The sequence below is a fragment of the Bufo bufo genome, chromosome 1 (assembly GCF_905171765.1).
Source record: "Bufo bufo chromosome 1, aBufBuf1.1, whole genome shotgun sequence".
Taxonomy (NCBI): Eukaryota; Metazoa; Chordata; class Amphibia; order Anura; family Bufonidae; genus Bufo; species Bufo bufo.
Window position 1 is genome coordinate 37,599,260 of NC_053389.1, and position 112,190 is coordinate 37,711,449.

Genomic DNA, 112,190 nt, shown 5'->3' on the forward strand with positions numbered 1-112,190 from the left:
TAACATGGCAGGAGTGAGGATAGTCAAATCTTCAGGGTCACTGGAAAGGGTAGTCAACAGAATGTGGTTAAACTTTCATGTGTGAGTCTCGTACTCCATACTTGCAAGAGGATGGAATCCAAGATTTTCCTTGCTATCCCTATCATCCTTTCCCAGACGCCGCCCATGTGGGAAGAATGAGGTGGATTAAAGGTCCAGGTGCATCCTTGCTAGTTTAAGTATCTTTCCACGTTGGTAGTGTCCAAGTTGGAGGGAATTTGAAGTTCTTTAACTGCTCCAACAAAGTTTGTGCCTCTGTCCAAACAAATGTGCTTCACGGGCCCTCTAATGGCAATAAACCGTCGAAGTGCGTTTATGAAACTTGAAGTATCCATGGATTCGATCACTTCTATATGGACAGCTCTGCTGGACATACAAGTAAACATGACCGCCCAGCGTTTTGCACTGGCGTGAATACCTCTAGTGTGCTGTGTAGCCACTGACCAAGGACCGAATACATCTAGACCAACATTGGTGAAAGGGGGATCTGTACAGAGTCTCTCAGTTGTCATACTGGGCATCTTTGTGTTCTGGAACATGCCATGAAGTTTGTGACAGATAACGCAGTTGAAGATGAGCTTGCTCACACGCCTCTTTGCTAGAGTTGAGCGAACACCTGGATGTTCGGGTTCGACGAGTTCGGCCGAACTTTCGAAAAATGTTCGGGTTCGGGATCCGAACTCGACCCGAACTTCATCCCGAACCCGAACCCCATAGAAGTCAATGGGGACCCGAACTTTTGGGCACTAAAAAGGCTGTAAAATACACCCGGAAAGGGCTAGAGGGCTGCAAAAGGCAGCAAAATGTAGTTAAATCCCCTGCAAACAAATGTAGATAGGGAAATGATGAGTTAACATAAAATAAATAAAAATTAAACAATATTAATTGGAGTGAGGTCCCATAGCACAGAATCAGGCTTCAAGTCACCCACCAATGGAGAAGGTCACTTACTATTATTTTGACCACAGCACCCAGACAAAGGAGAGAGGTCCCACAGCAGAGAACCAGGCATCATATCACCCACCACAGGAGTAGGCCACCATTTAGTTACTTTGACCCCTACACCCAGATGGAGGAGAGAGGTTACACAGCAGAGAATCAGGCATTTAGATCACCCACCACAGGAGTAGGCCACCATTGAATCAGACCCCGGCAACCATGTCAGATGGCACAAGCATAAGCTTTATATCAATCAGCACAGGAGAAGGCGACTTTGACAGACTTTGACCCCTACACCCGGACGGAGGAGAGAGGTTTCAAAGCAGAGAATCAGGCATTTAGATCACCCACCACAGGAGTAGGCCCCAATTTAATGGGACCCCGGCAACCATGTCAGATGGCACAACCATCAGCTTCATATCAATCAGCACAGGAGAAGGCGACTTTGAAAGACTTTGACCCCTACACCCAGACGGAGGAGAGAGGTTTCACAGCAGAGAATCAGGCATTTAGATCACCCACCACAGGAGTAGGCCCCCATTGAATCAGACCCTGGCAACCATGTCAGATGGCACAACCATCAGCTTTATATCAATCAGCACAGGAGAAGGCGACTTTGAAAGACTTTGACCCCTACACCCAGATGGAGGAGAGAGGTTTCACAGCAGAGAATCAGGCATCATATCAACCACCACAGGAGAAGCCACCATTTAGTTACTTTGACCCCTGCACCCAGGAAGAGGAGAGAGGCACCACAGCACATATTCTGGCATCATATCAGCCACCACAGGAGAAGCCACCATTGAGTTACTTTGACCCCCGCACCCAGGAAGAGGAGAGAGGCACCACAGCACATATTCTGGCATCATATCAGCCACCACAGGAGAAGCCACCATTGAGTTACTTTGACCCCCGCACCCAGGAAGAGGAGAGAGGCACCACAGCACATATTCTGGCATCATATCAGCCACCACAGGAGAAGCCACCATTTAGTTACTTTGACCCCTTCACCCAAACAGAGGAGAGAGGTTCCACATCAGAGAATCAGGCATCATATCAACCACCACAGGAGTAGGCCACAATTTAGTTTATTTGACCCCTGCACCCAGGAAGAGGAGAGAGGCCCCACAGCACATATTCTGGCATCATATCACACACCACAGGAGAAGGCCTCTTTCAGTGATTTAGGCCTTTGGACCCAGACAGAGGAGAGAGGTCAGAGATTAGCTTCATATCCCCCAGCACAGCAGAAGACCGCTTTATTTGACTTAGGCCTCAGCACCCAGACAGAAGACAGAGGTAGCATGGCAGAGGTTATGGCTTCATGTCACCCGTTAGTTTAACCGGCCACTTTCATCTGGTTAGGCCCCGGCGCCCAGACAGAGAAGAGTTTCATTCAACTGTGGGTTTCATAAAATTTGTATCAAATAAAGAAGTGGCCCGTAGCACAACAAGACATGTTTTAGGCAGTTAATAAGGACTACTCTGCACAAGGGAGGGACAGGTCCTGTGGGATCCATGCCTGGTTCATCTTTATGAAGGTCAGCTTGTCCACGTTGGCTGTGGACAGGCGGCTGCGCTTGTCAGTAATGACGCCCCCTGCCGTGCTGAATACGCGTTCAGATAAAACGCTGGCCGCCGGGCAGGAAAGCACCTCCAAGGCATAACATGCTAACTCTGGCCACGTGGACAATTTCGAAACCCAGTAGTTGAATGGGGCCGAACCATCCGTCAGGATGTGGAGGGGTGTGCAGACATACTGTTCAACCATGTTAGTGAAATGCTGCCTCCTGCTAACACGTTCCGTATCAGGTGTCGGTGCAGATAGCTGTGGCGTGGAGACAAAACTTTTCCACATTTCTGCCATGCTAACCCTGCCCTCAGATGAGCTGGCCGTGACACAGCTGCGTTGGCGACCTCTTGCCACTCCTCTGCCTTCACCTTCCACCTGTTCCCCTGTGACATGTGGGAATGCTCTCAAGAGCGCCTCTATCAGCGTGCGCTTGTACTCGCGCATCTTACGGTCGCGCTCCAGTTCAGGAATTAAAGTGGGCACATTGTCTTTATACCGGGGATCCAGCAGGGTGGCCACCCAGTAGTCTGCACACGTTAAAACGTGGGCAACTCTGCTGTCGTTGCGCAGGCATTGGAGCATATATTCGCTCATATGGGCCAGGCTACCCATGGGTAAGGACAAGCTGTCCTCTGTGGGAGGCGTATCGTCATCGTCCACCGTATCCCCCCAGCCACGCACCAGTGATGGGCCTGGGCTGCCACCCCGCTGTGAACTTGCGTCATCCTCGTCCCCCTCCACCTCCTCCTCCTCATCCTCCTCGTCCTCCAGTACAGTGCCTTGGCTGGCGACTTGTGAACCTGTCCTCTGCTGCTTAAACAAACCTCCCTCTGAGCCACTTCGAACAGACTGGCCCGAAAGTGTTAGAAACGAGCCCTCATCCTCCTCCTCCTCCTCCACCTGGGCCACCTCCTCTAACATCATTGCCCTAAGTGTTTTCTCAAGGAGACATAGAAGTGGTATTGTAACGCTGATAACAGTGTCATCGCCACTGGCCATGTTGGTGGAGTACTCGAAACAGCGCAGCAGGGCACACAGGTCTCGCATGGAGGCCCAATCATTGGTGGTGAAGTGGTGCTGTTCGGCAGTACGACTGACGCGAGCGTGCTGCAGCTGAAACTCCACTATGGCCTGCTGCTGCTCGCACAGTCTCTCCAGCATGTGCAAGGTGGAGTTCCACCGGGTGGGCACGTCGCATATGAGGCGGTGAGCGGGAAGGCCGAAGTTCCGCTGTAGCGCAGACAGGCGAGCAGCGGCAGGATGTGAACGGCGGAAGCGCGCACAGACGGCCCGCACTTTATGCAGCAGCTCTGACATGTTGGGGTAGTGGTGAATGAACCTCTGCACCACCAAGTTCAGCACATGCGCCAGGCAAGGGATGTGCGTCAAACCGGCTAGTCCCAGAGCTGCCACGAGATTTCGCCCATTATCGCATACCACCAGGCCTGGCTTGAGGCCCACCGGCAGAAACCACTCGTCGGTCTGTTGTTCAATACCCCGCCACAACTCCTTTGCGCTGTGGGGCCTGTCCCCCAAACATATGAGTTTCAGAATGGCCTGCTGACGTTTACCCCGGGCTGTGCTGAAGTTGGTGGTGAAGGTGTGTGGCTGACCGGATGAGCTGGTGGAAGCAGTGGAGGAGGAAGCCGAGTAGGAGGAGGAGGCTACAGGAGGCAGAGAATGATGCCCTGCGATCCTAGGGGGCGGAAGGACGTGCGCCAAGGAACTGTCCGCCGGGGGCCCAGCCGCCACTACATTCATCCAGTGTGCAGTTAGTGAGATATAGCGTCCCTGGCCGTGCTTACTGGTCCACGTATCTGTGGTTAGGTGGACCTTGCCACAAATGGCGTTGCGCAGTGCACACTTGATTTTATCGGACACTTGCATGTGCAGGGAAGGCACGGCTGTCTTGGAGAAGTAGTGGCGGCTGGGAACCACATACTGCGGGACAGCCATGGCCATCAGCTGTTTGAAGCTGTCTGTGTCCACCAGCCGGAATGACAGCATTTCAAAGGCCAGCAGTTTAGAAATGCTGGCGTTCAGGCCAAGGGCTCGAGGGTGACTCGGGGGGAATTTGCGCTTCCTCTCTAAGGTTTGAGATATTGAGAGCTGAACGCTGCTGTGTGATATAGTGGAGACGCTAGTTGACGGTGGCGGTGGTGGTGGTGTCGGTGGCACATCCTCTGTTTGCTGCTCGGCAGGTGGCAACATTCCTCTCGAGGCGGAAGCCGAGGCAGCAGCGGTAGAGGGAGCAGGGGGAGCCTCAGCGAGTGCCTGGTTTTTAAGGTGTGTACCCCACTGCAGTTCATGCTTTGCATGTAGATGCCTGGTCATGCAGGTTGTGCTGAGGTTCAGAACGTTAATGCCTCGCCTCAGGCTCTGATGGCAGAGCGTGCAAGTCACTCGGGTCTTGTCGGTAGGACATTGTTTAAAGAAGTGCCATGCCAGGGAACTCTTTGAAGCTGCCTTTGTGGGGCTGGGTCCCTGTTGGCGATGTCCAGTAGCAGGCGAACTCTGGGGGCGGCGGCTCGTCTGCTTTGGCCCCCTGCTCCCTCTTTGGCTTCGCTGTTGTCTCGGTCTCACCACTACCTCTTCCTCTGAACTGTGAAAGTCATCGCCACGACCTTCAGTCCATGTGGGGTCTAAGACCTCATCGTCCTCTGCATCGTCTTCCACCCAGTCTCCCTCCCTGACCTCCTCCTGTTCAGTCTGCACACTGCAAAAAGACGCGGCAGTGGGCACCTGTGTTTCGTCATCATCAGAGAGTCGGTGACTCTGCTGTGGTGGTATTCCCATGTCCTCTTCATCTGGAGACATAAGTGGTTGTGCGTCAGTGCATGGTATGTCTTCCTCCACTGGGGAAGGGCTAGGTGGACGCCCCTGGGAAACCCTGGAAGCAGAGTCTTCAAACAGAAGAAGAGACTGCTGCATAACTTGTGGCTCAGACCGTTTCCCTGATATGCTTGGGGGTGATGTGACAGACTGATGGGCTTGGTTTTCAGGTGCCACCTGTGCGCTTTCCGCAGAAGACTGGGTGGAAGACCATGTGGTGAACGTGCTGGAAGCACTGTCGGCCACCCAATCGATTAATGCCTGTACCTGCTCAGGCCTTACCATCCTAAGAGCGGCATTGGGCCCCACGAGATATTGCGGTACATTCTGTCGGCAAGTTGAGGGAGTTCGTTCCCTACTGTGTGCGCCTGGGGCCGAACGGCCACGTCCTCTACCAGCAACAGAGGCTCCACGGACACCACCACGACGGCGTCCTCGTCCCTTAATAGTATTTTTCTTCATTGTTGCGATTCAACTCGCACCACAATGAAATATATTATTTTTTATAAGCAAAATCCCCTCACTGGAATACTTTCAGTCTTTTGACTGTATGGATTACAGATGGAATGACTGTTATATGTGAGTACCGCTTTCTTTGACAGATTCTAGTATGGGTACATATATGTTTTCCCAACCCCAGCACATTAGTTTGCTAATTCCAGATGTATGAAACGCAGGCCTAACTGTATCTAGTATATTGAACGCCAGATAAACTAACTTGGCCTTTTTTAAATAAAAAAAAAATTCCCTCACTGGAATACTTTATGGCTTTTCACTGTATGGATTACAGGTGGACTGGTATTAGTAGGGGTGACACAAGCACACCCAAGTCCCTGATGTAGGATTTCTATGGCACAGACCACTATTACAAGTGATTAATGGACGTTGGGAGAGATTGTGCTGCAGCACTAGTCCCAAGATGGCCGCCGCCTATCAGCCCAGTAACATGTGCCACAAAATGGTCTGCACAACCTTTAAAAAAAATAGCCTTGGACTGTGCTGCTAAATCGCTATTGGTCTGAATCCCAGGTGTAGATGTCTGACTTGTTTGGAGCTTTGGAATGCACACTGTGGCAGCTTCTGCTGCAGCACTACAAGTCGCAAAATGGCGGCCGGCGGTCAGCCCAGGTACATGTGGATGGAAAAATCACTCTGGCCACTCTAAAAATAGCCAATCCCTATCAAAAAAGCAGCTCAGCTGCAGTTGTTCAGATGAATCACAGGTGGAGGAGAGAAATTTGCTTCCAGTTATTCAATTATCCCTGCCTATTCTCGCCCTAGCATCAGCTGCGTCTATCCCTGTTCTATTCACATCGGGAGTGAGCACGTCCCGACGTGCGCACAAGCTTATAAAGAGGCTGAGTCACATGCTGCACTTGGCCAATCACAGCCTTGCCAATAGTAGGCATGGCTGCGATGGCATCTTAGGGCAAGTAGTATGATGCATGTTGATTGGCTGCTTTGCAGCCTTTCAAAATGCGCCAAAATACATGCCGAACGACGAACCCGAACTTTTACGAAAAAGTTCGGGTTCGGGTCCGTGTCACGAACACCCCAAAATTCGGTACGGACCCGAACTATGCTCGAACTGTTCGCTCAACACTACTCTTTGCTCCAACTATCCATAGTACGGCAGCTCGTAGGTTCTCTTCGGTAAACAATCGGCCCTGGTGTTTCACTTAAATGTGGTCATGTCGCATGAGCAGGGTCGTGACGTGATGATGTCCGGGAATTATACAGGATGTTTCTCTACGAATTCCACATTGGCTTCTTGAAGACAGCCTCCTATTCTGATCAACCCATTTTGGTCAATGATGGGATCAAGCTTCTTCAAAGCGCTATCCTTGGAGACTGGCACTCAATTTCTGGCTGAATAAATGGTGTGTTTATTAATCAATAAAATTACGTTTATTTAATAATGTTTTTATTAATCTTGGATAAAGGTTTTTATAAAAAAGTTTAATAAAATGGAGAAATATTAGGATATAAGATTGTGATGGGTAGTAGTAATTATTGTATCGTTAGTTGGTGTGTCTTTTGGTAGGTTTGGTAAGTGCAGGTATCCAAGGGAGTGGAGGTAATAGATAATGGTAGTGAGAATTTTTTTTTTTTTTATAATTTAATGAAAAATTATGAGATAATGATTGGAACGGTGAAAAATATAAAATATAAGAATGGAAGTAAAAAATAAAATAAGAATAACAATGGTAGAGATAAAAATAAAAATAAAAAATATAAAAAATAGTCAATGGTAATATTGATAAGATCAGTCCAGGATAAGTTGAGATAAAAATAGGTATAATAAAAAGGAAACTCTTGGTCGATAGCTAGTTGGATAATCCAATGTCTGGTAGTAAGAGTGACAAACGCCAGCAAGGTGAGTAGTGGTTTAGCCAAAGAAAACAGTGTAATAGGGACCGGTTGTTACTCACTGTGTTATGGATGGCTCAATGTTCGCTATTGCCGGTGGTGTCCCACTCGGCAAGGAGCTAGTACTCACCCTGCCTTTGCACTCTTCTCTGTATAGTAGCGGTGCTGGGTTCCGTAGATTCTCCCGACGTCTTGCTGTCTCGTGCTGCATACTTGTGCGGCCTGTGTTACTGGCTCGGCGTCTCACTTGATCAGTCACGTGGTTTCCTTTATGCCGATCAGCTGATACCTCTTCCTTGCAGTATGTTGGTCCTATTTTCCTTTGTATTTTCTGGTTATGCAGAAAACCAATTTATCAGATGACGATGTGGGTATTGGTGGGTAGTCTCATAGGTGATGCCAAGTATATTATCTGCCAGATGCGTTTCGAGGTAATCCTACCTCTTCCTCAGTGGCCACTTGTCTGTATTATCCTTGGAGACTGTTTGACCCTTGCTGAGGTAGTTTTTTTCCTTAGCATAACATTCATGTTGTATAATGTGAATTATTATGTTTTTGGCCTTTTCTAAATTAGCAGCGGTAAAGGCATGTTTGCAGTGATGCCAACCTTTGCAGGGCATCTGACTTACAGGTACTGTCGATTTTTGAGACTGAGCTATATTATCTAGACAAGCTATAGCACGAACGAGCGACATCCAGGTGGAGAAGCTGCCGAAACTATGAGATTTGAGTTGGTGGTCAGAAGTCACTGTACGTAGAACAGATACTTCAGGTCGGATTTCTTCATCGTCATCTGGGTCTACCAATTCAAACGTGTCGGATCCGATACTGCAAGATGTTGAACGGTACAGGAATGCAGTACCCGTAAACTATGTTGCGTCCTTAAGGTGGCTCGCTGCAACAGATCTAGTCAAGTGGTCCGTAGGATTATGCTGTGTAGGCACATAGTGCCACTGTTTAGGACAAGTGGATCTCCTGATCCTTTCCACCCGATTGCTTACATAGACGTAAAAGCATCTGGTTTCATTGCAAATATATCCTAGGACTACCTTCCTCGATTTCCAAGCTCATTCCTGATGTTGTAAGTTCAGCCAAATCCACTGCAAGCACAGCAGAGCAGAGCTCCGGTCTGGGAATTGTGTGTTCATGGAGTGGTGCCAGTTTGGTCCAGCTCATGACAAAACCTATATTGCATTGTTCTTTGACATCAACAGTCTTTAGGTATGCTATGGAAGCAATCGCTTTGACTGAAGCATCACAAATGATATACAGTCTTTGCATCTTAACTTCAGTAGATGGCACAGAAGCATAGGGTCAAGCCACGTGAAGGCTGGTCAAAGCTTCGAGAGACTTCTTTCAACCTGTCCACAGGTCCTTTTTCTCCATGGGAAGCGGATCATCCCAATCAGACGTCTCTTTGGTGAAATACATTAGCATAATTTTGCCTTAGAAAGTAACAGGCGCTACGAATCTCAGAGGATCATATAAGCTAATTATGGTGGACAGGACTACTCCACGTGTGAAGGGCTTTTCTTCCTTGCCGATTTAGAAGGTGAATGTGTCTGCCCTTAAGTCCCAGAGTAAAACGAGGCTCCGCTACATGGGAATGGAGTCGGTGCTAAGATCCAAGTTCTTTAGATCACTTGAATGGTCTTGGGGTGAGAAGGCTTCCATTAACTCACGGCTGTTGGAGGCGATTTTGTGCAACCTCAGATTAGATAGAGCGAGCATCTCTTGAGCCCTTTTTAGAAGACTGATTGCGGTCTCGTTCATGGGTGTGGATTTCAAGCAGTCTTCCACGTAAAAATCTTTTTCCATGAAGGATCTGACATCTGGCCCATACTTTTCTTCACCCTCTCGGGCTGAATGTCTGAGACCATAGATAGCGACTGCAGGGGAAGGACTGTTTCCGAAGATGTGCACTCTCATTCGGTACTTTACAATGTCTTCATTGGGGTCGTTGTTGCGGTATCAGAAGAACCTCAAGTAGTTTCTGTGTTCTTCCATGACGAGAAAGCAGTGGAACATCTGTTGTTTGTCAGCCATAAATGCTTCGGAATCTCTGCGGAAGCGGAGAAGTACCTCTAGAAGTCTGTTGTTGAGGTCTGGACCAGACAGTAAGACATCATTTAGCGAGACGCCTTCGCACCTGGCGCTCGAGTCGAATACTACTCGTATCTACCCTGTTTTTTTAGGATGATACTGGCCGAATATGGGTGAGTACCAACACTCCTCGGAGTCTTGGAGCGCGGGTGCTATTTCTGCATGGTTGTTCTGGAATATTCTTTCCATTAAGGTAATGAAATGTTTTCTTGTCTCTGGTGTCCTCTGAAGTTTGTGCTTGAGGGAGAGGAATCTACTGTAGACAACTTTGTTGTTAGGTAAGCGTTGTCTCTGGGGTTTAAACGGTAAAGGTGCGACCCAGCTTTTTGACTTGTCTTTTACTATTCCTTGATCCATGATATTTAAGTACAGCCTGTCTTCTATGGACATTGCGACCCTGTTGTCTCCTCTTGTCCTGTGGAAAACTGTGCACCCTAAGGCCTCATGCACACAACCATTGTGTGCATCCGTGGCCGTTGTGCCGTTTTTTGTTTTTTTTCGCAGACCCATTGACTTTCAATGGGTCCTTGAAAAAAACTAAAAATGCACCGTTTTGCAGCCGCATCCGTGATCCGTGGCCGTAGGTTACCTTCATACAGATGGACCCGAAGATCCATCTGCATAAAAGCTTTTTCAGAGCTGAGTTTTCACTTCGTGAAAACTCATATCCGACAGTATATTCTAACACAGAGGCGTTTCCATAGTGATGGGGACGCTTCTAGTTAGAATATACTATGAACTGTGTGCATGACTGCCCCCTGCTGCCTGGCAGCACCCGATCTCTTACAGGGGGCTGTGATCCGCACAACTAACCCCTCAGGTGCTGCACCTGAGGGGTTAATTGTGCATATCATAGCCCCCTATAAGAGATCAGGGGCTGCCAGGCAGCAGGGGGCAGACCCCCCTCCCTCCCCAGTTTTAATTTCATTGGTGGCCAGTGCGCCCCCCCCCCCGGCTCCCCCTCCCTCTATTGTATTATTTTCCTTGGTGGCACAGTGTGCGGCCCCCACCGGCCCCCCTCCCTCCCTCTATTGTATTATTTTCGTTGGTGGCACAGTGTGCGGCCCCCTCGGCCCCCCCTCTCTCCCTCTATTGTATTATTTTCATTGGTGGCACAGTGTGCGGCCCCCCCCTCCCTCCCTCTATTGTATTATTTTCATTGGTGGCACAGTGTGCGGCCCCCCCGGCCCCCCTCCTTCTATTGTATTATTTTCATTGGTGGTCAGTGTGCAGCCTCCCCTTACTTAGCAATATTAGAAGCATCATACTTACCTGCTGCGCTGTCTGTGACCGTCCGGGAGCTCCTCCTACTGGTAAGTGACAGATTATTAAGCAATGCGCCGCACAGACCTGTCACTTACCAGTAGGAGGAGCTCCCGGACGGTCACAGACAGCGCAGCAGGTAAGTATGATGCTTCTAATATTGCTAAGTTACCATGGCAACCAGGACTGCAGTAGCGTCCTGGTTGCCATGGTTACCGATCGGAGCCCCAGCGATTAAACTGGGACTCCAATCGGAACTCTCTGCTGCCACCAATGATCGGGGGGGGAGAGGGGAGGCCTCACACTGTGTCACCAATGAAAATAATACAATAGAGGGAGGGAGGGGGGGCCAGGGGGGGGGGGGCCGCACACTGGCCACCAATGAAATTAATACAATAGAGGGAGGGAGGGGGGCCGCACACTGGTCACCAATGAAAATAATACAATAGAGGGATGGAGGGGGGACTGAGGGGGGCCGCACACTGGCCACCAATGAAATTAATACAATAGAGGGAGGGAGGGGGGCCGAGGGGGGTCTGCCCCCTGCTGCCTGACAGACCCTGATCTCTTACAGGGGGCTATGATACGCACAATTAACCCCTTCAGGTGCGGCACCTGAGGGGTTAATTGTGCTGATCACAGCCCCCTGTAAGAGATCGGGTGCTGCCAGGCAGCAGGGGGCAGTCATGTACACAGTTCGTAGTATATTCTAACTTGAAGCGTCCCCATCACTATGGGAACGCCTCTGTGTTAGAATATACTGTCGGATATGAGTTTCACGATCTAACTCAAATCCGATGGTATATTCTAACATAGAGGCGTTCCCATGGTGATGGGGACACTTCAAGTTAAAATATACCATCGGATTGGAGAAAACTCCAATCCTATGGTATATTAACTCCTGACTTTACATTGAAAGTCAATGGGGGACGGATCCGTTTGCAATTGCACCATATTGTGTCAACGTCAAACGGATCCGTCCCCATTGACTTGCATTGTAAGTCAGGATGGATCCGTTTGGCTCCGCACGGCCAGGCGGACACCAAAACGACTTTTTTTTCATGTCCGTGGATCCTCCAAAAATCAAGGAAGACCCACGGACGAAAAAATGGTCACGGATCACGGACCAACGGAACCCCGTTTTGCGGACCGTGAAAAAATACTGTCGTGTGCATGAGGCCTAAGGGATCTTGCTCACCATCGCAGACGTGGTCTTCACAGGAGGTATCTGCGAAAGGACAAGGCACAGGAGCACTGTGTGGCATTTTTTTTTATCAGGAAACTGCTCTGACATGGCTGGAATAGGAAAGGTTGTCCATTCTCAAGTGTGTTGGTGAGTATACTGTTGACTGAGGTCGGCTTGTGTGCTCCTCCTAGTCAGACGTCTCCTATGATGACCCATCCTAAGTCAAGTCTCTGGGCGTAAGGAGCGTTTTGGGGACCATTAATCTGCCCTTTAGCCTTATGAACTCGTAGTATGTCTCTTCCAAGGAGTAAGACTATCTGGGTCCCGCTCCGGTATCAGGTGAGCTATACTCTTTAGGCGGGGGTGGTATGCTGCTACCCCTGGTGTAGGTATCTCGGACCGGTTGTCAGGTATGTGATTGCACTCCAATATGGTTGGCAGTGTCAAGCAGGTCTGACCATCTATGGACTCTACCTTGTACCCAGTTGCCTTCCTCCCACCGTCTCAACGGTACCTGCACATGTCCTTATGGAGTAGGGAGAACCAGGCCCTATGATATTGAAGGTGTCAAAGAAGGTGGATTTATCTAAAGACCAGTTGCTTTGATCATCTAAGATTGCATATACCTTGATCGCCTTATCTCGGTGGCTGACCGGATAAACTCTGACACGGAAATTTTTTGAGCAGGACTTCCCTCCTGCGAGTCCTTTACAGATCTCTGTACAGTGAGAAGTGACTACTGTGGTGTCTATGTCAGTGTCTATCTGCTTTCCATCATGCTCCTCTGCATGAGATGATACCAGTGGTCCAGGGTGTAAAGCCGTGTTGTGTTCTGTGCTACCGCATTCTATGCATGTCACATTGACCTTACAGTTCCTGGTGAAGTGCGATGTTGTAGTGCAGCACCTGAAGCAGATGTTGTTTTCTTTGAGGAATTCTTTGTGGTCCTCTAAAGACTTCTCCCTGAAGGCTCAGCATTTTAGTAGAGAATGTGGTTTCTTGTGCAGGGGGCATTCTTTGGTAAGATCTTTGAGTTTGTTCTCTTCTTCAGAAGACTTAAACGGCCTATGAGGAGAACCTGTGGAGGCAACCTTAGTTTTGTGGACTGCCACTGGTGTTTCAAGGGTTTGACACCAGTTGTAGTGGGACATGACAATGTAAAGTCAAAACTGGGATAATTCCTAATCCTCACCTGTTCAGCGACAAAGTCTAGAAACACCACGAAGGGCGAAATGGTACATTATGAAACTGTTTAAAATGGTAACCATGCGTGATCCACTTCTGTAGATTATAAGGGAGTTTTTGGACAATTGGATTGAGACCTCTAGCAGTGTCCAGGAATGCTAGCCCCGGCAGATCTCCTTCTGCCTGAGCAACCTGTACCTCTATTAACAAGTCGCTGAGTTCCCTGAGCTTCTGGTAACCCCTACCCACTATTCTGGGAAAATTATCAATTCTCTTATATAAAGCATTTTCTATAGCTTCTATTGACCCATAACACTCATCAAGTCTTTCCCACACCATCTTTAGGCCTTTGCCCGGATAGTTTATGTTAATGTCTCTGATTCTTTTGGCGTGTTCAGCAGACTCGCTTCCAAGCCATTTTACCAAGAGATCTAACTCTTCACTATAGGAAAGATCTAAGTCCCTTATGGCATTTTTGAAGGAGGCTCGCCATGCCCTGTAGTTCTCGGGGCGATCGGTGAACTTTATAAGTCCTTCGGTAACCAGCTCCCATTTAACAAAGAACTTAGCGAAGTCCATGGCGGCCTGGTTAGTGCCAATATTACCCGGTGTGTTGTTGTTATGCTGCATATGTGGTGTATCACCATACCTTTTAGGGGTTTCTGGCTTAGGGAAGTCTGTATAATACCGTTCTGACTCGAAGGGTGTCCCTTTAAGTCGAAGTGAAGGTTGTAGCTTTCGTTCTGCAGGGCGGTAGTTGTGGTCAGCATCGTATTGTCGCATACCATCCTGCTGGAGGTACTGTGGTTCAAAGTAGGGTCTTTGGCACTCTCTATAAGCTGGCTGATATACTGGATCATAGTTGTCATCTTCTGTCTTGGTATGCTGATGAACATATTCTGAGACGTGCTGTGCTGGATCTTGTTGATTTAGGTCTGGCCCAAGTACTTGGCTGTGTTTCTCGGATTCGGGAAACTCCAAGGCTTCTAAGAACTCTGCTTTGGCTACTGCAGCTGCTGCTTCTTTCTCTGTGGCAAGTTTTTCCAGTGACGCTTGCAGGCATGCTCTCTCCTTTTCCAGTGATGCTTGCAGTGTTGCTTGTAGGCATGCTCTCTCCTTTTCCAGTGACGCTTGCAGGCATGCTGTCTCTACTTCCTTTGATGCTTGCAGGCGTGCTGTCTCTTCTTCCTTTGACGCTTGCAGGCATGCTGTCTCTTCTTCCTTTGACGCTTGCAGGCGTGCTCTCTCTTTTATTTGCATCTCTTGTGTAGCAAAAGAAGACCTTTCTTTTGCAGCCTCAGCTTCTGCATGGGCAAGAGCAGCTTTTTCTCTTTTTGAGGACTTGCTAGAGCAGCTTGCTCATGACCTGGTTCTGTATGATAATGCTTGGTTAGCAGACATGGTGTGCCTTTGCAGGCTTCTTAATGTCTTTGTACGGACTCAGTCTATGTAGAAATGACTACAGCGTGGTCTGGATCGTGCTGCACTTGCTGGGGGCTGCACTCTCACTTCTTGTGACTGTACGGCAGCCGCTGCAATCTTGTACGCAGGACCACGTGTGTGATGGCGGCTCTGTATAGTCATATCCAAGTCATATGGTGACTAGCATCTGTTTTACTGTTCTGTCTTCATACACGTTCACACAGTGTGCAGTCTGACATTCAGCATAAACCATTCATGTTTTCCAAATAAGAGGAATGTTTTCTGTAGTCTAACTTGTTTCTTGGTCAACAGGATTGTGAATTGGTAAAACTGCAAGAATACAAATAGCTTGTATAAGTAAAACATATAGAATAGCATGTAGAGTAATACATTAACAGAGAAAGCAAATGTCCAAAATGGATGCCTATACATGGAGTGAATGTCTAACAACTGTTACAACCTCTTTCCTGAGTAACACTACAACTACTTGAACAGTTTAACCCCTTAAGGACTTATGACGTACCGGTACGGAATGTTTCCCGAGTCCTTAAGGACCCATGATGTACCGGTAAGTCATAACTTTAAAACTAGATTGCGGCGCGGCGGGGGTTCTTAGGAACAGGATGTCCGCTGAAATCATTCAGCGGGCATCCTGTCACAACGCCCGGGGGGGTCATGTGACCCCTTCGTATTGGCGATCGCCGCAAACCGCAGGTCAATTCAGACCTGCGGTTTGCGGCTTTACCTGAGGTTTGTGTCGGCTGGCGGCGGTGCCATCGGGTCCCCATGCGGCTGTAGAGGGGACCCGATGGCATGGAAGGCAGCGCAATGCCTTCCTGACGCATCGCCGCTGCCTTCCTGTGACGTGCCTGTGAGATCCAGCCCCCTGGATCTCACAGGCCGGAAGCTGTATGAGTAATACACACAGTATTACTCATACAGCCAATGCATTCCAATACAGAAGTATTGGAATGCATTGTAAAGGATTAGACCCCCAAAAGTTCAAGTCCCAAAGTGGGACAAAAAATAAAGTGAAAAAAAAAGTTGAAAAAATAAGGTTTTCCCCCAAAAAAATTAAAAGTTTCAAGTAAAAATAAACAAAAACGTCATTTTCCCCAAATAAAGTAAAAAAAAAATTGGTAAACAATAAGGGGGAAAAAAAAGTATACATATTAGGTATCGCCGTGTCCGTATTGACTCTATAAACATATCACATGACCTAACCCCTCAGATGAACACCGTTTTTTTTGTCACCTTACATCACAAAAAGTACAACAGCAAGCGATAAAAATGGCGTTTGCCCACCAAGATAGTACCAATCTAACCGTCACCTCATCCCGCAAAAAATGAGCCCCTACCTGAGACAATTGCCCAAAAAATAAAAAAAACTATGGCTCAGAATATGGAGACACTAAAACATCATTTTTGTTTGTTTTAAAAAGCTGTTATTGTGTAAAACTTACATAAATAAAAAAAAGTATACATATTAGGTATCGCCGCGTCCGTATCGACCGGCTCTATAAAAATATCACATGACCTAACCCCTGAGATGAACACCGTAAAAAATAAAAAATAAAAACTGTGCTAAATAAACCATTTTTTGTCACCTTACATCACAAAAAGTGTAATAGCAAGCGATCAAAATGGCGTTTGCCCATCAAAATAGTGCCAATCAAACCGTCATCTCATCCCGCAAAAAATGAGATCCTACCTAAGATAATCGCCCAAAAACTGAAAAAACTATGGCTCTCAGAATATCGAGACACTAAAACATGATTATTTTTTTTGTTTAAAAAATGATATTATTGTGTAAAACTTACATAAATAAAAAAAAAGTATACATATTAGGTATCGCCGCGTCCGTATCGACCGGCTCTATAAAAATATCACATAACCTAACCCCTCAAATGAACACCGTAAAAAATAAAAATTGTGCTAAATAAACAATTTTTTGTCACCTTACATCACAAAAAGTGTAATAGCAAGCGATCAAAAAGCCACACGCACCCCAAAATAGTGCCAAAAAAACCGTCATCTCATCCCGCAAAAATCATTCCCTACCCAAGGTAATCGCCCAAAAACTGAAAAAATTATGGCTCTCAGACTATGGAAACACTGAGCTGGGCCGTCACTCTACAAATCATCTGTTTTTGAGCTTTGCACATTGTGCCATAAAATATTTGTATGTTTTTCTTCATTTTTGTTACTTTTCCTAAGCCTATGTGTCGTGGGGTGAAATTACCTGGTAGTTAGAGCTCCATTTTCTTCAGATGTTGCACAAACAAATGATAACTCTAGCAGCCTGCAACCACCACTAGGGGAAGCTTAGGAGCTTGCTGCATACAGATATATAATATGGTTTTCAAAAGGAAATAGGTGTATATACAGAAAGCTTCTCACCCAACCCCCCCCCCCCCCGTGATGTATGTAGGAAATATACGCTATGTTAGGCATCATTCACACATACAGTACAGACCAAAAGTTTGGACACACCTTCTCATTCAAAGAGTTTTCTTTATTTTCATGACTATGAAAATTGTAGATTCACACTGAAGGCATCAAAACTATGAATTAACACATGTGGAATTATATACATAACAAACAAGTGTGAAACAACTGAAAATATGTCATATTCTAGGTTCTTCAAAGTAGCCACCTTTTGCTTTGATTACTGCTTTGCACACTCTTGGCATTCTCTTGATGAGCTTCAAGAGGTAGTCCCCTGAAATGGTTTTCACTTCACAGGTGTGCCCTGTCAGGTTTAATAAGTGGGATTTCTTGCCTTATAAATGGGGTTGGAACCATCAGTTGCGTTGAGGAGAAGTCAGGTGGATACACAGCTGATAGTCCTACTGAATAGACTGTTAGAATTTGTATTATGGCAAGAAAAAAGCAGCTAAGTAAAGAAAAACGGGTGGCCATCATTACTTTAAGAAATGAAGGTCAGTCAGCCGAAAAATTGGGAAAACTTTGAAAGTAAGGGCTATTTGACCATGAAGGAGAGTGATGGGGTGCTGCGCCAGATGACCTGGCCTCCACAGTCACAGGACCTGAACCCAATCGAGATGGTTTGGGGTGAGCTGGACCGCAGGGTGAAGGAAAAAGGGACAACAAGTGCTAAGCATCTCTGGGAACTCCTTCAAGACTGTTGGAAGACCATTTCAGGGGACTACCTCTTGAAGCTCATCAAGAGAATGCCAAGAGTGTGCAAAGCAGTAATCAAAGCAAAAGGTGGCTACTTTGAAGAACCTAGAATATGACATATTTTCAGTTGTTTCACACTTGTTTGTTATGTATATAATTCCACATGTGTTAATTCATAGTTTTGATGCCTTCATAGTCATGAAAATAAAAAAAACTCTTTGAATGAGAAGGTGTGTCCAAACTTTTGGTCTGTACTGTAAGTGGATTTTCACGGACCACGGTCTGTGAAAACCCATCTTGCAGTCCTGCTGAGTGCACGAGCGCATGGCGTCATTGGTTGCTATGACGCCTTGCGCTTCGTGCCGCCACTGCTGTACAGTAATACACTCGTATGATCTATACAAGTGTATTACTGTACAGCGACACGAAGCGTACAGCGTCATAGCAACCAATGACGCCATGCGCTCGTGCACTCAGCAGGACTGCATGCCTGGTTTTCATGGGCCGTGGTCTGTGAAAATCCACGTATGTGTGAATGAGGCCTAAGAGAAAGTTCCAGCCCCCATAAATATCTCTTATATATATAAAAATGAGTTTCTGTCTGTCTGGACATCTGTCTGTTCTTTATGCGCGACAAACGACTGAACTGATCTTCCCCAAATTAGGCACACAGATACATCAGGTGTCTGGGAAGGTTTTAGACCGATTCTCAGCTCTCTAGGATGTACCGTTCCTAAGATATTCCCAGAAAATGACCTGCATTAGACAATACAAGGTCCCAACTGCCCTGCACATGGTCATATGTCCCTTATCAGCCAATAGAAGCTCGCAAGCTCTTAGTCTTCACATACACACAGTATTACTTCAGGTTTCCATAACAACCCAGCCATTGTTTTTCACTTCTATAAGTCAGCTTTAGGCTAGGGCTACACACCGACACGCACAGCTCAGCAGACAGTATCACACAATAGACTTAGATACACAGCTGACAGTATCACACAGGATAGGATTAGATACACAGCTTAACAGACAGTATCACACATGATAGGATTAGATACACAGCTCAGCAGGCGGTATCACACAGGATAGGATTAGATACACAGCTCAGCAGACATTATCACACAATAGACTTAGATACACAGCTGACAGTATCACACTTAATAGCATTAGATACACAGCTCAGTAGACAGTATCAACCACTATATGATTAGATACACAGCTCAGCAAGGATTAGATACACAGTTCAGCAGACAGTATCACACAGGATAGGATTAGATACACAGCTCAGCAGACAGTATCACACAGGATAGGATTAGATACACAGCTCAGCAGACAGTATAACACAACATAAGATTAGATACACAGCTCAGCAGACAGTATCACACAGGATAGGATTAGATACACAGATCAGCAGACAGTATCACACAGGATATGATTAGATACACAGCTCAGAAGACAGTATCACACAACATAAGATTAGATACACAGCTCAGCAGACAGTATCACACAGGATAGGATTAGATACACAGCTCAGCAGACAGTATCACACAGGATATGATTAGATACATAGCTCAGTAGACAGTATCACACAGGATAGGATTAGATACACAGCTCAGTAGACAGTGGGGCGGGGTACTGTAGAGGTCACAGTTATGGGGGATACTGTCGATATCTTTTAACGACACACAGAAACATTAAATGAAATAGGTGAAATATACCCGTGAGAAGCCGGATCCTACTGCTAGTCTCTTATATATATAAAAATACATTTCTGTCTGTCTAAACGTTCTTTATGCGCGACCAAACGACTGGACCGATCTTCACCAAATTTGGCACACAGGTACATCAGGTGTCCGGGAAGGTTTTAGACCATGTCTCAGCTCTCTAGGACGAACCGTTCCTGAGATATTCCCAAAAGATTACCTACATTAGCCAATACAAGTCTGCAAGTCTTTCTCTTCAAATCACAACTGCCATAAACACAGTTTTACTCCAGGTTTCCATAACAACCCAGCCATTTTTCTTTACTGCTTAAAGGGGCGGGCACTGTGGAGGTCACTGTTATTAAACGGGCGGTCACTGTGAAAGTCACTGTTAAAGGGGCGGTAACTGTTAAAGGGGCGGTCACTGTGAAAGTCCCTGTTAAAGGGGCGGTCACTGTGAAAGTCCCTGTTAAAGGGGCGGTCACTGTGAAAGTCACTGTTAAAGGGGTGGTCCCTGTGAAAGTCACTGTTAAAGGGGCGGTCACAGTATTTAGCATGGCCCCTCTCTGTACTGCTCCCAGTTTAAAGCATATCCCCTCTCCATAGTATAAAGCATGTTTCCTTTCAGTAGTGCTCCCACTTTCCCTGTAGTGCCCCTAGTATTGAGCATAATCCCTCTCTGTTGTGCCCCCAGTATTTTGCATGGCCTCTCTCTGTAGTGCCCCCAGTATTAAGCATAGCCCCTCTCTGTAGAGCCCTCAGTATATAGCATGGTCTCCTCTGTAGTGCACTTGATATTTATCATGGCCACCCACTATAGTGCACCCTGTTTATCATAGCCCCTCTCGTTAGTGTCCCCAGTAGCTCTGTGAAAAAAAATATACTTACCTGACTTCAGCTTCATGCCGCTGTCTGCAATGCAAGCCACAGGCCTCTTCTGGCCCTCAGCCTTAGTTGCCTGTATCCCAGTGCAGGCGATCGTGGTCAGAATGCAGGCAGACACAATTGTGTCATCACACCTCCTAAGACCCGCCACAGTCAGTACAACAGAGACATTATATTTAAAAACATTAACACTCAAAATATCAAAATATCTTTTTTTCTTAATGGCATCTCTTTGAAGTTTTACATGCAGGATACATGATCCTTTAAAGGTTAGTCATAAAATCAGGAGGAACACAGAACACTAACTGTATCTCTGGCTGGTTAATTAGTGACAGAGTCCAGTTGAAGGGTCATTTTTCATTTCCCATCTGATACAAGGAGCCCTCTTATAAGGGGAAGAATAGCTGCGTACTATTTGCCCGAATATTCCTGATCTACCCTACGGCTGGTTAGATTGACTGAAGAAAACCACGGTAAGCGGTAGTAATTGAAATTTTGGCTTTTTGATATGTAGACTGATAATATTGATCAGTCGACGCAAACATTGCTGAGTTGGGTATATGTGACGTCATAGATTTTAAAGGCATCAGAGATCTTATCGCTATAAACAATCAGAGGGGCTGTTTATGTCTCGAATTGTCTCATGAATCGTATATGGGCATGAAATATTTGATAATTTATTGATTTATGTTTCTCTGAATGCTCGTTGAGCCGCTTTTTTTTTGCACTGGATGATACTATTATGTTTATAGAACTATAAGGCTGGGTTCACACCTGAGCGTTTTACAGCGCGTTCCTACGTGCTGTAAAACGCTCAACAGGCAAAAACCAATGTTTCTCTATGGGCATGGTTCTCACCTTAGCGTTTTACAGCGCGTACGAACGCGCTGTAAAACGCCCTACTCCCCAAGAAGTACAGGAGCTTCTTTGTGGCGTATTGTCGCGCGTATTGTGGCAGTGTTTCATTGGATGCCTCTGTGGTTAATCACACAAACGCGCGTACTACACGCGTTTCCAAAATACAAAAACGCCCCAAAATACGCCTCAAAAACGCCCGATAAAAACGCCAGTAAAAAGCGCTTATCGAATACGCTCAGGTGTGAACCCAGCCTTAGATGTTGACCTACTGTACATGTGGTACAATGCAAAAAAGTGTTAGATCCAGATGGTAACTAGAAGGTCCAATGTAAGAAACTGTTCATTTCTAAGACCCTTGATCTAATTTTGACTTATGGGATGGAAGATACTTCGACCCATAAACCTGCCCCTTACCTTACTGCACCCACCTATCCCACAATTAACAAACAGAGACATCTTCTTGGGAAAAGAGCCTTCTCGGCCATTTTATTAAACAACATTAATTATCACTTAACAGAAATACGTAATAACACGCATAACATATCAATTACCATAACATATGAACCATTGCATAGGATCCTAGAAGGCAACAGGTAAGCTGTGCTCTCCACCATTCACCTCCACTTGTCATACCGCCTTACCCTCGGCCGCGGTCACCGACCCGAGAGCACCGAATACTCCATACTGTAATTGATCTCCCCTGTAGGCCCATCTGCCCAACAGGAGCCCCATGCACAAGCTTACCGAACCTCCTGAGATGCACACTCCACCTTGGCATGCACCTCTTAAACTTATCATTGCCTTCCAGGACCCTCCATTACCACGCCACAAACGACCATAGGAGACACCTCCCCTATAGGAGTCCCGCCACACCCGAAGAGCCGTCTCCAGACCCTCCTGAATCCCTAAGGCCCACATATCAATTCCCACCTCGTTCAGGTGAACACCATCAGACCTAAGGAACTGAGGCGATGCCGCCTCCAGCTCCCGGTGCCGCACCACAATTCCACCATGGTGTCTCACAAAACGCCCAACCTCCCTATTAAGCTTAGCCCGGGCCCTGTTAAGACGGTCCACCGACCTCGCAAAACGCCACACCCTCCGAGCCACCACCTCAGACCAAACCACCAACATACCCGGAACATCAGACCACAAACGCAGTAGGTCCAACTTCATATCCCAAATCACCTCCCTAGTACTGCGAACACCCAGATCATTTCCCCCAACATGCAATACAACAATATCAGGTGACCTATCCAACGAGACTGAAGAATGAAATTCCGGAAGCACTCTACCCCACAAAAGGCCCCGTATGCCAATCCAGCGCACTTGCATGTCAGCCGGGTCGAACCCCAATTGCCGTCCGTTCCGCCACACATCCGCCCGCAATGCTCCCCAGTAGACGTAGGAATGTCCGAAGATCCATGCCATACAAGCCGACCCTGTAAACACATAAAATCAAAAACCCAACTCACCAGTCAGCTTAACAAAAATTCCGTATAAACAACTGAACTTTGTTCCCCCTGGCACTCACAACATATGGGGACGAACATACGATTGATAACATCTAGATTCCCACCGGCCAATCCGCTTAATGGCCTCCTCCCCCAGGCCCCATCTGGCCGCCTCCGTTGCCGCCCCAATCCTAAAGGAATGAGACGCAAAGTCCTGCGCCGGATAACCCGCTGCATCCAAACACTTCCGAAAAACCGCAACAAATTGATACCGCGACAATGCCGACCCATCCACATGCATCAACAACGAACCCACCACATCCGGCCTAACCGCCAACAACTCCTCCACACACCTGACCGGACACAAAACCGACCCAAGCAACTTCTCGACACCAACGACTTCCCGACACCAATTCAGACACCCTGAAGGCCCCAAAAAAGGCCAGGGAAAAAGCAGCCCTAAACAAACAAACCTCATAAGGCGTCAAACACACCACACAAACCGTCTCCCACAACGACTGCAACACTGCACACGAAACTGGCCTACGAGTGTCTGGCCGAGCGGCACTTCGCCTATAACCCTTCAAAGCCTGCCGTACCAGAAAACATTTAGACACATCCACAAGACCCCGCAACCGTAACCAAAAGGTGACAGCCGCCACCCGCTTGGAAACCACCGAAACAGACACCCCCGAACTATAAGACAAACCGATAAAATATACTAACAACATCTACAAATCCTCCACTACCTCGCAACCCCCCACCTGATCCAGCAACTGCTCCCACTGGGACCACACCGAAGAATATGCCAACCACGTACTCCTACTCACGGACCGGCGAATCAACTCAGAGGAGACCCCAAGGCCACGTTCCAGAGCCACTGAGGACATGGTAGACCCAACTCGTCCGCATCCGGCACCAGCCCGCGAAAAACGATCCCACTGAAAACGAGAGAGTGAATCAGCAATGTCATTATCAACACCCGGGACATGCACAGCCACAAAACAAGCATTCAACCGCTAAGAACTAAATGGCGAAGCAAGCGCAACACCGGGGGCGAATTAGCAGACTGACTGTTAATCGCCTGAACCACCCCCATGTTGTCACAGCAAAATCTCACTCTTTTATTCCTGAGCACATCCCTCCACAACTCAACAGACAAAACAATCGGAAACAATTCCAACAAAACCAAATTCCTCAAAAACCCCGATTCCACCCAAACATCCGGCCAGGCACCTGCACTCCACTGCCCCCCACAAAAGGCCCCGTAACCACAAGACCCCAACGCATCCGTACACAGCTCCAAATCAACACTGGCAACAGGCGCCCCCATCCACACCGAACGCCCATTAAATTCCCCCAAAAAACGCTCCCACACCAGCAAGTCATCCCGAACCTCAGACGATAATCTCAAAAAATGGAAAGGCCTCTGCACCCCTGCCGTCGCCATGGCCAAGCGCCTGCAGAAAACCCGGCCCATTGGCAGAATTCTACACGCAAAATTCAACTTCCCTAAAACAGACTGCACCCGTCGCAACTGCACCTTTCTCGCCTTCCTCAAGAAAGTAATATCAGCGCGCAAATCCGCCACCTTTTCATCCGGCAACCGACATTCCATGGCCACACTATCAATCACTATACCCAAAAATTTTACAGAAGTCGCTGGACCCTCCTTCTTTTCCGGCGCCAAAGGGACCCCCAAACGACCAGCTATGCTCTCCATTGTGTGCAATAACACCGAACAAACTCGCGACCCAGCAGGTCCCATAAACAAAAAATCGTCAAGATAATGTAAAAACGGAAGTCCAACCCGCCTCCTGCTTCACCACCCACTCCAAGAAAGAAGCAAACTTCTCAAACAAAGAACATGAAGCCATGCAGCCCTATCTGGGTACCTCTCTAACCACGGCACCATCTCTTCCACCTTCACCGGTGTCACCCCTCTTCTGCGCCCCATCAACTCCTTTACCTCGCCCACGCTTGAAACACCGTGACAGACTGTGAGCCCCACCACATCCGGAACATTCATGCTTGAACCGGCAGTCAGCGAGGTATCTGCAATAACCCTCATTGAATTGCCAGCAGCAACCCTTTTTCTGCCCGCTACCAGGCTCAGACGCCGAGGAAGCCCCGGCCGCCCCACGAAAGGACTGTTGACCCATCTTTGGAGCGGCCATAAGCCGCATCCAAAGACCGATATCTTTATGATCCCAACGAATACTCGCCCGGACTGCCTTTCGCTGACGAAATTGTTCGTCGTACCTCAGCCATACCACACCCCCATAAGTCCTGTAGGCCTCACCAATGGCATCCATGTAACAGAAAAGAGCGGAACAGTGTTCCGGCGCTTTTTCACCCACCACACTCGCCAGAATGGCAAAAGCCTGCAGCCAATTCAAATATGTCCGCGGTATCAACCGATACCGACGCTTCTCTTCCTCTTCTTTTTTGGACTCATCAGGCTTAACCCTATCCAAATTAAACTTTTCCAACTGGAGCAACGAGAATATCACGTACTCGTCCCTCCAACTCTTCTCCTTAACCTCCGCCTTCAAATGAGCCCCCAGCGGCCCCTCAAAGCAGACGTAAATCTCACCCCTAGCCGCGTCCGCCAACCGCACCTCGTCCACAACCTTACCTTTCCCACCAACACCGACCGACACTTCCCCAGCCACCGGAACCACCAAATCCGCCCCAACGCTACTCGAGCCGGCCCCGCCAGACTGACACCCCACACCGCCGGACGCTACCGGAGCCCACACAGCCGTCGGCGACTCCCGAACACCCGACCCCAATCTAGACAAAAGCGACACCATCCCCTCCAGCAACTCCTGCGCCAACCCCTGGCCCTGCAAAACACCACCCCCCTCCACTTGCTCAACAGGAGCCCGTTGCTGACCTGAAGGTCCCTCACCTGACCGGCCCTGAGGTATCCGCCCAGCAGCCGCGGTCCGCCCAGATGCTCCTGCCATCGATTGTCCGCTCAGCGCCGCCGCCGCCGGACCGGCTCCATCCTCGTCCATCCGCCCGTTGTCCGCTTCCCAGTCGTCCTGACTCACTTCGCCATCCTCCACATCCGCCAGCCGTCCAGGCCCACCGCTAGGCGGCCGCTGCCCCTCGTCGCCCTCGGCAACCGACGCCACCCGGCTTCGTCCAGGCTCACCGGCAGGAGAACCGGCAGCCGCCACACAAATAGCTCCTCTCCCACAGCCAGAGCATCCTCCTGCACCGACCCGCCTGCAGTACCAGGAACAGCCACCGGTGTCGCTGCTGTGCTCCGCCCGCTCCCCCACCTTCTCACAGAAGAATGCCACCGGCCCCGCGACAGGGGCCGCGGCGCTACCCGCTCCACAGCTGGCAACAGTCCAAGATCCAGGCCCCCACCGCCAGACTGTGGGGCCGCACGCACATCCACCAACCTCGGCCGACTCTCCGCCCGCTCCACAGGTAAGGGACGACGTCTGGCTCGCTCCCCCTCAGACGAGGCCTCCAGGGGAGGCGCCGCTCCGCCATACCTCCCCCCACGCCACGAATAGGACAAGGCAACGGGGGCAACCCGGTCCTCTCCCGCTGATGCCCGGCGCCGACCAGGATTCCTCCCGCTGCGGCGGCAAGGCACCGGACTCACTGCCCTCACTGCCCGCACCGGAGGGTCCCTGCTGGGGCTTCTTGAGCGCCGCTGCACCCATGGGGTAGCCTCAGGGCTCAGTCTCTCAGGGGGTACAGACCTCCTAGCCCTGGGCCTCGCAACAGGGGCGGCCGGTGTGGGAACCGGACCCGCCAAAACAGCCTGCAGACTCTGCTGTAACCAGTCGGCCCCATGTCTCTCAGCCGCCGTCCTCACTGCCCCCAATAACTCCTCCAAAGCCACCATTACACTCACAGTGCTCGCCAGACACGAGGGAAAAAACTTTCTCCTTCTTCCCACGAGCGCCGTCTGCCAAACTCCGCCCCCACTCCCCTCATATACTGCCCGGGAAACCATGACCTTGACCCCTCCCCTCACCTAAACCTTAACCCTAAACTGCCTAACTTCCCCCCAAGTCACACAGCACTATGCTAAGGCTGCGCCTAGCTCCGTTGCTCCCATTACCATTGGTTGTAATTATGATGCTTTTACCAGTCCCTTCCACCCAGGATCAGCTCTTGGTTAACCCCCTAATTTTTACTATTGGTTGTAATTATGACGCTTTTACCAGTCCCTTCCACCCAGGATCAGCTCTTGGTTAACCCACTAATTTTTACTATTGGTTGTAATTATGACGCTTTTACCAGTCCCTTCCACCCAGGATCAGCTCTTGGTTAACCCACCCACTCACAGTGGAAGAGTCATGTATGAACAAAGTCAGATAAACCAGTCCAGGTGACAATTTGTCTTAATGGTTAAGTAATAGTAACTCAAGGACCATGATAGAAAACAACCCAAAAACTTAGACAGTAGATGTAAATCTCTAAATACATTGGCTACTTGGCATCTTAAATCTGTTCATCTCTGACTACACTGCTTGGGGAGGGGGACAGAAGACTGTGGTAAGTGGATTTGCCTGAGCTTTGATTTGGTTTATACCTTTCTCAGAAGATGCTCAAAAGATTTTTAGTGCCATAAAACACATGTTGACCATGGAGCAATGAGAGTCTCCCCCGAAGCCCACTGGACCAAATTTAAGCTAACCTCAACCATGTTTACCCCACTGTCAAAGCCGCTATTACATAATTATCTATGTATCATGCTTTTTACAGAGATCTTCGGCAGTGTCTAAATTCAGAATTTCTTTGGTATCCATAGATAGTCATTCTCGTCAAGATCAGGACTTATAGGTGCTTTTGGGATGAAGATGTTGACAATGAAATATTTGTGCATGCTATTTGGATTGGTGGGAAATCTTCACATCTATAGTCAGTTATATTTCAGGAAGCTCATTGGAAAGTGGTTATGATGTTTAGACTAAGATCAAAAATATTCCAAAATTACTGGGTCTTGTAGTCTTCAACTAGATTCCCCAACATGTTGGCTGGAATTATGTTCTGCCTATAGTCTTCCAGGTCCAAATCTGAAAAGCAGACCATGATTTAATGTTTTGAAGTGCTGGAAAGGTAGCATCACTTAGAATGTAGACCACATTTGAATACATTCAGAGCCGATATTTTGTCGGTACTTATGGCATTTTGGTTCTCTACCTCACTGAAGACCCTTTTTCACACAGACCATTGACAATCTGGGAGCTGAAGTACATAGAAGTGATCTGAAATGAAGCAGTGGGGTGCAAGATGACATTGGGCCCTCTGGATTTCATCAACACCAGATCCCAGGTAGGACATGACTTAGAAATGGAGAACTTTACACAGGACTTTAGTTATGGCAATAATCAACAGAGATAAGTCTGTTAATATGGCGTCATTGCCTGATACTCTCTGGCATACAGCAGGTATAGTTGGGGATGAACGCAACCAAACAGACATTTCACCTTGAGCCATGCCATGGACTATTACATGGTGGCCATTAAGATGAATAGCCATCAATGTAATACATGAATGGTAGGGATCAGCAAATCTTTGAAAATTAGTTTCAGTTCTGATTCGATCAGTTTGGCTGTCGGATTCGATTTGACCTGGTTCAACCAGAAAGTTCCCTAATTGCCCTGAAAAGTCATGTATGACACTCGGAAGTCTCTTAGGACTGTGTCCAACCCTTTCCAAGCTCTTTGGTGCCAAGACAGCATTAGTTAATGTCAGAGTGACATACATGGCTATGGGTAAACGGATGGTCTGTTTAATAACACACTGTCTGATTTCTGCTTTTAAAAATAAAAAATAAATTAAAAAAACGACCAAAAATTAACCCTTTGCGATTAACCAAATTTGTTTAATAAACTTTGAAATCCTTAAAAAAAAAAAAGATCAGTTGGACAGGTTCCACCACAATATATGATTTGGTGACACACACCAATGCATCAGGCAGGACACTATTAGCACCACAATTAAGATTGAGAAAGATTTTCAGTGATTGTGAATTATGTGATGAAGATTGGGGTGATTCACATTGATAATAAATTGAGTACTATAGCTTTAAATTCTGAACACTAGCAAAAGCAGTCTAACAAATGGTTGTCATTACCAAAGAGGTGTGAATAAGGCACTTAAAGGGGTATTCCTATATTTAAAAAAAACATTGCCGCAGGGCTCTCTCCAGGCTTCTTCATCCCAACCTGGGGACACCGGGAGGCTGGCGAAAGCCAAAGCGAAAGAGTTATGCAATTTGGTAACTCCCATTGACTTGAATTGGAGTTACGCAAATGGCGTAGCCCCTGACACTATGCTGTTTACATAACTCTCAACGGCTCCTGGCATCCCCAGGTTGGAACGAAGAGGCCAGTGAGAGCCCTGCAGCAATGTTTTTCAAAATGGAAATACCCCTTTAAGTGCCCCGGCCCAACGCCTCTCTCGGCTCTGCTACACCACCCTCTCCCTTCATGGTTGATAGACAGAGCTCTCCGAGCCCTGCTGAAAACCTGTGCGTGCACCATCAGTAACAGAGAGATACAGCTTACTAGTCAGTGACTGTGCGCAGTAAGAGCGGGTCCAGAGCGAGCGGTCTCTCTCTGTCACTGACTGCACATGCGCAGGTTTTCAGCAGGGCGCGGAGAGAGGCCGTGCAGGACGGGCACTTCAGTGCCTTAGTCACGCCTCTTTGACCCTTCACAGTGACAATAAAAAAAAATTTTTTTAGAAGGTTGAGTCATGGACAAGTATAATAAAGGAATAGAGAGACTCACTGCTTCATGTCGCCATGCACAGGGTGGATTTGATTTAAATCACTAGTCAGCAAGGCTTAATTTAAATCATAGTTTTCTACATAAAGACTAATTCTTGCTGGTATAACTTATAATATGCAAGTAGATGAAGATTTTTAGAATAACAACTTTTCACATTAGTTTGATTAGGTTGATTCTGCATTCATAGGTTTGTAGAAGTTAGGATTAAGGTCTTTTTCTCAACTCTGTTCATGTTATAACATTTTTGCTGTGAAGAAAGAGGCATGTGATCTCTGCTGAGTCAAATTCAGTTTTGAGAACTGCAAAAGTAAACCAAGCATCTGTGATAATATCTTGTAGGCAGAGAAACTGCCCAATAATCTTACAAAAACCTCTGGAAGAGCATGACATTGTGAATGGATTAATGGAATTTATTTACCAAAAAAATTACACCTATAGAAACATAGAAACATAGAATGTGTCGTCAGATAAGAACCATTTGGCCCATCTAGTCTGCCCAATATACTGAATACTATGGATAGCCCCTGGCCCTATCTTATATGAAGGATGGCCTTATGCCTATCCCATGCATGCTTGAACCCCTTCACTGTATTTGCAGCTACCACTTCTGCAGGAAGGCTATTCCATGCATCCACTACTCTCTCAGTAAAGTAATACTTTCTGATATTACTTTTAAACCTTTGCCCCTCTAATTTAAAACTATGTCCTCTTGTAGCAGTTTTTCTTCTTTTAAATATTCTCTCCTCTTTTACCTTGTTGATTCCCTTTATGTATTTAGCAGTTTCTCTCATCTCCCCTCTGTCTCGTCTTTCTTCCAAGCTATACATGTTAAGGTCCTTTAACCTTTCCTGGTAAGTTTTATCCTGCAATCCATGTACCAGTTTAGTCGCTCTTCTCTGAACTCTCTCCAAAGTATCAATATCCTTCTGTAGATATGGTCTCCAGTACTAAGCACAATACTCCAAATGAGGTCTCACTAGTGCTCTGTAGAGCGGCATGAGCACCTCCCTCTGTCTACTGGTAATGCCTCTCCCTATACACCCAAGCATTCTGCTAGCATTTCCTGCTGCTCTATGACATTGTCTGCCTACCTTTAAGTCTTCTGAAATAATGACCCCTATATCCCTTTCCTCAGATACTGAGGTTAGGACTGTATCACTGATTGTATATTCTGCTCTTGGGTTTTTACGCCCCAGGTGCATTATCTTGCACTTCTCAACATAAAATTTTAGTTGCCAGATTTTTGACCATTCCTCTAGTTTTCCTAAGTCCTTTTCCATTTGGTGTATCCCTCTAGGAACATCAACCCTGTTACAAATCTTTGTGTCATCAGCAAAAGACACACCTTACCATCGAGGCCTTCTGCAATTTCGCTGATAAAGATATTAAACAATATGGGTCCCAGAACAGATCCCTGAGGTACCCCACTGGTAACAAGACCTTGGTCTGAATATACTCCATTGACTACAACCCTCTTTTGTCTGTCCCTCAGCCACTGCCTAATCCATTCAACAATATGGGAGTCCACGTACAGCCTTATTCTACATAATTAAAAAACTAATCTTTATTTCAAGATGGAATAACCTTTGGATGGTAATATATTTTCCTCAAAAAGCATTTTACATAAAATGGGGCCACATCCTGATTTTCACTGACAAGTATAGGACATGTTTTATTTGTTTTGAGGGGCCGTAGAACGGAAGAAAAAATGCAGAAAGCACATGGAGTGTTGTCCGCATCTTTTGGGACCCCATAGAAGTGAATGGGGCCGCATTTAATCCGCAAAATCGCGGATCAGGTGCGGAAGGCAAAATACGGCCGTCTGAACGAGCCCTTAGGGTCCATTCACACGTCCACAAGTTGGGTCCGGATCCATTCCGCGGAACCGATTTAGCGGAACCGGTGCGGATCCATAAATTTTTAATGGGGCCGGAAAAGATGCAGACGCACTTCCGTCCCCGCAAAAAAGATAGAGCATGTCCTATTCTTGCCTGCAATTGCGGACAAGAATAGGCATTACTATCATGTGCGGATCCGCAAAACACTTGCGGACGTGTGAATGGAGCCTAAGTCAGATCCTCCTTCATGGATGCCCTGAGAGCTGTAGAACAACTGCTCCTTTGGTGGCAATGCAGTGACCACACGGGCAACATCTCTGACAACACAATAAGAGCCTTAGATGGATAGAACATAAATATATTTTATTATTAACATTTCTAAATTTCCTAAGAAAGTTAAATTAATTATATAATATTAATAAGATTTTTTCTGACTCCAATTTTTCTGACAGCCAAAAATAGCCCCGACTCCGACTCCACAGCCCTGCTCCTCACTGCGAGAGAACCTCTCTGACCCTACCTGTAGTCTGTGTTTTAAGATCTCTTCCTCTAACAGACATCCTATACAAGCCCAGAAACACATGGCTGGGATCTTACGTAGTGCCTAGGACACCTCCACTGACACTGCAGCTATAGTCCCTCATGACTGGCTGAGAATGACTGCAAGGAATTATGGGAAAGCCCACCTTGAAGGGGTCGTGTGATCCTCATTTTTCATCTTCTTGTTCAAACAAATTGTATTGAATTTGCACAATACAGTAAACATCTCCATAAACACTGGTGTTATAGAATCATTGCAAAGAACATGTCATGTGCACGTAACAATGGGATTTGCAGTGAAAATAAAACAATAACTACTGTGGGTGCACTGGCTCAACTAGAAATGACTGGGCCCCACAGCTAATTTTTGAACGGGGCTCCACCACAGCAATTTATTCGCAACCCCCTCCTCCCGTGCAACGCCCCACTCCTGTAATTTTATAATACTGTTGAGGGGACCCAGACAATAAAATCTTTTAGTCCTCCTCCTGGGTGGGCCATTTCTGAGTTTGGGCCTCAAAGCAGACGCTTCCCTTGTTTCTCCTATAGCTACGCCCCTGTGTTGGTTTTATGCCCTAATGGACAGAGGCAGGCTTGGCATTCTAGGGCCACAAGCAAAGTTATGGTTATGCCCGGCGGCTCTAATCAGGAAAGCTATTCCCGGCAGCAGTTCCCTTTCTGTCCACAACTGTATCTGTGTCCTTAGGTTGCAGATACAGTTGAACATTTTGGCTTACGCAAATTCTACCTCTTCCGTACTGCATGATTTGAAAACCGAAATGGCTCGCCCACCTCATTACCAAATTCTCAATCTAACCCATACACAGTGTCGGACTAGGGTGCCTAGGGCCCACCAATAAGATTAATTCTGGGGGCCCACTGTACAGCTACATGCAAATGCCACCTGTTCACACAGCGGTAGGCAGCAGCCTTGAGAAGGGAACTCAAGGAGAAAAAGCATACTGGCTGACCTGCCTCTGTGCCTAGAAGTCAGTGCTTCTACTGTGCCTCTTGTGTAGGGGTGGGGGACTAGGGGCTTGCCTTGCACAAGGGCCCACCGGGGGTTTCACCTGGTCCCCTGTGGGCCAGTCCGAGCCTGCCCATACCCCTAGCCTTGCTGCTAATGGCATATTTGAATTTGTCCCCCAGCAGTGCCCTTTTTATTTATAGTGCCCCCTGTATTTTTATAACACCCCCCCAGTAGTGACCCTTGTATTTTTATAATGACCCCCAGTAGGTGCCCCTATATTATTATAATGCCCCTCCAGTAGTTCCCCAGTATTTTTATAAATAATGCAGCAGTGCCCCCTTTATGCCCTCCCCTTCTGTACTGCAAACAGTATATGGTGGAATAAAAAAGTATTTACCTCATTCTTGTCCATGTCACCATCTAGATGTCCCAGCACAGGCATTCTCGTCCATGTCCCGGCACAGGCAGCTCAATGATGTTGTCATGGCCACCTGCGTCGAGATGCAGGAGGACATGACAACATAGTTGTGCCACCTAAAGACTGAAAGTCATGTTGATTGCAACCGCCTGCGCCATTGTACTTCCCCATAGGCTTCAGGCCTACCGGCCTGAGGCCTATGGGAGTGAACGGCAGTGACGAGAGCTGTTGGCTCCCATGCACCACAGTCTGAAGCAAAATGTGGTGCTGTCTGACTCAACTGACAGAGGGTACGGGGGCCCATGCAATTGCATGGTATGTGTGGTGTGGGGCCCAATTCCTCCAGCTATTAAGGCAGAAAAGCCGGTTTGCTAATGGTGATCAGGCCTAAGAGGACTTAATTATACAAGTGCACAATTTTCCTTGTTTGTTTCGATTTTGCTACAATGATCAAAATCTGTAAGGTTTCTCTGAGATGCATAGCACATCAGAAATTCAGAGAACATATGTTTAAAGTCTTGTTAATCAAGGAAGGACTGTGAGAAATGGGGAAGTCATTGGTCAAAAAACATTTTGAGGAGATCTGGAGTGGTTGGTGGGATTTTGTGTATTATGCACGATTTGAGGGCTACCCATAGGTAAAGCTTCTGCTGGAGCAAATGGGGAATAAGACTGATGGGCATACATGGCGATTGGCCTGGTGCTAACATACTGGAGATACTTGCATACTGGAGATACTTGCAGATACTTGCCAGACCTTGCAGATACTTCCCAATAACAGACTAAAAGATGCGGGTTAGGGAACCCCAGATCATGTACATATGTAGGTCCTAGTTCCATCTCCACCAGCCCAGTCCAGTATCATTGGAGTGGGAAGAAATTAAGTTGAGTCATCTCTTGAAATGAATTGCTCTATAATACTGAGCCATATCTGGCAAACCTAACCCTCCAAGCAACTTATTTTTGATTAGGGTCCATTCACACGTCCGCAATATCGGGAACGGGTGCGGACTCATTTATTCTCTATGGGGCCGGAAGAGATGCGGAGAGCACACTATCCGCAATACACTACGGACGTGTGAATGGACCCTATGTGATATGAGGTAGTTGGTTCCTATTTCTGCCTGATGGATTCAAAAAAGTAAGGTAGAAGTACAATTGGGACCATCTGAAGTACATCCATTGGTTTTGGAACAGTATATGCTTTTAAGCGTTTTTTTATTTCCCATCCACGAGGTTAGTGGGATATCCTGAGATAATAGTGGTTTGAATTTAGGGTTGAAGAGCTCTGAACTATGATGTAATAGATATGTACCGTATAAACCTAAATATTTTAAAGAGGATTTATCCCAGGTGAAAGGAGTTACTTTTTCAACTCTGTGATTTCTGACTCAGGTAGTGTGACAGTCATGATTTCTGATTTACCTATATTTACTTTAAAGTTGGCCAATACCCCATATTGATTTAATAAGTCTGTTAACCGTTGCAAACCCTCTCCAGGCTTTGTGACTAAAAGCAGAGGATCATCTGAAAAGGCAACTGCCTGGAGCTCCATTGAACCCACTTTGAGGCCTTGAATACCCTCTTTGTGTCTAATCTTTTGAAGCAATGTTTCCTACACTTATATAAATAGGGTGGGCTAGAGTCATTCTTGTTTTGAATGGAAGTGATAGGATCCCATTGACTTCTATTTTAGTGTAGGGTTTAGAATATAAAGAAAAATGACATTAATGACTATGGGGGGAATCCAAATTTTGCAAGAGTGAGCCTCATATACAAGCAATCAACTCGATCAAAGACCTTCTAGGCATCTAAGCAGAGAAGGACCAAAGGTTGTTTTTTGGTTGGTTGCCAGATCATATGAATAGCATATAGAAGAGTAGAGGAGTTGGTTCTACCTTCTCTGCCCATTATGAACCCTGATTGTTCTGGATTGATAAGAGTGGGGATATGAGGTTTCAATCTTGATACGAAGGCTGTATTTTAAATTAAACACATAGGGACACTGCCTAGCATGGGTAAGAGGATAATCTGGTCACCGGAGGGGGAGTAGGGGGGTTGCTGTGGCTCTCTTCTAATAGCTGAGAACACTCCAGACACAACAGCAGTAACTAGGGACCAGAGCCTAGTCTGTATCTACTACACTACAAGAGCTGAAGGACCTGTGATGATATCACTGTCATATAATCAGTGCAGGAGGAGGCAGAGATCAGCCGTTGACAGAAGTGGTGGTGAAGGACCTGTGATGACATCCAGTGACATGAGGAGAAGAAAGTTTAGAAGTGATGGATCAATGTTAGAGCCAGATAAATGCTGGGAGTTCTAGTTCTCTTTGATTATACCGCCTTCTTGCCTGGAGTGAGGGGAGTAATGTTATTTACATAGGACTGTATGTTGGAGGGGGCTAGAGGGAGAGATTTTATTTACCTGGGACTATATGTTGGAAGCGGCTGACGGGAGGGAAAGAGATGTTATTTACATGGGACTTACTGTATTTTAGAGGGGGCTGAAGGGAGCGGAATGATGTTTCATGCATAGGACTGTATGAATTATGTTATTCACATGGGTCTGTATGCTGGAAGGGCTGGGGCCCTAAAACTTCTGGGGGCACTACAGGGAGGATTATAACTACAGGGGCACTGCAGGGCAGGTACATAGCTAAATGCTCAAGGGCCCTGGTGCAAGAGTTCAGCTTGGGCCCCCTTTCCTCAGTGCTTTGCGGCCTGGGGCAGGGAAGCACATAGCCTTCATGCTGCCTGATGTAAAAATGTAAAGGCACCCCCACCATGCCAAATTCTTAACCTAACCCCTTCCCTCCAGTCAGAACTTGACCTGCATGCACTTTCTATAATACCAGTGTCTATGCGGCACAAGGGTCTTTGTGCCCCCTCAGGCTCCTGGGCCTGGTAGCGACTGCTACCACTGCACCCTCTATAGCTACGCCCCTGCTGAAGGGTGTATTATATATACTGGAGGCACAGCAGGGGGGCATCATAAACACTGGAGGCAATACGGAGGGAGCATTATAATGGTAGAGGGCATTATAAATACTGAGGACACTTCAAGGTGCATTATAAATACTGGGGGCACTACGGGGGTATAACTACTAGGGCTAATACAGGGAGCATTTTAAATACTATGGGATAAAGGTGTGCCTTATAAAGGGACCTTATAACTGCTGAGAGCACTATAGGAGGATGCTATAGGGAGCCTTACTACCACTGGGGGCATTATGTGGGGATCGCCTTATTTCTACTGGGGGTTCTTTGGGGGAATTATTACTACTGGGTATACTTCGGGGGCATTATTATTATTGGGCACAATATGGGAGGCATTTTTACTAACTGAGGCACTCTTGGAGAGCATTATAACTATTGGGGACACTGTAGGGGGCTCTATTACTAATGAATGCACTCTGAGAGGAAATTACTATTGGTGGGACTGGAATGGAGAAGATGAGGAAAGAGAATGTCTACATCAGATACATCACGTAAGAGATACAGTGCTGAATTTTCCTGTATGTTTTGTTGCACTGTATATACCGTAATGTCCATCTAAATATGTATTTAGCAGTAGGGCTGGGGGGGGGGGGGGTTGGATTGAGAATTTTAATTTCAATTTTCACCTCAGTCAGCAGAAAAGCTAGAATCGTCCCTGGCTGCAACATCAACAATGCAGGGGAAGAGCAGAGAGAAGAGCGATCCCCTTCCTTCTGCTAAGTTTATTGGTGGAGGAGCAGTGAGCGTGATCTACTACTCCACCTATCAGTTCGGTCATACTCAGTGGCAGACACCAGCACCGCCAAGGAGGAATCGGGAGAGGAAATTCAAAGTGGCTGTCTCTCTGCCAAGTAGTTCTATAGGTTCAACAGAGGCGTAATGTTGTATAATGAGGGATAATACTGTGGAAAAGCTTGAGCTATAGGTCTGGTGGGGGTTGAAGTGGACACAGTCTCTGTTTTATATTAGAGATGAGTAAAGTTTTCAAAAATTTTATTTGGTCACTTTGACTACTTTTCCAAAGAGATTAGCTTATGTTGAAGAGCGAGTCACCCATTCCAGTACAGCTGGATTGTTGGTCAAAACACGACCGCTGGATGACTGTGGCAGCTCTGTTGTTGCTGCTGCTGCTACCACCACCCCTTCTTCTGTTGTGCCTGCTACAGCAACATTTTTGCCACTGCTCAGTCCTTTTAAAGGCCCAGGCAACTGTCTGTTGGCCATAGTGTACAGTTAATGAATCAGTAATGTAACAGATGAAGTATGAATGGCGCAGATAGACTAGAAAAACGCACCTATGTATTACACCGCCTGTTGACACTGAGTCTGATGCACAGTAACTATAACTGGATAGTTTAATTATTAATGGTGCAGCAGATTAACTAGGTACATGAGCCAATATATTAGACCGGCTGTTAAGACTAATTCTGACACACAGTAAGTCTGTGTATAACAGAACAGAATAAAAATGAATGGCACGAGATGCACAGGGCGATTTCACTGAGCCTGCACTGTACCTGCAGTCTCCCTATGCTCTCCCTACAGTGTCTGAACACTCTCCCTACAATCTCCCTACACTGTCCCTATCCAAGATTCTACAATTAAAGCTTTGTTAAACACTGTCCCTAGGCTCTTGGCACATCTGTCCTTATGCTCAGTTCACTATAAAAGGGCGGAGACCGGGCAGGATTAGGATATTTATAGAGCTGTGACATCAGAGGGGATGGCTATGTACTAATTGGCTGGCTGGGTCATATGGCGTTCCTGGGCTTCTTACTTTCACTTTGTTACATATGTAGCTGCCATTTTAGGAGAAAAACAATTCGTTACTACAAAGCGAGAGGAATTTCGGATTTGTGGCAAATCAACGTTTTCCTGAAATTCGGATTGAAGTCAATTAGTTTCACTTTGATTCACTCAACACTACCTGTGATGTGTGTTCTTTCTTTTCAATTTTTTGATATGATGAAACATTAGCTCACCACCTCTGTTACCATAAAAGCTTATGTTAGCAATGTAGATAATCTTTAGACCCTTTAGCATTCGGTTGAACATGTCCACAATTTGCGACCCGATCCAACGCTTCAAATTCCATGCTTTATGTTGCAATATGGAGAATATGATATTTGCCTTGATGGAGGCATGGTCACAAACAGTGATGCTACCTATGCTATTGGATTTGACACCAGAAAGTAGATCGTTTAATATCAGAATCTAATTTAACCGTTGGTTGGAATGATTTGTCAGTGAATTAGAGGTACAGTCTTTTATTTCTGGGTCCTGTAGCATCCAAAGGTCTAATAAACGAAGCTCCTGCAATTTATGGTGGATTTATCTTAATATTCCTTGAGAAAAACCCAATTTCTTAGAAGAGGAATCAAGAAGCTGGTTTAGCGTAAGATTAAAATCTCCACCCAATGTGACTAAACCTTCTGAAAACACTTTTAGTTCCTCCAGTACTCCTAGGAACCATGTGTGCTGTTGGGTATTGGGTGCATAGATGTTTATGAAGGTAAACCTTGTAGACATAATGGTTCCTTTGAGGAAAAGCACCCTTCCTTCTGCATCTATTGAAGAACTCGAAAGGCAGAGATTTATGAATTGCTGCAGGAACCCCTTTTGAGGCAGAGTTGGTGCTTCCACTATGGAACCACTACGGCAATTTCTACTGGCTTTAAAATGTGTCTCCTGCAAGACTAATGCGTTTTCATATTGCATCATAAAAAGGATTATATGGAGTCTTTTATTAGGCGGATTAAAGCCTTTTCCATTAGAAGAAGTGAGATTTTCGTCAGACATTAAAGAAACAGAGATAAAGGAAAAAGTCTGCCAATAGAAAACTCTTTTAGTGCACTCATTAAGAGAAACAAAATAAGAGTATACTTGCCATTAAAGGGTATGAAACCTGCAATACTCCTATTTTGATTCTCTTAATGAGAGCACTGAACTAGAAACAGAGATGACATGGACTTTTGATGTAACGAGACCGGCTTGTAAGGGTAGTGAAAACTTCTTTGCCAATAAGCAAGAGAATGAGGGTATGGTGGGGGTGGGGGTGGGGGGTGAGGAGAATAAGATGTTGTGTGCAAAGAATAACCAGCCACGCTGACATGGGTGAAAATATGTCTCTTTCTCGATTCAGTGAGTGTAGATATGAGAGGTGCCCTCAAGGACAAGTAATGTCCTCAGACCGTGCAATGACTTGGAAAAAAAAAGTTCCACTCCCTCATATTTGGTGCCATGATTAAGATCAATTTTCTGATTGAAACGCGTTGAAATTGAATGCTCTCCATGGAGATGTATTTTTATTGATTTATGAAATCAAGTTCCCAAGGTTTTATCCTCTTTGTGCTGGACAATTTCTACATCCAGGCCAAAGGGATATAGCCATACGTATTGCAGGTTGTGCACCCATAGAGTCTCTAGGAGCGGTTTAGGAGTTCTGCACTTAGCCAGAGTTGATGTTGCAATGTCATGTAGAAATGAAAGTTCTGCTCCCTCCTACTGAACTGTTCACTGTTCTTTGTCAGCTTTAGGCCTCTTGCACACGACCGTATGTATTTTGCGGTCCGCAATCAACAAAATACGGATAGTGGCCTTATGCATCCCACAATTTCCGTGGGCCCCATTGTCAAAAATGCTATTCTTGTTGTTAAGGGGGATATTAATATTGATATTTATGCAAATCTCAATAATTAATATTCATAAATAGGAGTGAACCGTCTAGTGATGACTCCGCCTATTTATGCCTAAATCGTAACATAAATAAACTACCTAACCTATTTAGCTATGTTAACTAGCTAACTACCTCTGTTACCTATACACTCCACTGAACTACACTACGTGCGACTATTGATGCAGCGTCTTACTACTACAAAAGACTACAAACCGGATTCCAAAAAAGTTGGGACACTATACAAATCGTGAATAAAAACTGAATGCAATGATGTGGAGGTGCCAACTTCTAATATTTTATTCAGAATAGAACATAAATCACGGAACAAAAGTTTAAACTGAGAAAATGTACCATTTTAAGGGAAAAATATGTTGAATCAGAATTTCATGGTGTCAACAAATCCCCAAAAAGTTGGGACAAGGCCATTTTCACCACTGTGTGGCATCTCCCCTTCTTCTTACAACACTCAACAGACGTCTGGGGACCGAGGAGACCAGTTTCTCAAGTTTAGAAATAGGAATGCTCTCCCATTCTTGTCTAATACAGGCCTCTAACTGTTCAATCGTCTTGGGCCTTCTTTGTTGCACCTTCCTCTTTATGATGCGCCAAATGTTCTCTATAGGTGAAAGATCTGGACTGCAGACTGGCCATTTCAGTACCCGGATCCTTCTCCTACGCAGCCATGATGTTGTGATTGATGCAGAATGTGGTCTGGCATTATCTTGTTGAAAAATGCAGGGTCTGCCCTGAAAGAGATGACGTCTGGATGGGAGCATATGTTGTTCTAGAACCTGAATATATTTTTCTGCATTGATGGTGCCTTTCCAGACATGCAAGCTGCCCATGCCACACGCACTCATGCAACCCCATACCATCAGAGATGCCGGCTTCTGAACTGAGCGTTGATAACAACTTGGGTTGTCCTTGTCCTCTTTGGTCCGGATGACATGGCGTCCCAGATTTCCAAAAAGAACTTTGAATCGTGACTCGTCTGACCACAGAACAGTCTTCCATTTTGCCACACTCCATTTTAAATGATCCCTGGCCCAGTGAAAACGCCTGAGCTTGTGGATCTTGCTTAGAAATGGCTTCTTCTTTGCACTGTAGAGTTTCAGCTGGCAACGGCGGATGGCACAGTGGATTGTGTTCACTGACAATGGTTTCTGGAAGTATTCCTGAGCCCATTCTGTGATTTCCTTTACAGTAGCATTCCTGTTTGTGGTGCAGTGTCGTTTAAAGGCCCGGAGATCACGGGCATCCAGTATGGTTTTACGGCCTTGACCCTTACGCACAGAGATTGTTCCAGATTCTCTGAATCTTCGGATGATGTTATGCACAGTTGATGATGATAGATGCAAAGTCTTTGCAATTTTTCGCTGGGTAACACCTTTCTGATATTGCTCCACTATCTTTCTGCGCAACATTGTGGGAATTGGTGATCCTCTACCCATCTTGGCTTCTGAGAGACACTGCCACTCTGAGAAGCTCTTTTTATACCCAATCATGTTGCCAATTGACCTAATTAGTGTTAATTGGTCTTCCAGCTCTTCGTTATGCTCAAATTTACTTTTTCCAGCCTCTTATTGCTACTTGTCCCAACTTTTTGGGGATTTGTTGACACCGTGAAAATTGGAATCAACGTATTTTTCCTTTAAAATGATACATTTACTTGGATTAAACGTTTGATCTGTCATCTACGTTCTATTACAAATAAAATATTGACATTTGCCATCTCCACATCATTGCATTCAGTTTTTATTCACTATTTGTTTAGTGTCCCAACTTTTTTGGAATCCGGTTTGTACACACTGTGCTTAAATAAAAGGTATTTATTAACACACTATACATCACAGTCTAATATTTGCTTATAATTATATATATCTATATCAATGGAATAGATACAAATATTTATAGCAGCACACAGCAATATAAGTAAACACACTATAACAATACACTAATACGGTCCTAACTACAATTACAATAATACACTTACAATACAGCACTAAATATACAGCACTAAACTACACTACACAATCCCAAGTTCCACCCACAAACTAACTATACAATACACTCACACATTTATACACTGCTCAAAAAAATAAAGGGAACACAAAAATAACACATCCTAGATCTGAGTTAATTAAATATTCTTCTAAAATACTTTGTTCTTTACATAGTTGAATGTGCTGACAACAAAATCACACAAAAATAAAAAAATGGAAATCAAATTTTCAACCCATGGAGGTCTGGATTTGGAGTCACACTCAAAATTAAAGTGGAAAAACACACTACAGGCGGATCCAACTTTGATGTAATGTCCTTAAAACAAGTCAAAATGAGGCTCAGTAGTGTGTGTGGCCTCCACGTGCCTGTATGACCTCCCTACAACGCCTGTGCATGCTCCTGATGAGGTGGTGGACTGTCTCCTGAGGGATCTCCTCCCAGACCTGGACTAAAGCATCTGCCAACTCCTGGATGCAACGTGACGTTGGTGGATAGAGCGAGACATGATGTCCCAGATGTGCTTAATTGGATTCAGGTCTGGGGAACGGGCGTGCCAGTCCATAGCATCAATGCCTTCGTCTTGCAGGAACTGCTGACACACTCCAGCCACATGAGGTCTAGCATTGTCTTGCATTAGGAGGAACCCAGGGCCAACCGCACCAGCATATGGTCTCACAAGGGGTCTGAGGATCTCATCTCAGTACCTAATGGCAGTCAGGCTACCTCTGGCGAGCACATGGAGGGCTGTGCGGCCCTCCAAAGAAATGCCACCCCACACCATTACTGACCCAATGCCAAACCGGTCATGCTGGAGGATGTTGCAGGCAGCAGAACGTTCTCCACGGCGTCTCCAGACTCTGTCACGTCTGTCACATGTGCTCAGTGTGAACCTGCTTTCATCTGTGAAGAGCACAGGGCGCCAGTGGCGAATTTGCCAATCTTGGTGTTCTCTGGCAAATGCCAAACGTCCTGCACGGTGTTGGGCTGTAAACACAACCCCCACCTGTGGACGTCGGGCCCTCATATCACCCTCATGGAGTCTGTTTCTGACCGTTTGAGCAGACACATGCACATTTGTGGCCTGCTAGAGGTCATTTTGCAGGGCTCTGGCAGTGCTCCTCCTGTTCCTCCTTGCACAAAGGCAGAGGTAGCGGTCCTGCTGCTGGGTTGTTGCCCTCCTACGGCCTCCTCCACGTCCTCTGATGTACTGGCCTGTCTCCTGGTAGCGCCTCCATGCTCTGGACACTACGCTGACAGACACAGCAAACCTTCTTGCCATAGCTCGCATTGATGTGCCATCCTGGATAAGCTGCACTACCTGAGCCACTTGTGTGGGTTGTAGACTCCGTCTCATGCTACCACTAGAGTGAAAGCACCACCAGCACTCAAAAGTGACCAAAACATCAGCCAGGAAGCATAGGAACTGAGAAGTGATATGTGGTCACCACCTGCAGAACCACTCCTTTATTGGGGGTGTCTTGCTAATTGCCTATAATTTCCACCTGTTGTCTATCCCATTTGCACAACAGCATGTGAAATTGATTGTCACTCAGTGTTGCTTCCTAAGTGGACAGTTTGATTTCACAGAAGTGTGATTGACTTGGAGTTACATTGTGTTGTTTAAGTGTTCCCTTAATTTTTTTGAGCAGTGTATTAGCAGCCCACCCACCTGGTTCTACTTACTGTCCCTATGGGGTACGACAAGGGTTAACGGTGGCACTGCAGGGGTGTATGCAGGCCACAGACACAAATACAGTAATAGGGGTGAGGTACAGTGGGGGGTGATCAGGGCTTCAGGGATCGTTGGTGGGACAGGGTAGGTAAGGGTTGACAATGGGGGTGTTCAGGGCTGTACAGCAATGCAGGGGTTAATACCCTACAAGTGTACAGTGAGGAGGTGATCAGGGGTTATTCAGGGGGGATCACTTACAATAATAAAAGTCTAATTATACGCTATATCTATATATATTTATAGATCAATGGTTATAAATATATATACATATAGACGCACACACCACAATACAAACCTAGACAATTCCCAATTCCACCCCACACTCTAGCTGTACAATACACATACAAACATTCCTTAGCAGCCCACCCAAAACACACACTCAGCTGCTACTGGGGTAAGCAGGCAGCAGTGAAGGGGTAAGATTACAGGGCAGCTACAGGGGTATGAGTTGGTGGCAGGGAAGGGGTGAATCAGGGCAGGTGTATTAGGGGTCTGGAGGGAAAGGGTTACTCAGCCATCTTCAGGGCCATGTGGCCTCTCTTCCTTCAGGGAGCAGTTCCCATGTGTCTCTGATTGTAGTCCAGGTTCCAAGAGGCCACACCTCTGTCCGGCTTGAGCTAATATAGCCCAAAAGCAGCCCCCTCCTCCTTCTTCAACAGGAGGGTGATGACATCATCGTGGGCATGTGACGGAATGCTAGAACTGAAACAAAGGACTTCCTGCCCAAGCTGTAAGCCTCCCCCCAGCTGCTACACCATAACATCACACACTCCCACGTCATAAACGAACCAGGCTGATCGATATATATATATGTACACATATACACACTACACAACCTGGGGGCACTTAGGTATATACATCCATATAGATGTTTGGAGTACATCTACATGCATGTACATATATACAATATCATAAATGGGCAGTAATAAGCCCACCTGCATATGGATATATTATACATAGAGATGTATGCTGACAAGGGGGCATACATACATCTCCATGTATACACCCATACCACCTGGACCGGCCCATGCAAAAGGGCCAATATACATGCATATATGTAAGGGCATATATACATATATATTTAAATCCAACACTTCCCTCAACACTTGTCCACAAAAAGGACATGAATTGGACATGTTCCTTTTTTTTTTTTCTGGACGGACATGCTGGCATAAACAAAATTGAAATAAATGGATACGCATCCAATATGCAAAAAAAATTTGGAACAAATGCGGAAAAAGAATTGGGTCCTATGCATGAGGCCTTTAAGGGTGTGTGTGGTGTCAACAAAGGAGAGGATACCTCATATTACATCTCTGGGCTGTTCAGCTAGTTTGGGCTTAGGAGTCCTGTGATGGCATCTGCCTGTTCTTGGCCCAGTAGAGGGCAAGTTGGTCATAGACCTTACAGAAATTTCTCGGCACAAATGTGTCTGGAAGAAAAAAGGGAAAAGGGGGCTAACGGATGGAGAAATTGAAGGGACTGTCAAGGTCGGCGGAGCAAGCCTGATGATATGGGGTTGTTTCACAGGCAAAGGAGTTGGATACTAACCAGGATCTATGGTGGTCTCAATGCTGAGCTATATCTGTGAGTTTCGTATACTCGAGTATTATGGGTATGAAAAGAATGACATAATGTTCCAGCAGGACAACGATCCGAAGCATACGTCAAGATTGGTGAATAAATGGTTCAATGACAATGAAGTAGAGGTGCTGGATTGGCCCCCACTGTTCCCAGACCTCAACACAATTGAACACTTGTGGGTAGAGTTGAAGAAAAAGCTGTGAGTCGACCAGTATGCACCAACATTGGGAAGGTGTAGAAGAGACCTGGGAACAGATTTTGGCCGAGACATGATTGAATCTGATGGAGAGCATGTCCAGAATGTATCAGGCAGTGCTGAAAGCCAAAGGTGGATTTACAAAATACTAACAAAATAATAAAAAAGAAAATTTAGAATTTTAGGAGCAAAACAGTAACAATGCAGTTACATGGGAAGAATAACTAGTCCAATTACTAGCATAACTAGTCCAATTTATGTATGAGATAGCCAAGATGATTGTCTATAAAATGATGATAGTCTCACGTTGGAAGCTGTAGTGGAAGGTGAGATATGGAGCCAGAAAGTCAAAAGTTCTAAACATTGTTACCCTTTTGCTCATCAGTGTATCTTAATCAGAGACAACTGGAGGAGGAGAGAAAATGGCCGCTATTGATGGCCAACCCAGAGGGACATCTTTTGAGGCAATATATTGTGTCGCACTGTGGTATGTGGTATTTTGCGCTGTGGTATTGCTGACCCCTCCTTTTGTTGCCCCACCTCAACTGTCAATTTAGACCCTCCTACAACACGGGGCCACTTTTAGGTAATTTTTTCCAGGGCCACTTTAGGTTCCCAATCTGCTCCTGCATTCACCACTTTATGTAGCCCAAGAGTCTGGCCACTCTTTGATCCTCACATTTCTCCTCCAGCTGATCCTTGGCAGGCTCTTAAAGGGATAGGCAAATCACAGGCCTACAGAGAAATAAAGAAATTAAGTTTGTATATATAGTAGAGATCTTTCTTGGTTTCCAGCTATTGAATTGTGGTTTGGTTCGATCTTGTATCGTTGGGCAATGCTTTTACCTTGTAATCTGTACGTCAGTTATAATACAGGGAGAAAATTGTCAACCCGACCCCTAGGCCTATACAGTGAGCCCTAAGCAAAACCTTAACATTTCATACTTTCCTAAAATACAGTATTTTAGACAAAAATCAGTGCAGCTCTGAAGTATAATACACGATGTAAGGGTACTTTTACACTTGCATTGAAATAACAGATCCATGTCTCCGGTGTCATCCGGAAAAAGGATCCGGTAATTATTTTTTTCACAGATTCCGGCAAGTGTCTGGAATTTTGGCCGGAGAAAATAACGCAGCATGCTGAGGTATTTTCTCCGGCCAAATACCATAAGAGTGACTGAACTGAACACATCCTGATGCATCCTGAACGGAATGCTTTCCATTCAGAATGCATTAGGATAAAACTAAAGCGTTTTTTCTGGTATTAAGCCCTTGTGATGGAACTCAATAGCGGAAAACTTTAACACTAGTGTGAAATTACCCTAACTCAGGATCAGTACAGGATAAGTAATGTATGTACACAGTGACTGCACCAGCAGAATAGTGAGTGCAGCTCTGGAGTATAATACAGGATGTAACTCAGGATCAATACAGGATAAGTAATGTAATGTATGTACACAGTGACTCCACCAGCAGAATAGTGAGTGCAGCTCTGGAGTATAATACAGGATGTAACTCAGGATCAGTACAGGATAAGTAATTTAATGTATGTACACAGTGACTGCACCGGCAGAATAGTGAGTGCAGCTCTGGAGTATAATACAGGATGTAACTCAGGATCAGTACAGGATAAGTAATGTAATGTATGTACACAGTGACTGCACCAGCAGAATAGTGAGTGCAGCTCCGGAGTATAATACAGGATGTAACTCAGGATCAGTACAGGATAAGTAATGTAATGTATGTACACAGTGACTGCACCAGCAGAATAGTGAGTGCAGCTCCGGAGTATAATACAGGATGTAACTCAGGATCAGTATAGGATAAGTAATGTAATGTATGTACACAGTGACTGCACCAGCAGAATAGTGAGTGCAGCTCTGGAGTATAATACAGGATGTAACTCAGGATCAGTACAGGATAAGTAATGTAATGTAATGTATGTACACAGTGACTGCACCAGCATAATAGTGAGTGCAGCTCTGGAGTATAATACAGGATGTAACTCAGGATCAGTACAGGAAATGTAATGTATGTAGTGACTGCACCAGCAGAATAGTGTGCGGTTATGTGATATAAGCAGACATCCCAACCTGCAAAAACTCATTTCAGGGAGGTTTTCTTTCACAGACTTTTTATTACATTTTCCAGACATATGCAGTATCTGCACACTTTGCTCTATGGTGTGGAGGACGGGGCTCATTACCCTGCCCCAAATTATCATATTTATGTATATGATTAAAGGGATTCTGTCACCACCTATAAGCCCTGTGAGCTAAACATCTGCTCATGTCCAGGGTAGCATTCTGATTTCTAAGGTGGCCTTATTCTGCGGAAAAACAGGTTTTACTAACCTGTCAATCATTGAATTAAGGTGCCCATACAGGGGAGGTCTGTGGATGCATGGTGCCCGGCCGCACGCATCGCCGTTCGTGCCCAGCGCCGCCTTCTACTCCTCAGTGCCGCCTCTCCCTCCTTCCCCCTCCTCCCGCTTTGAGATCCCGCTCAGCCTGATGCGCCGTTGCGGACTGCTGGCATCGGCTTCTTCTTGCACTGTGCGCACGCGCCGAGAAGGAGACACTGCTACAGGTTGCCGGAAAGGTTTACTGCGAGTAAACTAGAGATGGGAAGTTCGGATCTTTCAAATGAATCGGTTCATGAATCGAATCTTTGGTTCATTCGCTGAGCTGACAAGAAGCAAGTGAACCGAAGCTTAGGTTGCGCAATGCGCATGCGCGGATGCTTGGATTCACTTGCTGAGTCGGCTCTTGGTCTGAGTCAGGAAGTTTATTCTGTAAAACCCTGTGTGTAATTATCTACTACACTGTAGGAAAAAAACAAGCATCCAGGGGGGGTGAATTTAACACTGGGGTAAATAATATAATTAAAATGGAGGGTTAAATGTGTAAATGTATTTAAAAAAAATCCATCTCTCTCAATAGTTCTATAGCTACTGAATGAGACAGAAGGAGGGATGCCTTTAACATATATATCTCCTTGAGAAGCCAATTTGACCCTAAAGGTTAATTCAGGTTAATTCAGCCTGTAATCTAAACTCTGTGTCCTGTCACTTCTCTTATCTCTCTGCTCTGCTATCAGTAAACCTTTCCGGGATATATTGTCTCACATGCGGGTGTCAGGGAGCCGCTATCTAATAGCGGGAGACTCCCTGAACCTCCAGGAGACTTGAGATCCCTGTATAAGGTAGTGATCTGAGGCAGGGAGGTTTCTGCACATCCTATTGCTCATCTCAGAGATGAACACTACAGTCAGCCTCTGGATAAAAGATTGACTGCAGGGTTACTTCTCTGTAAGTGATATGTCTGCCATGTGCACTATTATGTCACACTACATTTAGGTTTACTATATGAGCTGCACTTGCGCCTCGCGGCGCGGTGAGGCTCCAGATCTGCGTGATGTGACACATTGTGAGTTCATGGAGATATGGCAGAGTGACCGCTCACAGCACAGGGTAAAGTCCTGCTAGAAACTCCTCACTTTAAGCTAATTATTACCCGATGAAAGAACTGGACAACACGGTCCGGACGTCTGTGTGGGCTCAGCTGACACTGAGAAAATAATGCTGGCCCCTGAGAAGTCCATTACCCCATCGCTGGACTCCAGACGGTGACATCACCCCAAGTGTCAAAGAGAACAAAGACAAAGGAAACAAGAGACATGGAAGGGACAATGACAGAGCTGACGATTATCACTGACAAAAAGACAAAGTGCTACTTATAGAGATGAGGGAGTAGATCCTGAAGTAATCAGATTAAATTTTCTCAAAAATTTGCATTTAAAGCAATCCCAAACTTTGGAATTCAATTCAGACTAAATGCTCACAATGGCTGCTCGGTGAGCTTGCCCATAATTTCTTATCTCACTTCAGCAAGTGGCATTTATGATGTAGATAAAATTAATACAAACCACTGACTAATGTATTGTGATTGTCCATATTGCCTCCTTTGCTGGCTGGATTCGTTTTTCCATCACACTATACACTGCTCGTTTCCATGTTTACGACCACCTGCAATCCAGCAGCGGTGGTCGTGCTTTCACACTATAGGGGAAAGCGCCGGTCCGTGCATACTCCCACTGTCCCACAGTCTCAGCCACCTAGAAGGCTGGCGCTTTTTCCAATAGACTACATTCACGACCACCGATGCTGGATTGCAGGTTGGTCATAACCATGGAAACAGGCAGTGTATAATGTGATGGAAAAATTAATCCAGCCAGCAAAGGAAGCAATATGGACAATCCCAATACATTAGTAAGTGTCTTGTATTAATTTTACCTACATGATAAATGCCGCTTGCTGAAGTGACACAACCCCTTTAAGTGAGCATCAGCCAATCAGGGGGGATGATCCGAACGTGTGTCGTAGGTCCTATGTATGTTCTCAAACAGGACAGCCACGTGTATTCTGTGCGTGTACATTAATGTGACAGGACAAGAAAGCTTATCTTTGGACACACAATGCATCTAGTCAGCTAGATTTCATTAATTGATAGAGGTTTTAATCTGGGACAGGATGTTGATTGTCTTATTGAACTCAGCTATATGCAGTGAATGCTACACTTCCATGACAATATTTAAAGTTATAGTACTCAATTTTTATTAATGTGTATCAGCCCAATCTATAGCACATAATTCATAATCACAGGCAGAAATCTTCCACAATATTCTAACAAATTGTCTATCATGTTCTGTAATGTGCTGCTGATGCTACTACTACCCCTACACTGCCGCCCAACTCCTGCCTTGTCCATCATCTCCCATGCTGTGCTGCTGATGCTACTACTACCCCTACACTGCCGGCCAACTCCTGCCATTTCCATCATCTTCCATGCTGTGCTGCTGATGCTACTACTACCCCTACACTGCCGGCCAACTCCTGCCATTTCCATAATCTTCCATGCTGTGCTGCTGATGCTACTACTACCCCTACACTGCCGCCCAACTCCTGCCATTTCCATCATCTCCCATGCTGTGCTGCTGATGCTACTACTACCCCTACACTGCCGCACAACTCCTGCCATTTCCATCATCTCCCATGCTGTGCTGCTGATGCTACTACTACCCCTACACTGCCGCACAACTCCTGCCTTGTCCATCATCTCCCATGCTGTGCTGCTGATGCTACTACTACCCCTACACTGCCGGCCAACTCCTGCCATTTCCATCATCTTCCATGCTGTGCTGCTGATGCTACTACTACCCCTACACTGCCGCCCAACTCCTGCCTTGTCCATCATCTCCCATGCTGTGCTGCTGATACTACTACTACCCCTACACTGCCGCCCAACTCCTGCCTTGTCCATCATCTTCCATGCTGTGCTGCTGATGCTACTACTACCCCTACACTGCCGCACAACTCCTGCCTTGTCCATCATCTCCCATGCTGTGCTGCTGCTGATACTACTACTACCCCTACACTGCCGCACAACTCCTGCCTTGTCCATCATCTCCCATGCTGTGCTGCTGCTGATACTACTACTACCCCTACACTGCCGCACAACTCCTGCCTTGTCCATCATCTCCCATGCTGTGCTGCTGATGCTACTACTACCCCTACACTGCCGCACAACTCCTGCCATTTCCATCATCTCCCATGCTGTGCTGCTGATGCTACTACTACCCCTACACTGCCGCCCAACTCCTGCCTTGTCCATCATCTTCCATGCTGTGCTGCTGATGCTACTACTACCCCTACACTGCCGCACAACTCCTGCCTTGTCCATCATCTCCCATGCTGTGCTGCTGCTGATACTACTACTACCCCTACACTGCCGCACAACTCCTGCCTTGTCCATCATCTCCCATGCTGTGCTGCTGATGCTACTACTACCCCTACACTGCCGCACAACTCCTGCAGTTTCCATCATCTTCCATGCTGTGCTGCTGATACTACTACTACCCCTACACTGCCGCACAACTCCTGCCGTTTCCATCATCTCCCATGCTGTGCTGCTGATACTACTACTACCCCTACACTGCCGCACAACTCCTGCCTTGTCCATACTGTACCGCTACTACCGGGATCACTACCTTAGTCTTCATGCGCGCAGCCATTGCTCGGCCTTGCCCGTATCGCTGCCCGCAAACAGTGGGTTCGCAGTATGCGGGCACCGGCCGTGTGCTCACCGCATCATGGATGTGGAGCCATTCACTTGAATGGGTCCGCAATCCGGAAGGTGCGAAACGGAGGCACGGAAGCACTACGGAGTGATTCCGTGGGGTTTCTCTCCATGCCTCCAGACACCACAAAAAAAATTGAACATGTTCTACCTTTTTGCAGTGTGGACGGATCACGGACCCATTCAAGTTGAATGAGTCTGGATCCGTCTGCGGCAACTGCACGGATGGTGCTCGTGCATTGGGGACCGAAAATTGCAACCCCCAATGCATAGAACAGCCGTGTGCATGAGCCCTTAAACAGAAAAGGTTAGCATTTGGGCAATTTTTTAAAAACAACCAGCCACTGCGCCTTCCGATAATACCATGTGTATATAAAAACCGCCATCCATCTGTCCGCTAATGGGATCTTTTCTGGACTGTTTTGATTTATTTTAAAACGCATAACAAATCAGATGGCGCAGTGTGTTCTTACCCAGGCAGGTTGTTTCCACCGCACACCATCCGTTTGCCCATAGCCATATACTGTATCTCACTGTCACTAAAGAGCTTAGTAGGGGTTGTATACAGTCATAGGAGACCCCAGAGTGTCATACACAACTATTCAGGGTCATCTCAGCACTTTCGAGGTCAAATGTATTTGTACCTAAATCAAATATGATGATCTTTTCATTTGAACTAGAATCGAGATGAATATCAAAAAATATGCTCATCTCTAGTTATTTAGACTGTAAATAAATCACAGTAAAACACATTATTAATAGATTCACCTATATCGTGCAGAATTCAGAGCTGAAATCTCCCAGCATTTCCTGCTTGTTCAGTGTCTAAACTGAGATTTCTTTGTTTCCTGCGAAAAAGGCATCTTTAGGCCCCTAGCAGACGAGCGTGTGTCACGCTGCGAGTCCGCAGCGCAGCTCCCAGCCTGACCTCCCAGCACTGGCCGGGTCACATAGACTTGTAATGATTTATGATGCTATGTAACTCTTACAGTTCTGGAATGTATTGGATGTGTCATCCAATACATTTCAGAACTGTAAGGGTTACATATCATCATAAATCAATATAATGCTATGTGACCACCAGCAGCGCTGTGAGGTCAGGCCGGGAGCTGCGCTGTGGACTCGTAGCGTGACACACGCTCGTCTGCAAGGGGCCTTATAATAAGCGTTCTACAGTCACCGAGTGTATGAGAAAAGAACTGACCGACACTAGAGCAATGCAGTTCAGCTGTTAGGGGGTGCCTGAATAGAATATTGCTGACAGTTTTCATTAACCAGCAGAATAATGAGAGCAGCTCTGGAGTATAATACAGAATAAAACTCAGGATCAGTACAGGATCAGTAATGTAATGTATGTACACAGTGACTGCACCAGCAGAATAGTGAGTGCAGCTCTGGAGTATAATACAGGATGTAACTCAGGATCAGTAATGTAATGTATGTACACAGTGACTGCACCAGCAGAATAGTGAGTGCAGCTCTGGAATATAATACAGGATGTAACTCAGGATCAGTACAGGATAAGTAATGTAATGTATGTACACAGTGACTGCACCAGCAGAATAGTGAGTGCAGCTCTGGAGTATAATACAGGATGTAACTCAGGATCAGTACAAGATAAGTAATGTAATGTATGTACACAGTGACTCCACCAGCAGAATAGTGAGTGCAGCTCTGGAGTATAATACAGGATGTAACTCAGGATCAGTACAAGATAAGTAATGTATGTACACAGTGACTCCACCAGCAGAATAGTGAGTGCAGCTCTGGAGTATAATACAGGATGTAACTCAGGATCAGTAGAAACTAAGTAATATAATGTATGGACACAGTGACTCCACCAGATGAATAGTGAGTGCAGCTCTGGAGTATAATACAGGATTTAACTCTGTCAAGGTCCTTCCTGTGAGAGAGGTAAAAAGATCAGATAGACTTGCTGCACGTGAGGCTATCTGACAGGTTTCTCTGTTTTCCTCTATGTATGTTGTTGTTTGGCAGGATCTCACCTCTCCTCAGGTGCCGCTTGTTATCAGTGATGAGGCTCTATTTAGATTCGCCTCACACTGCTGACCATGCGGCTGATAGTTTCTGCTTGGAGTTGCTAGTGCTGGTGTGTCTTGGATCTCCTGCTTCTCCATTCATCTCTAAGCTAAGTACTTGTTGCCTTCACTGTTTCTTATTATCTGGTGTGTGCTGTTGTCTAGGCCTCAGGAAGATGCAGGTTCCCTCATTCTGGAAGGAACCAGCTGTCTCATCCCAGGCTACTTATCCTAGGGCTCGTCAGTTTTAGCAGGGCTTTAGGTATCCGGTGTATGAGTATTTCCACCATCAGGATCTGCTCATACTGGCAGGAGTTAGGGAAAGGCCTAGGGATTACTAGGAGGTCACCATCCCTCTTCCTTAGCTTTTGAGGCCTAGATAGTTGTCTATTCGTTGTGGTGTGTATTTGGTGTTTTTCCTTCCCCTTAACCTGTGACAAACTCAGAGTATAATACAGGATGTAACTCAGGATCAGTATAGGATAAGTAATGTATGTACAAACTGACTCCAGCAGCAGAATAGTGAGTGCAGCTCTGGAGAATAATACAGTATGTAACCCAGGATCAGTACAGGATAAGTAATGTATGTACACAGTGAATGCACCAGCAGAATAGTGAGTGCAGCTCTGGAGTATAATACAGGATGTAACTCAGGATCAGTACAGGATAAGTAATGTAATGTATGTACACAGTGACTCCACCAGCAGAATAGTGAGTGCAGCTCAGGAGTATAATTCAGGATGTAACTCTGGATCAGTACAGAAAAAGTAATATAATGTATGTACACAGAGACTGCACCAGCAGAATAGTGAGTGCAGCTCTGGAGTATAACACAGAATGTAACTCAGGATCAGTACAGGATAAGTAATGTAATGTATGTACACAGTGACTCCACCAGCAGAATATTGAGTGCAGCTTTGAGTTGGAGTGCCATAGTGGGACAAAAAAAAAAAAAAAAAAAAAAGAAATTTTTAACAATAAAAAAATGTAAGTTTCAATAAAAAAAAAGTCCCTTCGCCATAAAAAAGAAACATAAAATTGTCATTGTAAAAAATAGAAAAAAAATACATAAAAAATAAACATATTATATATCGCCACGTCTGTAGTAACCTGCTCTATAAAAAATCCCATGAATCACCCCGTCCGGTTAACATTGTAAAAAACAATTATAAAAACTGTGCTAAAATAGCCATTTTTGGTCAACTTTTATCACAAAAAGTGTAATACCAAGCAATCAAAAAGTCATATGTACCCAAAAATAATACCAATCAAACTGTCATCTCATCCTGCAAAAAATTAGTGCCTACATAAGACAATCGGACCAAAAATAAAAAAGATGTGGCTTTCAGAAAATGGAGACTTAAAAACATCATTTTTTTGTTTAAAAAATGTGTTTATTGTTTAGAACCAAAATATATATATAAAAAAATGGTATAGCCGCATCCGTAACAACCTGCTCTATAAAAAGATCCCATGAGCTAATCCGTGAACACCGTAAAAAATAAAAAATAAAAACCGTGCCAAAAAATTAATTCTTTTGTCCCATACATCACAAAAAGTGTAATACCATATGATCAAAAAGTTATATGTACCCCAAAATAGTACCAATCCAACCGTCATCTCATCCCGCAAAGAATGAGAACCTAACTAAGACAATCGCCCAGAAAATAAAAAAAATTTGGCTTTCTGGAAATGGAGACATAAAAACATGATTGTTTTTCTTTCAAAAATTGTGCGCCCTGCCGTGTTCCCGTACAGCAGTTTATGACCACATGTGGGGTGTTTCTGTAAATTGCAGAATCAGGGTAATAAATACTGAGTTTTATTTGGCTGTTAACCCTTGATGTGTTACAGGAAAAAATGAATTAAAATGGAGAATCTGCGAAAAAAGTGAAATTTAAAAATGTAATCTCCTTTTCCTTTAATTCTTGTGGAACACCTAAAGGGTTAAACAAGTTTGTAAAATCAGTTTTGAATAACTTGAGGGGTGTAGTTTGTAAAATGGGGTAATTTATGGGAGGTTTCTACTATGTAAGCCCCACAAAGTGACTTTAGAATTTAGAAAATAGTGGTTTGGGAAATTTTCTTAAAAATTTGCTTCTAAAATTCTAAGCCTTATAAGATCCTAAAAAATAAAATTACATTTACAAAATGATGCAAACATATGGGGAATGTAAGGTAATAACTCTCTTATCATGTATCACTATCTGCCTTAAAAGCAGAGAAATTCAAAGTTTCTGTAAATTTGGGATTTTTTAGAAAATAAAGGTGATATACAGTACAGACCAAAAGTTTGGACACACCTTCTTATTCAAAGAGTTTTCTTTATTTTCATGACTATGAAGGCATCAAAACTATGAATTAACACATGTGGAATTATCTACATAACAAACAAGTGTGAAACAACTGAAAATATATCATATTCTAGGTTCTTCAAAGTAGCCACCTTTTGCTTTGATTACTGCTTTGCACACTCTTGGCATTCTCTTGATGAGCTTCAAGAGGTAACCCCCTGAAATGGTCTTCCAACAGTCTTGAAGGAGTTCTCAGAGATGCTTAGCACTTGTTGGACCTTTTGCCTTCACTCTGCGGTCCAGCTCACCCCAAACCATCTCGATTGGGTTCAGGTCCGGTGACTGTGGAGGCCAGGTCATCTGGCGCAGCACCCCATCACTCTCCTTCATGGTCAAATAGCCCTTACTTTCAAAGTTTTCCCAATTTCTCGGCTGACTGACTGACCTTCATTTCTTAAAGTAATGATGGCCACTCGTTTTTCTTTACTTAGCTGCTTTTTCTTGCCATAATACAAATTCTAACAGTCTATTCAGTAGGACTATCAGCTGTGTATCCACCTGACTTCTCCTCAACGCAACTGATGGTCCCAACCCCATTTATAAGGCAAGAAATCCCACTTATTAAACCTGACAGGGCACACCTGTGAAAAGAAAACCATTTCAGGGGACTACCTCTTGAAGCTCATCAAGAGAATGCCAAGAGTGTGCAAAGCAGTAATCAAAGCAAAAGGTGGCTACTTTGAAGAACCTAGAATATGACATATTTTCAGTTGTTTCACACTTGTTTGTTATGTATATAATTCCACATGTGTTAATTCATAGTTTTGATACCTTCAGTGTGAATCTACAATTTTCATAGTCATGAAAATAAAGAAAACTCTTTGAATGAGAAGGTGTGTCCAAACTTTTGGTCTGTACTGTATATCGACTAAAATTTTTCACTATCGTGAAGTATAATGTGTCGCGAGAAAACATTCTCAGAATCGCTTGGATAAGTAAAAGCATTCCGAAGTTAGCACCACATAAAGTGACACATGTCATGTTTCCAAAAAACAGCCTGGTCCTTAAGGTTATAAATGGCAGGGTCCTGAAGGTGTTAAACATTGAACAACCTGGATATCATTCTTATTCTTGAAGTCTCAAAATGTTGTTGATGGGGACGCTGTAGCTTGTTCTTTTGAAGTGGAGCTCTGACTGTTATGGTTGATGGTGGAAGTATGGCTAGCACTCTCTATGGGCATTTTTGGCTTGCACTGTTTACTTGCCAACAATTATTGACCTATCTTCTTAGCATTTCTTGCTGCCAACTTTTCTTCGGGGTACTGTAACTGTATGCATCACCTTGGGTCACTGTTGTACTGGGGACCTTGTTATAAGTAGCAGGTTGCCAGAGAGGTAAGAAAAAGAATTTTGTTTGTATTGATTTGTAAAATACACATTATATACAGTGAGTTTATATGCAATACAACCTTCGGTCTTCATAAAAACAGCTAAACAATGAGTTAAAAATTTGACAGGATTCTGTATATACAGTATTTATGGCACTGCCTCAAAGTGCCTTCTAAGTGTAAGATCACCTTCTACCACAGGAGGGCAGCAGAACACCACATTACACATAACTACTGGACTTTATTATGAGAGTAATATTTCAAGTCAGTTTTCTTTGTGTCTGAGTGGGGTACTTTTCACTAAATATTGGACCTTGTTTGATAAATTTGGCGAATCTTTAAACCTAACACTAATGTCTAGAAATGTTATTCCAGTTTTCTACACCACCCCTCTGCTGGAGTGAGTGTGCGACTTTTTAAAAAGTCTCAGTGATAAATCTGGAATGAAACTCATTAACATAGCTAACCATGCCCAATTCCCCACCCGCTTTTCAAAATGGGACTGAGTGATGTAAAAATTTTAAAAGTCTCCAATTTCTTTTGAGCAAAGTCCTTTTTTTTGCAACTTTTTGAAGCCAGAATTCTGGAGTGCGGGATGTGATAAAATCCCCATGTGCTAATTGTACTTAGTTCATAAAAGAGCTTATGGTAGAGACCTGTCATGGTCGGGGTCCTCCTTCTAAGACCCCCTGATTTGCCCTAATCTACTTTGTAACTTTATTATGAAATCGTTATTTTTTGTGAATTATGTTGATGTGTCAGTAAGTATTAATTGTTAGTAAGTGCAGACCTCCAATGATTGCCTTTCTCTGCCCTGTGAAATCTGAGTGCGGGAGCTGACCTGTATTCCTATTGTGTGTTCCCATTTCCAAACACAAGGAGCAATCTCCGATCTGTTCTACTAGAAGAATGTCTCCATCCTGTACAATAAACTATTGTCCCAATATGCTGGCTTTAAGGGGATGTATCTCCTCAGCTGAGGAGAAACTGCAAGTCCCAGCAAAGCCTTATGTAAAGAGATAACCAACCCCCCATCTGTGGTAGCACTACTGATTCCAGAAGGTCCAATCATATCTATATCAGATATCAGAATAGATGGACTACAAGTATAAGCCATACTCCTCCATCTAGCACTAGGCAGTTAGAGACACTGCAATCATCAAGGAATTAATGGTACTACAAGTGCAAGCATGGAAGATCAGAGTAGAGGAGGGGGCCCATGTGTAGTCAGTCTCCTATGAACTAAATGGAAACGTTCTTGGCAGAGGACGGGTGGGTGGTCAGCAGGTGGCAACCACAGAACCTCCGCCTTTTGTGATAACTGATAACCGGGAAGTGAATCCCCTCTGAGTGAGTGAGGGGGTTGGGATGAAGGTGTTGTCAGACGTGGTGTGTTCTCCCCTCCCCTTCTGTCGTCCTGCCTCTCATCACCCCCCTCCATTGACTGCATACCTGCTTCACCTGATCCCTCCAGGACACAAACTTGCTTCTCTGTCTCATTACTCTGTTTGCCTCTTCCTCCAAGTTCAAGACTTTCTTTCGTCTCAAAGTTTGGGAACGTTTCTTCTTCTTCAATTGTCCCCTTCTTTCTCCATCTCCACTACGGACGGTCACTTCCCTACAGACTCCTCGCATCAGCCATTGCTTAATGTCCTTCTTCTGTCTTCCCAGTGGAATGGTCTCCTCAGACCCCCGACCTCCTCGCCTGAGATTTGAGGGGGAACAGGCAACAGAGATCCAGTAAGGTAAGACAGCATCCTCCTAAGACACCCCCAAAATGATACACTATTTATAAAAGAGGTCTACTATGTAGCTATCTTGGTGCCAAAGGCGTATTGATTATTATCAGTAACCGTATTAGCCTCAGGTTATAGATATACACACTGCACGGCCATAATTAAAACCTCTGACAGGTGGACGGAATTACATTGGCTGTCGAATGACAATGGTGGGAGATATTATGCAGAAAGTGATCAAGTCACTTCATGAAGATGGAGTTTGAGAACAGAAAAAATAGGCATGTATAAAGGTCAGAGGGACTTTGACGAGGGCTAAATTCGAATGTCTAGACGAATGTCTGACCGGTCCAGACTTGTGGGGGGGGGGGGGTGTTTCCATGTAGTGGTTAGTACCTACCAAAAGAGATCCAAGAAAAGCCAATCTGAGATACGGACATCCAATGCTCATTGATAGGACTGAAGTGAACGTTAGCCCATCTGGTCCAATAACCCAGAAGAGATACTGTAGTGCAAATTGCTGACAACAATACTGCTGGCGATGATAGGAAGGTGACAGGACACACAGAACATCACAGCTTTTTGTGTATGGGGTTGCGTACCCACAGACTGGGCAGACCATCCATGATGACACCTGTCCACTGCAAAGAGTGCCTACAATGGACCAGTGAGCATCAGAACCATGGACCATGGATCAATGGAATGAGGCACCCTAGTCTGATGAAGCACATTACATCATGTGGACGGCCAGGTGGGTGTACGTCACTTCCCTGGAGAATAGATTACAGCAGGTGCACTATGGGAAGAAGATGGCCATGTTACATCATGTGGACAGCCAGGTGGGTGTACGTCACTTCCCTGCAGAAGAGATGACACCAGGTGCATTATGGGAAGAAGATGGCCACGTTACATTATTTGGACCTTTGGGTGGGTGTCTGTCACCTAGAGAAGAGGTGGCAGCAGATCCACCATGGGAAGAAAATGGCCATGTTACATCATGTGGATGGCCAGGTGGGTGTACGTCCCTTACCTGGAGAAGAGATGGTTGCAGGTGCACTACGGGAAGAAGGCGACCTGGTCATATAAGTTACATGTGGACGGCTGAGAGCCGTCCACAAGAACAGATGGCAGCAGATGCAGTATGATGGAGGCAGTATGAGGCTCTGGGCAATGTTCTACTGGAAACCTTAGCTCCTGGCATCGTGTGGACGTGACACATATCACCTGCCTATCCATTTTACTCCCTTCATGGCAGTGGTGTCCCCAAATAGCAGTGCCCTCTTTCAGCAGGATATAGCGCCAAATGGTTTTAGAAATATGACGAAGAGATCAAGGTGATGACTTGTTTCTAGATTCTCCAAATATCAATCCGATCTTCTGGGGGATGTGCTGAAAACACAAGTGTTATCTATGGAGGCGTCAACTTAAAGGATCTGCTGCAGGGTAACACAGGATACCTTAGAACTCTGGTGGAGTCTATGTCTTGATGGGTCAGAGAGGAGGATCTACGTAATATTAGGCAGATGGTTTTAATGTTATTGCTGTTCAATAACTTGATCCCCCTGGGCTCCAAAGCAAAATTTGTACAAGGCCCTTCACCTACCATTTATGTTTCTGGTGTCTGCTTGGCAGAGGTTTCTCTAGACCCTCTGATCTCTTTCATAGCTCCAAATTTCCTTACAGAAAAGTCAAACCTTTGCTTTAAATTGGCTGCATCTTTGTCTTTTGTGTTTAATTTGTGGCTGGAGGATGAATAATCGGAGGACTATGTCATTAATTTGTGCTGGGCAGAAGACAAAGAGTCTTTTATATATGATTTGCAGGTGGACAGCCACAACACTGCTAACTCCTGTCTTGGTTTCAGGGTGTCTGGATATCTAGAAGGACGTATTATACATTCTTGTGATCTTACTTGACCAATCCTCAGAAATGATACAGAAGGACGGTGAGTTCATGGCACACTATTTTTGTGAATGTTTCTCTATTTGTAAGACAGACAATATGAAATATGAACTGTTGCAGTTATAATTCAGCACAATGCACTCCTTTCCCAAGAAAGCTGTCTTGCTCTACAGCAATGCTGTAAAGATTATTGCTATGAGCTGTCATATTATTATTTCTGGTTGGTGAGGTCCTTCAAAAATTCTGAGAAGCTCAACTAGATGAGCACTGACTTGGCCTTCAGCACCCAAAAAAGTCTTCATCCTTATTAGAGAGGCTTGACTTCTCCTTTCCTTAACCCTATCCCTAACACTGGCCAAAGAACTAAAGTTACCCCTTCCGAGCATTTAGGGTCTATGTCTCCATTTGGTCTCTTTTGAATTTTTTGTAACTTATTTTTACATTTTACTAACCATTGTCTTCTTGGCTGCAGTGGGTAAAGGCTGTCTCTGGACCCCCCTGAGGATTTTTGGAGTGACTATCTTTATTTTCATCTCCCTGGCTGGAATCGGGGTCACCATTTGGGCCGTAGGTAAGAAGCTTGGGGGTTGTTAAAACCTGAGGTCTCTAAAGGCCTCCTATGAAGCCTTCATTGTCAGGGGACTTGGACTATCTTAGCTTTTGATGGCAGTCCTAAAAGTGAGTTCTTATGGGCGTCTGAAGGTTATTTGTATTTTTTTTTTCCTGTTGGATGCATTACAAAATAAGATTAATATGGGAACCTCCTGAGGTAGAAGCCCTGGGTAATAAAATAACCACTTACCCCACTGAGAGTTTCGTCTGACCCCAGTGTCCACCTGTTGTGTTCTTTTTTCGCAGTGACGTATGTACTGAAGAACGAGAACTCTAATCTGTATGCAGGTAATTAATCTTCCCACAGGTTGAATGGAATTCATGGAAACTATTTGGTATAAACAGGATTTCTGGCCCATTTTCAGCTACCCTGTTAGAGCATTCTGAATGAAAAGTCCTTGGTTCGGCATCCATGCATTAGTCAGGGCAGAGAGCAGCTATAAAAGAGCATCTCACACTCCGGAGGACCCAGCATGTACACATTAGTGTTGGACGCGAATATTCGAATAGCGAATATTAATCGCGAATATCGACACTTCGAGAATTCACGAATATTTAGAATATAGTGATATATATTCGTACTTTCGAATATTCTAGATTTTTTTTTCATCAGTAACCTCCCTTCTTGCTTGTGGGCCAATGAGAAGGCTGCAATGTCTTTGTCTGAGCTTAGCAACATCCCTAGCAACCAATAGGAAAGCTGCCTACCCCTTACTATATAAGAACCTCCCCAGCAGCCCTTGTATGCAGTATTTTGCAGATCGGAGAGACAGCAGTGTTATTGCTTTGTTCTCTGCTTTCCTGTGTCATTACATTAGTTATATTCAGTGGCGTACAAATAGGGGTCGCAGTTGCGACCGGACCCGGCACCCCAGGGAGCCCGGCCGTCTGCGGACCCTTGGCCCCTGCAGCTGCGCGTGTGCTAATGCGCTAATCTCTCTTGCGGTCAGCACTCAGTTGTCAGCGCCGAGCCCGGGCAGGAGCGAGCACGGCGTCAGTGTCAATCCCGCGAGACCTGTGAACTCCTGTGGCAGGTCTCGTGGGAACATGCGCACGCGCCTGAACTCAGCAGACGGGAACCGGACGGGAGAGAGACTAGACCTGAACGCAGCAGACGGGACCCGGACGGGAGAGAGACGGAGAGTGAGGACCGCCGAGACAGTCGGTAAGTAAGGAAAAGCCGCACTGACTGGAGTTGGAGTAGTGAGGCCCCCCTGGCTCCTGGCAGATGACGGGGGGGGGGGGGGGTTTGAGCTGGCAGGAAAAGCCCGCCTCAGCACTGATTTGAGTAGTGAGGGCGATGGCCAGCCCGGTTTTATTGATGAATTTATTGATGGGATTGGGGCCTGGGCTGATGCTGATGCTGATCTGAGACGTCTTTTCGGCTGATGATTGATCTGGTGGCTGATGGGGGGGTCTTTGGGCTGATCTGAGGTCTGATGGGCACAGGGGATGACTGGGGGGGTCTTTGGGCTGATGATTGATCTGGTGGCTGAGTGGGGGGTCTGATGGGGGGGTCTTTGGGCTGATCTGAAGTCTGATGGGCACAGGGGATGACTGGGGGGGTCTTTGGGCTGATGATTGATCTGGTGGCTGAGTGGGGGTCTGATGGGTGGTCTTTGGGCTGATCTGAGGTCTGATGGGGGCTGACTGGGGGTCTGATGGGGATCTGGGCTGATCTGAGGTCTGATGGGGGCTGACTGGGGGTCTTTGGGCTGATCTGAGGTCTGATGGGGGCTGACTGGGGGTCTGATGGGGGTAGGAAACTAAGATGTCTGTCTGTCAAACTCTGCAGAGATGAGAGATGGCTGAAAGAAATCATCATGGTGGTCCGGTCTGAATGGAGAAGATGAAGAAAGAGAACATCTACTGTAAATCAAAGGAGACGTCACTGGATGTAAGAGGTATGGGCGCGATATATAGGTAGGGCTGTGCGTGGGTGTGACTTGAGGGTGGGCGACTGGGCGGGGACACAGGGGCCCCATAATCTCCTATTGCCCGGGGAAGTGCCCCTCCCGAGACCAGGCTCTAGATCCGCCAATGGGGGGGCGGCGGCGGGGGGGGGGCCCATGGATCAGTTTCGCACAGGGGCCCCATGGATTATTTGTATGCCACTGGTTACATTTGAGCACTCTATCTGCATATAAAGCTGTTGTAATGTTCTGCCGTGCCAAGCATTTTCTCCAGTCTCAGGAAACTTCTAGCAGCTTGAAAAATGTAGCTATAGTGACCCACACCTGTATTTTGCGCGCCTTATGCGAATATTTTTAGATTTTTCACGATCAAGAAAATAATCTCAAATTCGCGAATATATGACGAATATTCTACCAAATATTCGCGAAATATCACAAATTCGAATATTGCCCCTGCCGCTTATCACTAGTACACATGTGGACAAAATTGTTGGTACCCTTCCGTTACAGAAAGAAAAACCCACAATGGTCACTGAAATAACCCAAAATTGACAAAAGTAATTATAAATAAAATTTACTTAAAATCAACTAATGAAACTCAGACTCGCCTGGTTAAAAATGATGGTACCCTTAATTTCATATTTTGTTGCACAACCTTTTGAGGCAATTGCTGCAATTAAGTGATTTCTGCCTGCTCTTCCCACTTTATTAATGAAGCAGGCGGAGCATGCGCCATGACAAAGTGAGTGACCGGCTAGCCTGCAGTGCCTGCTAGCACGGGAGTTTCACAGTGATTAGTGGACTACCTTGCCTACACTTTACATATGGATTGGCCACACTTTTACATATGGATTGGCCTCCAGCCCTTCCTCCGTCCCCGCTGATACATCGCAGGCCGCACTGTGTAGCATAGCGGCCGCCGATGTATCAGTGTTAGCAGATTAAAAATGGCAGCATTTGCCCCATAAGACGCACTGCAATTTCCACCCCACTTTTTTTTGGGGGGGAGCGTGTCTTATGGGGCGAAAAATACGGTATATATATATATTTTTTTGTAATTAGTAAATGCTAAATATACATATGTATATATATACAGTACAGACCAAAAGTTTGGACACACCTTCTCATTCAAAGAGTTTTCTTTATTTTCATGACTATGAAGGCATCAAAACTATGATTTAACACATGTGGAATTATATACATAACAAACAAGTGTGAAACAACTGAAAATATGTCATATTCTAGGTTCTTCAAAGTAGCCACCTTTTGCTTGGATTACTGCTTTGCACACTCTTGGCATTCTCTTGAGGAGATTCAAGAGGTAGTCCCCTGAAATGGTCTTCCAACAGTCTTGAAGGAGTTCCCAGAGATGCTTAGCACTTGTTGGCCCTTTTGCCTTCACTCTGCGGTCCAGCTCACCCCAAACCATCTCGATTGGGTTCAGGTCCGGTGACTGTAGAGGCCAGGTCATCTGGCGCAGCACCCCATCACTCTCCTTCATGGTCAAATAGCCCTTACTTTCAAAGTTTTCCCAATTTTTCGGCTGACTGACTGACCTTCATTTCTTAAAGTAATGATGGCCACTCGTTTTTCTTTACTTAGCTGCTTTTTTCTTGCCATAATACAAATTCTAATAGTCTATTCAGTAGAACTATCAGCTGTGTATCCACCTGACTTCTCCTCAACGCCACTGATGGTCCCAACCCCATTTATGAGGCAAGAAATCCCACTTATTAAACCTGACAGGGCACACCTGTGAAGTGAAAACCATTTCAGGGGACTACCTCTTGAAGCTCATCAAGAGAATGCCAAGAGTGTGCAAAGCAGTAATCAAAGCAAAAGGTGGCTACTTTGAAGAACCTAGAATATGACATATTTTCAGTTGTTTCACACTTGTTTGTTATGTATATAATTCCACATGTGTTAATTAATAGTTTTGATGCCTTCAGTGTGAATCTACAATTTTCATAGTCATGAAAATAAAGAAAACTCTTTGAATGAGAAGGTGTGTCCAAACTTTTGGTCTGTACTGTATATATATATATATATATATATATATATATAAAATCATACTTCTGATATATATGAATGCATAATATGTGGGAAACTACTACTGAGGTTTTAGCCATAATATATTTACATATATTATAATAATATATTATACAGTATATTCGAAATATATAATAATATATGTAACTATATTATGGCTAAAAACATATATACACTGCTCAAAAAAATAAAGGGAACACAAAAATAACACATCCTAGATCTGAATTAATTAAATATTCTTCTGAAATACTTTGTTCTTTACATAGTTGAATGTGCTGACAACAAAATCACACAAAAATAAAAAATGGAAATCAAATTTTTTAACCCATGGAGGTCTGGATTTGGAGTCACCCTCAAAATTAAAGTGGAAAAACACACTACAGGCTGATCCAACTTTGATGTAATGTCCTTAAAACAAGTCAAAATGAGGCTCAGTAGTGTGTGTGGCCTCCACGTGCCTGTATGACCTCCCTACAACGCCTGTGCATGCTCCTGATGAGGAGGCGAACGGTCTCCTGAGGGATCTCCTCCCAGACCTGGACTAAAGCATCTGCCAACTCCTGGACAGTCTGTGGTGCAACGTGACGTTGGTGGATAGAGCGAGACATGATGTCCCAGATGTGCTCAATTGGATTCAGGTCTGGGGAACGGGCGGGCCAGTCCATAGCATTAATGCCTTCGTCTTGCAGGAACTGCTGACACACTCCAGCCACATGAGGTCTAGCATTGTCTTGCATTAGGAGGAACCCAGTGCCAACCGCACCAGCATATGGTCTCACAAGGGGTCTGAGGATCTCATCTCGGTACCTAATGGCAGTCAGGCTACCTCTGGCGAGCACATGGAGGGCTGTGCGGCCCTCCAAAGAAATGCCACACCACACCATTACTGACCCAATGCCAAACCGGTCATGCTGGAGGATGTTGCAGGCACCAGAACGTTCTACACGGCGTCTCCAGACTCTGTCACGTCTGTCACATGTGCTCAGTGTGAACCTGCTTTCATCTGTGAAGAGCACAGGGCGCCAGTGGCGAATACCAAACGTCCTGCACGGTGTTGGGCTGTAAGCACAACCCCCACCTGTGGACGTTGGGCCCTCATATCACCCTCATGGAGTCTGTTTCTGACCGTTTGAGCAGACACATGCACATTTGTGGCCTGCTGGAGGTCATTTTGCAGGGCTCTGGCAGTGCTCCTCCTGTTCCTCCTTGCACAAAGGCGGAGGTAGCGGTCCTGCTGCTGGGTTGTTGCCCTCCTACGGCCTCCTCCACGTCTCCTGATGTACTGGCCTGTCTCCTGGTAGCGCCTCCATTCTCTGGACACTGACAGACACAGCAAACCTTCTTGCCACAGCTCGCATTGATGTGCCATCCTGGATAAGCTGCACTACCTGAGCCACTTGTGTGGGTTGTAGACTCCGTCTCATGCTACCACTAGAGTGAAAGCACCGGCAGCATTCAAAAGTGACCAAAACATCAGCCAGGAAGCATAGGAACTGAGAAGTGGTCAGGTCACCACCTGCAGAACCACTTCTTTATTGGGGGTGTCTTGCTAATTGCCTATAATTTCCACCTGTTGTCTATCCCATTTGCACAACAGCATGTGAAATTAATTGTCACTCAGTGTTGCTTCCTAAGTGGACAGTTTGATTTCACAGAAGTGTGATTGACTTGGAGTTACATTGTGTTGTTTAAGTGTTCCCTTTATTTTTTGGAGCAGTGTATGTTTAAATTAAATTTTGCTTCTATTTCTAAAAAGCTTCTGACGGAATTTGAACTCACAACCTTCTTACAAAAAAAAAAACATATGAGACTTCTGCTGTATACAGCAGAAGTCTCATTTTTTTATTTTTATTTTTTTAAGTAACTGGCCATGCAGCTCTATATTGTAGTGGTTAACATTCTTGGCTATAATGTAGAAGGTTGTGAGTTCGAATCCTGCCTGAAACTATTTAGAAATAGAGGCTTTATTAGATTTAAATTCAGTGACTCAAGCATCTCGGCCGAGCATATCGAAGCTGGAACCGAACTGGTGTTCGGCCAAGCATGCTAGCCAAACACTAGTCATTATCCTGTCGGAGGACCCATGACCTACGACTGAGACCAAGTCTTCTGACACTGGGCAGCACATTTTGCTGGAGAATGCCTTGATATTCTTTAAATTTCATTGTACCCTGCACAGATTCAAGACACTCAGTGCCAGATGCAGCAAAGCAACCCCAAACATATCCAAGCCTCCTCCATGTTTCACAGTAGGTACAAAGTGCTTTTCTTTAGATGCTTCACTTTTGCATCTGTGAACATAGAGCTGATGTGACTTGCCAAAAAGCTCCCGTTTTGTCTCATTTGCCCAAAGGACATTCTTTCAGAAGCTTTATGGCTTGTAAATATACACTTTGGCAAATTTGAATCTTGCTTTTTATGATTTGCTGTCAACAGTGGTTTCCTCCTCGGTCGTCTTCCATTAAGTTCACTTTGGCTAAAACAGTGGTGGATGGTGAGATCTTACAATGGTTTACTCTTTAGTTACCATTCGTATTATCTGTCTCTTTAATTTGTCATAAATTTTCCTCTTTCGACCATGTTCAGGGATGTTGGCTACAGTCCCGTAGACCTTAAACTTTGCGACGCCCTTATAGGTACCCCCCTAGAAGTCTAGGGGGGGGGGGGGAAGTGTGGCCATCCCGGTTCCGCACCACCCTGCCCAGACCAGCCTAGTAGTCGAAGCTCCGTGCCGACACCTTGGGTGGCAGCCTAGGTGATAGCCGGAGCACAGATTTGGTGTACCCTCTGCCTCGGCTGAGGGTTGCCTGGGCATACTCTCAGCTTCTGCTGGGAGTTGCCTGTTTTGTCTTGGTCCCTTGCAGGAGCCTTCTGGCCCGGAGGGACTGGGAAAGGTTTATGGGGGGCCCTTCTCTTAGGGCTTGTTCACATGACCGTGCCGTGTTTTGCGGTCCACAAATTGCGGATCTGCAAAACACGGATGCCGCCCGTGTGCCTTCCACAATTTGCGGAGTGCTGTCCACATCTTTTGCGGCCCCATTAAAGTGAATGGGTCCGCACCCGAGCCGCCAAAAATGTGGCTCGGATACAGAACAAAACCACGGTCGTGTGAATGAGCCCTTATGGAGAGGGCCTGCGATGGACCGTAACCTTGTGCACATTTTTGTGTGGCACGCTGCACTATTTTGTTGCATGGGTGTAGAAAGAACGCTCCTCGGGTAGTGTTGAGCAAACCCGAACTGTAAAGTTCGGGTCCGTACCGAACTTTGCAATTTCAGGACACGGACACGAACCCGAACTTTGCCGGAAAAGTTTTGGTTAGAGTTCGGCGTTCGGGCATTTAATAAAGCTTGTTTATAGGCTGCAGGGCAGCCAATCAACAAGCTTTTATACTGTGGGCACTTAGAAGCCACCCCTGCCATGCCTAGTAACGGCAAGGCTGTGATTGGCAGGTGCATCATGTGACCCAGCCTCTATACAAGCTGGATCACGTGTAGCACCGCCCATCAGCTCTGAGTATTGCAGGGACAGGAAGCAGTGTGTTATCTGGCTATTGATTCTGTGGGTTACCTATAATGATTTTTTTGTGGGTGCAATACACCAGCTTTGCACTCCTGACACAGAAATATAATAATTAATCTGGCTGTTAATTCTGTGGGTGACCTATAGCGATTTTTTTGTGGGTGCAATGCACCATCTTTGTACCCCTGACACAGAAATATAATAGTTAATCTGTCTGTTAGTTCTGTGGGTGACATATACCCTTTTTTTTTTTAGGTACACCTGCACTGCATCCGTGACAGGGAAATTAATACAGTTAATCCGTCTGTTACATCAGTGAGTGACATACAGTCAGGACTATAAATATTGGGACATCAACACAATTCTAACCTTTTATCTGCTCATTGTAATTGGGATAATGAGGGAATAACACACACCTGGCCATGGAACAGCTGAGAAGCCAATTGTCCCATTACTTTTGGTTCCTTAACAAGTGGGAGGCACATATGCAAACTGTTGTAATTCCTGCACCGTTCACCTGATTTGGATGTAAATACCCTCAAATTACAGCTGACAGTCTGCAGTTAAAGCACATCTTGTTTGTTTCATTTCAAATCCATTGTGGTGGTGTATAGAGCCAAAAATGTTAGAATTGTGTTGATGTCCCAATATTTATGGACCTGACTGTATTCCCATTGTTTGTGTGAGGTACACCTGCACTGCATAAGTGACAGGGAAAGTAATTTAGTTAATCCGTCTGTTAGTTCGGTGGGTGACCTCAAAGAACGAGGAGAGCATCAAATAAGGGATGTGGCCCAGGTCGTGGTGCTGCTGGTGGAGCTCCTGTTGCAGGGAGAGGACGTGGTCGATCTGTGCCAGCTACACGCACAAGTGAAACACCTTCCTCAGGTGCACGTAGGAGACAGAACGTTCAGCGTTATTTTGTAGGCCCGAATACCGGTGTACAAATGGTGAGGCCAGAACAAGTAGAGGCGATAGTAGATTGGGTTGCTGACAGTGCCTCCAGTTCCTTCACATTGTCTCCCACCCGGTCCCCTGCTGAAAGCGCAGAGTTGGCACCAGGGGCGTACATAGTAATCATGGGGCCCCATAGCAAAACTCTGAATTGCCACCCCCCCCCCAAAGGGTTAAAATGGCCAAACTGTAGCTAGTTCACACCTCTCAGTTTCAGCAATGTATCAGCTATATAGCTGACACCAAAAGGTGATCACTGTGCTACACATCTACATAGCAGAGCAAGAAACAGTAAAAAAAAAGAAAACTGGTGTAAAGTAGAACTGGCTCAATTGCACTTGGCAACCAATCAGATTCCTCCTTTCATTTTACAAAGGAGCTCTCCAAAATGAAAGGTGGAATCTGATCGGTTGCTATGGGCAACTAAGCCAGTTCTACTTTACACCAGTTTGACAAATAAATAAATAAATATATATATATATATATATATATAAAAAAAGAAAAACAATGGCGGCACCGGAAGAAAAACACAGAAAGGGTGCTATGTCCAGGGATGTAGCAGCTTACCCCGTCAATAGTAGATGAAAAACGGACAGCACTCCAGGTAAAAGTAGATGGTGTTTATTCACCCATGTGGATGGCAACGTTTCAGCTCATACAAGAGCCTTGACAAAGGCTCTTGTATGAGCTGAAACGTTGCCATCCACATGGGTGAATAAACACCATCTACTTTTACCTGGAGTGCTGTCCGTTTTTCATCTACTATATATATATATATATTATAGCCATCCACATGGGTGAATAAACACCACTAGCTTTTACTTGGAGTGCTGTCCGTTTTTTCAACTCTATCAGACGGGGTAAGCTGCTACATCCCTGGACATAGCACCCTCCTTGTGTTTTTTCCAGTGCCGCCATTATTTTCTTTTCTATATATATATATATACACTGCTCAAAAAAATAAAGGGAACACTTAAACAACACAATGTAACTCCAAGTCAATCACACTTCTGTGAAATCAAACTGTCCACTTAGGAAGCAACACTGAGTGACAATCAATTTCACATGCTGTTGTGCAAATGGGATAGACAACAGGTGGAAATTATAGGCAATTAGCAAGACACCCCCAATAAAAGAGTGGTTCTGCAGGTGGTCACCACAGACCACTTCTCAGTTCCTATGCTTCTTGGCTGATGTTTTGGTCACTTTTGAATGCTGCCGGTGCTTTCACTCTAGTGGTAGCATGAGACGGAGTCTACAACCCACACAAGTGGCTCAGGTAGTGCAGCTTATCCAGGATGGCACATCAATGCGAGCTGTGGCAAGAAGGTTTGCTGTGTCTGTCAGCGTAGTGTCCAGAGCATGGAGGCGCTACCAGGAGACAGGCCAGTACATCAGGAGACGTGGAGGAGGCCATAGGAGGGCAACAACCCAGCAGCAGGACCGCTACCTCAGCCTTTGTGCAAGGAGGACAGGAGGAGCACTGCCAGAGCCCTGCAAAATGACCTCCAGCAGGCCACAGATGTGCATGTGTCTGCTCAAACGGTCAGAAACAGACTCCCTGAGGGTGATATGAGGGCCCGACGTCCACAGGTGGGGGTTGAGCTTACAGCCCAACACCGTGCAGGACGTTTGGCATTTGCCAGAGAACACCAAGATTGGCAAATTCACCACTGGCGCCCTGTGCTCTTCACAGATGAAAGCAGGTTCACACTGAGCACATGTGACAGACGTGACAGAGTCTGGAGACGCCGTGGAGAACGTTCTGCTGCCTGCAACATCCTCCAGCATGACCGGTTTGGCATTGGGTCAGTAATGGTGTGGGGTGGCATTTCTTTGGAGGGCCACACAGCCCTCCATGTGCTCGCCAGAGGTAGCCTGACTGCCATTAGGTACCGAGATGAGATCCTCAGACCCCTTGGGAGACCATATGCTGGTGCGGTTGGCCCTGGGTTCCTCCTATTGCAAGACAATGCAAGTCCTCATGTGGCTGGAGTGTGTCAGCAGTTCCTGCAAGACGAAGGCATTGATGCTATGGACTGGCCCGACCGTTCCCCAGACCTGAATCCAATTGAGCACATCTGGGACATCACGTCTCGCTCTATCCACCAACGTCACCACAGACTGTCCAGAAGTTGGCAGATGCTTTAGTCCAGGTCTGGGAGGAGATCCCTCAGGAGACCGTCCGCCACCTCATCAGGAGCATGCACAGGCATTGTAGGGAGGTCATACAGGCACGTGGAGGCCACACACTCTACTGAGCCTCATTTTGACTTGTTTTAAGGACATTACATCAAAGTTGGATTAGCCTGTAGTGTGTTTTTCCACTTTAATTTTGAGGGTGACTCCAAATCCAGACCTCCATTGGTTGAAAAATTAGATTTCCATTTTTAAATTTTTGTGTGATTTTGTTGTCAGCACATTCAACTATGTAAAGAACAAAGTATTTCAGAAGAATATTTAATTAATTCAGATCTAGGATGTGTTATTTTTGTGTTCCCTTTATTTTTTTGAGCAGTGTATATATATATATATATATATATATATAGAGAGAGAGAGAGAGAGAGAGCGAGAGAGAGAGAGAAAGAGAGATCTACTTTTCACCCTTTAAATAGAAAGACTGAGTAATGCTTATTACAGGACACACCTAAGGCTACTTTTACACTAGCGGCAGGGGACTCCGGCCGGCTGTTCCGGCGGGTGAACAGCCTGCCATATCCGTGCTGCCGTCAGTGCACTCGTGCCGCCGGAGGCACGCTCCGTCCCAAATGACTATAATGGGGGCGGGGAGGAGCGCACGCCGAGAGGAGGCCGGAATAAAACTACGACATGTCACTTTGGCTACATTTTTCAAGCTGGTATAATTTTCCTGAGACTGGAGAAAATTATTTGCACGGCAGAACATTACAATAGCTTTATATGCAGATAGAGTCAAGTGCTCCAATATATTCGCGATTGCGCTAATCGGAAGTGATTAGAATATTTTTTCGCACTACGTGCAACTTCACATTTTAGCAGGTCTGACTACAGATTACTGATTGGTGCACTAAGTATTGTTGTGAACTTGACATTGCTTCCTTCTCATTGGCCCACAAGAAAGAAGCAGAGAGGAATCACGTGTTCAGATGGAAAAAAATTACAAATATTCGATATATAACGAATATATAGGATTATATTCTAAATATTCGTGAATTCTCGAAGTGGCGATAATCGCAATAAAAATTCGCTATTCGAATATTCGTGCTCAACACTACTAGCACTTGGTTGCGGATGTAATGCATTTTTCACTCAAGCCCCATTCACTTCTATGGGACCAGGGCTGCGTGAAAAACACAAAATATAAAACATGCTGCGTCTTTCACGCAACGCAGAACTGATGCATGAAAAAAACAAAAACCGCTCATGTACACAGCTCCATTGAAATGAATGGGACAGGATTCAGTGCGGGTGCTTTGCGTTCACGTCACGTAGTGCACCCGCGCGGAAAACTCGCTAATGTGAAAGGGGCCGAAGAGAGAGAGAGAAAAAAAAACAGATCCTGTTGCATCAGTTGTCATCCGTTTGAGCCATTTTTGTCCTGCACGCAGTACTTTTGTTTCCGTCTAAAAAAACGTATCTCAGATGGAAATGGCTCAAACGGATGACAACCCCTCCAAGAAAGAGTTAATAAAAGTTAATCTGTAAGTTATGTGCACCCCAAAATTGCACCATTAGAAACTACAACTTGTCCCGCAGAAAAACAAGCCCCCATATACTTACATAGATAGAAAAATAAAAAAGTTATAGCTCTCTGAAGGTGACGATGAAAAAAAAATTAAAACAAAAACTATCAAAAAAACATTTGGTTAGTAAGGGCCAAAACAGACTAGTCAATAAGTGGTTAATATATGCTAATGAGCCTCTAGGAGCAACAGGGGCGTCACCATTACACTATTACACCTACAGACTCTGCTGCTGCCGCATCCTCTGCACTTTGATTGACAGGGCCTGGCAGGCATGATCACGATTTCACTGCCCAGTCCTGTCAATCAATGTGCAGAGGGCGCGGCAGTTGCAGAGAAAACGGAGCCTCTAGGTGTAATGGTAACGCCCCTATTGCTCCTAGAGGCTCATTTGCATATAGTAAAACATCATTTTTCTCAGCAATGCGGGCACATATGAACATGGGACCAACACAGATGCCTTTAGCTGCCAAGCGCACATGTAAGAGGTCAGCCAGTGTCATAGGTACAAAACTGCTGACAGATGCCCTTTAAAGGGTTACTCCACTCATTATGGGCAATCAACTTGTTTTATCCTTGAATCCCTGGTTTTCCGCTGCAGGATTTCCCATCATCCAAAGCTCCTCCCTGTTCAGTCACCAATAAGAATATTAAATTTTTTGCCATGGAAACGAATATTTGGTAGTCGCAGCCCCGCCCCAACAGTGAATTCCTATAGCTTCTCATCAAGGCCATTGTTCTCGTTTAATATTTCAGTCCAGGTGAACCCTCCAGATCACCGGCTCACCGTATACGATGAACAAGGAAAAACATGGCGGCTGGTTTGCTCTTCTTTAGCCAACGCAGAAGTGGGGATGCTAAGCTGTGAAGAGATGGGCTTTATCAGGTACCATGGGCTTCTCCTCAAGAGTCTTCTTCTCAAGAGTTTACCCTGAGTACATAGATACCGAGTAGGAAGTCAAGGATGCCGTTAAGGCCCCATATCCAAGGGAAGGATGGGATGTGATGGAGTTCACATAGACCATGAAGGGACCCCATTTTTAGGTGCTGGTGGGGGCCTTCGTATCTTTGATCTGTGGCCCTGTTTGGTATTGTTGCACTCATATATCAAGTGCATATAAGTACCAGTTGTGTATCAGTCACCATATTGTCTTCTTAGGTCCATGAGCCACCAGGTGCTTTCAGTGGAGATCGCAGGAGCGAACGGCACTTCAGGGTATTATTGCATTCAGACATCTCTGTTAGGCATCGCCAAAAGACTTCATGATGTGCTGACCGTCTGGTAAGTGTCTGGTCTGGTATCTGTGGGCCTCAATGCTATGGCTGTAGACACAAAACCCTTTTGGTCTGAATGTGTTCTCACCTGGGAGAGACCGGTTGCTATGGATAAACTCCATTGGAAAGACAGTGTGCCCCTAGCAACCAATGTGGCATGCATCATTCACTGATCTAGGGTGTGGCTACTGGGGAAAGTGCCTAAGGTGATTAGTTCCAAGGGGGTGCCAACAAAAATCTTTAAGCTTTGCCAACTGAACGTTTGCCCCCGGGGTGAAGGAAAGCCTAGCTAAGGTTTTGCTGATATAAAAAAGAATTAATTCATTACATAATGGCCAATATTTTTTATCATTGAAACCAAAGTACCTTAGCCAATCCCTCCAGACAACCAGGTGAGGGAAGCTAAAAATTCTGTGACTCCTGGGAAAATGGGGTGAGTTGATATGTCTACTTGGTAAACAATCCAATTCTGGCTGCCTTCGGCCAACACTAGAGGGAGCTAAAGTGAATGTGGATTTACCGTATATTAATCTGTATGCAGTCAGCTCCCTCTAGAGGTGGTTGCAGGTAGATACAGTGACAGTGTCAGACCTCCATGACAGTTATACAGGAGCCCTAAAGCGTCCTCTATCATAATGATCTTGTCTGGGACATAACCATACCAGGGTACTCTTTATACAGAAGAGACAGAGAAGGCAAGAAAGGAGGAGGAGTGGCCCTGTATGTGAAAGATAGCATTAAATCTAACCTAATACAAGTTGGTGAGGCCAACATAGAGTCAGTTTGGGTTACGTTGCAGTTTGCTAACCATGCAGTAACTCGTGTCGGTGTGATATATAGACCACCTGGTCAAGTTAAAGAACTAGATGATCTACTAGTTGAAGAAATAGCTAAAATGACAATGAAAGGAGAAGTTATCATTATGGGAGATTTCAATCTTCCAGATATAAACTGGAAAACCAAAATAGCAAGTTCTACCAGGAGTACAGATATTCTAAATTCCCTACTGGGGTTATCTCTACAACAAGTGGTTGAGGAGCCAACCCGGAGGGAGGCCATTTTGGATTTGCTATTCACAAATGGGGATTCGGTATATGATGTCATTGTAGGCGAAACCTTGGGATCTAGTGATCACCAGTCAGTGTGGTTTAATATAAGAACTGTGAAAGAGTCCCACCACACAAAAACAAAAGTTTTAGATTTTAGAAAAACAGACTTTTCAAAAATGAAATTAGTCATAAATGAGTCCTTATCAGACTGGAGCGGATTACATGGAGTCCAGGAGAAATGGGACTACTTAAAAGGTGCATTATTGAAGGCAACAGAAAATTGCATTAGACTTGTCAGTAACAGCAAAAAAAGGAAGAGACCACTGTGGTACTCAGCAGAAGTGGCCCAAATCATTAAAAATAAAAAGCTAGCATTTTGTAATTATAAAAAAAAACAGAGCAATGAAGATAAGGAAATCTACAAGATTAGGCAGAGAGAGGCCAAGCAAGTTATAAGAACTTCTAAAGCGCAGGCAGAAGAAAAACTAGCTCAGTCTATGAAAAAAGGGGATAAGACATTCTTCAGATATATAAATGAAAAAAGGGAATTAAAACAAGGAATAACTAAATTAAAAACAAAGGACGGAAGGTATGTAGAAGAGAATAAAGGGCTAGCCGACTGCCTTAATGAATACTTCTGTTCAGTTTTTACAAAAGAATAAGGAGAAGGACCTCCACTAGAAAGGATGACTAATAAATCGTTTGATGCATGTATCTTTACAGAGGAAGATGTTCTAAGTTTGCTGTCTAAAGTGAAGACAAATAAGTCACAGGGGCCTGATGAGATACACCCAAAATTATTAAAAGAGCTTAGTGGGGAGCTGGCAAAACCGTTAACAGATTTATTTAACCAATCATTAGTAACAGGAGTCGTCCCGGAAGATTGGAAATTGGCAAATGTCGTGCCCATTCACAAGAAAGGTAGTAGGGAGGAATCGAGCAACTATAGACCAGTGAGTCTGACATCAATAGTAGGCAAATTAATGGAAACCCTATTAAAGGATAGGATTGTGGGACATCTAAAATCCCATGGATTGCAAGATGAAAAACAACATGGGTTTACTTCAGGGAGATCATGTCAAACAAATCTTATAGATTTTTTTGACTGGGTGACTAAAATAATAGACGGTGGAGGTGCAGTAGACATCGCATATCTAGATTTTAGTAAGGCTTTTGACACTGTCCCACATAGAAGACTTATCAATAAACTGCAGTCATTGAGCATGGACTCCCATATTGTTGAGTGGATTAGGCAGTGGCTGAGTGACAGACAGCAGAGGGTTGTAGTCAATGGAGAACATTCAAAACAAGGTCATGTTACCAGTGGGGTTCCACAGGGATCTGTACTGGGACCAATTTTGTTTAATATCTTCATAAGTGATATTGCAAAAGGCCTCGATGGTAAGGTTTGTCTTTTTGCTGATGACACAAAGATATGTAACAGGGTTGATGTTCCTGGAGGGAAACGCCAAATGGAAAAGGATTTAGGAAAACTAGAAGAATGGTCAGAACTCTGGCAACTGAAATTTAATGTGGATAAGTGCAAGATAATGCACCTGGGGCGTAAAAACCCAAGGGCAGAATATAGAATATTTGACACAGTCCTGACCTCAGTATCTGAGGAAAGGGATTTAGGAGTAATTATTTCAGAAGACTTAAAGGTGGGAAGACAATGTAATAGAGCAGCACGAAATGCCAGCAGAATGCTTGGATGTATAGGGAGAGGTATAAGCAGTAGAAAGAGTGAAGTGCTTATGCCGCTGTACAGAACACTGGTGAGACCTCACTTGGAGTATTGTGCGCAGTACTGAAGGCCATATCTCCAGAAGGATATAGATACTCTAGAGAGAGTTCAGAGAAGAGCTACTAAACTAGTACATGGATTGCAGGATAAAACTTACCAGGAAAGGTTAAAGGACCTTAATATGTATAGCTTGGAAGAAAGAAGAGACAGAGGGGATATGATAGAAACTTTTAAATACATAAAGGGAATCAACTCGGTAAAGGAGGAGAGCATATTTAAAAGAAGAAAAACTACCACAGGAGGACACAGTTTTAAATTAGAGGGGCAAAGGTTTAAAAGTAATATCAGGAAGTATTACTTTACTGAGAGAGTAGTGGATGCATGGAATAGCCTTCCTGCAGAAGTGGTAGCTGCAAATACAGTGAAGGGGTTTAAGCATGCATGGGATAGGCATAAGGCTATCCTTCATATAAGATAGGGCCAGGGACTATTCATTGGATTCAGATATATTGGGCAGACTAGATGGGCCAAATGGTTCTTATCTGCCGACACATTCTATGTTTCTATGTTTCTATGTTTCTGCAGAATATATTATACATGGATAATAATAACTCTGCTTTCCTGTTTTCCTCCACAGCGAGTGTCCGAGTGGTCATTTTCTCTCCGTTCAGTGTCAAGGTAAGGTCACAATGCGCCACCTTTACGTCAGGCTGGGTACACAGAGGCTCCAACCAGATGGACACCCAGATAAAGATCAGGACATTTTAAATGTAGATGCAAATCCTTTATTAGGATAGAAGAGAATGGAGAATTTACTAAGCTAAATGAGCCAGATTTCTGCCACAATTTGCTCCAAAAATCAGACATACCTGCTTCGTACCATATTTATTAAAGGGGTTGTCCGGGTTCAGAGCTGCACCGGGACATATCCCCATCTTCACCCCTCCGGCCCCCCTGATATGAGCATTGGAGCATTTTATGTGTAAGCTGTGTACCGGGGTGGGCTCCACGGGATACAGTGAAGTCACGAACGAGGAAAGCCACCCCAACACCAGCTTTTGCCAAAACAGAATTTTACTTAAATGTGGCAATAACCACAACCACAAATGCTGGGAACCTAGCCCGAAGGCTGAGACCCTTGTGCTGCACAGCACAGTGCCCTCCGATGGATGCAAGAGGAAAGTGCAGTAATTTACCTACTGGCGGGCACAACTAAACTGCCACACCTTACCTGTTATTACCCTAAAAGAACAAGAACCACTGTATGGGTGTGTGGTACGGGCCAGCCTGCGGTGCAGCACAACAGCTTACAATCTTACACAGATCTACAGTATTCCCCCTCCCATAACTGGTCCTGTAGCACGTGCCTGAGTATTCCTCCTGAGCAAAACTTTTATCAGCTCTCCTGTGTGAAATGTCCCTTTAAGTTATGGAGTCCTTGCAATGGACAGTAGTAACACTTGTGGCCTGACACAAAGAGAAACCCTAACTAACTAACTGCAGGCCTGGTCTCAGTCTCTAGGCGCCAACACTGTAATGAGGTGCGTGCACGATCTTACCGATCTGGGTCTGCTCTGCATCCGTTGGTGACTCTGAACACAACAAATGCCTCTCCAACAAGCATGCGGTCCCGCAGTGTATGTTGCTTTGCTCCTCAGCTCTCATTAGCGTTCCTGGAGGCAATCCTCTTTCCTCTGGACATGATTAGGGTCTTGAACACGATCAGCTTCACTTAGCTGCATCTATGGTCACTGATGTATACTCCCACACCTGGATGCCGTCGGATCCTCTGCTGACATAGTTCCTCAGTCTCAGTTTCCTCTAAGATGGCTGCTTCCTTTTCTTCTCCAGGCTCTGAAACTCCACCTTTCATGAATATGAAAATATATGTAGTCTGTTAGCTGTGTTTTAGAAACAGCGGCATCTTGTGGCCAAACAGCAGAATTTCAGTCTAGATCATTTAATTTAATCTATACAGTGTTCAGACAATGAGAGCTGTTTCCCCATCTCACACATGCTCCGATGCTCCCCCTTCCCCTGCCCTGTATAGCGCAGTGCAAGCGCTTTTTTCTTTATATTTTTTACATTGCTAGGCGGAGGCTTCCGCCTAGCAGTATTCCCGGTGACGTCACCGGCACAGATGGGCAGGCTTTAGCCCTAAAGCCCGCCCATTACTTCCGGTGATGTCACCAGGCTTACTGCTAGACTGAAGCCTCTGCCTAGCAGAGACCAGGTACATCAGCGGATCTAATGAAAATGCCCTTTTTCTACGCGATTCAGGGCAGGGCAAGGGAGAGCATCGGAGCATGAAATGCTTCAATGCTCATATCAGAGGGGCTGCCTGGGTGAAGAAGGGGATATGTCTGGGTTCAGCTCTGAACCCAGTCAACCCCTTTAAGTGCTTTAGGCCCTTTTTTAGCCTCATCTGACAAGGAGGTTTGGCTTAGCGGGAAAGGGGTGTGGCCTGAAAGAGGCGTGGCTTAATAAGTGACAGTAGGGGAGATTTACTAATCAAAATGCGCCAGAATTTTGGTGTACTCTTCCCCACAAAAAACTGGCATAAATGCTTTTGTCAAGTGTTTTAGATACATTTTCCACTTTATCTGACAAAGGAGCATGGCCTAAGAAAGAACAGCTTAAAATCACAAAAAGTTGCACTTTTGTCCAAAAAATGGTGTGTGCCAAATTGTGCAATTTGTTTTAGGCAGAAAACGAGCTCAAATAAAGTGCTAAATTCCACTCCTATGTTTACACCGCGTTAATCTGCTCCAATATGTCTCCTGTGTCATCGCTGCCTAGTGAGACATTCTGCAACGTCCTCATTAGTGTTGATCACGAATATTCGAATTGGGAATTTTAACTGCGAATATCGGCACAATTCGCGAATATTTAGAATATCACAAAATATATTCGTAATCGCGAATATTCAATTTTTTTTTAAAATACCAGTTCATGCGAATTTTCGCAATCAAGAAAATAATGCCTGGAGATCATGAATTCGCGAATTCTCAAATATATAGCGAATATTCGCCCAAATATTTGTGAAATATTGCGAATTCGAATATTGCCCCTGCCGCTCATCACTAGTCCTCATGTCATTTGCATTTCAATTCATCACTATTGTTTAAGATCTCTGCTTCCTGTCAATGAATGGAGGGGCGCTCTTGTTTGTAGCAATTGTAGCAAACGGATTCATTCAGCCCACCGGTGAGCTACACGCAGAGCGTCAGCTGTTCTTGTTTGTTACAATGTATCAGCTTTCCAGATTGTTTTGCCCATGGACAATTGTCTAGACTGTATAACATTGTAACAAACCATCAGCTGTGTGACATTAGAGCAGGACGCCTTTTCAGCTCCTGGTTGTGAGTAAGAATCACTCAATTTACTGGCGGAAAGCAGAGATTTTGAAACCGGTGGGGAATGGAAACACAAAAGTGTATTACAAAGTTGCAGAAATGGTATATTCCTGGGGCTCGTTGGGTGGTAAACCTGCCTGAGGAAGGGGGACCCAAGGGCCACAACTGATATAATGGGGGGGTACGTTCACACACATGACTTCTTCTCTCTCCTGTGACTCCACAGATTGCGGACGGAGGAAGATGGCCGTGGACAGGATTGTGGGGGGACAAGATGCCGCACTTGGTCAGTGGCCATGGCAGGTCAGCTTACGGTACGACGGGACCCATCTCTGTGGTGGCTCCTTGATATCCAGTGAGTGGATCCTCACCTCGGCCCACTGTTTTCCAGAGTAAGTGACTAGATGGCGCATGAACAGTCTATTCGGCGCTCCATGCTGGGGGGGGGTCATTCATTTACTTCTGCTGTATAATCAGGAGGAACCGCGTGGTGAGTCTTTGGAGCGCGTTTGCTGGGGGCGTATCGCATGTCTCCTCCCGCGGATACGTGCATAGTGTGAAGAGTGTTATATACCACGCCGGATACTTACCCTTTATATACACAGACAGTGAAGAAAACAGCAACGACATAGCCCTGGTGCATCTGCTCACCCCGCTCACACTTACAGGTAAGAAAACATACCTTACGTATCAACTGTCTATGAGAAAATGGTCACAATTATGTATGGTTGGAAAAACCTTCAAAACCTTCAAGGAAAGTGTAATACTTTAAATTAATGTGCAGTACCAAGGACATTGTTTAATGTGTATTTTAATTTGTACTGAACCCCACCAGCACAATAGTGAGTGCAGCTCTGGAGTATAATACAGGATGTAACTCAGGATCAGTTCAGGATAAGTAATGTAATGTACACAGTGACTCCACCAGCAGAATAGTGAGTGCAGCTCTGGAGTATAATACAGGATGTAACTCAGGATCAGTACAGGATAAGTAATGTAATGTATGTACACAGAGACTGCACCAGCAGAATAGTGAGTGTAGCTCTGGAGTATAATACAGGATGTAACTCAGGATCAGTATAGGATAAGTAATGTAATGTATGTACACAGTGACTGCACCAGCAGAATAGTGAGTGCAGCTCTGGAGTATAATACAGGACGTAACTCAGGATCAGTACAGGATAAGTAATGTAATGCATGTACACAGTGACTGCACCAGCAGAATAGTGAGCGCAGCTCTGGAGTATAATACAGGATGTAACTCAGGATCAGTAAAGGATAAGTAATGTAATGTATGTACACAGTGACTCCACCAGCAGAATAGTGAGTGCAGCTCTGGAGTATAATACCGGATGTAACTCAGGATCAGTACAGGATAAGTAATGTATGTACACAGTGACAGCAGAATAATGAGTGCAGCTCTGGAGTATAATACAGGATATAATGCTAGTCCACGAGGTGGATCAATGCTTTAAGGATCATCAAAAATATTTCTTTCAATGTATAAAAGTATAAGTATCTGTGTTTTTCTAGAGTACGTTCAGCCGGTTTGCCTTCCTGCGCTGGGTCAGCAGATGGTAGATGGAAAAGTGTGCACGGTTACCGGGTGGGGTAACACTCAGTATTATGGTGAGTGATGTCTGCGGAGTTCATATGTGTTTATTTTGCTGCGTGTTCATCCACAGACTATAGAATCGATGATACATCTTTATGTTCAGGTCAACAGTCGGACATCCTGCAGGAAGCATCAGTGCCTATAATAAGCAGTGCTGTCTGTAATCAACCAGAATATTATAACAATCAGATCACTGGGAAGATGTTCTGCGCTGGATATCCCGAGGGTGGGACTGACGCTTGTCAGGTAGATGGCCTTTTTTGATTGAGTTCTCCACTAGATTTATACCCTTTGTAAGCTATACTGTAGTCAAGCCAGATGTATTGTGAATGGACGGGTTCCTCCTGTTGTGATGTCAGATCTGTGCTGTGTTCTCTGAGCCAATCAGATGTCAGATCATTTCCATCTTCCATCTCATAGTAGAGATAGACTGCAGCTGCATCCCCCTCCTCCCCACCCTGTCTTTAAAGTGCTAATTCAAGTAGCTATAAGTAAAGAGAATATTAGATTCCCTCTGTTTCTAATTTTGCTCCTGTACTTCATATGCATCTTGTATACAGGGAGACAGCGGAGGCCCTTTCGTTTGTGAAGATACCATCTCCCGCACTTTAAGGTGGCGCCTGTGTGGAATTGTCAGCTGGGGGATAGGCTGCGCTATGCCAAACAAACCTGGGGTATATGCCAAGGTGGATCAATACCAACACTGGATTTACAGAGCCATGAAGGTTAGTACCCTGGGTGTAAAGAAGATGGTGATGGTAGGAGAGGTGGTGCATGTGTCTGGGGGCTATTAAATGACTATAGAAGACCTATGTAGCATGTAGATACTAAATATTTTTGGAATAGAGGTGGCAGAAAAAGGCCAAGAGGTCCATAGGTATTTTTTATTTTATGATTGTTTTATATTTTTGGAATTGCTTTTAAAAGGCTGATGCCCAGCAGATATCTGCCACAAAGTCAAGGGTTATCTGAGCCTCATTCACACGTCAGTGTTTTGGTCAGTGATTTCCATCAGTGATTGTGAGCCAAAATCAGGATTGGAGCCTCCACAGACATAAGGTATGAGGGAAAGATCTGCTCCTGTTCTGTGTTTAGAGCCACAGCTGGTTTTGGCTGGAAATCACTGACCAAACACTGACGTGTGAATGAGGCATAAGACAACTACAGACCATCATTCGAGGTCAGAAGTAATTTTTTTGCCAGGCCCATTTCGATAAACAATTTTATTGGCCGGTTGCAGGCAATGGCTGAGCAACTAGTTGGCCCTTATATATTATAAATTTGGACAAGTCTACTAGAAATCTCAGACAGGTTAGTTTATCAAAAATTTGGTCCTCATGTGTTGACCCATGAACATTTTTTTTATTTGATTCCCTAACTTTCAGACCAAATCTGAAGAGACTGGAATTCTTGAGATGCAGTGAAGAAAGATCAAGCTCTACAGTCTGTCGAGACAAGACAATTCTGGACTCACGTCTGATACAAGACGAACATTTTTTATTTTTTTTGCAGCATCTGAAGAACTTTTAGTAAGCGCTATGAGAGACTAAACCCTAGCCCTTGATGTCTGTTCTCTTTCTTATGCCATGATGAGATGTCACTTCATAAGCTGCTACAATGTTACAACATTAGTTACAAAGAACTCAGGTGTATGATTAAATGTCCATCCGCGGCCATCGTCAAATTTAGTATCAGCTTGCGGTAAAAGCACGCATACACTTTACCTATAGTGATAAAAAATACTTTGGTACTATGATAGTGTTACTTTCAATAAGGTTAGATACTTTCTACAAATTTAGTCATCTTTTTTGGACTTTCTTCAAGGACTTTGTGTTTTATAGGAGAACTTTGTCCTTTGTGTAGACGAGGGGAACTACAGAAATTAAAATAATTGCATCAAGTCAAGACAAGTCTTGATGAAAGCTTGTCTCCTCTTGACTTGGTTGAGTGAGCTTAGTGGTTGGATCTCAACAAACCCTGAACTAGAAAATACCATGGACTGATAGGTGGTCTTTTAATTTGTTTTGGTTAAGTGAACTGATTGGTTGGACCGCTTGAGAGAGAAAATAAAGTAGGGTGATTTAGCATGGTCCACTTGTTTGGGTACGCTAAGTAACAAACTGATTACATTATCTGGAGCTCTTTCTAGCTGATTTAGTGGTTTGCAGTTAACTTCACGTGAACAGTAATGAAACCTCCAAAAGACTAACCCTTTGAGATGACTGCTCCTGGCCTTATTCTTTGAGAGGATTGTCTTCCACTTTTGGATGGTGGTTTCAATGGTAAATGGTTAAATGAGCTGATTAGTTGGCTCAAATAAAAGAAACAACTCACTGAGCTGATTGACCATGGTCTACTTGTTTGTGTCACAGTTGACTAGGGCTATCCAAAGTCAGAAACTGACTAGTTGACCTGAAATTCCTTCTAGCTTGTTTAGAGGTGTGCGGTTGACCAAAATCTCTCCAAAAGATCACATCATGAGAAGACCACCCATGGCCTTCTCCTTTGGATGTTCCTTCCAATTGATCCTTTCTTCAAAAAAAACTGTGGATGACGATGAACATTTTTGGGAAGTCTAATATTTTAAGCTTTTGGTGCTCTTGAATGTATCTGATGTGACCGTAAATGCATGAATGGTCAACGGTAATCTTACTAGGTGTTTGCTCGGCACCAATGAAAATATTAGGTCCAATGGTTATTGTCTATTGGGAACATCATGGAAATGGCTGGTTTATCATAGGAAACTTCAAACATGGAGACATAGATATGGAATGACTATTTTCTAATAGGTGGTCTTGACATCGGTTGGCCATGGGTAGTCCTGCTTATGGTTGGACATAATTGTGTAGGAGTAAAGCTCTGATTAGAGGAGTGGGTCACCAGCTTTTTTTGTCTTGATATGGTCTTCTGGTCAATGACATGTTAGAGACGGAAATGGCTCTTTCTATGTAGCCCTCCGTTGTCTCCTGCTCGAACACAATTAGGGTCCTCTATGGCTCCAAACTATTACAGGGACCTCCAGTGCATTATACAATTCCTAGGTAGCAGCTATTAGATCAGCGTTGCAAGAATGGACTTCAAGCACTTTATGGAAAAGAAAGAATATCTTCTTCTAATCAAGGCATTGTGGAATACCAGTAACATACATGAAAACCAAAGATAGTTGTTTGTATTGCTACGTTTGAACAAAAGAGGCCTGAAGATTGCGGAGCCTCATTATTTTACCAAAGATTTGTACAGAAGAAGTTATAGGGGATCGCCAGGACTACAAAATTGTTGGGCTGACCTTAAGAGAGGCCATCAGTATTACATTGAGGGGGTCTCGATCAGCTGATTGAGGGGGTCATGTCGTACAGAGCCGTACATTTGTCTGTTCCTGGTCAGTGCCATTCCCTGAAATAGAATTGAGCTGCTCTGAGGCCCAGCTGATCAGGGGAAGTGCCGAGAGTCAGACCCCCCCTCACCGATCTGATGGTCAGGCCAGGTCATCCGTTTTGTAGTTCTGGAGAGCCCCTTTAAACTTTTGACATATTCAATGTGTTGCCTGCACCAGATCTACATACGTCACAAGTTTTATGCTCTCCACACTGTATAGTGATTTTTGTCATGTACTCTTATTATAGTGTCATTGCATCTCTAAATGCAGTTTTACAGTTTACGATCTACATGTAACATCTGATTGTTTTACTTCATACTCCAGCCACATCCAGAGCTGCATTCAAAATGGTCCTACATCTCTCTGCTGCCACCTTCTGGTTTAACAGCTGCACTGACTTTTCTCCTCTGTGGTTATAAAACATCTGGTGTTGGGGGGAGAAGCTAATGGCAGACGAGGACGAGCCTCCCCAGCATCGCGGGTGACGCTAGAGAGTCTCGTCCCCGTAACCACCTGCCATTGGCTGCTTTCCCCGCGCTGCGGCGTTGAGGGGATCAGGAGCGGCGCAGGTAACGGGGGGCCAGGTAAGTAGATTCAGTGTGAGGGGCCCGGGCATATGGGGGACATTTGATAGTCTCGGATAACTCCTTTGCTCATAGTAGGTGTGGATTTAATTTTCTGCCTTTAGGACGGGTTCGCATCAGCGTTATGAATTCCGTTATTGCTTTCCGTTCTAACGGAAAATAATGGAATTCGTAAGACGGAATCCAAAGTGGAAACCTTTAGAGGCGTTCCGTTTTGATCCGTCACAATACAGGTCTAGGGGCAGCACAACGGATCCGTCCGGTTTCCGTCCTGCGTAACGGAAACAGCGTCCGGCAGTAGGCGTAGAAGATGCAACGTGTCCCAGAATGTCGTGAGGCAGAGAGCAGAGCACCGCTGGAGCTCATGTAAGCTGATAGGGATACGTCTGTGGATGCAATGTAACCTGCAGCTTTGGATGTGACTGGAGTATAAGACATACTATAACTCATGTCAATACAGTAGAAAGTTACTCAATGTTTTGTGTCGGTATACACTGAAAAATGATTTTCCTAAGTGACAGCAATAATGTCTCCTAATGTACATGTAATTCCAACTGTAACAGTTGTCAATACTTGTGAGCGATGTATGTCCCGAGCCTCGAATAAATGTACAGTTTAAAATAATACAGAATATCACATTCAGGTCATTGCCACATCTTCTATTTACTTGAATTCTATTCGTTTAGTCTAGTGATGGACTCATGGTAATCTCGAAAGGCATCATTTGCCAGGATCTTGTGGCGATTATGTTTCTTATTTCTTATGTCAATGTGGAGCAGCTCTGTGTCCATACACGGAATACTGCAGCTATGCCTGTCTCTCATTCATAGCAGGAAATCCCAGCACCAGTCAGGAGCTCGGCTCCTATACAATGAAGAACGCGGCACCTAAAAATTACATTTGAGCTTAAAGGAAATGTCACCAAAAAATGTTATCTAACGTATTTTTCGCCCTATAAGACGCACCTAGGTTTTTGGGGAGGAAAATAAGAAAAAAAAATTGTGCTTTTGGTGGGTTTGGAACTAATGGTGGTCTGTGGATGATGGACACTGTTATGGGGGGGATCTGTGGATGACGGACACTTATGGGGGGATCTGTGGATGACGGACAGTTATGGGGGGATCTGTGGATGACGGACACTTATGGGGGGATCTGTGGATGACGGACACTTATGGGGGGATCTGTGGATGACTGACACTTATGGGGGGATCTGTGGATGACTGACACTGTTATGGGGGGATCTGTGGATGACGGACACTTATGGGGGGATCTGTGGATGACGGACACTTATGGGGGGATCTGTGGATGACGGACACTTATGGGGGGATCTGTGGATGACGGACACTTATGGGGGGATCTGTGGATGACGGACACTTATGGGGGGATCTGTGGATGATGGACACTTATGGGGGGATCTGTGGATGACGGACACTTATGGGGGGATCTGTGGATGACAGACACTGTTACAGGGGGGGGGGATCTGTGGCTGGCACTGTTACGGGGGGGGGGATCTGTGGATGGCAGTGTTATATATGTGCCATCCACAGACCCCCCACCCCATAACAGTGCCATCCACAGACCCCCCCACCCCATAACAGTGCCATCCACAGACCCCCACCCCTTAACTGTGCCATCCACAGATTCCGTGTGCCCCCCCCCGCCGCCGCCCCCCCAGTATACAAATATAAAATGTATTATTGAATTAAAAGTTATTAAACATGCCCCCCTCACTCCTAATAGTACCGTATATCCTAATTGCTTGTGTATAATGCCGGCAGGCGGGCCGGGTGGCCGGCGCGTCACTCACTGACGTCACTTGCCTGCGCCGCCTGCTTCATTCATAAAGGAGGCGGCGCAGGCACGTGACATCAGGGAGTTACGCTGCCGCCCGCCGGGCCTGCCTGCATTCTACACAAGCAATTAGGATATACGGTACTATTAGGAGTGTTTAGGAGCATGTTTAATAACGTTTAATTCAATAAAACATTTTATATTACAATACCGGAGCGGTGGGGCGGGGCTATAGTACAGTGACCGCACCGCCCCACCGCTATTGCCGGCCCCCAGCTCCTCCTCCCAGTCCCTCCCCCGGCCCCCGCTCCGTACATCGCATCCAGCGAGGTAAAACTGCCAGCATTCGCCCCATAAGACGCAGGGGCATTTTCCTCCCATTTTTGGGGAGGAAAAAGTGCGTCTTATGGGGCGAAAAATACGGTACCAGTTAAATCCAGATAGTAACAAATCTCCTTTCTTTCTTTTTTTAATTCGATATCCTCAACATGATTATGGGGGTGGCCATCTTGTGGGAGCTGTCCGTCACAGCATTTAGAAAGCATTGGGAAAATTGCTTTACGGCATAGACACAATGGTCTGGAGGGGACCTCATTGACTTCTATGGTGGAGTTTTCTGGGCATGATCTGTGACCTGTGCAGAGGTCATTGTACAAGGAAAAAATAGATCAGCTCTGACAATGACTGACTGTGAATGGTGGATCCTGTCTTATCTATACACAGAGGTGGTATCATTACAGGCAGGATTAGAATGACAGATAAGCAGATAACTGCAGTACAGAGATCATTACAGACCAAGAAGTGGTGCCTATAATTCGGCTTAGTGGCCAGAGTTTAAACTGCAGGAATTTGTGTGTTTTTTTGGGGGTTTTTTAGATATTGATATGGAAAATTAAAAAAAACATCATCGAAAAATGTGATTTAAACAATAGGTCATTTTCCGATGACATATTCCCTTTAAAGACAGCTTTCATTTTAAATAGGGACAAAGCCCCTTGTGGCCCTACTGAATGGAACAGAACCATAAGGACCTCGGGTAGGGACAAGGGTGTAGCTAAGGCTACTTTCACATCTGCGTTTGTGCCCGATCCGTTATGGATCAGCAAAAAAAACATTTCCGTCATGATAATACAACCGCCTGCATCCGTTGTGAACGGATCCGGTTGTATTATCTCTTAAATAGCCACGACGGATCCGTCTCTAAAAGCATTGTAAGTCAATGGGGGACGTACCCGTTTTCTTTTGTGTCCGAGAAAATGGATCTGGCACCATTGACTTACATTGTGAGTCACGGCGGATCCGTCTTACCCGATCGCAGACAGAAAAACACTGCCTGCCACGGCGACGCAAACCAAACGGAACGGAATGTGTTCTGGTGCATTCTGTTCCGTTTCGGTTTTGTCCCCATTGAGAATAAACGAGGACACGACGGAAGCGCTTTCCTCCGCTTTTGAGATCCTATGACGAGTCTCAATAGCGGGAAAGGGAAAGCGCCGATGTGAAAGCAGCCTAAAGTAAGCGCAGACGCACCCAGACCTTGGTTCTTGAGAGGGCTCAGATCCCCTTCTGTCATAGAAGACACCGGCATTGCTAATTGCACATGGGAGGTGGGGGCCACTTACAGATTTAGCATTGGGGCCCAGGAATTTCATGTGTCTGGGGGTCCAGATGCTATAGAGCTGTAGACATTAAACATGGACACAGTACCCCTGCCTGATTGGAAAGCACTTTGTCAGGTTGATACTTGCACTTGCAGCTCATGAACACAAGGTGGCAGCATAAGAGAGAAAGTGACATGAAGAGTTACATTGTTACATTGTATGTATTATAAACAGAGAAAATGAACTCGAATCTTTATCTCATGGCAAAAGATAAAATTTAATAAACAATTAAGAGGAAAGACGTAGAAACAACATTCCTCCGCGCTGCTGGCGGACAGTAAACAGGTGTGGACTGCGGCATGTTAGATGTGACTGGTATAGATGTATAGATCACGCGATCAGTCTCTGCAGTCACTCTTCATCAGGACGATGCGTGCTAAGTCTCTGCACCCCAGGGGCCCTTTTCTAGGAATGCTCGCCCCCAGGATAAGACTTGCCTATGTTCTCCAGCAGGTCTGACTGGCCACCGGTCGCTCCAGTATCCGGCTGCTTCTGACTTTCTGCTGCCAATTTACTAGACAAGGACAAGGGGTGTACACAGATATCCTAGGGCCCCATAGCAAGTTATGGGCTCCCTGCCCCACCCAGTTTCCCAGTACGCGTGCGACAATCAAATCCAGACAATGCAGATTTCTGACAAAGGCCTCACGCACACGACTGTTGTTCTGGTCCGCATCCGTTGCTTCGTTCCGTGGCCCCGCAAAAAAATATATATAACCTGTCCTATTCTTGTCTTGTTTTGCGGACAAGAATAGGCATTTCTACAATGGGCCACCCGTTCCGTTCTGCAAATTTTGGAACGCACACGGGCACCATCCGTGTTTTGCGGATCCGTGTTTTGCGGACACACAACGGTCGTGTGCATGAGGCCTAATTTGCATTTTTGAAAAAAAATAAATAAATTACCCTCCACCCGACCCACTTTATCCAACTTCTATGTCGGAAAAAGTGGAATAGGGGCTTATTAAATATGAGGCTCATTCTGAGATGGATAATGTATAAATCTGCTTCACCGCACATATCACAAAGCTGTCTGCCTGCAGCCATCACTAGGGGGAGCTCAATGCATGGGAATTTATACAGTTACCACTTACTGGAATGGAAGCTGTAATAATATTTGCATTAGGCTCCCCCTAGTGGCAGCTGCGTGACAATGAAGTGTTTTCTTGCAGTGGAAAGAAGTAGTTCAGCTCCAGGGCCCGTAGCAGTTGCATGCTCTCCCTTCATTGAATGCACGTCACTGACCAGGACTATCAGGACATGACATCTCGTCTTGTGGCTCCGGTCCTCTGCCGTGGCTGCTCTGGAGCCTGCTGACATCCCCCGCGGGGCCGAGGTGGACATAGACCTGCAGCCCAGCAGGTTTATGATCTCAATCAGTTGGTCAGAGTCAGGGCTGTATTTATGCAGTGCGCCAGGCTGAGAGGAAGGCATAGGATCTGGAGAGGACGAGAGTGGTGGTGGTAGCAATGAGGGGGGTTGTATTCCTCACAATGGCTAATCCTTCTCCCCAGGCCGTATGCGCAGTGTTGGGAGGATGCACCCTTTCTATCCTTGGGGCACACGTGTCCGGATTAGGTCCGGATGCGTCCCGGTGCATTGCGGCAAACCCGCGCGAGTAGTAACGCAATTGCAGTCAGTTTTGACTGCGATTGCGTTCCGATGTTCAGTTTTTATCGTGCGGGTGCAATGTGATAAAAAACCGACTGTGGTACCCAGACCCGAACTTCTTTACAGAAGTTCAGGTTTGGGTTAGGTGCTGTGTAGATTGTACTACTTCCCCTTATAACATGGTTATAAGGGAAAATAATAGCATTCTGAATACAGAATGCATAGTACAATAGCGCTGGAGGGGTTAAAAAAAATAACAAAAAATTTAACTCACCTTAATCCACTTGTTCGCGCAGCCGACATCTCTTCTGTCTTCATCTGTGAGCAATAGGACCTTTGATGACGTCACTGCGTTCATCACATGGTCCATCACATGATCTTTCACCATGGTGATGGACCATGTGATGAGCGTGGTGACGTCATCAAAGGTCCTATTGCTCACAGATAAAGACAGAAGAGATGTCGGCTACGCGAACAAGTGGATTAAGGTGAGTTAAATTTTATTTTTATTTTTTTTAACCCCTCCAGCCCTATTGTACTAAGCATTCTGTATTCAGAATACTGTTATTATCCCTTATAACCATGTTATAAGGGGAAATAATAATGATCGGGTCCCATCCCGATCGTCACCTAGCAACCGTGCGTGAAAATCGCACCGCATCCGCACTTGCTTGCGATTTTCACGCAGCCCCATTCATTTCTATGGGGCCTGCGTTACGTGAAAAACGCACAAAGAGGAGCATGCTGCGATTTTCACGCAACGCACAAGTGATGCGTGAAAATCACCGCTCGTATGCACAGCCCCATAGAAATGAATGGGTCCGGATTCAGTGCGGGTGCAATGCGTTCACCTCACGCATCTCATCCGCGCGGAATACTCGCCCGTGTTAAAGGGGCCTTAGTTTCCTACTTTTCCATCATCCTCCTCTCACCTTCTTAACACCCCATTCTGCCACCTCTAATACTGTGCCCGCTGTGCTCCCCAATACTATACTGCAGAAACAGATAATCCCCCTGAAAATACTAGTACCACACAGATAGTGCCCCTTCAATAATTATTGGCACACAGCGCCTAAAAAAGAACTGTGCCCAGCAAATAGTGTCCCTGAAACCTATAGTGCCGTACCCCTAGTGTCCTCCCAAAATAATACTGATACTGTGCCAGGGTGCCTCCCAATGTCACAGTACTCCCAGTCCTACCAATAGTAATAATTCTCTGCCACAGTTCACTTTCTCATAACAGTGCACCCAATAGTAATAATGTTCCTCATTGTGCCCCCGGTAGTAATAATTTCCCCTATAATGTGGGCCAGTAAAATAATTCCCCCTTTTAATGTGGGCCAGTACAAAAATGCTGACTTAGGCCTAATTCACACGACCGTATGTCTTTTTCTGTGTTTTGCGGTCCGTTTTTTACGGATCCGTTGTTCAGTTTTTTGTTTCCGTTATGTTTCCGTTTCGTTTTTCCGTTCCGTTTTTCCGTATGGCATATACAGTATACAGTAATTTCAAAGAAAAAATTGGGCTGGGCATAAAATTTTCAATAGATGGTTCTGCAAAAAACGGAACGGATACGGAAGACATACGGATGCATTTCCGTATGTGTTCCGTTTTTTTTGCGGACCCATTGACTTTAATGGAGCCACGGAACGTGATTTGCGGCCAAATATAGGACATGTTCTATCTTTAAAGGAACGGAAAAATGGAAACGGAATGCATACGGAACACATTCGGTTTTTTTTGCGGAACCATTGAAATGAATGGTTCCGTATACGGACCGTATACGGACCACAAAAAAAACGCTCGTGTGAACTAGGCCTTATAATGTGTGGCAGTAAAAAAATAAAAAATAAAAAAACTCTTTTAGTGCCCCCTGTAGAACAAATGTCCCCATAGTGGCCACCTTAGAATGTGTGCCAGTACATAAATGCTCCCTTATACCGTATGTCAGTACAAAAAAACTACCCTCTTTTAGTGCCCCCAGTAGAATGGATGTCCCCATAGTGGCCACCTTAGAATGTGTGCCAGTACATAAATGCTCCCTTATACCGTATGTCAGTACAAAAAAACTACCCTCTTTTAGTGCCCCCAGTAGAATGGATGTCCCCATAGGGGCCCCTTAGATTGTGTGCCAGTACAAAAATGCTCCTTTTTACAGCAGCAATGTCCCCATAGTGCTTTCTCCAATTACAAAATAATGACCCCCACCCCATTGTGGCCGAACACCATGCTGCCAAATAAAAATAATAAACTCAAATACTTACCTCCATTCTGCTGTCAGTGAAGCAGGGCAAGACACGGACCTCTTCTAGTCTGTGCCCGGAGCTCTACCATAGGCGTGCGCAGCCTATTGCATTAGGGTGTGCACCCTAAAGCACAAACACACACGCCGCGCGCGCGTATGTATGTATACATATATATTATATCCACAGATCCTCCATAACATTGTGTCAATTTTTATTGTACTAACCTAATACTTAAAAGACAAGCTTTCAAGAGTTTTCCTTTCTTCCTCAGTACGTTTGAGTATTCAGAAACAATCTTGTCCTAAGGGTGGGTTCACATCTGCGTTATGCCATTCCGTTATAGGTTCCGTTTCAAACGGAATATATAACGGAATGGCCAGATGGAATGCAAAACGGAAACCTTTAAGAGGCTCTGTCCTAATAGAAGTTTATGAGAAAGCAGAACCGATCCGTCTGGGTCCTGTCGACAGGATTTTCTTTTCCGTCTTGCATAACGGGAACCAGACGGATCCGTTTTGATTCCTATAGACTTCTATGAGGACAGAGAGCAAACGGAAAGCCTCCTGCAGAGTCCGCACTGTACGAGAGAGAGATAGCAGTGGCTGTGAAGGGGAAAGTTCCAGAGCCTTTCTGCTGCCTGACCAACCATATCCTTCCCACAGCGCCAGCCTGCAGGACATGAGAGAGGCCTGGGGTCCACATTACAGCACCACTACATTTACATTTATATATTATCAAAAAGCATCATACATAACAAAAATAAAAAAATTTAACTGAATTACATTTATAATAAAACAATTTACTTACAAAAGAAGCTATTCAATCGTCTGCTGTCCCGTCCTCTGCTTGCTTCCACTGATTCTTTGCCCTCCTTTCTGTTTCTCCTCAGTGCGCAGGCGTACTGTTATGGGCATCTGTGGATGACACTGTTATGGGGGACCTGTGGATGACACTGTTATGGGGGAATCTGTGGATGACACTGTTATGGGCATCTGTGGATGACACTGTTATGGGCGAATCTGTGGATGACACTGTTATGGGGGAATCTGTGGATGACACTGTTATGGGGGAATCTGTGGATGACACTGTTATGGGGGAATCTGTGGATGACACTGTTATGGGGGAATCTGTGGATGACACTGTTATGGGGGAATCTGTGGATGACACTGTTATGGGGGAATCTGTGGATGACACTGTTATGGGGGAATCTGTGGATGACACTGTTATGGGGGAATCTGTGGATGACACTGTTATGGGGGAATCTGTGGATGATACTGTTATGGGGGAATCTGTGGATGACAATGTTATGGGGGAATCTGTGGATGACACTGTTATGGGGGAATCTGTGGATGACACTGTTATGGGGGAATCTGTGGATGACACTGTTATGGGGAAATCTGTGGATGACACTGTTATGGGGGAATCTGTGGATGACACTGTTATGGGGGAATCTGTGGATGACACTGTTATGGGGGAATCTGTGGATGACACTGTTATGGGGGAATCTGTGGATGACACTGTTATGGGGGAATCTGTGGATGACACTGTTATGGGGGAATCTGTGGATGACACTGTTATGGGGGAATCTGTGGATGACACTGTTATGGGGGAATCTGTGGATGACACTGTTATGGGGGCATCTGTGGATGACGCACTGTTATTAACAGTGCGTCATCCACAGATCCCCCCCATAACAGTGTCATCCACAGATCTCCCATAAAAGGTGACATATTCCACACAGAAGCCCCATAACATTATCATCCGCAGATCCCCCCATAACAGTGTCATATTCCACAGATGCCCATAACAGTGTGTCATCCACAGATATCCCCTTAACAGTCTATTAAGGGGATATCTGTGGATGGCACTGTTATGGGGGCATCTGTGTGGAATCTGACACAGATGTGGGGGGGATCTGTGGATGACACATACAGTCAGGTCCATAAATATTGGGACCTGGACACAATTCTAACATTTTTGGCTCTATACACCACCACAATGGATTTGAAATGAAACAAACAAGATGTGCTTTACCTGCAGACTGTCAGCTTTAATCTGAGGGTGTTTACATCCAAATCAGGTGAACGGTGCAGGAATTACAACAGTTTGTATTTGTGCTTCCCACTTGTTAAGGGACCAAAAGTAATGGGACAGAATAATAATCATAAATCAAAACTTTCACTTTTTAATACTTGGTTGCAAATCCTTTGCAGTCAATTACAGCCTGAAGTCTGGAACGCATAGACATCACCAGACGCTGGGTTTCATCCCTGGTGATGCTCTGCCAGGCCTCTACTGCAACCGTCTTCAGTTCCTGCTTGTTCTTGGGGCAATTTCCCTTCAGTTTTGTCTTCAGCAAGTGAAATGCATGCTCAATCGGATTCAGGTCAGGTGATTGACTTGGCCATTGCATAATATTCAATTTCTTTCCCTTAAAAACTCTTTGGTTGCTTTTGCAGTATGCTTTGGGTCATTGTCCATCTGCACTGTGAAGCGCCGTCCAATGATTTCTGAAGCATTTGGCTGAATAGGAGCAGATAATATTGCCCGAAACACTTCAGAATTCATCCTGCTGCTTTTGTCAGCAGTCACATCATCAATAAATACAAGAGAAGCAGTTCCATTGGCAGCCATACATGCCCACGCCATGACACTACCACCACCATGCTATACTGATGAGGTGGTATGCTTAGGATCATGAGCAGTTCCTTTCCTTCTCCATACTCTTCTCTTCCCATCACTCTGGTACAAGTTGATCTTGGTCTCATCTGTCCATAGGATGTTGTCCCAGAACTGTGAAGGCTTTTTTAGATGTCGTTTGGCAAACTCTAATCTGGCCTTCCTGTTTTTGAGGCTCACCAATGGTTTACATCTTGTGGTGAACCCTCTGTATTCACTCTGGTGAAGTCTTCTCTTGATTGTTGACTTTGACACACATACACCTACCTCCTGGAGAGTGTTCTTGATCTGGCCAACTGTTGTGAAGGGTGTTTTCTTCACCAGGGAAAGAATTCTTCGGTCATCCACCAGTTGTTTTTCGTGGTCTTCCGGGTCTTTTGGTGTTGCTGAGCTCACCGGTGCGTTCCTTCTTTTTAAGAATGTTCCAAACAGTTGTTTTGGCCGCGCCTAATGTTTTTGCTATCTCTCTGATGGGTTTGTTGTGTTTTTTCAGCCTAATGATGGCTTGCTTCACTGATAGTGACAGCTCTTTGGATCTCATCTTGAGAGTTGACAGCAACAGATTCCAAATGCAAATAGCAGACTGGAAATGACCTCTGGACCTTTTATCTGCTCATTGTAATTGGGATAATGAGGGAATAACACACACCTGGCCATGGAACAGCTGAGAAGCCAATTGTCCCATTACTTTTGGTCCCTTAACAAGTGGGAGGCACATATGCAAACTGTTGTAATTCCTACAACGTTCACCTGATTTGGATGTAAATCCCCTCAAATTAAAGCTGACAGTCTGCAGATAAAGCACATCTTGTTTGTTTCATTTCAAATCCATTGTGGTGGTGTATAGAGCCAAAAATGTTAGAATTGTGTCGATGTCCCAATATTTATGGACCTTATTGTATATAGCAGTCTTGTGCTATATATGGGTGTGATCATCCACAGATCCCCCCCCCCCCCCCCCATAAGTGTCCCTGACAGCAACTGACCCCCAACAGGGGGTGGAGGCCGGCAACTATTGTAAGACCCCGCCGCGTTCCTTATGTAAAGTGTTGTAATTAAACTTGTGCCAAGTTGTACTACTATCTAATCTATTACTAACTTACTGGGACAGGACTCCAGCTAGGATTCACAGTTTTTCTTTTTCACAGTGCACAATCACCATTCACTGGGCTGCCTGGGCATGGGCACTGGGCCTCTTTCACACGGGCGTTGCGGGAAAAGGTGCGGGTGCGTTGCGGGAACATGCACGATTTTTCCGCGCGAGTGCAAAACATTGTAATGCGCTTTGCACTCGCGTGAGAAAAATCGCGCATGTTTGGTACCCAAACCCGAACTTTTTCACAGAAGTTCAGGCTTGGGATCGGTGTTCTGTAGATTGTATTATTTTCCCTTATAACATGGTTATAAGGGAAAATAATAGCATTCTGAATACAGACTGCATAGTACAATAGCGCTGGAGGGGTTAAAAAAAATAATATATAATTTAACTCACCTTAGTCCACTTGATCGCGCAGCCGGCATCTCTTCTGTCTTCTTTTTTGCTGTGTGCAGGAACAGGACCTGTGGTGACGTCACTCCGGTCATCACATGATCCATCACATGATCCATCACCATGGTAAAAGATCATGTGACGGACCATGTGATGACCGGAGTGACGTCACCACAGGTCCTTTTCCTGCACACAGCAAAAAAGAAGACAGACAAGAAGCCGGCTGCGCGATCAAGTGGATTAAGGTGAGTTTAATATATTTTTTTTTAACCCCTCCAGCGCTATTTTACTATCCATTCTGTATTCAGAATGCTATTATTTTCCCTTATAACCATGTTATAAGGGAAAATAATAATGATCGGGTCCCCATCCCGATCGTCTCCTAGCAACTGTGCTTGAAAATCGCACCGCATCCTCACTTGCTTGCGGATGCTTGCGATTTTCACGCAGTCCCATTCACTTCTATGGGGCCTGCGTTATGCGTTACGTGAAAAACGCACAAAGAGGAGCATGCTGCGATTTTCACGCAACGCACAAGTGATGCATGAAAATCACCGCTCGTGTGCACAGCCCCATAGAAATGAATGGGTCAGGATTCAGTGCGGGTGCAATGCGTTCAACTCACGCATCGCATCCGCGCGGAAATCTCGCCCGTGTGAAAGGGGCCTTAGGGCTGCATTACACCGGCAGATGATGCATTACGATTGTCGGGAGGGAAGTGTTCCTTCCTAACAAGCACCTGCTCATCAGTGGAGGAGATGCTGCTATTACAGGCAGCGATCTCCTCCTCAGTATAGGGAGCATTGATCGCTGATGTCATCACTCGTCCCCATACACAATCATTATTGGCCATCATCAGAGCTTGATTAGACGGCACAATCTGCTGATTTTTGTGCCTGTATAAAGGATGCGATTACCTGATGAACGAGTGTTTGCTATTTCATCAGATAATCTGTGGCACTGTTAGGCTAGGGATACACGACGACATTTTGTCGCACCAATGTCGCGCAACAATTTTTATAATGATAGTCTATGGTGTTGCACTGCGACATGCGACATGCTGCGACCGCAACACGACAGTCGCAAAAAAACATCCAAAATGGATCTTTCTGTGACTGCCACTATAGACTATCATTATAAAAATTGTCGTGCGACACATGTTGCAGTGTAGTTGTGCCCTATGTGTCGCCGTGTAGCCCTAGCCTTACACAGGCAGATCACCGCTAATGAGCGTTCCTAGGAACTCTTGTTAGTGCTGATCTGGCCGACCCTCGACCTGTGTTATACAGTCCTTAGATCAGCAGTGTAGATGGAGCCGAAGGCAATAAAACCTTATGACACGCAGTAAAGTCTTTTGCAAAAATCATGCGTTTACCTTACTGTCTCATAAACCAAAGAGCATAACGATTACACAGCGTGCAGCAGAAGTACACAATGAAAAGCATGGAGCATACTTAATTAAGGGAATCACAAAAATCTACCACAGTAAAAATACCGCCGTGGAGGGTTGCAATGGACATCCAGAGACGACCTTAGGTTAGGTAGCGCCCTATGTGAAAGTTTATTTTGTACCCCCATCACATTTCCCTTTCTCTGCAGAACTTGTGCAGCCCTTTATTCCACCATCTAGAGCCCCCTCTGTGTCCCCTACTCCCTGCCAGCCTTTAGGATACCACCTCCTCCATTGGCCTCTACCACCTTCTGTGCCGCCTTTCAGTAACAGATTTCATGCTATCTTATGTCATCCATGCCCTGCCTAACCTCTGAGTCACTGGCACTTTTTGACCAGGCATGGTACACATATAGATGTATGACCAGGCATGGTGCACGTATAGATGTATGACCAGGCATGGTGCACATATAGATGTATGACCAGGCATGGTGCACATATAGATGTATGACCAGGCATGGTGCACATATAGATGTATGACCAGGCATGGTGCACGTATAGATGTATGACCAGGCATGGTGCACATATAGATGTATGACCAGGCATGGTGCACATACAGATGTATGACCAGGCATGGTGCACAAATAGATGTATGACCAGGCATGGTACACATATAGATGTATGACCAGGCATGGTGCACATATAGATGTATGTCCAGGCATGGTGCACATATAGATGTATGTCCAGTCATGGTGCACGTATAGATGTATGTCCAGTCATGGTGCACATATAGATGTATGACCAGGCATGGTGCACGTATAGATGTATGTCCAGTCATGGTGCACGTATAGATGTATGACCAGGCATGGTGCACATACAGATGTATGACCAGGCATGGTGCACAAATAGATGTATGACCAGGCATGGTGCACATATAGATATATGACCAGTCATGGTGCACGTATAGATGTATGACCAGACATGGTGCACATATAGATGTATGACCAGGCATGGTGCACATATAGATGTATGACCAGGCATGGTGCACATATAGATGTATGACCAGTCATGGTGCACATATAGATGTATGACCAGGCATGGTGCACGAATAGATGTATGTCCAGTCATGGTGCACATATAGATGTATGACCAGGCATGGTGCACATATAGATGTATGACCAGGCATGGTGCACATATAGATGTATGACCAGACATGGTGCACATATAGATGTATGACCAGGCATGGTGCACATATAGCTGTATGACCAGACATGGTGCACATATAGATGTATGACCAGGCATGGTGCACGTATAGATGTATGTCCAGTCATGGTGCACATACAGATGTATGACCAGGCATGGTGCACATATAGATGTATGACCAGTCATGGTGCACGTATAGATGTATGACCAGACATGGTGCACATATAGATGTATGACCAGGCATGGTGCACATATAGATGTATGACCAGGCATGGTGCCCGTATAGATGTATGACCAGGCATGGTGCACATATAGATGTATGACCAGGCATGGTGCACATATAGATGTATGACCAGGCATGGTGCACATATAGATGTATGACCAGGCATGGTGCCCGTATAGATGTATGACCAGTCATGGTGCACATATAGATGTATGACCAGCACGGTGCACATATAGATGTATGACCAGGCATGGTGCACGTATAGATGTATGACCAGTCATGGTGCACGTATAGATGTATGACCAGGCATGGTGCACATATAGATGTATGTCCAGGCATGGTGCACATATAGATGTATGACCAGGCATGGTGCACATATAGATGTATGACCAGGCATGGTGCACACATAGATGTATGACCAGGCATGGTGCACATATAGATGTATGACCAGGCATGGTGCACATATAGATGTATGACCAGGCATGGTGCACATATAGATGTATGACCAGGCATGGTGCACATATAGATGTATGACCAGGCATGGTGCACATATAGATGTATGACCAGGCATGGTGCACATGTTGGAAGGCTGAAAAGTCAGCCTGAATTTGTGGGAGGGGCATCTGACCTTCTTAAGCGCCGGCCCCCATCTCCTCTGGGCGCTTCTGTTCACATTCTGGATAAGGAGTCGCCTCGCTCTTGTGCTACACTCTTGCACGTCGTGAGCTCTGCTACAACCAGGGGCGGATTAAGTGTATGATAGGCCCGGGGCTGTCTAACCAACTTGGGCCCCCCCCCCCCCCCCTCCATTTTAGTTTAGTTTTTTTTTTGTATGAAGAGGCTGCGGTGCTTCATGAGCGCCACAGTCTCTTCTTAGGCCATATGACATCTTAATACATATAATTATAATAAAAAAGAATGTAAATGAAGTGTTTAGTGACCACTAGAAACACATTCCAGTAATGATATTGAGATAGTGTTTATGAGTCTGGAATCTTTGATGGTGAAAGAAATTAGAACCATCTGGGATGTTATATCCCTTGAAAAATTTCTGGTTGAGGAAAAAATTCCTGAGGGCCTTAGATGGCAACTCCCATTTAATTCAGATAATGAGGAGGAACTTAATGAATGGGAGGAGTTTATGAATTCATGTGGATTAAACGCTATAAGATTCATAATAGAGAGAAGAAAAAGGAAACTTACTTCCCTCTGCAATAAGATAGAAGATATTAAAACACAACTAACCCCATTCAAGGAAATTCCGGAATATCAGAAATTATCTCAGAAATGCCAGAAAGAGGTGTTGAAAGTAGAACAAGGAGTAAAAAAGAAAAAACTGAAAAAATATTTGAAAGTTGTAGAAGATTACCAAAAGAATTTGGTTTATAAATGGAGAGAAAAGAAAGAGGTAATAATAGATACAGCACACGAATCCACCAGCGTCACAAATACCTTTCCTAAATCAGGGAGAATCGAACAGGGGAGGTATGGGGGGGGGCCATAGGAGAGAACACAATGGCATGGGTTCGAGACCATTTTATAATGGCTATAGATCGGACCAACAGTATCAACATAGTGATCATTACTATAGAGAGTCCCAGCAATATCATCAAACTGATCATTACTATAGAGAACCCAAGGATTATAGACCCCCATACACACCTAGACACCAGTATCGCCCTCACCATAACAATAGACCACAAGGAACATATAGTCAGCAGTACCGTCCTATATATGGACAGCAGGCATATGGACGAAATTATTATAACAGAGACCAGAGCCACGCCGGTAGGTTAGGAGGTGGTGCACAAGTAGATCGAAACCAATATAGAAACGATATGCGAGGCAATGAATATAGTAAGCACAGACGGGAAAGTGTTGACAATACAATCACCATAGGAGAAAGAAATGAGGTTGGTTTACAGGATAGCAATAATGACGAGAGGAGAAACATGATCCATAGTGAAAACTTTCCCCACCAGATGACAAAAGGCAGGACCAGCCCAATGCCACAAAGAAAAGTAGAAACACTGAGAAAGAGAAAAAAAAAGAAAGGGATATGGGGGAGAAGGGGAGGTAAGAGACACAACAAGTCCATCCGCAAAGAAAGGTCGGGTGAACCAGTAGGTATTTACAATCTCAGTTCCCATATCCTTACCAAGGAAGAGACGATGGTCCTGAATAAGGGTTTAAAGTTTGCTCCCACATATAAAGGGAATAGATTTGAGACCTATTTAGATGTACATCGTTTCATTAGGAAATTGAATATTTGTAAATATCTGATGAAAAACCCCATACAGACCACACAAACAGACAATAGTGGGATCTACACAGACTTGAGGAACAAATCCACTTTCTACCCAGTAAATAAGGACAATGAATGTATAGAGGCCTTCAAACGGGGCGTTTTAAAAGGATTAGATGAAATCAAATATGGAGACAGAGTTATGGATAATTTGAGTAAGAAAGAGAAGGAGGCTTTAAGGGGCTTGGAAAAAAACAAACTAGTGGTGGTGAAACCAGCTGATAAGGGGGGGGGGTCATAATTTTAGATAAAGTGGACTACAATACGGAAATGCTTAGAATTCTGAGTGATGACAATACATATAAGAGATTAAGAACAGATCCGGTCGTCAAATACAAAAGTGAACTTAAGGTCCTTCTTGATAGGGGCTTTGCACAAGGGGTCTTAAATAAGAAAGGATTCCAATACCTCAACCATGTTCACCCGAGAACTCCAATAATACACTATCTCCCTAAGGTACACAAAAACGCTGAAAAGCCGCCAGGGAGGCCCATAATCTCAGGGTTGGACTCTTTAACTAGTAGGGTCTCAGAATATATTGACATATTCTTACAGAAATATGTGCCTACGACCCCTTCCTACCTTAGAGATACGGGACAGATCCTGGAAATCCTTAGGGGGTTTAGTGCACTTCCAGACAATACGTATATGGTGACACTTGATGTTACTTCCTTATACACCATAATACCCAATGAAATAGGACTAAAGGGTGTACGTTTTTATATGGACCAGGATGAGAAGATGAGTGAGGAGCATAAAACATTTATTGTGGATTGCATTAAATACTGCCTTACCCATAATTATTTTTGATAGGAGGATCATTTTTATTTGCAAGTATCGGGTGTTGCGATGGGTGCGAAATTCGCGCCCAGTTTTGCGAATATTTTTATGTCATACTGGGAACATTTTTACATTGACCCACTGGTGTGTGTGGAGAATGAAGCAGGCTGTCTGCAATTATGGAAGAGGTATATCGATGACTGTATCTGTATTTGGCGTGGCACAGAAACCGCGCTTAAAGAGTTCATTGTATATATCAATGATAACCCCTGGAATATTGTATTCACTGAGAATATTAGCAAGAGGATGATCCATTTCTTGGATCTGGAAATTGCGGTCGAACAAGGGAGGATGAAAACAAAAACCTATTTTAAACCTACAGATCGCAATGGTTACATGGACAGGAGCAGTTGCCATTATAGACCATGGATCCAAAATGTGCCTAAAGGGCAATTACAGCGCATTAAACGCAACTGCACTGAGGCTGATGATTTTGAATCACAAATCCTCGTAAGGTTTAGGGAGAAAGGATATGCAAAGGATCTGCTTTTTTAAACAAAGGGAGGAAGTAAGAGATGTCAGTGTAACAAGTAAAGATGAAAAAACCAGTGATCATTTTAAAAAGAAAGATTACAGTGATCGGTATAGGTTTGCTTTTTCCACCACTTACTCTGTCCACTGCCCCCGTATTAGGGACATTATTAACAAAAATTGGAATGTTCTTAAGAACGATGGTGTCATATTCAGAAGGGCTCCAACTGTTAGGAATAAGATCGTACATGGATGCCCTAATAAAGAAAAGGGATCCCGCATCCATCGGGATGTGTTCACATGGTGCGGCTTTTGCATAGGATGTAAAAATAGGGCCAAGGAAGACAAGAAAAACATCAATACGAGTATGGTGACGTCAACAACAAAACATAAGGAGTGTAAAATAAAAGGGAATCTGTCATGTGAAACAGCGGGGGTAATCTACTTGTTAGAGTGCCCCTGCAAGACACAATATATAGGTCGTACTCTAAGAAAATTAAAAACCCGCATTGCTGAACACGTTCCGAAACATTAAGAAGGGTCTGGAGACCCACAGTGTTTCGGCGCATTATAAAAAAGTGCACCAGAAAAATCCGAGCGGTTTAAGATTCTGTGCCGTTGAACTGGTGCGGAGACACTGGAGAGGGGGAGACCCTGTTAAACAGATAAACAAAAGAGAAGCAGAGTGGATATATGAGATGGGCACCCTCCTACCACACGGCCTCAGCATAGAATGGGATATTAAGGCAGCTTGCAGGTCATAATCGCAGGCTGCACAGTTTGTGTAAACTCTGTCATATTTAAAAAATTTTGTATTGCCCATGCGAAGCGCATGTGGATAATGTTTGCAATTTGTTTTTTATCTGATATTGTGTATGATTTTTGTATTATGGATGTTTTTAGTGTTGTTTGGATTTAATGCATGTCACCCGCCCTCCGGACCAATCGGAAGTTGGATGTTGTCCTAGAGCAATTTAGGAAGGATATTTAACACTGAGTCTGAGGGAATTCAGTTCCTCAACCCCTGACGAAGCCTAAGGGTTGGGTGTGATTTTATGAAATGTCTTTTATCACATGGACTTTGTAAGTACAATAAATTGGATACTTACTTTTACCACTTGGGTATTGCGCTTTGTGTCTTTTTGTCTTGTGAAGGAATTGGTGCCGTATATTGAAGTTTTCGGTTGGTATCAAGACGCTGCAGGAGACGTCCATAGGAGTGTATTTATAACAGCTGCCTGCTGGAGCGTGTGTTGAAGTCTGCATTGTGTCTATTACTGCTGGTATCAGCGCGGTACCTGCAACTACTTGTGGATTTCACACCTACCTCTGTCTCCTGGATCGCCCAGGCTCATTCCTGCCTCTGTCTCCTGGATCGCCCAGGCTCATTCCTGCCTCTGTCTCCTGGATCGCCCAGGCTCATACCTGCCTCTGTCTCCTGGATCGCCCAGGCTCATTCCTGCCTCTGTCTCCTGGATCGCCCAGGCTCATTCCTGCCTCTGTCTCCTGGATCGCCCAGGCTCGTACCTACCTCTGTCTCCTGGATCGCCCAGGCTCATACCGGCCCCTGTCTCCTGCATCGCCCAGGCTCATACCTGCCTCTCTCCTGGATCGCCCAGGCTCATACCTGCCTCTGTCTCCTGGATCGCCCAGGCTCATACCTGCCCCTGTCTCCTGCATCGCCCAGGCTCATACCTGCCTCTCTCCTGGATCGCCCAGGCTCATACCTGCCTCTGTCTCCTGGATCGCCCAGGCTCATACCTGCCCCTGTCTCCTGCATCGCCCAGGCTCATACCTGCTCCTGTATCCTGGATCGCCCAGGCTCATACCTGCCTCTGTCTCTTGCATCGCCCAGGCTCATACCTGCTCCTGTATCCTGGATCGCCCAGGCTCATACCTGCCCCTGTCTCCTGGATCGCCCAGGCTCATACCTGCCCCTGTCTCCTGCATCGCCCAGGCTCATACCTGCCTCTCTCCTGCATCGCCCAGGCTCATACCTGCCCCTGACTCCTGGATCGCCCAGGCTCATACTTGCCTCTGTTTCCTGGATCGCCCAGGCTCATACCTGCCTCTGTCTCCTGCATCGCCCAGGCTCATACCTGCCCCTGTCTCCTGCATCGCCCAGGCTCATAACTGCCTCTCTCCTGGATCGCCCAGGCTCATACCTGCCCCCGTCTCCTGCATCGCCCAGGCTCATACCTGCCCCTGTCTCCTGGATCGCCCAGGCTCATACCTGCCTCTGTCTCCTGGATCGCCCAGGCTCATACCTTCCTCTGTCTCCTGGATCGCCCAGGCTCATACCTGCCTCTGTCTCCTGCATCGCCCAGGCTCATACCTGCCTCTCTCCTGGATCGCCCAGGCTCATACCTGCCCCTGTCTCCTGCATCGCCCAGGCTCATACCTGCCCCTGTCTCCTGGATCGCCCAGGCTCATACCTGCCTCTGTCTCCTGGATCGCCCAGGCTCATACCTGTCCCTGTTTCCTGCATCGCCCAGGCTCATACCTGCCTCTCTCCTGGATCGCCCAGGCTCATACCTGCCCCTGTCTCCTGCATCGCCCAGGCTCATACCTGCCTCTGTCTCCTGGATCGCCCAGGCTCATACCTGCCTCTGTCTCCTGGATCGCCCAGGCTCATACCTGCCTCTGTCTCCTGGATCGCCCAGGCTCATACCTGCCTCTGTCTTCTGGATCGCCCAGGCTCATACCTGCCTCTGTCTCCTGGATCGCCCAGGCTCATACCTTCCTCTGTCTCCTGGATCGCCCAGGCTCATACCTGCCTCTGTCTCCTGCATCGCCCAGGCTCATACCTGCCTCTCTCCTGGATCGCCCAGGCTCATACCTGCCCCTGTCTCCTGCATCGCCCAGGCTCATACCTGCCCCTGTCTCCTGGATCGCCCAGGCTCATACCTGCCTCTGTCTCCTGGATCGCCCAGGCTCATACCTGCCCCTGTCTCCTGCATCGCCCAGGCTCATACCTGTCCCTGTTTCCTGCATCTCCCAGGCTCATACCTGCCTCTCTCCTGGATCGCCCAGGCTCATACCTGCCCCTGTCTCCTGCATCGCCCAGGCTCATACCTGCCTCTGTCTCCTGGATCGCCCAGGCTCATACCTGCCTCTGTCTCCTGGATCGCCCAGGCTCATACCTGCCCCTGTCTCCTGCATCACCCAGGCTCATACCTGCCTCTCTCCTGGATCGCCCAGGCTCATACCTGCCCCTGTCTCCTGCATCGCCCAGGCTCATACCTGCTCCTGTCTCCTGGATCGCCCAGGCTCATACCTGCCTCTGTCTCCTGCATCGCCCAGGCTCATACCTGCCCCTGTCTCCTGGATCGCCCAGGCTCATACCTGCCCCTGTCTCCTGGATCGCCCAGGCTCATACCTGCCCCTGTCTCCTGGATCGCCCAGGCTCATACCTGCCTCTGTCTCCTGGATCGCCCAGGCTCATACCTGCCTCTGTCTCCTGGATCGCCCAGGCTCATACCTGCCTCTGTCTCCTGGATCGCCCAGGCTCATACCTGCCCCTGTCTCCTGGATCGCCCAGGCTCATACCTGCCTCTGTCTCCTGCATCGCCCAGGCTCATACCTGCCTCTGTCTCCTGGATCGCCCAGGCTCATACCTGCCTCTGTCTCCTGCATCGCCCAGGCTCATACCTGCCCCTGTCTCCTGCATCGCCCAGGCTCATACCTGCCTCTCTCCTGCATCGCCCAGGCTCATACCTGCCCCTGTCTCCTGCATCGCCCAGGCTCATACCTGCCTCTCTCCTGCATCGCCCAGGCTCATACCTGCCCCTGTCTCCTGCATCGCCCAGGCTCATACCTGCCCCTGTCTACTGGATCGCCCAGGCTCATACCTGCCTCTGTCTCCTGCATCGCCCAGGCTCATACCTGCCCCTGTCTCCTGCATCGCCCAGGCTCATACCTGCCTCTCTCCTGGATCGCCCAGGCTCATACCTGCCCCTGTCTCCTGCATCGCCCAGGCTTATACCTGCCCCTGTCTCCTGAATCGCCCAGGCTCATACCTGCCTCTGTCTCCTGGATCGCCCAGGCTCATACCTGCCTCTGTCTCCTGGATCGCCCAGGCTCATACTTGCCTCTGTCTCCTGGATCGCCCAGGCTCATACCTGCCTCTGTCTCCTGCATCGCCCAGGCTCATACCTGCCTCTCTCCTGGATCGCCCAGGCTCATACCTGCCTCTCTCCTGGATCGCCCAGGCTCATACCTGCCCCTGTCTCCTGCATCGCCCAGGCTCATACCTGCCCCTGTCTCCTGGATCGCCCAGGCTCATACCTGCCTCTGTCTCCTGGATCGCCCAGGCTCATACCTGCCCCTGTCTCCTGCATCGCCCAGGCTCATACCTGCCCCTGTCTCCTGCATCGCCCAGGCTCATACCTGCCTCTCTCCTGGATCGCCCAGGCTCATACCTGCCCCTGTCTCCTGCATCGCCCAGGCTCATACCTGCCTCTGTCTCCTGCATCGCCCAGGCTCATACCTGCCCCTGTCTACTGGATCGCCCAGGCTCATACCTGCCTCTGTCTCCTGCATCGCCCAGGCTCATACCTGCCCCTGTCTCCTGCATCGCCCAGGCTCATACCTGCCTCTCTCCTGGATCGCCCAGGCTCATACCTGCCCCTGTCTCCTGCATCGCCCAGGCTCATACCTGCCCCTGTCTCCTGAATCGCCCAGGCTCATACCTGCCTCTGTCTCCTGGATCGCCCAGGCTCATACCTGCCTCTGTCTCCTGGATCGCCCAGGCTCATACTTGCCTCTGTCTCCTGCATCGCCCAGGCTCATACCTGCCTCTGTCTCCTGGATCGCCCAGGCTCATACCTGCCTCTGTCTCCTGCATCGCCCAGGCTCATACCTGCCCCTGTCTCCTGCATCGCCCAGGCTCATACCTGCCTCTCTCCTGCATCGCCCAGGCTCATACCTGCCCCTGTCTCCTGCATCGCCCAGGCTCATACCTGCCCCTGTCTACTGGATCGCCCAGGCTCATACCTGCCTCTGTCTCCTGCATCGCCCAGGCTCATACCTGCCCCTGTCTCCTGCATCGCCCAGGCTCATACCTGCCTCTCTCCTGGATCACCCAGGCTCATACCTGCCCCTGTCTCCTGCATCGCCCAGGCTCATACCTGCCCCTGTCTCCTGAATCGCCCAGGCTCATACCTGCCTCTGTCTCCTGGATCGCCCAGGCTCATACCTGCCTCTGTCTCCTGGATCGCCCAGGCTCATACTTGCCTCTGTCTCCTGGATCGCCCAGGCTCATACCTGCCTCTGTCTCCTGCATCGCCCAGGCTCATACCTGCCTCTCTCCTGGATCGCCCAGGCTCATACCTGCCTCTCTCCTGGATCGCCCAGGCTCATACCTGCCCCTGTCTCCTGCATCGCCCAGGCTCATACCTGCCCCTGTCTCCTGGATCGCCCAGGCTCATACCTGCCTCTGTCTCCTGGATCGCCCAGGCTCATACCTGCCCCTGTCTCCTGCATCGCCCAGGCTCATACCTGCCCCTGTCTCCTGCATCGCCCAGGCTCATACCTGCCTCTCTCCTGGATCGCCCAGGCTCATACCTGCCCCTGTCTCCTGCATCGCCCAGGCTCATACCTGCCCCTGTCTCCTGGATCGCCCAGGCTCATACCTGCCTCTGTCTCCTGGATCGCCCAGGCTCATACCTGCCTCTGACTCCTGGATCGCCCAGGCTCATACTTGCCTCTGTTTCCTGGATCGCCCAGGCTCATACCTGCCTCTGTCTCCTGCATCGCCCAGGCTCATACCTGCCCCTGTCTCCTGCATCGCCCAGGCTCATAACTGCCTCTCTCCTGGATCGCCCAGGCTCATACCTGCCCCCGTCTCCTGCATCGCCCAGGCTCATACCTGCCCCTGTCTCCTGGATCGCCCAGGCTCATACCTGGCTCTGTCTCCTGGATCGCCCAGGCTCATACCTTCCTCTGTCTCCTGGATCGCCCAGGCTCATACCTGCCTCTGTTTCCTGCATCGCCCAGGCTCATACCTGCCTCTCTCCTGGATCGCCCAGGCTCATACCTGCCCCTGTCTCCTGCATCGCCCAGGCTCATACCTGCCCCTGTCTCCTGGATCGCCCAGGCTCATACCTGCCTCTGTCTCCTGGATCGCCCAGGCTCATACCTGCCCCTGTCTCCTGCATCGCCCAGGCTCATACCTGTCCCTGTTTCCTGCATCGCCCAGGCTCATACCTGCCTCTCTCCTGGATCGCCCAGGCTCATACCTGCCCCTGTCTCTTGCATCGCCCAGGCTCATACCTGCCTCTGTCTCCTGGATCGCCCAGGCTCATACCTGCCTCTGTCTCCTGGATCGCCCAGGCTCATACCTGCCTCTGTCTCCTGGATCGCCCAGGCTCATACCTGCCTCTGTCTTCTGGATCGCCCAGGCTCATACCTACCTCTGTCTCCTGGATCGCCCAGGCTCATACCTGCCTCTCTCCTGGATCGCCCAGGCTCATACCTGCCTCTGTCTCCTGGATCGCCCAGGCTGTAATCACCCCAGTTAGTCCTCCTTCCGACTCGTCTGGATTTGTTCTCCCAGGAACGGATTCCTACCTGTCTCATTCCTCCGGCATTTGGAGGAGGTCAGGTGAACCAAGGCATCGGCACAGGTCTTACCCAGTAACCTCAGCTTTGTCACTCAGACGGACACAAGCCTTTCTCTTTCGGGCACCGGTCGTGCTACGTTCCGGTTACATATAGTCATCCAGGACTGTTTCTTTCTCTGCAGGTTTAAGCATGTCGCATGCCTCAGATGTGGAGGACACCATGTCACTCCCTGGAACGTCTGTTTCAGGCCAGTCCGGCACCGTGTCCCTGAGAAGTTGGACGATTCCCAGTCTCATTGCAGAACTTAATAGGAGAGGCATCCCTCACCGGGCCTCTGCTCGTAAAGCGGAATTATATAAACTGTTGATGACCGCCCCAGGCCCGTCAGGTGACCGTGTCCAGCCAGGGACCACGTCCATCCAGCAGTCGCTGTCACATCTACAAGCCACTATTGACTCCCTGGTCTGCTCGGTGGCAGACGCTCAGTCCAGGGTGTCGGTGCTGGAATCTCGGCCCCCGCACCCCCCCAAGGCGTCACACACCCTTCTGCAGTGTCCGTTGTTTCTCAGGAGTCCTCGCCAGGTATCACCATTTTCACTCCCCAGGTGGCCCTTGCCCATTTCATTCCGGACGGCATCAAAAAAGATATTCTGGCAGGGAAGGATGTGAACTTGGCTTCCATTCTTATCGCCTCACAAGATCTTCCTGAGAACAGGATCATTAACTGTGGCGACGTCTCCCTCGTTCTGAAGGCCAAGGAC

General features: G+C 46.0%; 1 protein-coding gene across 2 annotated transcripts; it reads left to right on the forward strand.

Moving 5' to 3' along the window:
* Positions 1-20,982: 20,982 nt before the first annotated feature.
* On the forward strand, positions 20,983-84,967 carry HPN (hepsin). Of its 2 annotated transcripts, XM_040422089.1 has the most exons (15): positions 20,983-21,117; positions 28,161-28,266; positions 59,219-59,292; positions 61,142-61,228; positions 61,658-61,756; positions 62,044-62,085; positions 74,714-74,843; positions 75,117-75,239; positions 78,663-78,703; positions 81,608-81,773; positions 81,859-82,049; positions 82,915-83,010; positions 83,100-83,242; positions 83,557-83,721; positions 84,382-84,967. In XM_040422089.1, the coding sequence occupies exons 4-15, from the start codon at positions 61,213-61,215 to the stop codon at positions 84,418-84,420; spliced, it is 1,251 nt and encodes a 416-aa protein (XP_040278023.1). In that variant the 5' UTR covers positions 20,983-21,117; positions 28,161-28,266; positions 59,219-59,292; positions 61,142-61,212; the 3' UTR covers positions 84,421-84,967. The 2 variants fall into 2 exon arrangements, with proteins under 2 accessions (XP_040278023.1, XP_040278030.1); XM_040422096.1 differs by lacking the exon at positions 28,161-28,266 and having other exon boundaries at positions 21,027-21,117.
* Positions 84,968-112,190: the final 27,223 nt, after the last annotated feature.

Excerpts from the sequence above, each read along its gene's own strand:
- HPN (XM_040422089.1), top strand. Across the intron at positions 75,240-78,662 it reads CATGATGTGCTGACCGTCTG|CGAGTGTCCGAGTGGTCATT; the intron begins GTAAGTGTCTGG and ends TTTCCTCCACAG. Across the intron at positions 81,774-81,858 it reads TCGGCCCACTGTTTTCCAGA|GAGGAACCGCGTGGTGAGTC; the intron begins GTAAGTGACTAG and ends CTGTATAATCAG.